This window comes from Culex quinquefasciatus, chromosome 3 (genome assembly GCF_015732765.1).
Source record: "Culex quinquefasciatus strain JHB chromosome 3, VPISU_Cqui_1.0_pri_paternal, whole genome shotgun sequence".
Lineage (NCBI taxonomy): Eukaryota > Metazoa > Arthropoda > Insecta > Diptera > Culicidae > Culex > Culex quinquefasciatus.
The window spans coordinates 75063144-75175166 of record NC_051863.1 but is presented as its reverse complement, the minus strand read 5'-3'; the positions used below and the strand labels follow the sequence as shown (position 1 = coordinate 75175166).

The 112023-nt window shown below is 37.7% G+C and overlaps 2 protein-coding genes across 4 annotated transcripts; one reads left to right on the top strand and one right to left on the bottom strand.

Annotated features, from left to right (window-relative positions):
- Positions 1-2266: 2266 nt before the first annotated feature.
- LOC6032731 (ecdysone 20-monooxygenase) lies at positions 2267-92528 on the bottom strand. 3 transcript variants are annotated; one of them, XM_038263891.1, is made up of 9 exons: positions 91467-92528; positions 65930-65959; positions 9492-10008; positions 9238-9428; positions 8977-9178; positions 8755-8917; positions 3166-3399; positions 2871-3095; positions 2267-2804 (listed from the first exon to the last, which is right to left on the bottom strand). In XM_038263891.1, the coding sequence occupies exons 3-9, from the start codon at positions 9980-9982 to the stop codon at positions 2697-2699; spliced, it is 1614 nt and encodes a 537-aa protein (XP_038119819.1). In that variant the 5' UTR covers positions 9983-10008; positions 65930-65959; positions 91467-92528; the 3' UTR covers positions 2267-2696. The 3 variants fall into 3 exon arrangements, with proteins under 3 accessions (XP_038119819.1, XP_038119818.1, XP_038119817.1); XM_038263890.1 differs by lacking the exons at positions 65930-65959; positions 91467-92528 and adding an exon at positions 21678-21967; XM_038263889.1 differs by lacking the exons at positions 65930-65959; positions 91467-92528 and adding an exon at positions 15606-16156.
- Positions 92529-103817: 11289 nt separating this feature from the next.
- LOC6032729 lies at positions 103818-105594 on the top strand. Its single transcript, XM_001843225.2, has 3 exons — positions 103818-103974; positions 105078-105270; positions 105354-105594. The coding sequence occupies exons 1-3, from the start codon at positions 103961-103963 to the stop codon at positions 105477-105479; spliced, it is 333 nt and encodes a 110-aa protein (XP_001843277.2). The 5' UTR covers positions 103818-103960; the 3' UTR covers positions 105480-105594.
- The last annotated feature ends 6429 nt before the right edge of the window (positions 105595-112023 follow it).

Genomic DNA, 112023 nt, shown 5'->3' with positions numbered 1-112023 from the left:
GCGAATTGCGAATTTGATCCTGAGGAGTTATTGCCAATGTACAGTGGGCCAGATCGGATTATTAAGTGAAAACTTCAAAAATCAAATTGTTCGCTCTACAGCATTGCCTTGGCGTTCTCGATTACGAGATTCTTACTCGAAACTAGGTGTTCGAAGGCTTGGTTGTTGAGGGAATTGCATACCTCTTTGAACACCCTAGGGCTTTTGTTAATTTGATTTGGTTAACCGCGGTGGATTTTCTTGAAATAATTCCTAGCCCTAGCCCTCCTAGCTTCCATCCGACCCAGGTGTTCGAACTGACGTCCTTTGGATTATGAGTCCAACTGCCTACTAGCGACTCCACCGGGAAAGGACCCAGGGAGACGACTCCTACACCTGGGTTGAGCTAACGACCTAAATTCTAGGTTTGACCGGGGCCAACACTTACTTCCCCGTCTGACGGAAGGCATGATCAGACAAATTTCCTCTCGAAAAATGCCACCGGGACCGTCTGGGATCGAACCCAGGCCGACTGGGTGAGAGGCAACTACGCTTACCCCTACACCACGGGTCCAGGCAAAACTTGATTTTTCGAAAAATTGTTAATCTAATCTAATCTAACACAAACGCAGCCAGTCCGATGAAAGCATGCTGGAAAGTCTTGTGATTAGATTACGCCCCAAGCACTTTTCTTGTCAATATTAATAGTTGCAATACATCCGAGATCACCCAAAAATGTAATACAAAAATTATAGCGGCCAGCCCTACTGCGTTGTGTTTACCGCAGAGAGGATTCTGTGAACGGCTCACATTCCACAGAATCTACAGGGGAGGAAGGATGCGTGGACATACCGTACCAAACGCTCCGGATCAGTTAGATGTGGTGTGTTAGTGTAAATTTGGCAGATAGTTATATTTTTAGGGGGAAGTGGAATTGGGCAAAATGGGATTTAGGAATGGGAAAGAAAGGAAGGGGTAGGAGGGCTATTGAATTTATAGTATAATAATATAAGGAAATATAATCATTTAGCAAATAATGATGGAAAGCTCTCACCAAGAATCATCAAATCTTAAAATCTTCGAAAGACACAGCCAGATTGTGTCCCAACCTGCAGCTCCTAAGTTCTTAGGAGCCGCCAATCCGGCTGCATCAAATCAGCCAAGATTTCCTCGTCATCTGCGCGATTGAGGCTCTATCCCAGGTCAGCGACGTCTTCCCGGACATGCAGCAACGCAACGCGAATCCCGGATAGATTTCGGATTTTTACAAACCATTTTTGTATACAACTGCCTACAACTACCAAATTTGTTATGGAAAACGATAGGATGTAACAAAAATTACTTTTTGCAATTCCATCGTAAAACTACTAACTTTTCCTGTAATTCTTAAACGAAATAGCCTACTTTTCTGTACCAAAAATAACAGAATCGAATAGCAACACTTTTCAAAATAAATTCTGAAGAGTTCTACTTTTCAGCACTGAAATTGATGCTGAAAAGTTGAACTTAACAGCACTTGTTTTGAAAAGTAATACTTTTCAACATTTTTTGATTTAAACGATTTGTTTACATACATTAACATTTGACTTAAAATTTCACTCAGTGTTTTTCAGAAATGCAAAAAATGTTGTATGGAGCTCGTTGCAAAACTTGATTTTTCAGCACTCGTCGTATTTATCCAACTCGGTGAACCACGTTGGTAAATCTCTGTGGGTAAATGTACGACTCGTGCTGAAAAAAAAAAGTTTTTTACAACTTGTTGCATAAACTACTATTTTGGTTGCCATTCAGGAGCTTATCATGTCCCACGATTTTTGCAGTTGGGTAACGAAAAATGTCAGAGGTTTTTAAAGAGTTTATATAATACTGAGATATGGGATTTTTTCGGGCGCTCAATTTTAAGGCTAGTATGCTGATCGGAAAGAAAGGGGTCAGGAAACAGCTTTACGAACAGCAGAACAAAGAAGAGGGAACGATTTCTTGGGGCTTTTCTTCACCCTCTCTGGCTTGCTTACTCTGCCGCTGTTGCCCATTTGAAATTTTTCTTGACCAATTCCTTCCGAAGTGCGTATACCGCTTTACATAAATGTCCCCTAGGGACCCACAGAAAATTTCAAATTATCAAAACACGTCTTTTTCGAATGTTCGTGATGAAAGAAGTCGTACCGCCCTCTCCGGACTTATAAAAGACAAGCGACCACTTGAATAAACAGTAAATTTTTAGAAAAAGTGATTTATTTGTACATTTAATGATTTTGAAAGATTTAACAATTTATATGGATTTTTCTCATAATGGAATACAATTTCGGTCAGTTCGTAGACATAGTTTGTATTACGTATTTATAAAGTATTATTTTTTTAATATAATCGTTCAAGTCTGTACAAAATGCAATAAATTATACCAGTTGATTTGTGTGTGATAGCCTATCGTAGTAAATATTTCGTTCAGTTGCAGGTTGCATCCCGCACAAGTAACGCGGTCACTAATCGTACACGGATCAAGACAGATCTGCTTCAACAATATAGGATTTAATCAATATGATTCTCTCTCTTTCTTTTTTCTCTCTCGTCGCTTACGTTTTCGTACCAAGGAGTAGTAATAGTTAGCTTTGTACACAAAATAGTCTTAATCTAAACTTAATCACAATAGATAACAGGTATTAGGAGGTTGGTTTTTTGTGTTTTTGCGTGAGACAGGGTGGCACACCACTGAGCACTTAGTTTCGATCGCGGAAAATAACCTCGATCGGGGTTCCCGGCGCCAGCAGGAACTGGAACTGCGTATCGAGGTCACTGTGGTACTCGACTTCAAACTGCTGGAAGATCTGCAAGCAGACAAAGTGTGATTATAGGTCAACTGAGTGACATGTTAGTGGACTAGTAATCTTCACCTTGGCCATCACGAGGGTCAGCTCGATGTCGATGATCCGATGGCCGGGGCACATTCGGCGGCCCGTTCCGAACGGCAGCACCAGCGGAGCTCCCGGCTCGTCCAGCTTGTAGACGTTCTGGTTTTCGTCGACCTGCTCGAGCCACCGCTCGGGCACGAACTTGTCCGCGTTGCGGAAGTTTTGCTCGTTTTGGCACGCAACGCGCGTATGGCAGATAACTACCGTCTACGTTAGGAGAGCAGAAAGAGATTGCTTATAGTTATAAAACAAGGAGTCAACCGCTTGAACGACTTACCCCAGTTTTTAGGTGGTAGCCGGACAGGACAAAGTCCTCCTCGAGGATCCGGGCCAGGCACGGAGTAGTTGGCGAAATCCGGTACGACTCCTTGATGCACGCCTTGGTGAATGTGGCGTTGGACATCTCGGTGCTGGTGACCGGATTGACCGAGTCGAATTCCTGCGATATCTTATGCTGCTTCTCTGGGAGGTTGCTCAAGTTGTGCAGCAGGAATGAGAGAGTGTTAGAGAACTGTGGAAGGAAATGATATACATAGTAACAATTAAATTTTATATTTTTGTGTACCAAGGCTGATTTTTAATTTCAATAAATTATGGAAAATGGGTATTTAAATTTCCAAAACTCAATTTCAATTCGATTTTAATGGTGAACAATCAAGATACAATAAGTTCTTTTGAGGTACATAACAGAATTTTGGAGTTCCTTCAGCTGTGTGTTACATCACAATCCATTTTGGAACAATTATTGCTTGTAAATAAAGGTATCACCAAGAGTAAGAAAAATTAAGAAAAAACTTACTAAAATTGCAAGGGAAAGAAGATAGAAATAGAGAAAGCTTAATACTAGTATACACAGTTTTTTTTATCGTTTATAGATGTGCTTGATCATCAGCTCCCCAAGGGCCAGGAATTGCTTCGCATTGTTACGGCAGGTCCGAGGTCCGCTTCATCATCTCCCCTGCGAGAGCAAAGAACTCCGGCAGGGTAAAGAGATCTTCCACGGTGACTTCTTGCTGGGCCGCAATGTCACTACCGGCATCAACCACGCTGGCGGACGAGCGCCCCCATCCAAAAAAGAACGCTGGAACCGTACGATGACCAGCTGCCGGCACGGTTACGCTCGTACTTCGCAGAGGAGGTTGGGACGCTGCTGCTTTCTTCTTCTTTTTTTCCTGCTCCTCGAGATAGTTTTTTCCGTGCGCTGCATCCACGGTAGTTGCTGGTATGGTTACCTCCACAGTTGGCGCACCTAATGCGCGCCTTGGTTTGCTCTGCCTTGTCCCCCAAGTCCGCCTCAGAAAGGTGTGATTCACCGTACTTCACACAGCGGGGCGGGGTGTTGCAGTTCCACGAGCCTTGACCGAATTTCTGGCAACGGTGGAATTGTGCTGCGTCCAACGGGTTCTTTGAGTAGAACCGCCAGTTTATCCAAAATCCGTCCAACGCCTTAGCTCGCCGCAGGTCTTGAATCTTGACGGTGCTGCGGTCGAAGTACAACAGGTACAGTGTCTGTGTGTACCTGTAACTGTTAGCACGCGGCATTATACCGGCACTCGAGAGGTCCTTCTTGAGGTCTGGGATCGGGCAGTCTTGGTACCCCTGCAAGACGACCTTAACAGTTGTCTTCGAATGTCCACAAGCAGGTCGAAGTTCTTTTTGTCGAATGTGTAAACTTGCACTGACGACTTACCGATTTTCAGACAATATCCGAGGTGAGGCCTTCCACCAACTCGTCAATGTCGTCCGCCATTGACCATTGACGGTCTACGTTCCTTGGAGAATTGTTCTTTTATGACGTCGACACTTTTTTCCGTGCACGTCCATCGTCGTCGTCGTCGTTGGTACGTAGTGCTGCTACCGTCGGTGTTGTTGTTGTTTTCTCCGTCGTCGCTCAGCATCTAGAACTCGTTACTGATGGGAATGTTGGCGGATATTGATGGTCGTGGCACCGGAAGTACCTGAACGGATTCGCAATTGTGATCTCGGAATGTAGATACTTTTTGTCGATGCCTTCTACGCTCACGCTCCCCTACGCGATAGCGGTTGACACGGCGTTGGTTTATTTAGCTGTTTGCACTTTGCGGGTTTTTCGAGGCCGCAATCGAACTGCCACGACCACGACCGGCCTTTGGCATGCTGGTGAAGCAACTAGCAATTACGGCGAAAAAATCCGAAAAACGATAGAGCACTTCACTGCTGCTAGCTCTCGTGGTCGATTTTTTTTTCCAAAACTCAATTACACAAAATGATTTCTTTTATTTGTTAATGTTAATTTTTAAAGAAGAAAAATAGGAAAATTGAAGTTTTCTATGACTCACTGAAACAACCCTCCATTTTCTGGTGTCGATATCTCAGCTACATCAGCTCCCTCCGTGTACGCACGAGAGCATGCAGCTAGTGCTCAGTGCTCCATCGTTTTTTCGATTTTTTTTCGCTGTAATTGATTGTGGTTACCCGCGAGTTTGCTTCTCCAGCATGCCAAAGGCCGGTCGTGGCCGTGGCAGTTCGAGTGCGGCCTCGAAAAACCCGCGAAGTTCGTCTACCGGCCGTGTGCAAAAAGGTAAACAAACCAACGCCGTGTCGGCCGCCATCGCGCAGGGGAGCGTCAGCGCTGAAGGCATCGACAAAAAGTTACTACATCCCGGATATGTCCCAAGATCACCAGTGCGAACCCGTTCCGGTACTTCCGGTGCCACGACCAGTGGCACATCAACATCCGCCAACATCCCCATCAGGAACGAGTTCCAGATGCTGAGCGACGACGAAGAAAATAACAACTCTGACGGTAGCAGCACTACCGACGACGACGACGACGATGATGGTCGTGTGTGTGTGTGTGTGTGTGTGTTCAACCAACCAAACGGGACCACGCGGTCGCTTCTTACAAATTGAGTTGTTTCCATGTATTTTATTTTTAGATCTACATTCTATACATGCAAATAACTCGCATAGGCATTTGGATGGTGTTAGCTCTGCCGAGCTTCGGTGACCCATTTCTACGCTGGCTAGCCGAGCGCGAGGTCCCTCAGCTTGAGTCGACAAGCCCCGCCCTGAAGAACGTTTGCATCAATCGGATTCAAACGTTATTTAGAACTTCCGAACCCTTGTCAAATGGACAAGAACCCAGCGCGTATATAGTAACAGTAACAGTATTCCTAATTCCAATCATAGCCTACCAAGACGCGATGGCCTAGTGGTTAGCATTTTTGCTTACCAATCCAAAGGACGGGGGATCGAACCCCGATTCGAGCGACTTTGGTTTTTCGTTCATGTTCAGAGTTTCAACATTTATATGTCCTATGATTTCTCGTTGGGCGCAGATGGGAATTGAACCCAGGACCATTCGCTTACAAAGCGAACACCGTAACCAGTCAGCCACGGCCGCTCCTAACGACGACGATGATGGTCGTGCACGGAAAAAGTGCCGACGTCAAAAAAGAACAACTCTCCAGTGGAACGTAGACCACCTCCAATTTTTGTTTTGGACACGTTAGCGGACGATGTTGACGAGTTGCTGGAAGGCCTCGGATATTGTCTGAAAATCGGTAAGTCGGCAGTGCAAGTGATCACACTGACCAAAAAGAATTTCGACCTGGTGTTTGAAGAATTGAAGCGTAGCAACTTCAACTTCTACACATTCAACCCCGAGAAGCCCCCGGTTAAGGTCGTCTTGCAGGGTTATCAAGACCGTCCGATCTCCGACTGAAGGGTCACCTTTCGGACGCCGGAATAAAACCGCGGGAGATAAAAGTGCTCTCGCGAAAGACAACAGTCATGGGTGTGCACACACTGTACCTGTTGTACTTCGACCGCGGCACCGTCAAGCTCCAAGACCTGCGGCGGACTAAGACCTTGGACGGTTTTTGGGTAAACTGGCGGTTTTACACCAAGAACCCGACGGACGTAGCGCAATGCCACCGTTGCCAGAAATTCGGCCACGGCTCGCGGAACTGCAACCTCCGGCCCCGCTGCGTGAAGTGCGGTGAGTCACACCTCTCGGAGGCGTGCGCACTGCCACGTAAGGCGGACTTGGGGGACAAGGCAGAACAAACTAAGCTGCGCGTAAAGTGTGCGAACTGTGACGGTAACCATACCGGCAATTACCGCGGATGCGTCGCGCGCAAGGTCTACCTCGAGGAGCAGGAAAAGAGGAAGAAGAAAGCGTCCCACCCTCCTCAGCGAAGTACGAGCGCAGCCGTCCCTGCAGCTGGACAGCGTACGGTTCCAGCGGAAAACTCAGCGTTCCCTCCTGGTTGGGGGCGTTCGTTCGCCAGCGTGGTCGCTGCCGGTAGCGGCAGTACGGCCCAACAAGAAGTCACCGGGGAAGATCTCTTCACCCTGCCGGAGTTCTTTGCTCTCGCGGGGGAGATGATGACGCGGTTTCGGAGCTGCCGGAACAAGGCAGAACAATTCCTGGCCCTTGGGGAACTGATGATCAAACACATCTACAAAGAATAAATTACCTGTGATCTAGATATAAGCTTTCTCTTCCTCTATCCCCTTTCCTTTGCAATTTCTGTAAGTTTTTTTTATAGTTTTTTCTTACTCTTGCTAGTGCCTTAGTTAAAGAAATAATTGTTCCTAAATGGATTATGATGCAACACACAGCTGTAAGGAACTCCAAAACTCTGTTATGCACTTCAAAATAACTCAATGTATCTCGATTATTCACCAATAAAACCGAATTGAATTGAAAATTGATATCTCAGCTACTTGTGATCCGATTTTTAATGTTAAAAAATGAAACAGTCGTGAAATTTTCCAATTTTTTTCAAAAACAATATTTAAAAAAAAATCGCTTGGACTTGCGGTTGTAATTTTTATTTTAATAAATATAGTTTTTTTTTTAACTTTAGATATTTTTTTAATTTTTGTCGTCAAATATAAGAGGACAAAAAAAAACATTTTTTTACGAGTTTGGTCAAAAAGCTTCAATTGGTTTATTAAAATCGACAAGTCCACAAACATAGAATTTTTTCACGATTTTTTCATTTTCTTATTTTGATTTGAATAAAACTTGGTTATGAAAAACTAAAATATGTTGCATCTTTAGTTTTTCTCTACAAGTCTTCGTACAATTTTGGGGGCTGGTAATACAAAATGGGTATGAAAATGTATGACATTCTGTATATTGAGAAGGGATTTCTGATCGTTTAAAATGTACGATTTCTTTTCGTTTTTTTTTGCATTTAAAAAATATTTCTTGAAAGAACCTTTTTAGAAGTAAAGTTTTTATTTTTGCCTAACTTACTAAAGAAAAGTATTTTGGCGACAAAGCGGATTTTGGCGTTTGTCGCGTTAGTCATAAGCTTCAAAAGTTCTGTTAAAACAAATTTTTGACGAAAACAAAAAAGTGTGAGACGAGTTTTCAAGCTTCTAATAGGTGGAAGAACGAAGCTTGTTAGCCTGAGCTTTTCAATACAAACAGGAAGCCTTTTCAATTGATTGTAGGAGGAAGGCACCAGTCACTGAGGTGCCGTCAACTGGGGCGAATCGGGACTATAGTCTGAATAGGTACAGCACGTTTAAAGCAATTAAAAACTTCAAATTTGGAAATGAATGCATACATTATGTTGCTCAGAATCGAAGAACTGCCGTCATCTGGGGCGAATCGGGACTACAGTTTGAATAGGGACAACAGTGTTTAGAGTATTTAATGGTTTTAAATTTGGAAATGGAAGTACACATTCTGTTGGTCTGAGGCTGTTCTAACCGAAACCAACCAGAAAAATATTGTGCTCCTACATGGTTAAAACTGCTGTCCCACTTCGCCCCATGTATTCCGATTCGTCCCAGATGACTCTGGTTTAAGTAACGTTTTCACGTAGAAGAGATAAAAGGGTAGCCTCATTTTTTCCATACTCACCGTCTCAATCGCCGCATGAATCAGATCGATGATACCGGCAATCTTATCCTTCGTATCAAGCCCCTCAGTCTGCAAAATGCTCAGGAAAATACTCCGCACATCATCCTCCGAGCACTGCTGCTGCTCTTCTTGCAGCGCTTCGTTTACAATCTCCGCAATGGTACTAAAAAGCAAAAAAATAAAAATAAGTTTTTGTTCTCCATACGATAATTGAGAAGTTACTCGTAAATGATCTCCTCGCAGCGCACGTAATCCTGGTACAGCTGCGTCGGCAGGTACTTCCACAGCTTGAACCCGTAGTAGCTGCGGCTGATGTACACGAACGTCGACTTGACGGCCTCGGCCAGCTTTCCAAACTTTTCGTTCCTCTGCCGGTCGCCGCTCAGGAAGCCCATCCGGCGGCCCAGCACGAGGCAGCAAATAACTATTTGTTTGAAGGGGATGGCTGTGTTTAAGAGTTTTCAGGATCTTAAAATGACTTACTTTCAAGACCAACGGTGTTGGCCAGATCCTGGAAGTCCTTGACGCAGCCATTTGCGTCACGTTTGCGTCGAATAAGCTCCACAAAATCGTCGCAGATTTCGTTCAGCGAGGGAATGAACGCTAGCAGAATCTTTCTGGACGTGATGCCGGAGGTCAGCTTGACCCGGAGTTCGTGCCACTGTTCGCCTTGTCTGCAGATCGAGATGAAATCGGTTAGATATGTTGAATCTCCAAGTGATTCTCTTCAAACTCACGTGTTCACGATTCCCGTGCTGGCAAACCGGTCCGGCCGGCTTCTTCGATAGTGCTCGACAATTTCCGTCGGCGGCCGGTACGGATACCGACTGGGGTACTTCAGCACCTTCTCAATGTCGGCCCGGTCAAACAGATGCACCACCGGAACGCGATCCACCTCGAGTGCGACGTTGCCGTACCGCTTGTGCAGATCCACGAACGCGTCGTGCATTTTGGCAATCTTGTAGCGGCCGGTGATGTAGATCCACTTGGTCCCGACCAGTGGCCACCGCTGCGGGCCCGGAATGTCCCACACGTTGTTGACCCGCTGTGGTGCCAGGCCGTCATCGGGCGGCACGTGTATCATCGTCGGTGCGTTGTTGTTGCTCAGGTGAAGCAGCTGCAACAGATAGCCCTTGGCGGTTTCCAGTATCTTGCGCGGTTTGTGGCTGTACGACATCAGCATGAACGCGGTGATGATCACGTAGAACAGGACGATCGTCACCGACATTTTTTCGTCCGGCGGGCGGAAAATGTCTGCGGGAAGAGAGAGAGGGAGAGAAGAGAGAAAATCGTGAGATGATGTTGCATAATGTTGGCTGTTGCGTGCAACAGAATACATGTTGCGTGGGGTGGTACAACATTAAGTCGGATCGATGTTGCATATGTAAAGGCGTATTGTTGTGTGTTGATGGAGACGCGTGGTAGATGTCGTTTTAAAATTTATGATTGTATTTCAATGTTTGCTTTCTTTTTTATCCATATTATTTTCAGATAGGTGGCACTAAGGTGCAATATGTGAATACAAACAAAATCTATTTAAGAAATGACCAATTTCAAAGGTCTTTCCAGCATTTTTAATTATTTTTTAAACAACTTGAATCTTCGAGTAATCCTCCTTTTTTCGAATTCGCTAAGATAATCAGGAAAACATAAAGTAGCAATACTCAGATAGTTGTTCTTAAGACATTTAATTGTAGCATAACGGGAACAATCGTTCTTTTATTACGTAACAAACAATTTTGGATTCACCTTTACACGCAGAAAAATGTTTTGTAGAATCAGCCTGTACGAGGTTTGCTGCAACAAAAATTTTGTTGAATATAATCAACGCCAATTTTGCGTTGAATTAAACCTTGATTTTCTCAATTCCACAAAAATCTTTTGTTGTTTGGAAAAAGCTGCTTTGACGTTTAGCGTTGATAAGACAAAAATCTTGATTTTCAAATCAACAAAATGTTTTGTTGATTCAAATATGCCTTATTTTTCTGCATGTACCAAAAATCATGATTTTCTGAGTTCAATATCCCACTTTTCATACAATTTTTTGAGTTCCATTAAACCATATAACCATAAAAATGGTTATATGGGTTGAACTAAAAAATTCGTATGAAAAGTGAGTTATTGAACTCAGTAAATCATGATTTTTCATACACGCAGAAAAATAAGGCATATTTGAATCAACAAAACATTTTGTTGATTTGAAATCTAGATTATTGTCTAATCAACGCTAAACGTCAAAGCAACTTTTTTCCAAAAAATCAAGTCTGTCTTATAGAAATTGCCATATACCGTCAAAAAACCTATTTTTTCAACATTTATATTTTTGAAACCGTTGTATCTTCATAAGGATTGGACATAGGACAATGGTCAATATGAAGACTTTTATTTAAATTTTCTAGGAAATCGATTCCCACTATTGGTTTTTAAAAAATTTGACGTTTAGACCACTTTTCAAAAAATAAACAGTTTCAGTGAATGATTTTTGTATTTTTTAGGAGAGACATACCATGCTGCATTTTTCGTGAGTCTTTTTGTTACATTTCAGGCTACACCCAAAGCTGGGCAGCGATAGTCCGAGAGAATAATGGCCTCGAGACGAGAGAATAGTGATACCATTTACGGACACAGATAACACAGCTCAAGATGAGCGAAAGAATAATTCTCTCGAGGTTCATTTGCAAAAAAAAATCATCCTTCAAAACAAAATACCAAAAGTTACGAGAATCGAACCAGAGAACTTTGACATACTAACCCAATGACTTAACTGCCTCGGCCACCACAGCTTAATGAACAAGGAGTGGCCAGATATCGATGTATGCCACTTGTTGGAGATTTATAGTTTCAATAAAGGAGAAAAGCTCGGAACTTAACCTCAAAGGTAAACAACCGAATGAACTTTTTTGGCAGGTGTCAGTTCCGGGACTTAGCATTTAAAATTATAATATTGCTCCAGTTGTTCCGTTTCACATGGACACAAACACGGCCAGGAACACGGCCACGGGAATGGCCAGAAACAGGCACCTACACGGCCAGGGACACGAAAACGGCTAGAAGCACGGGCACGAACACGGACAGAAGTCCAGACAAGGACACGGCTTTGAGCACGGCCACGGGAACGACCAGGAACAGGTACCTACGTGGTCAGGTACACGTATACGAACACGGACAAGCACAAGGGCACTGATACGATAAAAAAACTCGGGTTATGACGTTTCGCGCAATCGGAAGCAAATTCAAATTCAAAAAATGCTAAGTCCCGATTTGACACCTGTCAAACCACTCAAAAGGCACTCATAAAATGAATACTGAGTTCTTTGAGTTCATTTGCTACGTCACGGTTTTCTTGCCTATTGACGAATGAACTCATTTGTTATGGTGGTGTGAGTTGGTAGCATTATTCTCTCGATTTTGGCGCTGAGCCCTCAATAAATTTTGAGGGAACGATTCTCTCGACTCGCAATTTTGGGAGTATTTCCTCAAAAATTTGAACGAAAAAAATCGTGACATCACCTTAAAATTTAACTTTTATACATAGAAATCTAAAAATCTCATAGAAGTGGAGTGTGTTTTTATTTCAATATATTTTTTTCAGAAAGCTCGTTCAATTTACTACAAGTTTGTGTTTGACCACTTTTTGATAGGACGCAATGGCTTCGAGATACAGCCTAATTTAAATTACAAAATACACAAATATTTAAATGACTAACGCCCTTCTCAAAAGTTATTTTCGAGTACAATTGGCTCCGTATGCATAATAGTAATAGCTTATATAGGCCTAAGATAACATGGCTACAAAGTTTCATTGAAATCGGAGAGGGTCGGGTACAAAAGTACCACAAAAATTGCTGATTTGAGCTGAAATTGCTCATCAAAAAAACAAAAGAAACGTTTAAAAAATGTCAAGAACTAGAATAGGATGATCATCAAAAAATCCAACAGATGTTTTAACGAAGCATTTCCGTAGCTTGTTACACTTGCGCCACCTTCCCCTGCTACAGTTAATCTATGATTCACTAAACCAGTACACACGGAGAAAAAAGAGTTCCCAAAATCGTGAACAAGTGTTCATGAAAATGGGAACCACGAACAAAGTGTTCAAATGCCATGGTACGTTGTTGCAAATCGTACCATGGGATTTGAACACTTTGTTCGTGGTTCCCATTTTCACTTGTTCACGATTTTGGGAACTCTTTTTTCTCCGTGCAGAGAAACTTCTTTTTACGCGGTGGCGTTAAGCTTTCTGTTTCTTAAAAATCTCTCAAACCAAACAATACTTTTAAAAGCTTAAAAAAGCGTTTGGTTTATTTAAAGAAAAACTACAATTTGCTTTCAAAAGATTGCATTTTTTTATGATTGCGTATTTTAATTACGAAAATTTTGGTACCCTATCATGTATAGGTAATCGCTGAAATTATTAAGTTATCGCAGTTTGAGTGAAAAAAGTTAATTTTTTGCCGATTTCGTAATTTTTCTGGTTTCGCGCTTGGCGTGTTGAAAAAGTTTTTATTTTCAAGAAACCATAACTCGGAAACGTACGGTTCGACAACGCCAATTTTTTTGATATGTTATGTGAAATTTTCCGAGGAATCCGATAAAAATATTTTCAGACATAGGCTCTTTGATCCAGACATTGTCAAAACGCCATTTTATGTTTTTATGCGACTTTTTGAAATGTTATGCAAGATTTTTGAAAATTCTTACTATTTTTCTCAAATAGCCAAACTAATCATCTTCCTTTGCGTCTAAGACAGCTAAAATCGGATGAAATGACGCGGAGATATGATTTAAAAAAAGTGGTTTTTGCGAAAAATGACGAAAATTGCCATTTTTCGAACCACCCTAGCACGATGTAGGTCACCCTAATGGCCGAACAAAAAAAAAATACGGGTCTAATTATTTTTGTCAAAATTTTGAGTCCGATCGGAGAACCTTTTTTCGGTTTAGGCTCTTTTCAAATGGAATGGAAACACTCAGGGTTATCATGTCAAAATTGAAAAAAACATGCTAATACAGTCCAGACTCGATTATCTGAAGCCTCGACTATCCGAGGACTTCGGATAATTAAATCACAAACCAAAAAAAAAATATGTTTTTCGTTTTTTTGTTTTCTTACTTTTAACATAGAATTGTTCTGCGAGTTGTGTTACTTAATTAAATTTGAATGGTTGAATGCCAGTAAAATTAAAAATGCATTTTTCAACATTTCATTACCGCCGTTTTGACCGCCAGTGTAGTTTAGGGGTCATACTAAAGCTCAACAAAAAAAAAATGAGACAACAAAAAAAAAAAATTATCCGATGTGAAATTTTGACAAGGTCTTCGGATAATCGAGTCTGGACTGTATTTAAAAACAAACCTGTTAGATTTCTAACTTGAAAAAAATACTAGGAATTTTTTTCTTAATACTTTACATAATAATGACACTTTTTTTAAAAAAATATTTAAAATGAGCTCAATTATACTATGCAGACATTTATAAATCGACGTCAACATTTCAAAAGCATCATGTACAAACCGTGTGTTTTGAGAAAAACGCATTTGAATGTTGAGCATCATTTTCCAATTCCCATTTTAATATAAAAGCAAAAGAATGTGTTCTAATGATAACAAATGATGAAAAACGTAGCTTTTATTGAAACTTGATCATTCATACTCGATAAAACATTGATTCCGTCATTATATTTAAGAAAAACAAACATAACAAACATAACATTATATTTAAGAAAAACAAACATAACTTCTTTTGAAATCACTAATGTTTATATCACCCTGATGTCATTGAAGGGGAAGTTTTGTTACGATTCGTCGGCAAATGTACATGGCGTCTTTTTCATGATGCTTGTTTTTTTGTCACGAGGTTCATGTAGTCTTTTATTTGACAGATTGACAGGGCTATATAAACAGGCACTGATGATACCAGAGATTTTGTTTATGTTACTTTATTTAAAACCATTATTAAACTGACTTCACTGAAGTAAGTTTTGCTCATTTTTGGTGGAGAGGTAGCTTATTTGGAAAACTTTAAAATATGCAATAACCCAGAAAGTGTCAAAATGTAAATGATGCCTTTTGAAATGTTGCCGTCAACATGTGCTCAGTTGATTGCACTTCCATTTTCATCGAAAATCACCATATGTAATAGCGAAAGAAAAATATTCCATCTTTAAATTAAAGTAAAATAGTAGAAAAACTCCTAACGTTCCTTTTTTGAGTTTTTTTACCTGCATTTTTTAATCAAATTATTATTTAATCATTCAAAAAAATCTGATTATTCAATCAATTATCACAAATTAAATTACTAATAAGCTATTGTTTTTTTTTCAAATATTTTAAATTATTTCTGGAGTTTTTTTTGAAAAGGTCCAATAAACCAAATTTCCAGTTTTTGCTTTTTGGGTGTTTTTGAAACCGCCTTGAGTCAGGGGTATTAAAAAACACCCAAAATGCAAAAACTTAAATTTTGGTTTATTGGACCTTTTCAAAAAAAAAAATCCAGATTTGTTTGGTGATCATTTTTTTTTGCTTTACAATCTGGCAAGACTTGCTGTAGATCTATTCAGTTGAAATTGCAAAGGATGCAACCGGTTCAGCCACGTAAATCTTCATGAGTTTCCCAATTCGACCTTGAATTCTCCATCAAATAACCCACATAACAGTGGTCAAGTGACACCGATTAGTGTATTTTTAGCACATTACGCAAAGTTCAGTCCAGTTGATAAACTTCCTTCCACAAAATAACACACTCTATTTGCTGACCGTATTTGCAAGTCAGCCCGTTGTCATTAATTAACACCGCTCAACCAAAACACTTTGTAATCACACACTCACACCCCGTCCAAGTTCATTATCACCTGTTATCAGCTGTACCTCCGCCTCCAACTTCGTTATCATCCCACTTTATAATCGTTTTATTTCGGGTAGATTGTATTATTTTAAAAAAATCACATGATAGTATCACACTTGAGTCGCACCGCAGCGTGTCGTCCACTTGAGGCCACTTGTACTACTGACTCAATAGAACTGGCCGACCCGCAGCAAACAATGGTTCATTGGGCAAACCTGTCCGAACGTGTTACGGCGTCCCCCGGTCAGCGAGAGCAACGCTTGGTTGTGTGAGTGCGGCAATCAGCTGGTCACTTGTTGTTTTGTTTTGCACTTGCACTTTCGTTTCACTCTCTCTGCTCTGCGCTCCGCTCCGCTCAGTTCTCAACCCGACGAGAGGCGCGAGTACACGCAAGCAAGCGCGTGCTCCTTTGCGTATGAGTAACTATTTTCATGCGCGGATTATTCAAGAGCTTCGGAGCTTGCGCGACTGAGCAACAAAAGCGCCTGATAATGACGAACACCAGCGCGGATGAAAACGCGTTCCGCGTGTTGTGAGTGGAAGCGATTCACTGTCACGGTCAATGTTCCGCGGTCGTTGGTCCAGTTATGGCGCAGCCTCTCCGTTGAAGCATGAGTTTATTCACTGTCTCTTAAGGCAGGATTCTTTACGAAAGTGCTGCATTTTTTTAAATTATAATTTGGAAAAGGCCAATGCAAAATCTATTTTCAAGTTTTTGTCCATGCCCTAAAGAAATTTCTCAAAAATGTAGTAGTAAAACATAATTATAGCTACAAACTTAAATTTTCATTAAAAGAACCTGTAAAATTGATTGTGAACTATGTAAAACATAATGCATAACGGTTATATGCATTTTTAATCAAATAATGGTCGATTTAAGAACGCCAATTTAGTGCAGCTCTCAATTCGTCGTCGTCATGCTGACTTGTCGTACGTGGGCCAAATTGAGTTAAGAACGCCATTTTGTGCAGCTCACAATGCCTCATCTTTTGACCTTCACAAATCCCCAAAATTCGATTTCAATCCAGAGATATTCAACGAAATCCGAAAAAACTCCGTACATTTTTGTAACTTTATATATGAAAGTAGTCTCAATCTTGTCGTGCTATCTTGTCACTCCCTGAAAATTGATGTAAGTGCGACATTCAGAACGCGTTTGACGCACGTACAAGTAAGACTACCGTAAACATTTGTAATTATAACTCGGGACTCCAGCAACCAACTTCAACCAAACTTCGGGACAATGCACATAATCGTCAGCCAAACAAAACGTGTTTGTTATTGTTTACATTGCGTGCTTTTGTTTTTGTTTATTCAATGTCAATCATTAAAACGCGTTTTTTTGGAACGTTGAAATTGCTGGTGCGCCAAGATAGCATGACGACGTCGAATTTCTCACCTTTTTATCTTCACAGATCCTCGAAATTCGTCTTCAATACTGAAAATTAAACAAAAGCCAAAAACCACAAAAAAAAAATTTCAAGTCTGAGCGCGTTTGACACACGTAAATGCTCGACTACTGTAATCTTTTTTAACTATAACTCGGAACTCCAGCAACCAAATTCAACCAAACTTCAGGATAATTCACAGAATTTTCAACAAAAAAAAACGTGTTTGTTGTTGTTTACATTGCGTGATATTTTTTTTTTGTTTTTTCTAGGTCAAACATTAAAACTCATTTTTCTCGGAACGTCAAAAAGCGACGTGTGACAAGATAGCACGACAACGTCGAAATTTTGAATGTTTGGACTACAGATCGGAAAAAGGCGTGAAACTTTAGGAAAAAAAAAGTTCTCATAAATTCATAGATATCTTGTAAACTTGTGATAGTACACCCAAAGGAAAAATATATATCAAAATCTGCAACAGTGGATTTGCTGCAAAAAATGTTATATTTTATTACAGTTTTTGCAGCAAGCTCATAGCTCATTTTTGCCCGCGTCGTAAACATGTCAGCGATCTGCAGTTCTCACCAACACATATAAAGCTGGCGCGATTCCGAGCAACACTTAAGAGAGCAGAATGTGTTGGTGCTCTGTCCCTCTCAATTCATCAAGGGTACATGGCGCGGTGGTAGCGTGTCGGACCAACAACCACGAAATTGATGGTTAAATCCTCGTTCTGTTAAGATTTTTTTTCCTGCAATACAGTCAATCAGCCGTCGGTAATGTCGATAATTGTCGGTAACGGGCAAAAATGTCATACTCCTATATCGCAAAAAATGCATGAGGACAGTTTTCATGCAGATTCTGATATACTTTCATGCCGTCATGCATCACAATCATCCGACCGCCGAAGGCTGTAAAAAATATTGTAAACATTTTGTAATTTAACAGTCTGCAACTATTAAAGATTGACTAAAATGAGGTCGTTGAGCTCTTAAAAGCAAGACAATTTTAAAAATACGAAAAACATTTGTTTTGTTAAAGATTTGGGGTTAAATATGACCACAAAAGAGCTCTACAGAGTCTACAAAATTTTAAATCTAAGATGGTGGCAATGAAATACCAAGAAAATAAATTACCATTGGGTCATTTCAGGTTAACTGTGTACACTTTTGGAATCGACCTTCACCGATTTGGACCAAACTTAGAGGGAACGTTCATCTTTCGATAGTTTATAAATACTTTCTAGAGGTTAAATTTTATAGAAAATTGCCCAAGGAATTCCATTTAAAATAATATTTAAACCCTTGAATGCCTCCTAATATTATGTTTTAAGTATTCAAATTCAGTTTTGACCAATTCCTAATATTTTTATTTTTTTTTTATTTTATCACCATCGTGTTCCCCGGACAATTTTGAATAATAATCAATGTAAACCTCAAACTAAAATGAACTATTGGCGAGGTACAGCGATTTTACTGAAACAAGTTTGATTATGCGCAGCAATCGGAAGTACATGGTGTACTTTTCAACAAAAAGGGATTAATCCCGGTTTTCATATGTGAGAAACTTATTTTGGATATGAATTCATAGGACAGAGTGCTCGAGCATTGTAGTATAAAATCAGCTTGTTGTTGTAGTGTATTTTGTCCCAATGTTTTTGTGAAAATTGCCCTGCATGTTTTTTTAATGAATTTGAAATATTTTTAGACATTTGTTATTTTTGAACAATTTTGAAGTTTTAAAAGATTTTTTTCACATGGATGACGTAGAAAAATAGTTGATTGAGAACATGAAACAAAATTCTATCAAATGCTGTTATGGTTGAAAAGTTTTCCCTTAAAGAGTGCATATTACCCCCTCTTTTCCTATAATCCTATAATGCATTTCTCTACAAGTGTTTTAAAATGCATCATACAACTGTCCAGTAGCCTGTCCCATTTTGAGGTCATGTCGAGGAATTTCAGGTGCTCACTTCTTAAATGATAGATTATGATGTTAGGAACAATGTTTTCTTAGACAAGAAAAAATAATAAAATACTTTCTCGCACCCCCTAGTCGATTTACTAAAAAAAGTCTCTTTTTTGAACTAATTTTCTAAAATCGCTTGGAATCAATACAAAAACTGCTTCGATCAGGTGTGTATTATCTTCAAACGATAGGTTTTTGTCCATAGATTAAGATGCACTATCAATATTGGACCAAAATTTAAGTTTTGGACTCTCCCAGGCGGATTTGTGTCGAAAAAATCGCATTTTTTCAAAACTTTTTTCAGAAATGTTCATTTAATTTAGGGTAGCCTATTTTTCCCAGTGAAACCAATGCATGCAGCTTGTAGGAAATTTCATGGCGAACATTTTTCCCTCTGAGAAAATCCAATTTCGACACTCCAGAGCCGAGATATTTGTGTTTTAGTAAGGAAAAAAGAGGCAATTTTCAAAATTTCTCAAAATTCAGAAGCAAGGCCTACTAATTACACGATGTAGCAAGCATATGTCTCAAAGGTCAGGGTATGCTTTTTATAGTAATTTTGGCCGCTGAATCCGAATCTGAAATCAAATTTCGTGTAAACAGTGATGTTTTGGAGCTACACCCTTTCGGAATGTTATTTGCGTGTTTAAGAGGCAGTTTTTGTAAATATTGCTCGGTTTGTTCTAGAGGTCGTATCGAGGTGCTCCGATTTGGATGAAACTTTCAGCGTTTGTTTGTCTATACATGAGATGAACTCATGCCAAATATGAGCCTCTACGACAAAGGGAAGTGGGGTAAAACGGGCATTGAAGTTCGAGGTCCAAAAAACATAAAAAATCTTAAAATTGCTCGCATTTTAGTAAAACTTCATCAATTCCAACTCTCTTTGATGCATTCGAAAGGTCTTTTGAAGCACTTCAAAATGAATGAGCCATAGACATCCAGGATTGGTTTAACATTTTCTCATAGCTTTTGCTAATTACTGTTAGAAATGGTTTTTAAACCTCAATATCTTTTGCAACAGCCAGCAACACCCATACTCTTTTAGTTCAAAAGTTAGGAATTTCATGGACTATAAGCCTACGGTAATAACTTTTGGCCAATCGCAGTTTTCCTCATAGTTTTTCGATTTTTCTAGAACATACATTTTACAACGTTAGTTATTGTCCCATAGCGGCTGTTTTTAGTCTAACTTTTGTCATATTCGAAATCCTCGGAAAATTCAAACTTCAATGCCCGTTTTTACCCCACTTCCCTTTGTCGTAGAGGCTCATATTTGGCATGAGTTCATCTCATGTATAGACAAACAAACGCTGAAAGTTTCATCCAAATCGGAGCACCTCGATACGACCTCTAGAACAAACCGAGCAATATTTACAAAAACTGCCTCTTAAACACGCAAATAACATTCCAAAAGGGTGTAACTCCAAAACATCACTGTTTACACGAAATTTGATTTCAGATTCGGATTCAGCGGCCAAAATTACTATAAAAGCATACCCTGACCTTTGAGACATATGTTTGCTACATCGTGTAATTAGTAGGCCTTGCTTCTGAATTTTGAGAAATTTTGAAAATTGCCACTTTTTCCTCACTAAAACTCAAATATCTCGGCTCTGGAGTGTCGAAATTGGATTTTCTCAGAGGGAAAAATGTTCGCCATGAAATTTCCTACAAGCTGCATGTATTGGTTTTACTGGGAAAAATAGGCTACCCTAAATTAAATGAACATTTCTGAAAAAAGTTTCGAAAAAATGCGATTTTTTCGACACAAATCCGCCTGGGAGAGTCCAAAACTTAAATTTTGGTCCAATATTGATAGTGCATCTTAATCTATGGACAAAAACCTATCGTTTGAAGATAATACACACCTGATCGAAGCAGTTTTTGTATTGATTCCAAGCGATTTTGAAAATTTGTTCAAAAAAGTGACTTTTTTTAGTAAATTGACTAGGGGGTGCGAGAAAGTATTTTATTATTTTTTCTTGTCTAAGAAAACATTGTTCCTAACATCATAATCTATCATTTAAGAAGTGAGCACCTGAAATTCCTCGACATGACCTCAAAATGGGACAGGCTACTGTCCAGTTGTTTTGAAATCATTGATTTTCAAAATTTCTAAATACAGACGAAAATTTTATTTTTGCGAGAAAAAAAAAGTTTTTGCGGTGCTGTACATTGTAATTTCATAAAAGTTCAAAATATTTTGAAACGAGTCCAAACATGTTAAATATGATTATCGATGCAGAAAAAGGCATTTAAGATTGTTCTCAGTTGATTAGATGTCTATTTCCATTGAAATTTCGATATTTTTTTGCCCCCTGATTTTTTGGACCAGTTTTGAAGGGGTGGGGCGACATAAACTTTGAAAAATATTTGCAACGACCTAACTTCTTTAACTGTGATCATGTTTTTTTTAACATTATGGTTCAAGATGATTTTATAGTGGGTCGAAGTTAAATACAAATTATCTAAGAAGTTGCGTCCAGTTTTACTTCATTTTTTACCATAAATGTACAAAACAATTCAGCAAATTTACAAAGAAAGGATAGCTAATTATGATTTCACAAAGAACATCTCTCAGGAAGGCCCCACCGCGTGCGCTCGAACCCGCGGTAATCAATTGATTTGTTTTGGCTCAAGTGTGCGCTCGTGTGTGGAATTTGCCTGCCTCCCGACCCGACCCTCGCGATAGTGGCTTCAACTAGCCGACTGTGACTTACCCATCGTGTGAATCCTGTTGGTAAAAGCAGGAACAAAAATCTTCACTTCGAAACCAGAATCTGAAGGAACACACAACCTCCGAGGCAAACCCGCTTATCACTACTGAATCGGCTTCTTAGCCGCTCCGCTGGCCACCTTCAAGTTTGCGCTTATCACACCTTAGAAGAGACTCTTGTTCAATTATTCGGCAAGTCACCAAAAACGGTGACGTCACACACGGCGATAAGCCGACCCGGCGACTGCTGCTCTCTATTGTTTTGCCTTTTTGGTGGCTGCGCGCGTTCGCTCACGTTTGACTTCTGGGCCGTGGATGGCGCACGCAGGCTAAAGGTACCAAAGCAAGACGCCGATTAAGCCTGATTAAGACTGTGTGTGCGTGTGTGATGTGACGCGATGCTATGCTGCTCCTTATCAGGCAGCATGCGGTGACGAGATGATGGTTTGCCTTTCCCTGGCAGGAGAAGAGTGGCTTATCAATCGATTAGAAATCAAATGTGTAGTGGGGACACTCACAATACAGAGAATCGAGCAATTTGCGCGTGTGAATGTGAGCGGAAGGGAATATTCAGATGCGTTACTCTTACGCAAATAAAGCGTTCATTCCGGAGGATCCCCTGTTTGACAGGTTTTGGTTAGAATATACAAGAATGATATTCATAGTTCTTTTTCAATTCGACCTTCGTTTGATGAGTTTTTTGAAGACTGCCAAATATTTTATGAGTTCCCGAATATATTTGAATAGTAAAGCTAAAATCGTTTATAAGCTTTTCTTTTGTAAAAAAACGCAAGCAGATTACAGAGGAATATGACAATATATCATTTAAAAAAATGGGTTAAGTTTCTACAAACAGGGTTCAATTTTTTGGTTCTTTCTAGGGGTGCGTAACTACTAGGTTGGTAAAAACTTGTTAATTTTTTTTTCTTTTATCCCTAATCTTAGCTGTATACAGAACCATGAACCAAGTTCAATCCATAAATTGGAGCATTTTTCTTCTTGCCCTCTTCTGTACCCTCAAGTACCAAGTTCTACATCGCTTTTTTTTATTTTTTTGTTGAACAATAGATGCACAAGTGTTTTTATACATTAATTATTGCACAAGCGTCATAAAATGTGGTTAATTGTTCACATTTTGATCGAAAACCATAAAAAATCATGGTTGTGCAACATAAATGCTAAATCCAGCAACGGATTACGAATAGTTCATTTTGAAGTGTATTCTAATTTCAAAGAAAAATGAATGAAAAATCTTTTAAGCGAACACCTGGGACGTAGGGGGCAAAACAATATTATTTTCAAAAAACTTCCAAATTTTAAATGGAAATAGAAGTCTTATCAACTGAAAGCAAATTAAAATTCCGTTGCACAGAAATGCAAAAAGTTATTTTTCGGCTTAAAAACAAGTTCATCAATACTTTGATATCTTGAAAACCAATGATTGCAATACAACTGGGGATGTGTAAAATGCATTTAAAACACTTTTTTCGTTAAAATGTTCATACCATGGCTTGTTATTTTTTTGCGATTTTGGCCAGAGTTGAGGGACATAAACTTCAAAAAATATTTGGTACGGCCTTATTTATAAAAGTCCAATGTGAAAAAACATCACACGATTCTTGCAAAAAAACTCATTTCATCCAAATTTTGAAAAAGAGCCAAAGAGCCTTTCAAAAGAGCGGCTCTTTTTAAAGAGTGAACGAAAATGAGCGGCTCTTAATTAGAGCGGTTTTGCCCACCTCTAGTCCACATGCTGTTTTTCATCAACCGTAAAAAAGAAAAGCCCCTTTTAACCGATCGCAACTTGTGACTTTGTTAGGTTTAAGATGACAATAACTAGGGCAAGTGATTTTTCGCGATTTCACGAAAACCGTATAATCCGCGAAATTCGCCCCGGTCCGTGAAATTTGGGAAATACCGTGAAATGCCGCGAAATTTTAAATATTCAATTGATAAATCGCTACTCACTGCATTAAAGCCTTATTTTTTTGATTCAAACATTTTAAAAGACTTATAACAAGCATTTTAAAAGTAGTTTGCAAACAAAAAAGTATTTCATATCAGATCTACAACTATATTTTGAAGAGATTGTTTATTAGAATATTCAACAATATGCAGATAGTTTCTTTGTTCCACTAAATTCCAAAAAGATTTTAAAAGAACATTAATCAACACTTTTTTGAAAAAGGCAACAAATAGCTTTTTTGTAAAATTTATTTTTATTAATCAACGATATTTAACAACGATGAACAAATTGCATTTAAATATTTAAAATTTAAATTTTGTATTTTAATTCAATTGATTTGTAAAATAAAACATATTGGTATCTTGTTTGCTGATCATTATTTTTTGTATTATATTTTTTCTTGAATTATATCAATAAATGTATAAACTGCTTTGAATTAAGTATTGCCTGAACTTTATTAAAATACTAAAATTGTCCTATTTCTGAAATTAAGGAAAGCAAAAAAAATCTTTATCGCACTTATTTTAATGATTCTAGTTTTCATGAATTAGAGGTTCAGGACGTGCTTCGTTTTGGAGGTATTTAAGCAAATTAATTTTATAAAAACTGAATAAAATTGAATCATTAAATTCTTCACTTTTTTTACTGGGCCCTATGAACAAATGTTAACATTGAGTGTATCCCACCACCTTCATCTAAAAATAATGTCAATGTTCATTGAAGTAAGCGGGATACACTCTATGTTTACATTTTTTTGTAAGACCATTAAAAAAATCGAGAATTCAACTGACGGATATTCTTCAAAATTTTCCAAGATAAATCCAATACTCCTTTTTTCAAATAAATAATTTGTGTCAGGGAGTTTTATTTTGTATCTAGAACTTCTGCTTACTTTTTAGACACTTTTCTGTTAATAATTTTGCTAAAAGAATACATTTTTACATTTATTTTGAGCAGTTTTTAGAGTACCGTGAAATTGCCGTGAAATTTCAATATTTTGTAATTGGCATGCCATCAATGTTTTGTAATTGAACACCATAGAATTTTTTTTTCAAAAATAGTGCATGGATCATGTGTGGGCCAGTATATCTTTTATAAATAATAATCGTGATACAAACCTTACCAGTTAGAAAATATTTCAAAAAATAAAAAATTAAGGCAACTCATTTACCCGTTATAAAAAAGTCATGTTTGTGCTTGATCAGCCTCCTACTTTGTGGATGTAAACAAAGTGGGATCATTCTAAAACTACGTAACGCATTTCATTTGAAAACGAGCTGTAATTGAACATCAAAGTGCTGATATGGCAACATTAGAGGAACCCCTATATATTATATACATATTTGAACTTGCAATAATATTCATGTTTTAATTTTGGGAAAACTGGGATTGGAAAATTTCCGGATTATTTGATATCCTGGTTTTAAATTTACTCATAAGAGGACATCAAGTCAAACAAGTTTTATAAAAAAAAAGTTCCACGCAGTAGAAAAAAGCCACATCTTAACAAATATTTGACTACCAGTTCAGTGGAAGCTCTCTTCATCCAATCCCAGAATGTTGCTCCGTGATGCGAGTTGAACCCGATGAACTCTGTAATCAGTGCGGTCTGTTATGCTGGCACAGCCAATTAAGCGACGTAATCGACATATTTACGAGAACAGATTACGGCTGCGTCACGCGTTTGATTCATAATTAGCGTTATGTTTCACCCACAAGGTGCATTTGAGGCGTAGTAAATGCAGCGGAAATAAACACCGTATTTGTTTATAGTAGCTTGATAAGAGGAGTCAATGGAATGAAAAATTTGTTTTTTCGGGAAATCAAGCTTATCAGTGGTAGATTGCGCAATAAATTGTTATTTAATTTATATGTGTCATTAAATAATGTTTTCAACAGATTTTAGATTATTTGTGATGTTTTAATCCCAAATAGCGATTTATTCAATGAGGAGACACGGCGATCTTTCAAACTTTCCTTTGAATTTAATTTGATTCGATAATTTCACCTCTCCGGCTGTTGCTGGGCGCACCACCGATGGGCTCTCTCAATTGAAAGTGAAAAATGGCCATCCACCACAAGCAAAAAAGAAAAAAAAACAGACTTCAGTCGATAAGACGGAAAAACAGGCAGTCCCGCGTGGCGCGGCCTGACATTATAGACGAGTTTCATTTTCATTACGAAAATCGACCCCACGTGAAAGGGAAAACTGGCACTGCGCAATGGTCGTAAGTGGTGGACAAACGTGACGACGGCGGTGATGTTACAAGAAATGAAAATGAAATCTGGTTTTCTATCGGATCGATGAACGACGGTGGCAGCTGGTTGTGGATAGTGGGTGAAAAGGTGGAAAATGTTGATAAAAATTGAGATTTATATTTTAAATACAATTTTAAGGGACATAAGTTTGTAAATTCTATTTCCACGTGTTCAGGAACTGATTTTAAGTGATTTCTTTTTCAAATATTCGAATATCGGATTGTCCTTAATTCCTCCAATAATTAGCATGTAAAAGTAACGAAACTGAAAAATGTTTTTAAAGTTTAATATCTCCTTCAAAAGTCTCACAGTGCATCGACCGGAATGGATGAATGAATGTGATCATAGGTTCCCGTTCCCCGACAACTCCACAAGCCTACCTCATCCCCGCAAAAGCTTCAGCTGATCGGCCACCACCAGCCTCCAACAGCCCCGTCACGAGCGTGCTCTTCGTCGTTGCCATCCCATTAGTTTGGACGTCACTTTCCCCCACAGCATCAGCTGGAGTTGGTACTCTCCCCTAACCCTCCCCCCTCCCAACCCAGCCCCCCCCCACCGTTCAGCATAGATTAACGGTTTTAAGCTTTAAAAAGTTCGTCACTCTGCAAATCCAGCTGGTTTACGGCCCTGGCCGCAACGACGACGACGGTGATGCGTGACACACATTTGGCGCCCGTGGAGAGGTGAAAAAATCGGTCAAATTCATGCTTTCGATGGAAATCAACTCCAGACAGCCGTCCCAACACCGCCGCCGTCACCGTGGAGGCTGGTCATGGTTTTGGCTGCGGAATGGAGACAGGGAAGTTGAGTTTGGTAAAAAAAAGCACTGATCGATCCACGTAGTAAGCTTTTTGGGAAGTCCCCTGAGAATTCTACATCTTCTAGATTCAACTTTTTTGCATATCGATCATTTTTGAATCTATTGCGAGGGATACATTTGCAACAGGCAATGAATTTTGCTCCTTACTAATGATATAATTTAATTTGACAAAAGGTCAGTTCACCAAATAAGTCAATAACTAATGTTTAAATTTCTGTTAACTCCGAGTGTAACAGGGACTACCCCCCGGGCTCTTTCGGACCGGGACTAGGAAAGAGAAAGGAATTGGGACTTAAATTAGCTTAGTTGTAGGCGTAGGGTCGAGAATAGCTTTATGTATACAATGTACGACTGTTGTTAAATAAACTACCTGAAAAAAAAACAACATTACGAAAACTCGACTAGAATTTTAATAACACGTGCAACAGGCGTCGCAGCTAGAACAAAACAATTTAAAAAAAAAACTATTTATAAATATGGCAACCGATACACAAACACTATCTTGTAATCTCATGCCAATCGTCAGAATAAGCCTGAATGTCGATTGCAGTGTACCACAGTTTTTCTAGGGACTTGTTCCGATACCAATTTGTTTTGTCGATACTCTGTTCTCTGTGAATCGAAAATTGCTTTACAAAATTCTACTGAAAGTAAAATAAGACTACACAAACACGTTTTTTTATGTTTCATAATAAATTTCGATGGAATGCAACAAGAATGCAACATACGTTAGGGTGGCTCGATACGCAGAACAGTCATTTTTTTTGTTCACAATCAGGCCTCAAAACAACTCCCAAAATTTAGGAGCGATCGAAGCAGACCTTTCCCAAAAGTAATTCAATTCTTGTTGTTTGATTATTTTTAATTTTCTTTTATTCTGTCAATTGAAACATTGAAAATTTGAAAAGTTATAGAAACATTGAAAATTTGAAAGTATAGAGCAATTCTAGCTCATATCAGGATTTTTTGTGATATATTTGTACCTGACTCTCTCCGATAACATGAAAATTTATAGTCAACCTATGCTTTAAAGTGCAATTTTTGTGTAGATGAGGCCAGTTGCACACGAGAATGACATTTGAGAAGAACGTTTGTTATTGAAATGTTTTTGTATTTCGTAACATCAAAATAACTGTATCTCGAAGCCATTGCATACGTGAAATTACGTGATTTTCAATTTTGCAGTACGGAAAAAAAGATGCATCGCAATTTCTCTGTTTTGCCTTCCTCACCTAACTGAGGAAAGGCTATAAAATCACTCGAAAAATGAACTTCTTTATTCGACCTCGTAGACCCACCTTCACGTATACCTATCGACTCAGAATCAAATTCTAAACAAACGTATGTGCGTGTGTATGTCTGCGAGTCCGTTCGCCGAAAAATATGCACACGATTATCTCCGGACTTGCTGAACCGATTTGGTCCGTTTTGGTCTCATTTGATCCGTCTTGGGGTCCCACAAGACCGGGTGTACCCCATTTGGCATAATGGACATTTGGCATAACGGGTTTTCAAGATGGACGTTTGGCATAATGGACGTTTGGCATAATTGGTCCAAGACATCAGGGACGTTTGGCATAATGGACATTTGGCATAATGGACGTTTGGCATAATTCGTTCAAAAACCATCAAGGACGTTTGGCATAATGGACGTTTGGCATAATTTTTGCTAGCTTTTTTTTTGTTCAATTAGTATTTATTTTTTGTAAAGAATAATAATTTATAGGTTTTTTTTCCTTTTTTCTTAGCAGATAACTTTACTTTAAAAATGATTTTTGTTTTCAAGAAATCTAGTATCTTTGTCATTTTCTCCCAATAGATGTATTTTTTTCCTTTTTTTCTTAATAAAGCTTTAAAATGCAATTTTTCATAAATATAAAATGCATTTTTTCATAAATATATAATATTGAGATTTGTCTTCTTTTGAAATATTTTGCAGCTAATTTTTTCAATTATTTTTTTCAATTATTCCTTCTTTTATTTTAAATTCAACCTTACAAAGTTTTGCCAGTTTTTGAATATTTAGCAAGAAAGATTTTATACTGTTTACCCTTTCCCCTCCTTTTTCAAATTCAACCTAAGAATGTATGTACATTTTGCTCTTCTTTAACGAAATGCATTTAATTTTTTTAAAGCAATTTGCTCTTCTTTTATTTTAAAGCTAAAATAAAGTAAAATCTCTCAAAAAATGTGCAGTTTGTATTTTTTTTTAAATTTGGCAATTATTGTTTTTATGCAATTTTTTCTTCTTTAATATTCATTCTTAACAAGGGATGTACATTTTTTTCTTTCTTTAAATATTTGACAAATGAGTTATGGAATTTTCCCTTCTTTTATTTTTAAATTCAACTTTTAGAAGGGAAAATCTCTAAAAACAATACTTTTCAAATATTTGACAATTAACTTCGATTATGAAATTTTTTATAAAATTTATATTTATTTATATAAAATTCAACTTATGGAAGGAAACGTAAATTTAAAGATTCACATTTTGACACTCTTTAAATGTTTGACTATCGCAATATTTTTATGTTTTTCACCTACCTCTCTTAAAAATAACATTTAATCAGCATTTATTCTTTTTTTGGGCAGTTGTCCCTTCTTTAAGATTAGTATTGAATAAATAAAAGAAGGGAAAATTCTATAAACAACTTATTACAAAAATTAAACCAACAGAGAAAAAATGTGCAGAAATTATATAAATGTTTGAAGACAACATCTATAAGAGAATTTCCCTTCTTCAAGTTAAATATAAAAAATGATGGGAAAATTGAATAAAAAAAACCTTGCAAAATATTTAAAGAAAAGCAACATCGACATCCATTCACCCAAAATACAGGATCGAGAGTATAATTCCATTAAAATTTATAGAGAGCTCAATGCTAAACTCGATAGAATAATGGTACCAACTCACACCTGCAAAAAAAAATAATTTCATTTATTAATTGAAACAGTAAATCTGCAACAAGAGTCATACATCGAAATCTGACTACTCTTGTGTCACCAAGCTGCTGTGGCCAAGGCAGATTAGTCATTGAGTTAGTCTATTTAAGGTCTCTGGTTCAGTTCCCGTAGGGAACACTTTTTGTTTTGAAGGATGAACTTTTTCTTGAAAATGGACTCGAGGGCATAATTCTCTCGGTCATCTAGAACTGTGTTCTCTGTGTCTGTGAATCTTTCCGCTAGTCTCGTGTCGGATGAGTGCTGCCCAGTTCTGGGGTTTCTGTAGATTAAATTCGAAAAAAAGAAGGGAAAAATGTGAATTTATTTAAAGATTTCCTTCTTCAAGTAAAATTTTGATCAAAAGAAGGGAAAATTGCATTATAAAAGCTCAATTGTCGAAGATTTGAAGAGGTTTTTCTCATCATGAATTTCATATAAAAGAAGGGAAAATTTCATTTAAAAAATTATTGCTAATTATATTGAAAGGGGAAAAATCTTAAGCTAACAAGAGATATTTTCTTCTTTATACTAATTATTTAATAAAAATATCAAAATTTCATTGAAAAGATTTATTGTGAATTATTCAAAAAGGAAAGAATTTACTATTGGGGAAAAATATAGAGATACCAAATTTTTTATAGAAAAAAGAGATAATCTCTTAAAGTAATATAAAAAAGGTAAAAAATATACATTTTCATTCGTGAAAATGACAAATACTTAACAAAAAAACAAGCTAGTAATAGTTATGCCAAACGTCCATTATGCCAAACGTCCTTGATGGTTTTTGAACGAATTATGCCAAACGTCCATTATGCCAAATGTCCATTATGCCAAACGTCCCTGATGTCTTGGACCAATTATGCCAAACGTCCATTATGCCAAACGTCCATCTTGAAAACCCGTTATGCCAAATGTCCATTATGCCAAATGGGGTACACCCCACAAGACCCTAGTTAATATTATGAAGTTTTGTGGTGTACTTCAAAAGTTATGCTTAAAAAAACGATTTTGACTAAACTTCGGAAGATTGTATAAAGGGTGGTTTTTGTAAGAAAGCCCGACTTGTTATACATTTTAAGAAAGGTATTTGAAAGACCTTTCCAATAAGCCTAAAACATCAAAGATCTTACAATCCTAGCGAAATTTATTAGCACTTAATTGTTATTTTTACACTTTTTGAAAGCCGGATCTCAGATATTTCGACGAAAATGAAGTCCGGGTCCATCATGTGACCTGTTGTCAGATAGATTATTGAACTACCTTTCAAATGAGGAAATGACTAAAACATCGAGGATCTGATAACCCTATAAAAAGTTATTAGCACTTGAGTGTTATTTATACACGTGTTGGAGGCCAGATCTCAGGTATTTGATAGAATTTTTGTCCGAATCTTCCATGCGAACTATCGTTGGGTAGGTTTTTATCAGACCTTGCCAATGAACCAGACAGATTGAAGGTCTGGAAACCCTATCAAAAGAATTGAGTAATAAAATTGATTTGTTAAACATGTTAAGAGGGAATGTTGCTATTTTGACTGAATGTATTGACTTTATGAATGTGAGGAAGGCATAGTTTGGATCAGGTGCATTTCCAAATTCTTTATGCAATATTTCTCAAAGAATAGATAAAGCTATTTTGTTAGTTATACATTTTAAGCGTCTTAAGTTTTTCTGGTATCTTATAACTTTTTGTTAATTTAATTTCAATTTCAAATCGAGTTTTATAAAAGTTAATAAAATAAGTTAACCAAACATTTTAGTGTAATTTATTTCAAATGCAACAAATAGAAGAACTAATAATCCAATTGATAAAATTAATTCACTGTCACTGTGACCTCCAGTTTCCAACGCAAATATTTGTTAGAGCAAATTCGTAAAAAAAATCAGGAAATAAATGGACATTGTGTGACTTAACCCCATATATTTTGAATAGTTTTTTTTTTTTTGAAAAAAAGTGAAATTCTATCATCACCCCGGTTTACGATAATGAATGTATGGAGTTTGAATGCAGCTTTTTTCTAAATTCCGCCAATACACAGAAAAAAAATCAATTCTCGTAATCGTGAATTAAGTTCACGAATGTGAGAAGCACGAAGGAATTTATTCATAAGTATGGTGCATTTGCACTATAAACGTGAATATTTTCCTTCGTGGTTCTCGCATTCGTGAATTCAATTCACGATTTCGAGAATTGATTTTTTTCCGTGTAGAGTGACATTGCACAGCAAAAAATCCGATGGTAAAATCGCATGCACATCGCCTTTGTCAAAATAAACACTTAATATTACACACTGCATGTACAATTTTTGCAAACCCAAAAAAAAAGTTGCAACCGACGGGATTCAAACCCAGCACCAACAGTAAGGACTGGCGCCTCAGCCCACTCGGCCATCAGACCGATGAGTTTGACATTTCGGTCAAGTAGGTTTCCCATACTGATGGGCTACATATTTCAGGGTGTTAAATCACATAAAATTGCATAAAATTATGCAATATTTATTTTACGCCCAGGCCTTTTAAACGCAGCAACAGTGATAAATGACCATTTTTTTGTATGAGTGCACCGTTTTAGTTTGATTAGGCCCAATATCATCGTGTTTAAACCACGTCGCCTCTAAATTGTAAATTTTCAAGGCAATAACTTTTTAATGCAATACTGTATGTTTTGCATTGTTTAATGCTCAAATTTGTGTCAGGGGAATCTGTTGAAGCATTTTCATGAAATAGTAAGCAAAGAAGAGTATTTATTCCATCAACTTGTTACATTATGGTACTGGAACTGGTATTGGATAAATATGTAATTTGAAGACTAAAAGGCAACGATTCTCAACGGGGGTACCAGGCCTACTTGAATTACATGTAGGGGGTACCGGCCTAGAAGAAGGTTGAGAATCGCTGCTATAAGGCATATTCTTAAAAAAAATGAAGAATATTTCCATAATTCCATCGACTGTTGGCGATTTTTTTAACATTCTAGAAAAAAGAAAAAAATGCACTGAGGGGTCTATGCATTTCATGGCATCAAATGTCAAACTTGTCGAATTGTTAAGTTTGTTCTACGAAACACATCGTATTTACTGTTCTTTACACAAAATTCGATTACCAAATACATAAGAGAATTTCTCATCATATTGAGTTCTTAATCATCCATATTGGTTTATACAATATAAAAACCGTTGGAGACCTTTTCGGTTGTGTTCAAACCCAATTATAAACATTATAATAAACATTGCCACAAGAAAATCGCAATAATAACTTTACGAACAAATGAAATATTGTCCGTTTCTCTCAAAGGTACACGCCGCGCGGCATTTCAGAATGTGCCGCAGACACTGTTGCCAGCGATTTTCTGCGCTTTTGGTGCAAAGAAAAACATTCCCAGCAACAATGCCATGGAATTCGAAGAATAAGATCAACAAAAACAAAACGCACAGTATGGGATTTGACAGCGCGCATTTGCCGAAAGTGCGGCGCGTCGTTTCCAGGCTGGTATGTCGCGTGTCTTTTTCGGGAATACGCGCAATAAAGTGATTTGTAATGAAAATTTCAATTCCTATTTTCAAACATAACTGCCGAACAGTTTTTTTTTTAATTACAGTGGACTCTCTGGCTGTAAATCTTCTCGATTTTAATATTGCTCCAGCTGTCAATGAATTTTTCAGTCCCTTCAAATAGATTGCTTTGATTTTTCATTCTATAATTTGATAACTCCCGCTCTCAACGGTCCCTTCAATATCGACAACGAGAGAGTCCAGTGTAATAATAAAAATGTATACCTATTGCATTCAGTTGTTACTTAATTTTAAGATTGCTGTGCTTCAATCTTTATATTAAAACATAGGGGAACTATGCCCTTTCTCAGCCTATTTCTATTATCGGCCTATCAGCACATTGATAATGAATTACAGCTTTCATAAAGTGTTTTTGACTGTTCCAAAATAATAAATAGCTCAAATAAAAATGAGCAAGCAACTCTCCATTGTTGATACATCTGAAAATGTTGATTTAATAGCAGAAAACGGCAAAAGTGATGAGAATTGGTCAAACGGCTTAGAGTGATTAAAATGGGTATATTTCTCCTAATTCGTTTTAAATTGAAATTAAGTTAATATTGCGTAAAACAAAATAGTTTCGAAGGTACCATTCATAAACCACGTGGATTTTTAAAAATCTCAGACCCCCCTCTATTTTCCCCCGTGGACAATTTTCGAACAAAAAAAATATTTTTTGTATAGGAGCGTGGACAATCCCTTAAAACATAAACAACCCCCCCCCCCCCCCACCCTAAGGTAACCACGTAATTTATGGATGATCTCAAAGAAAATTGCGCTGAAAAAAAAATTTCATCTTTTCTTGTAATCGCAACATACACTTCAATCCCTTTTCAAATATTTTTCAACTGCACATCTTTCTCTTACAAGAAACGCCACTCCAAATCTTATGTTGAGTTGCGTCTCGAAAATGAAAGCGAAATGTGTCTAACCAGAGACTTCATCGGAGCCCAATTAGCGAGCCTCGTGCCTCCGTCGCCGCCGGCCAGTATCTAACTCCACAGAAGGTAGGCCACTTCCACCACCTTCAAATGTAGGAAGTGATTCCGTCAACATCTTTTGGTGGCCAGCCCACCAGCCCCAGACGCTCGCGTGGACCACGCTGGCGATCGTGTTACCACATTTTTAATTCCCGTAAACGTACCCTATTTACATAGATTTTTTTTTCTTCCTCCCTCCGTTTGACTGTCCCGATCGCTCTCTCTGGGCCAACCGACCTGGACCGGTCAGCCGGTCCAAGCCGGGTAGTGTACTGAAGGAGTGAGTTTAAGAGGGGATACGTAAATTTGTTGCCGGGTTGACCAGCCCTCCGGCAGTGGGGTTTGCGGAGGAAATTGAAACAAGTTTTTGAGATTTCGCTTTTATTTCCCGGTGATTTTTTTTATGATTCAACTGTGGGCTGCTACTGTTGCCCTACTGCGAAGGAAACGGGTTGGTATATATTAACACTGGAACACCCAACGCATGTCTAACATACACGGACGCTCAAGCCTCCCAAAAAAGTTCAACTCGCTGGTTCTCGGGCATAACTCAACCAATCGGGACGATTCTTGTTTCCAGTGATTTGTAAGAATGTCTTGACGATCCTTAAAATTTTGCAGAGCATTTTTGGACAAATCTCTAATTTTTGCGACCGAAAACATCGTTATAACTTTTTCAAAACTGCTGCCTCCGCGGAAATTTTTGCGATTTTTTTACACGCGAAGGTAAAGTTTTGATCGCAAAAATCACAAATTTGATCAAATTGAGTGATTCAAAGTTCAAGGACCATCTAGACATTCTAACAAATGACTAGAAAAAATTATTGTCCCGATTGCATAAGTTATGTCCGAGAACAAGCGAGTTGAATTTACTGTTCAAACTTTTTTGAGGGCTTGGCAGTTGGAATGTTAATCGATCTTGTGGGTAGTTTTGTTATTTCTAAAGATACGTTTTTTATTGTTATTTGAATCACCAAAAAAAAGACAAGCGAAAATCTCATATGTTTAACCGGTTAATAGTTCAGCCGTATTTTTATCCAATTAGTTGTTTTTCTATGCGTTTTAAACTGTTTTTAAATTTGACACTTTTTTGACGGCAAATAATAGCCGTGGTGGGAAAACAAACGTTTAAAAGTGCCGAAAAGAACAGTTTTCAGTACTTATATCGAACAGTTACACATTTTTAACAATTATTTATAGTCTAGTCTTACTAACCATGTAAGTTCCTCCTAACTCCTTTCCTCTCAGTTCTTCCCATGCATGGTTCACCCCCTGCGACATGGTCACCACCACAGCAATTCCCATACTATAATTACGTAAATTGACCGCGACGACCAAGGCAAGGTCCAAAACTAACCAAAGCGTCTAGCCGTCGGCCGATTCGATTGATCACAGACAGTCACGTTGTCTGGGGAGGATCCAATCTTCTAGATTGGCGCCGTCGCCGTGGTCAGAGAGTTCACCAGTTTTTTTAGTTGATCGAATTTCATAAACATCCAAACACAAACCCCATAGCACGCAAAGGCGCAAATACGCTGGCTGTCTGGTGGTCCACAAGTGGGCAACAAAAAAAAGGTCTCTGCGGAATTGTTGCCGACCGGGAAAGGTGATATTGGGTCGTCGCAAACGACCGACGGGCCGGAAATCACGTAGCTCACCGTTTGACATTAGAACACACTTTTGGAAAGGAACCGGACGGCGATTATTGGCGGAACTTTTCATGAACAAATGTTTACGGATTCCCAAAATAAATGGGGAAAAGTAACTTTCAACATTTCAACATTCAACAAAAAAATCTAGCTTTCAAAGTCTTCATGAGTGAAACCAGAGCGATGAGACGTATTAACAGAGTGGCCTTGATCAAATTTCAAGATCAACTCGTACCATACCGCACATAATTCGTGGAAAACAGGACCTGCAGGTTCAAGATTCGCCTCGTTCTTGCGCTGCAGTCGAGATTATCCAAATGTGTGGAACGTGATTTTGAAACATTCATTACGGAAACAATGCTGCACCGCGAAATGCATTCTTCCCTGTCCGCGCATATAGTCCTACATCGTGTATAATCAAGTTCAATCATCATTATGCTTCATTGTTTTATCCTTCGGGCTTTGGTAAAGTGCACTCCTCTTGCAACGGGCTGTTTCGCACATGTTCTAGATCACATGATGTTAAAAATATGTTTTGACTAAATTTACATTGCTGAAAATAAAGATACTTTTTTTCTAAAAAAAAAGAGAAAAGTGCAAAAAATAATTAAATACCATCAGCGATGGAAGAATCATCTCTTCCAAAAAAGGTCTTTGAACGTTCATCAAGAGAAAAAATCCGAAAGGGCTCTCCTCTCTCACCCACGAAAGATCGATAAAAGGAATCTAAAAGGAATCCTCATCTTGAACATTCGGCAGAACATCTTTTTCACTACTACACTTGCAAGTGTACCGTCACACGTCAAAAAATGACCTGTCACTATGGGGTCGTGCATAAACCACGTGGTCTCCTTAGGGGGGGGGAGGGGGTCCGAAATCCGACCGAAAAAACCATGAAAAGCCATGGGGAGGGGGTCGACGGCTGACCACGTGGCCTTTAAAAAATCTTTTCTTAAAAAAACAAAAAATACGCGCTTTGAATTTACTTATATGCATACATTTTTTGTTACACTTCAAAACCATACAATTATTGTGTTTAAAATTATTACTTATATTTCAATGTCATAATATTTTCCAATTCAATATTGAATTATATATATATCAATACTTTGAGCCTGTAATTGAATGTACACTTTTTAGTACTCATGTAACTACGTTTTGCAAAAGTTTAAAAGCTGTTAAAAAATAAAGTGACAGTATCCAAAGTTAATATACCCTAAAAATGCGTACCAAAATGCAAACACTAATTAATTTTTTGTTGATGGTATCAAGTAGCTAAAAATGTGCTTGCAAATTTGCATTGAAAGTAGATGTAGTCTTCGATAGTTCTATTTTGGGACAACTTAAAAAATAAATATTGCTGACAATTTTATAAGATTTTCGTAACAAGGCAAAAAACTGAATATGTATTATAAATTAAGTGTCTAAAAATGATTCTCTGCAAAAAAAAATAATCAAAATCTCAGATCTTAGCTAATTACCGTAGCTGGTCCTATAAGTGATCGAAGAATCTTAATCGGAAGATTTCCTTTTGACACTTAAAACAAACTCAAGATATCTTGTATCCCCTCTCTCATGCAATATTTTTTAAGTACAAAGAAACTAAAAACACCAAATTCAGGATTATCGCGCAAAATTTCAGTTTTACTACCTCATTTGCAAGTGAAACGTCTAACAATAAAAAATAACCAGTAACGAAAAAACGAACGATACATACATACTTTAAGATTCACCAAAAAATTTGAAGAATATTTTGGTCTAAAATATATGCCTTATTTCATGGGTTACACAATTCAGATTGTTATATTACATAACATTTCATAAAATACACGTTTACTATCCATCGTCAAAGTTGTAGGTATTTTTTTATGTTAATAGGGACCATCTCTTGAGCCAAAGAGAATCATGGGCAAACATTTTAGATTTTTAGAGAAAAAAAGAGCTTCAAGCAAACATTGTTTTTGTTTCTCAATTAATTTGAAGATTAAATAAATAGGGACCAAAGGTGCCCTTTCCTGAAAATATTGGTTTTTCTTTAAGCTGAGAAAATATACTATACCCTCAACTTCATATTTGAGATAAAACCACTCAAATATATAGACACATTAAAATAATTTAAGTTTGAAAGAGTCACTTAATTTTCAAATGCCGATATCAATTTGTGAAATAAATTTCAATACAATGCCGTCAAGATCAACATAAATAAAATTCATTAAAAAGATGGAACGGTACTTCAAACTCGCTGGTTCTCGGGCATAACTCAACCAGCCGGGACATTTTTTTTTGAGTGAATTATAAGGATGTCTAGATGATCCTTAAACTTTGCAGAACTCGATATGATCAAATCTGTAATTTATGCGATCAAAAACGTCGTTCCAACTTTTGTTTGCTCTAGTAAAAAAAATCGCTCGAAAATCCGCGGAGACAAGCCCGAAAACCTGTGAGTTGAAGTTACCGTTCCAACGTTTTAGAGAGGCTTTGGCATCCGTGGGACATGCGTTGGGCGTCCCAGTGTTAATAATTTCAAAGATTTTGAAAAGATTGAAAAATTAACTTATTTAATTTTTTTTGTTTTTATTTTGAGGTAATATCTCCAACCAAAAGTTGGATCAAAAATCTTAAATCGTAGATAATTGCCTATTTAAACAACTGAAAAAAATGTAAAATAAATTCAAAATTTTAGCTTAATCTTTTTTAAATTTATCAAAACACGTAGTCGATAGCAAAATCAATTTAAAGTAAGAGTAAGACGTAAACAATTTGGATGTCCATGACTAAAAGCGTTGTCTACAACTTTTCCAAAGATACGAAATCGATTTTCGAGCAATTCTATACAAAATCGGTCTTTATTCTTAAATTTATTTTTGATTTTTTAATCCGTCTGAAACCTTTTTGGTGCCCAAGCCATTTTGCATCATTAGTTTGTCCATATAGTTTTCCATACAAATTTGGCAGCAATGAAAATTAAAAAAATCTGTATCTTTTGAAGAAATTTTTGGTCGATTTGGTGTCTTCGGCAAAGTTGTAGGTATGGATAAGGACTACACTGAAAAAATGATAAATGGTAATTTACTTTGCTTATTTTTAATTTCACTTTTTGTCACTTAAAAATGATTTGCAAAAAAATACTATTTTTATTTTTTTTTAAATTTTGCCAATTTTTCAGAAATTTTCAGAATGGGCAAAAAATCGTTGTTTGAGTTATGAATGTTTGAATCAATACTGATTAAAAAAAATCTAAGTATTGACCGCAACTTAATTTCAATTTTATTTTTCGATGTAAAATCGAATTTGCAATCTAAAAGTACATTAGTGAAATTTTCATAAAGTGCACCGTTTTCAAGTTGAGCATGAGCATGGTTGGCTGCCATTGAGCTGCTACTCCTTTATTGACGGATCAGCTGAAGTTAAGCAATGAATCAAAAATGATCAGTGGGAGCCAACCATCCGTTCACTGTTTAACCTCTGAAGATCCTTACTTTATAAGTCAATACCGGCGCCCTCCCAAGAAGCCTGCAGTTCAACGAAAGGGAGGAATGTTAGTCCGATAGTTGAAGTTGCAGACTCATCAAGCACATAGTTTTTCGCTATATACTTGTTGATACCGCTTGAGACCGTTGAATCCACAGCATCTCCTTCAAGCATCACGTGATTATTTATTTTTTTTGGTTAGTAGGATAAGGTATTGGCTTTTCGATGCCTCCCGAGCTACGACGCTATGGGAAGGACTTTCATAACAGACCCGTCGGCGAGCCTTCCGAGCAACGATGCTATGGGAAAGTCTTTCTGGTTAACACACAAAATCACACAGTTATTTTGCTCCACTATTAACTCGACGATCCAAATTGTCAGTGCGTCTTTCGATCATTATATAGAAATAGCTTTTTCACCGCAAAAAATAAAACCTTATTCGAAAAATTTAAACACATTCCACCCGACGCCGTGCCTTCCGATCAACGATGATATAGGAAGGACTTTGAAAATCACAAAACAACACTTTTCACTCTGAATATTTTTTTACGACCACGCGCTCCCTTTGCCAATTATGCACTCACTCGAACAGCGACACAAAAGAGACGGAAAATAACACGAAAAAACAGGACTGCGCGTCCCGAAAAGCACCACACTAATCAAAGTGCACCGTTTTCAAGTTAAAGCTATTTTTAGGTAACTTTTTTTTTAAATTAGTTGCAGTTATTATTTTAAAAAATAAGTGCCCATGTTTGCCTAATTTTGAAAAAAAATATTTTTGAAATGCTGAGAAAATTTTTTGTTGTTTTGTTGCTAAGATATTGCCATGCAAAGATTTTAAAACAGAAAAATGGATTTTTACTACCCAAATAACCGATAATTTTCTTATGTCGATATCTCAGCAACTAATGGTGCGATTTTCAATGTTTATAAATAAAACTTTCGTGAAATTTTCCAAACTTTTCGAAATCAATATTTTCAAAAAAAAAAAATAAGACTCACATTTCAAAAGGTCGTAATATTGAATGTTTGTCCCTGTCTCTGATTCTGGTATGGAGAAAAAAATTAAACAGCTCGACTTTTTTGGACACACTGAATCATTGGAATCAATCATGCTTAATTAAAAAGAAAAGTTGCTTTAGTTTGGATTTTTATGAATGTTTGGAATAAAATAAATATTAACTAGGAGCTTTCATAACTAGATATTTTCCTTAAAATAAAATGAAAATATTTTTTCCTGAAACAAAAATTTTCTATTTAATTAATTTCGATTTTAAGAAAATATTTTAAAGCGCATTTAAATTAAATCAGGAATGCTGTTTATATATCAAAATAGCTTTAATTCTTAAAGCATATTTATTCTGGATGCAATTAATTGCACTGCAATTCCATAATTTTGAATACATATGTTTTACTAAGTTGCTTGTTTTGTTGAGAGTATTTTTTTACTTTCTGTACCATTTCAAAAAATTGTTATACTGTTATTATTTACCTTAAACTTTGTGACATGATACTTTTTTCACACTTTTAAGCGAATTTCTGTTTTTTTATATGTATTATTAAATTGGTTTTAATGGTGTTACAGCACCTACACAAATTAAAATGTTTTCTGTTTGACCCAATGTCACCCCCTCTAAAGGGTGAGTTTGAGTTAATTTTAAAACGATTGGCATTTATGAACGGTGTGATTATACTAGCCATATTCTGGGAAAATGTTGGTAAATTTAGGAGCATTCCCCAGCAATATTTATTTCGATATAATTTGAAATGTTTTTATTGTGTTAAAATAACAACAGTCATATCGTTTTTTGACCAAAAGTCACCACCACTGACGGTACATCATTTGTGGATAAACATTTTTGAAATCTATATTTATTTTGTTTTTTTTTTTAAGATTTTTCACCTGGGAGGAAAAAGCCACGTGGCCATATAGGGGAGGGTTGGCGTGAAACCACGAAAAACCATGAGGGGAGAGGGGGGGTCAAAAATTCACCAAAAAAAGGCCACGTGGTTTATGCACGACCCCTATTTGTAAATGGACAATGTGTGTAAACAAAGCAAAATACATAATTTTAAGGGATGCTAACAAGGAAATTCACAAAAAAATCATCAACAGATTGATATTCTTGGAGAAATTTGTAAGCGATTTTTTGCGTGATTTGCCTCCTCTCTCTTTTGCGGGTGGAGAGAACTCGCTAGCAAAAATGATTTTTCCTTCCTTGAATACCATGTTTTCGATTTGCATTGGACCTTAAAAGTTTCACGAAACTCGGTATCAAATATAAGGGAGGCCTAACTAAAATATTTCATGAAAAATATATTAAGCAATCTTATATGAATTGTTTCTTTTTCATGTTTACGTTATCATTCGTCGTGGTAGTTTTTAATCTTTAATTTAAAAATTTCTGTAAGAATGTGACTTTGGACATCAATTATTATTTTGCATTTTTTTATTCGAACGAAATTTTGCGTGTTCTTTTTTATGAAAAATATGTTTTTTTTGCTCCTTCGGTTCGGCCATACAAGTAATCATACAATTATGGCAACTGTCAATACAAAAATGCTATAATAATATTCATAATATTTATCTAGAGAACGAATTTTCTGACCAATTTGATATACTCGACAAATTTGTAGGTACATCTCAGATAACACCCTAAATAAATACCCATTTTTTTAAATTCTACATTTCTCATAAAAAAATTAATTGCGCAAGTAAAACTTGATTTGCAAAAAAACATTATTTTTATTTTTTTATTTTCTGATATGTTTTAAAGGACATCAATGCCAACTTTAAAGAAATTTCCAGAATGGGCAAAAAATCTTTGACCGAGTTATGATTTTTTGAAACAATACTGATTTTTTCAAAAAATCTAAATATTGATCGCAAAAAAAATTCAACTTAGTTTTACGATGTAAAATCGAATTTTCAATCAAAAAGTACTCCAGTGGAATTTTGATAAAGTGCACCGTTTTCAAGTTATAGCCATTTTTAGGTAACTTTGTTCAAAATAATCGTAGTTATTCATTTTTTAAAAATAGTGCCCATGTTTGCCCCCTTTTAAAACAATTTTTTTTGAAAAGCTGAGAAAATTCTATATATTTTGCTTTTTTGAACTTTGTTGATACGACCCTTAGTTGCTGAGATATTGCCATGCAATGGTTTTAAAAACAGGAAAATTGTTGTTTTCTCACCCAAAGTCTCACCCAAAAAACCCAACATTTTCTAAAGTCGATATCTTAGCAACTAAAATAAAAAATCAAATTATTCGCTCTACAGCATTGCCTTGGCGTTCCCGATTTCGGGATTCCTACTCGAAACTAGGTGTCCGAAGGCTTGATTGTTGAGGCAATTGCGAACCTCTTTTTACTCCTAAGCTTCCATCCACCCCGGGATTCGAACTGACGACCTTTGGATTGTGAGTCCAACTGCCTACCAGCGACTCCACCGGGACAGGACCCAGGGAGACGACTCCTACACCTGGACTGAGCTATCGACCTAACCTCTAGGTTAGACCGGGGCCAACATTTACTTCCCTGTCCGACGGAAGGCGTGATCAGACAAATCTCGTCTCAAAATTTGCCACCGGGACCTTCTGGGATCGAACCCAGGCCGACTGGGTGAGAGGCAATCACGCTTACCCCTACACCACGGTCCCGGCAACTATTGGTCCGATTTACAATGTTAAAATATGAAACATTCGTGAAATTTTGCGATCTTTTCGAAAACAATATTTTCAAAAGTTTTAATTCCGGACTAACATTTCAAAAGGGCCAAATATTCAGTATAACGCTCTTTTAAAATGTTAGTCTTGGTTTAAAAATTTTGAAGAGATTTTTTTCGAAAAGATCGGAAAATTTTACGAATATTCCAGATTTTAACATTGAAAATCGGACCATTAGTTGCTGAGATATCAACATTAGAAAGCGATGGGTTGTTTGTGCAAGACTTAGAAAACATCAATTTTCATCTTTTTAAGCCTTTGCATGGCAATATATCAGCCACTGAGGGTCGTATCAACAAAGTTCAAAAAAGCAAAATATAGAGAATTTTCTCAGCTTTTCAAAAAATATTTTTTCAAAAGTGGGCAAAATGTGCACGAATTTAAAAAAATTAAAAACTGCGACTATTTTCAAAAAAGTTACCTAAAAATGGCCTTTACTTGAAAACGGTACACTTTATCAAAATTTCATTAATGTACTTTTGTGCAAAAAATCTTTGACCGAATTATGAATTTTTCATTTTTCGATGTAAAATCAGAACATCGAAAAATGAAAAATTCTTAACTCGGTCAAAGATTTTTTGCACAACCTTGAAATTTCTGAAAAGTTGGCATTTGATGTCATCTAAAACATATCAAAAATGAATAAAATTAAAAATAGTGTTTTTTTGCAAATCAAGTTTTAGTGGTAAAAAGTTTAATAAAAAATCATCAAAGAAATTTTTACCGTGTATCATTTTTTTTTTCAGTGTAGTCCATATCCATACCTACAACTTTGCAGAAGACACCAAATCGATCGAAAAATTCCTTCAAAAGATACAGATTTTTGAATTTTCATACATCATTTTTTGTTTCTTGCTGCCAAATTTGTATGGAAAATTATATAGACAAACTAATGATGCAAAATGGCTTCTTTGGGCATACCAAAGGCACCAAAAAAGTTTCAGTCGGATTAAAAAATACAAAAAAACGAATGACCGAGATCTGAGAGAACTGCTCCATATCGCTGTATTTGAGCATCATTTTTGTTTCAATTGACCCAATGTCACCCCCTCTAAGGGGAGAGATTGGGTCAATTTTCATACTATTGGCATTTAAGGTACACCCAACTGGCAGTCGCATGATTGTGATGCATGGCGGCATGAAAGTATATCAGAATCTGCATGAAATCTGTCCTCATGCATTTTTTGCGATTTAGGAGTATGACATTTTTGCCCGTTACCGACAATTATCGACATTACCGACGACTTTTTGGTTGTAATTCACAAAAAATACTTAGCAGAACGAGGATTGAACCACCAACTTCTTGGTTATTGATCCGACACGCTACCACCGCGCCATGGACGCTTGATGAAAAGTGAGTGAAAGAGCACCAACATATGCTTCTCTTTGGAGTGTTGCTCGGGACGGGCCAGCTTTATATGTGTTGGTGAGAACTGCAGATCGCTGAAATTTTTACGGGCTTGCTGCAAAAAATGTTATAAAATATGACATTTTCTGCAGCAAATCCAATGTTGCAGATTTTGAGATATATTTTTCCTTTGGGTGTAAAAAAACGAAACGAAACTATTGGCACTACGCCCCCCGGGGCATGGCCTTCCTCTAACGTGGGATTTCTGCTCCAGCGCCTCTGACGAGACAGGAGAAACCGGGACCGACGTTTTACTTCACCATCCGATAGAAGCTCAGTGGATAAGGCGGGAATCGAACCCGCGTCTCATAGCATCATCGGGATCGGCAACCGAAGCCGCTACCCCTGCGCCACGAGACCTTTGGGTGTAGTGTTCATCAAAATCTTCCATATTTTGGGAAAATGTTAGCAAACTATCTTAGAACAAACTTACGTTAAAATATTTTCGATGTTATTTAAATTGTTTTTTTTTATTGAGAAATTAAGAGTTTTTTGACCCATAGTCACCCCCATTGACGGTAATAAATAATATGTGTTTCAAAAACACAATCAAAAAAATCTCCAAACTTATAGGCAATTTCAGTAGAAAAAATTTCATGTAAAATGTGAAAACTTGTTATTCGTGCTTTGCTTATTTTTTTGCATTTTTTGGTTTGAATGAAAATTTGTTTGTACTTTTTCTATGAAAAAATATGTTTTTGGTTGCATCTTTGGTTCTTCCATACAATTTTTCATACAATTATGGCAATACCCCATATTTACACAAAGAATTTTAGAGAGCCCGCCGCGGGATTCGAAACAGCAACCTCTGGATTGTGAGTCACTGAGCATTTTTGATTCATTGTTTAACTTCAGGTGTCAACCATGCTCCACGCTCATGCTCATGCAATATCTCGGGATTGAAATCCAATTTAAGGGATCAGTGAATGGCATTGTTAGTTTCACCAAATGGAGTACTTTACTCAAATTAGCTCAAAATGCACGCGCAAATGGTGAATAAATCAATTTTATGTTTATGTATTTAGCATCTTCAAAAAAAAAGCTATCCCACGGCAATCAAACAGACCATTACTAGGTTGTTATCCCTCTTCATGAAAAGGGAAAATTTCCCGGGACGTCCAATTGAGCCATCCCACCACCACCACCAGTCCCGGTCCAAACCGGGTCGGACCCACATCCATGCTGGCTCCCCACAAAGTGAAAGTGATAAGATCATAAACCCGGCCCCGCTCGCTCGTGGTGGCGCGAGTCACTCTTACCACTTGACCCCGCGCTTAATTGAGTTCAAACGTGACAAACTTCCGCGATGCGTCGTCGTCGTCCACAGCACGCAACATTCACAGCTCGGCTTAGAGTGCATTCACTACACTGACTTCTTCAATGACCGCTGCTGCTTCATACGGTTTATTGTTACGCTCATTGAAAGGGAAAAGGCTCTTGACACCAATTTATCTAGATTGATGTCAGATCGCGGTGGTGGCGCGTGAATTGATAAACTACCATCGCATGGAACGTGTGAACTCGGGGTGACGTTGTGCTTCTTGTAGAACTTTCTTCAGGGGAGAGGAAATGCATTCTTTGTCGGTACCAGCAGCACAATCAATAAAATGTTGAGCTTTGTGAATTACGTAAAAGAGTAGACAATTTTGATAAATCTTCCAAGAAGTACCTATTTGAATGTTTGATATAGTGCTTTGAATTGTAACCAATTGAGAGTGCTGGCGCAAATGCCGGAGGTCCCAAACAAGTTTTTAATGCATGTTTGTTTTGCATTTTATTATTTCTAAAGCTTTGTAAAATATCGATTGTAAAATTTCCATATAGTGTAGCTCAAATACATTTAAAAAATTGGCCTCCCTGATCAAACCACGCCACGAGTGAACCCCGCCTTAAGTGACCATATCAGAATCGCACGGTTGACCGTCGTGGCTTCGACGTGGCCAGCCGTGGCCCGGTCAGTCTCGTCGTTGAACCTCGTTTATGCGCGATGATCTTTCTCTCTTTCTCCATTTGAAGGGAGGGGGGATGCGTCGCACTTTAAACGAACTTAAATCTGGGTTTATGTCGGTGCTCATTGATGTCAATCGTCTGTGGAATAGTTTATTCTTTGCCGGCTGGCCCAAAACTGGGTCAACGACGAGTGGGGAAAAAATGCTCAAATTTGATCGTAAGTGTTGGTCGTCGTCGTTTGCTGGACGACCCAAAACGTAATCGTAATCAACTTTCGCTGCTGATTTGACCAGTTTTTGAATGCGTCTGCTGAGCTGGGCCCAGAGTCCAGAGGAAGTACGCAATGTGACGTCACGAAGCGCTGACCTGGGGCTTACGTTTTCGGTGCGTTTCCTCGAAAAGCTGGCGTCGACGTTTCCAGAGAAGCAAAGTTCGAATTTGGCAATAAAGAACAACAAAAAAAAAACTGCGTTGAACCAATTTTCGGGGAACGCAGGCAGAATCGAAAAGGTACGCGCTATTGCAGCGGCATGTAAGGACTCAAGTTACGGATTTGTTTTGGCTCCAATTCGACGGAACTTCCCAAAAAGTGATCGGGCACAGCCATCGTTGCGTTTATCGCATGAATTTGCTGAAAGTGCATGCCACTGGACGCGTGCTAAATTTTGATTTTTTGGTGACAGAGAAGGTTCAATTCATGAATGGGTGGATCTTGATTACAGTTTTACGAGGAAAGTTCTACGTGAATGAAAAACAGCTGCATCGAGGAATTGAACAGGGTTGCTATCGATATGTTATATTATATTTTCAATTCGTACACATCCTTTATATCCAATTTTTAGAGCATGATCTTGAGGAAATCAATTGTGAGAACAATGATTGATTTTGATTATTTTATTGATTTGGATGAAATATTGTGAGTACTATTTCTATAACCAAAGAAATTATATTGCATCATTAAATCGCCTCCGCTAACTCACACAGCAGCTACCCCGACCCCTCTACTTTGCGTGGTAACTTTTATCCCTGATCACGAATCCGAGCTCCATTTTTCGATAACTTCTGATTTTATTAGAACATGTTTGCGCAGTTTTAGTGAAAAAAGTTAATTTTTTCTCGTTTTCGTCATTTTTCTGTTTTTGCGCGTGGCGCGTCGAAAAATTTAGGTTTTATTTTCAAAAAAATATATCATGGAAACGTACGGTTTGACATGGCCAATTTTTAGACACAGTATGTGAAATTTTCCGAGGAATCCGATAAAAATATTTTCAGACATAGGCTCTTTGGTCCAGACACGGTCAAAACTATTCACCTTTCTTTTGCGTCTAAACTCGAATGAAATGGCGCGGAGGTATGATTTTTTGCGAGTCTTTGCGAAAATTGACGAAAATGGCCATTTTTCGAACCACCCACCCGGCATGATGTAGGTCACCCTAACGGCAAAACAAACAAATATGAGTCTAATTATTTGAGCCAAGGAACCTCCAGCAAAATGTTGAGCCCAATCGGAGAACTTTTTTTTCGGTTAAGGCTCTTTTCAAAGGGAATTGCTGTATATTGAAAATTTAATGTACTTTTCGAATCTGAGATAACCCAGAAAGGTAATTTTCTTATTTAGAACACAAAATTTCATTTAAAAATTTCATGTTTTTTTATATCCCTACAGGATTTTCTTAGAGTGTAACAATGTTTAGACTATTAAAAAATAATGTAAGGGCTTGTAACCATCACAAGTTATCGCGATTCTACAAAAGAGAATCAAAAAAAGTACATTGAAAAAAAATAAAGGTACCAAATTCCTAAATTCCAGGAATTTTGGCTCCTTTCCTAATTAAGTAATCCAAAAAACTCGATTACTAAATAAGGAAGAGGCAAAATTTCTAGAATAAAGGAATTTGGTACTATTTTTTATTGCAGTGTAACCATTTCAAAACATCTTATTTTTCCTAATTCTAAGCCAGACAATTTTAGGCTGCAAATTATTGACAAACACGTCTTTTTACAAATGTTAAAAATTGAAGGGGTCGTACCGAACCTATCGACCGTCAACAGATCTCGAAAAATTGAGCGGACTCGTGATCAGGGACTCAAGTTACCACTAAGAACAAAGTTTCATGCAAATCGAAGAGGATTAATTTTTTTCGGATTTCGTGTGAGTTGGCAGAGAATAACACAAGAATTTCTAAATACTTTTTAGCAGGGCTACGGAGTCGGGTCATATTTCAAACGACTCCGACTCCAACTCCGACTCCGGCTTTCTGAGATTCGCCGACTCCGACTCCGACTCCGGCTCCGGCTTTCAGCTCCAACCAACTCCAACTCCGGCCTACCAACTCTAGCCGACTCTGACTCCGACTCCAGCTTTCTACAAATGGTTGGTTCCGACTCCGACTCCGACTCCACATATTTTTAAATATTTCAAAAGTTAGTTGACTATTATTTTCAAAACATTGATAAATAGGATTATTTAAATACTCCCTAAGTTTTGAAGGCTTTTTAAGAAGAACAGTATTATCAGTAAATTTGTATATGTTTACATAACCAAAAATTTACATTTAATTTAATCAAAGATAGTAAATTTAAAAATAAAAACTAACTTAATCCCCCTATGTGGTTGATGCCTTCCTCACTTTTTACCAAAAATGGGTATATGAGTGGTTTCATCATTTTTTTTAGATCCAGAAAAAAGAACACAATGCTTGACACAATGTATACCTTATGTATACATTGTGTTAAGTGATATTTATGTACTTTTTTGTACCGGCTTCAAAAAAGTACATAAATATCACTTAAGTGGTCATAACTCGAGACAGGGTTGCCAGATCTTCAATGTCTTGGACTCATTGGAAAGGCCTTTCAATTACCTAACCAACGATGGGTCGGATGATGGATCCGGACATAGTTTACATGCATATAATTGAGATCCGGCTTCAAAAAAGTACATAAATATCACTTAAGTGGTCATAACTCGAGACAGGGTTACCAGATCTTCAATGTTTTGGACTCGTTGGAAAGGCCTTTCAATTACCTAACCAACGATGGGTCGGATGATGGATCCGGACATAGTTTACATACATTTAAGTGAGATCCGGCTTCAAAAAAGTACATAAATATCACTTAAGTGGTCATAACTCGAGACAGGGTTACCAGATCTTCAATGTTTTGGACTCGTTGGAAAGGCCTTTCAATTACCTAACCAACGATGGGTCGGATGATGGATCCGGACATAGTTTACATACTAGGGTGTTTCATCCAAAACCAAAAGTTCTCAGAATCAGGCAAACCGAGGTTCCCCTAGTAGAGGATACTCATAGGGACTCTCATGCCGAATATCAGCCCATTTGGTTGAGAATTGGCCTGTCCCCAGCAGTTTAAAGTTTACATGGAAATTAATATGGGATTTTTATGCTTTTCGTTCAATCGTTCCTAAAGGTCTGGGGACAACATGGATTCACTCGGAATAAAGACAGGCGGGTAGGAGATGGTCGAATGAACACATTCCAGAAGGAATTAGGCTTGTCCATTCTGTCCCCAAGGTGCGCATTGGATCGACGTCCGGTGTCTCCAAAACCAACGATTCATCCTTCAAAAGCATCGCTTTTCCTTAGTATGCTATGACGGCTAGGTGAAAACCACGACGCCCCATATGAGACGGTGAACACGTGGAGAGGCATCGATTGCATTATTAACACAAAATCATCATTTTACGTTATTTAGAATAGTTGAAATTCTTCAGGAACAACAATAATTATAATTTTAGTACTTTAAAGAATGTTTCTAAGCCTAAACTCGAGTAGATGCTCTGCCACGTGTTCACCGTCTGACATGGGACGTCGTAATTTTCAGCTAGCCATCATAGCATACTAAGGACAATGCGTACATTTGAAGGGTGAATCGATGATTCTGGAGACACCGGACGTCGATCCAATGCGCACCTTGGGGACAGAATGGACAAGCCTAATCCCTTCTGAAATGTGTTCATTCGACCATCCCTTACACACCTGTCTTTATTCCGAGTGAATCCATGTTGTCCCCAGACCTGTAGGAACGATTGAACGAAAAACACAAAAATCCCATAGTAATTTCCATGCAAACTTTAAACCACAGGGGACAGGCCAATTCTCAACCAAATGGGCTGATATTCAGCATGAGAGTCCCTATGGGTATCCTCTACTAGGGGAACCTCGGTTTGCCTGATTCTGAGAACTTTTTTGTTTGGCTGAAACACCCTATTACATACATTTAAGTGAGATCCGGCTTCAAAAAAGTACATAAATATCACTTAAGTGGTCATAACTCGAGACAGGGTTACCAGATCTTCAATGTTTTGGACTCGTTGGAAAGGCCTTTCAATTACCTAACCAACGATGGGTCGGATGATGGATCCGGACATAGTTTACATACATTTAAGTGAGATCCGGCTTCAAAAAAGTACATAAATATCACTTAAGTGGTCATAACTCGTGACAGGGTTACCAGATCTTCAATGTCTTGGACTCATTGGAAAGGTCTTTCAATTACCTAACCAACGATGAGTCGGATGATGGATCCAGACATAGTTTACATACATTTAAGTGAGATCCGGATTCAAAAAAGTACATAAATATCACTTAAGTGGTCATAACTCGAGACAGGGTTGCCAGATCTTCAATGTCTTGGACTCATTGGAAAGGTCTTTCAATTACCTAACCAACGATGGGTCGGATGATGGATCCGGACATAGTTTACATACATTTAAGTGAGATCCGGCTTCAAAAAAGTACATAAATATCACATAAGTGGTCATAACTCGAGACAGGGTTGCCAGATCTTCAATGTCTTGGACTCATTGGAAAGGTCTTTCAATTACCTAACCAAAGATGGGTCGGATGATGGATCCAGACATAGTTTACATACATTTAAGTGAGATCCGGCTTCAAAAAAGTACATAAATATCACTTAAGTGGTCATAACTCTAGACAGGGTTACCAGATCTTCAATGTTTTGGACTCGTTGGAAAGGTCTTTCAATTACCTAACCAACGATGGGTCGGATGATGGATCCGGACATAGTTTACATACATTTAAGTGAGATCCGGCTTCAAAAAAGTACATAAATATCACATAAGTGGTCATAACTCGAGACAGGGTTGCCAGATCTTCAATGTCTTGGACTCATTGGAAAGGTCTTTCAATTACCTAACCAACGATGGGTCGGATGATGGATCCGGACATAGTTTACATACATTTAAGTGAGATCCGGCTTCAAAAAAGTACATAAATATCACTTAAGTGGTCATAACTCGAGACAGGGTTGCCAGATCTTCAATGTCTTGGACTCATTGGAAAAGCCTTTCAATTACCTAACCAACGATGGGTCGGATGATGGATCCGGACATAGTTTACATACATTTAAGTGAGATCCGGCTTCAAAAAAGTACATAAATATCACTTAAGTGGTCATAACTCGAGACAGGGTTACCAGATCTTCAATGTCTTGGACTCATTGGAAAGGCCTTTCAATTACCTAATCAACGATGGGTCGGATGATGGATCCGGACATCGTTTACATGCATATAATTGAGATCCGGGTATTTGTGAAAACACATTTTTATGCATAACTTTTGAACTACTTATCGAAACTTCAAACAATTCAATAGCGATGTATGGGACCCTAAACCAAGTCGAATGCAACTGGTTCGATCAAAATCTGTTCAGCCAGTGCTGAAAAAACTCAGTGAGAATTTTGGTCACATACATACATACACACACACATACACACACACATACACACACACATACACACACACATACACACACACAGACATTTGTTCAGTTTTCGATTCTGAGTAGATATGTATACATGAAGGTGGGTCTAGGAGCTTTTAATAGAAAGTTCATTTTTAGAGCAGGATTATAGCCTTACCTCAGTGAGGAAGGCAAAATTGTTATTTTTTTGTAATGAATCATTAAAAGACCAACCCTAAATGATCGATTTAAGGGTGCACTTAACATATAAATTCCCTTGCTCTCTTTTAGGCTGACATTTATAAGAAGCACAGTTTCTATCAAAGTCACCGTGTTTTTCAAATAACAATTTTGAAAAAAAAAGTTCAAGATGGTATGTCAGAGACATAACCGAAAGACATAGGACCAAACAATTTGAATGTGTTTTTGGATTGCTAGTGAAATCTGAAATAAGAATATTTTATTTTGTTTCATAGATTTGTCGGCAAAATTGTCATAAATGTTCTCCCAAGGTGAACCTTCCATGAGGGCACCGGCAACTCCAGGTTGTGGCCACTACGGTCGAAATGTCAATTTTCATGTTCAGTATCAAAAACCACGAATTTTGATACCCATATTGCCACAACTCGTATGGTTCTGTTAAAGACCCTCCGGGCCCCGGGGAAACCTGCTTTGAGATCACCGGTCACTCAAGGTTGTGGCCACTACTGTCGGAATGTCAATTTTCATGTACAGTATCAAAAACCATGAATTTTGATACCAATATTGCCACAACTCGTATGGTTCTGTAAAAAAACCTCCGGGCCCCGAGGGAACCTTCTTTGAGGGCACCGGCCACTCCAGGTTGTGGCCACTACTGTCGAAATGGCCATTATTATGTTCAGTATCAAAAACCATGAATTTTGATACCCATATTGCCACAACTCGTATGTTTCTGTAAATGTCCCCCCAGGCCCCGGGGGAACCTTCTTTGAGGGCACCGGCAATTCCAGGTTGTGGCCACTATTGTCGAAATGGCCATTATTATGTTCAGTTTCAAAAACCATGAATTTTGATACCCATATTGCCACAACTCGTATGTTTCTGTAAATGTCCCCCCAGGCCCCGGGGGAATCTTTTTTGAGGGCACCGGCCACTCCAGGTTGTGGCCACTACTGTCGAAATTGCCATCATTATGTTCAGTATCAAAAACCATGAATTTTGATACCCATATTGCCACAACTCGTATGTTTCTATAAATGTCCCCCCACGCCCCGAAGGAACCTTCTTTGAGGGCACCGGCCACTCCAGGTTGTGGCCACTACTGTCGAAATGGCCATTATTATGTTCAGTATCAAAAACCATGAATTTTGATACCCATATTGCCACAACTCGTATGTTTCTGTAAATGTCCCCCCAGGCCCCGGGGGAGGCACCGGCCACTCCAGGTTGTGGCCACTACTGTCGAAATGGCCATTATTATGTTCAGTATCAAAAACCATGAATTTTGATACCCATATTGCCACAACTCGTATGTTTCTGTAAATGTCCCCCCAGGCCCCGGGGGAACCTTCTTTGAGAGCACCGGTTACTCCAGGTTGTGGCCACTACTGTCGAATTGGCCATTATTATGTTCAGTATCAAAAACCATGAATTTTGATACCCATATTGCCACAACTCGTATGTTTCTATAAATGTCCCCCCACGCCCCGAAGGAACCTTCTTTGAGGGCACCGGCCACTCCAGGTTGTGGCCACTACTGTCGAAATGGCCATTATTATGTTCAGTATCAAAAACCATGAATTTTGATACCCATATTGCCACAACTCGTATGTTTCTGTAAATGTCCCCCCAGGCCCCGGGGGAACCTTCTTTGAGGGCACCGGCCACTTCAGGTTGTGGCCACTTCTGTCGAAATTGCCATCATTATGTTCAGTATCAAAAACCATGAATTTTGATACCCATATTGCCACAACTCGTATGTTTCTGTAAATGTCCCCCCAGGCCCCGGGGGAACCTTCTTTGAGGGCACCGGCCACTTCAGGTTGTGGCCACTTCTGTCGAAATTGCCATCATTATGTTCAGTATCAAAAACCATGAATTTTGATACCCATATTGCCACAACTCGTATGTTTCTATAAATGTCCCCCCACGCCCCGAAGGAACCTTCTTTGAGGGCACCGGCCACTCCAGGTTGTGGCCACTACTGTCGAAATGGCCATTATTATGTTCAGTATCAAAAACCATGAATTTTGATACCCATATTGCCACAACTCGTATGTTTCTGTAAATGTCCCCCAGGCCCCGGGGGAACCTTCTTTGAGGGCACCGGCCACTCCAGGTTGTGGCCACTACTGTCGAAATGGCCATTATTATGTTCAGTATCAAAAACCATGAATTTTGATACCCATATTGCCACAACTCGTATGTTTCTGTAAATGTCCCCCAGGCCCCGGGGGAATCTTTTTTGAGGGCACCGGCCACTCCAGGTTGTGGCCACTACTGTCGAAATGGCCATTATTATGTTCAGTATCAAAAACCATGAATTTTGATATGGGTGCCACAACTCGTATGTTTCTGTAAATGTCCCCCCAGGCCCCGGGGGAACCTTCTTTGAGAGCACCGGTTACTCCAGGTTGTGGCCACTACTGTCGAATTGGCCATTATTATGTTCAGTATCAAAAACCATGAATTTTGATACCCATATTGCCAAAACTCGTATGTTTCTATAAATGTCCCCCCACGCCCCGAGGGAACCTTCTTTGAGGGCACCGTCCACTCCAGGTCGTGGCCACTACTGTCGAAATAGCCATTATTATGTTCAGTTTCAAAAACCATGAATTTTGATACCCATATTGCCACAACTCGTATGTTTCTGTAAATGTCCCCCCAGGCCCCGGGGGAACCTTCTTTGAGGGCACCGGCCACTCCAGGTCGTGGCCACTACTGTCGAAATAGCCATTATTATGTTCAGTTTCAAAAACCATGAATTTTGATACCCATATTGCCACAACTCGTATGTTTCTGTAAATGTCCCCCCAGGCCCCGGGGGAACCTTCTTTGAGGGCACCGGCCACTCCAGGTTGTGGCCACTACTGTCGAAATGGCCATTATTATGTTCAGTATCAAAACCATGAATTTTGATACCCATATTGCCACAACTCGTATGTTTCTGTAAATGTCCCCCAGGCCCCGGGAACCTTCTTTGAGGGCACCGGCCACTCCAGGTTGTGGCCACTACTGTCGAAATGGCCATTATTATGTTCAGTATCAAAAACCATGAATTTTGATACCCATATTGCCACAACTCGTATGTTTCTGTAAATGTCCCCCCAGGCCCCGGGGGAACCTTCTTTGAGGGCACCGGCCACTCCAGGTCGTGGCCACTACTGTCGAAATGGCCATTATTATGTTCAGTTTCAAAAACCATGAATTTTGATACCCATATTGCCACAACTCGTATGTTTCTGTAAATGTCCCCCAGGCCCCGGGAACCTTCTTTGAGGGCACCGGCCACTCCAGGTTGTGGCCACTACTGTCGAAATGGCCATTATTATGTTCAGTATCAAAAGCATGAATTTTGATACCCATATTGCCACAACTCGTATGTTTCTGTAAATGTCCCCCAGGCCCCGGGGAACCTTCTTTGAGGGCACCGGCCACTCCAGGTTGTGGCCACTACTGTCGAAATGGCCATTATTATGTTCAGTTTCAAAACCATGAATTTTGATACCCATATTGCCACAACTCGTATGTTTCTGTAAATGTCCCCCAGGCCCCGGGAACCTTCTTTGAGGGCACCGGCCACTCCAGGTTGTGGCCACTACTGTCGAAATGGCCATTATTATGTTCAGTATCAAAAACCATGAATTTTGATACCCATATTGCCACAACTCGTATGTTTCTGTAAATGTCCCCCCAGGCCCCGGGAACCTTCTTTGAGGGCACCGGCCACTCCAGGTTGTGGCCACTACTGTCGAAATGGCCATTATTATGTTCAGTATCAAAAACCATGAATTTTGATACCCATATTGCCACAACTCGTATGTTTCTGTAAATGTCCCCCCAGGCCCCGGGGAACCTTCTTTGAGGGCACCGGCCACTCCAGGTTGTGGCCACTACTGTCGAAATGGCCATTATTATGTTCAGTATCAAAAACCATGAATTTTGATACCCATATTGCCACAACTCGTATGTTTCTGTAAATGTAACCCCCCCCCCCCCTCCGTCCCGAGGGAACCTGCTTCGAGGGCACCGGCCACTCCAGGTTTTTTCCACCACTGTCGAATTGGCCATTTTTCATGAGAACCGCCGCATCATAGCGACTTCCATCGGTCCGCTTCGCTCAAATTTCCTCCTTCTGCTGCTGGTGGTTCTTCCTTCTGGTTGCTGGTCCTCTTCTTCTATTGGCCGCTGCTGCTGCTGCTCCGCGCCGGCCCGACGTGCACAGTTCGAGTGCTCGTTCCAAAGTGTCTTGCTCTGTGAAATTTTCTGCTTAAATAGCGGCACAGCCGGAGAACGGCACAAAAGGGGCGCGGTCTCGAATGCATACGCTCGCTCTGATTGGTCATCTGTCCGATTTGTACTGAAAAATTACTCATTTTGATTGCATGTTTTAAGTGCTTTAACTATGTTTAGTCAAACTATCTATGTAGTTAAACAATAGCTGAAGTCTTCCTCTTTCGATTGGTGGTCCAACCGTCTGGATTGATTCACAGGGAAAAAAGATATAAGCGTTCAAAATGTCCCCTTTTTTAACGCTTAAAAGTGACGCTTTGGATCGAATTTCTGAACTGGCCCCCCAATATAGTAAGTAGAGACATAGTCCTATGTCAAAAAACTATTTTTAAAGTTCCATTGCTTTTTTTAAGACGTACATGGACATCATGCCAGAGATTATTTTTACCGGTTGAATAATATGTTGATTTTTGATTGTTTTTAAATAGTATTTGAAAACTAAATTAAACTCCTATCATTTTTTTATACATTTTATTTCCTTTTTGGTACTGAAATCTTGAGATATGTGAGATAATTTGCAACGATATCAAAATAGATTACCTGAGGATCAACATTCGCAGATTTTAATAGAGAAATAGTAAACATTAAGATAGGGGAGAGTGGGGAGACTTGATCCCCTTTTTTTGTATCGCACATAACTCTATCAATTTCTCACAAAACTATAAACTTTTTGCATGAATTGAAAGCTTAAACATTCATCTATGTTTGGCTACACAGCAAAAAAATCCGATGGTAAAATCGCATGCAAAAGCATGCACATCACCTTCGTCAAAATAAACACTTAATATTACACGCTGCATGTACAATTTTTGCAAACACAAAAAAAAAGTTGCAACCAATGGGATTCAAACCCAGCACGAACAGTTAGGACTGGCGCCTTAGCCCATTCGGCCATCAGATCGATGAAAAGCTGATAGGATAAACACATATATGAGCTTGACATTTCGGTCAAGTAGGTTTCCCATAGTGACGGGCTACATTTTTCAGGGTGTAAAATTACATAAAATTGAATAAAATAATGCAATATTTATTTAACACCCAGGTCTTTTACACGAAGCTGGATTACTACTTTTTTAGCTGTGTAATAAGGGTATTTCATCAGATGAACTCTTCGAATCATGCAAAGCGTTTTAAAAAAATATTTTAAACCGGCATTTTAAAAATTTTAGGGGTAACTTGATCCTCCTTTCAACATTTTGAAGAAATCTTAAGCAAAATGTTTCTTAATCATCCAAACTTTAAATTTTCTTTAAGTTACAGCAATTTCACATAAAACCTGTACGTTTGTGTTCAAAATATAAAAAGTTTAGTATGTAAAATATTTAAAAATCTAAAATATTATTTTTTAGACCAAAATTAAGCATGTTTACAAAAGCTGGAAATTTTTGTTTACAAAACTTTTGAAAAAAGGTTCAAACTGCAGTAAGTTATGTACAACTATACTAAAGGAAACTATGTATGAAAACCCAGCCCAATTAATTAATCTTGAGGCTGATTCCAGTGACTGTAAAAATGCAGGGATCAAGTCTCCCTAAACGCACTTTTTTAAACAATTGATTGTAAAAATAGTATGACGATAAATTTAACGTCAAATGCTTAAGGGGTTTGGAGTTTATAAGTTTATCAAACAATGCATGTACAAAACATATTTTTTTGAATAATTTTTTAGTGTTTTCTTTGCATATCAAAAAAAGAAAAAAAAGATCTCTTGGAAGTTTTTTGCAGCTCGTTTTAGAAAAATGTGTGTAACTCAATCTAAACATTTTTTTAATTTTTTTCTTTGTTTTCTACAATGAGTTTTAGTTAATTTCGCACAACTTTCTAGAACAAAGCTAATTGTTTTACCCACATGCTGACGAGATACAGGCTTGGGATCAAGTGTCCCCGGGAATCAAATCTCCCCACTCTCCCCTATATTAATCATATTCATTTATTATTTCAAAATTAGTTGCTACTTTTTTTATATGTTTTGCCAGTGTCAAATATTTTAAGCGCAACACTCTGATTTTTGTGTACATAGTTGTAAACAACATGCGCATGTTGAGTTCCAAGTAATAGATTATTATAATTATTGATTATTTGTTGGAAGAGTTATACTTTCAGTGACTGTTTCCAATTTCCAAAAACAGTGATTATTATTTTTAATCTTTTTATGTACCTTGTAGCTTTTTCCATAAAAAATATTTACTAAAAAACTTCAAGACATTCGGTTTTGGGGTAAAAGGTGATGTGAGTGTTTACTTTTTTCAGAAAGAACTGGATTAAATTTGGTCAAACTTGAATTGAAAGAGTACATAAATATAGGCAAAACGAAGCAATAAAGAATCAATTAAATATTTCTGACTACAAGACCAATATTGTTTATTATTTTTTGAGTTATTATACAACATACTTGGGTAAGAGGGGAATAACAGGTTATCATTTATTGAAATTACACAATAAGAGCTTTCCAAATGGCATCTGATAAAAAAAATGAGAAAATAGCAACGCAGTACATGTGACTTAAAAACAATAAAAAAAAATTAAGAAATTTTGTAAATTAAGCTGTTTTATATAAACACTGAACAATAAAAAAACATATGGTTTTGATGAATTTAAGATAACTCTGACTCCGACACCGACTCCGACTCCGACTCCGGGTTATCAGAAATGCTCGGCTCCGAGTCCGACTCCGACCCCAGCTCTTAAAATTTAGCCGACTCCAGCTCCGACTCCGGCTCCGACTCCACCGACTCCAACTCCGACTCCGACTCAACAGCTCTGCTTTTTAGGAAAAAAATACACTCTAAAATGATAATTTTTTTAAATTGGGGTTTTCACATAAAAATAAATGTGTAAATTACCATTTTTGAAAATTTTCACTTTTGGATTTGTTCTAGATGACAAAAATACATTTGAGTTATAGCACAAGCTGGTCAAAGTTCATATAACAGTGTTGGCATTTTTTCAAAAAAGTAATAATGTTTAAAAGCATTGAACGTTTAGACTGTTATGGACGAACTAATGATGCAAAATTACTTCTTTGGTCATAGCATAAGATATTTGGTCTGGAAATCCATTTTGAGGTAACGTTTCCTACTTAAAAATATTTTTGATTGGGCATTTGAATCGAGCGAGAAAGAGGTTTACCCGTCGAATGTAAAATTGAGCTAATTCCTTGAAAGATAAGATAAGATCCTTTATGCTGGCAGATTGTTCTACTTTGAGTGCCCTCAGAAGCTTCCTATGCTTCAATGTTAACATTTAATATGCGCGACTGGGTCCGTCTGAATAGAAGCAAGCACCAAAAGGATCTTCGATCTCTATTTAGTAGATTGTAACAAAAATGTTTTTTTCACGGGCAATCAGGTGCTTGTTCCTGTGCGTAAACCAAAATCCTAAATATGAGCACGTCACACCCTCCGTTTGTTCCATATGTATCGTTGAATATTGAGTCCGTAGGGCTATAACCGTCACCTTCGTTGTTATTGAAAATTAACTTGACTGTGACTTTTCGAATTATGTATTGTTTGTTTTCTTCTAGAAACAGCTATGCTTAGTACTTTAGCTCAGCTTTTGATGATAAAACATAAAATAAAATTAAAATCAACTAATCAATTTCACAATATTGGGTGATTTTATAAAGTAAATTTCGCATTAAATAGCTGATAATGTATGCCACCACATGGTGCGTCCGACGGCAATGAAATAAGCCTGTCCGAATCCTTACCCCCACAATGTGCCAGTGTCATCGACATTTCAGCACGCTTAGCGACCTGGTTCTGCGAAATGAGCCGGTTGATATTGAATTTGAAATTCTAATGTCGCCTCTGCACTGCCATATCGGGCGATCAATACTAACGACTCCTCCAAAAGGCAAATTCTCGCCCGCCGCTCGATCAGAAGAACACGATCTTCTCGAGGCGAGTACTTGCAATATCTCGTGTCCTGCCTATTTGTAGCAAGGAAACCTTGTAACGGTTTGTATCCTTCCGGTTTGGGGCTTGTACTTACGACGACGACGTCGACTGGCTTGCAGTTGCTGCCTTCGTAACTTCAAACGGGTGAACAGCGCAAACGCCATTCAAACAGCGCGTAAGGAACCGGTTCTGACACTTGGCTGGCTAGCTGGCTTAAGCTGACCGATCTGATCACGCGAGTTTTGCACCTAGACGTCTGCGTTGGAGAATCTTTCGGGTTGAGGTTAGGGATGTTAATTCTAGCCTCACCATTCTCCGTTCTATCCACTGTTATGAAACTGACCATTTCTAGTTTGCAATCACACTCACAGGAACGGATTATTTTTCTTTGAGGGCATCGGCCAGGAGCCCTGGTCGGGGCCGATGATGTAACGGCGAGACGGGTGACAGTTACAGGTACGTCGACGATGCCGTGTTAATGAACAAACCAGATCTCGTGCCGTCGCATTGCGTATGCGTTTCGAGACAGGAAAAACGACGCACAGGTGGTGGCAGTGCATTCCGGCTCCGGAGTCGGACCTCGCCGCCACTGGCTGCCCAGCTGGATGGGCTTTAATTAAGCAGAATTTAATTATAGCAAATCAGTGCACTCGAAGGGAACCCCGGACCTGCCAGGCACGTAATCTTTCGCCTCTAATGGGCGGTGACTTTGGCGAGTTTGCTTGGAACGCCGAGGATTCTCGTGCTTGTTAGAGGTTATTGCAATAGAATGCATCCTCTCCTTGGGGCGCAGTGGTTCAATGCCAAGAACGGCATTCCGATCTCACGCTTGTTCTATCGGGCTGGATGGAATGGACGCTTCTTGTGAAGTGAACAAGTTTCATAAAATTAGAAAAAGTTGAATGACTTTAAGTAACCAATCAGTGGTATAAAAAAATGTAGTTACGATAACCATCTTTAAGAGTTATGTTAATTGTTTTTAGTTTAGATTTTTGCTAGAGAAATTTGCAAAAAAAAAAAATATTTTGAAGGTTTGAATCGAAATTTTATCTCAAAACAATCTTTTGAACATTGGTTTCAACCCATGTTTTTTAACAGAATTTAAAGATCTTTTGAAAAGAAACACACATGATAAACAAAATGAATTTGAATACTATTCACGGTGTGTTTTGTAGAATAAACTTAATCCTTTACAACCCAACTCTGCCTCAGGGCGGGCTACGATCTAAAAAATCGTCAAAAGTCCATTTTTCAACCAATTTTGGATTTTTTAAAACATTGAAAAGAAGAACACTTAAAATTTTAGGGTTTGAAGTAGAGCTTAGAGCTGGGACTTCGGAAAGGATATTTTCGGACTCCGGATATCCGGATATCCAAATCCGGATAATTATCCGGATACTATCCGGAGCTCCGAAAAAACGGATACTATCCGAAATTTACGGATATCCGGATATTTTTCCATGTAATGTAGCAAGAAGGAAGCATTATTTTCCCCATTTTTTGGTTCAAGTGATGATGGTTGGAGCATTATCAATAGGGACAAAATAGTTCAGAAAGGGGAGGGGGCAGGGGAGATTTGAATCAAATGGATTATTTTACTTTTGATAGCTTCATAAATCACGTATAATGCTACATTAGTGAACTGTTTGATTATTCTGATAATTATTTGTAAAATAGACGAGGGCCTCGTGGCGCGGTAGTTAGCGGCTTCGGCTGCCGATCCCTAAGTTGCTATGGGGCGCGGATTCAATTCCCGCCTTATACTCCTGGCCTTCTATCGGATGGGGAAGTAAAACGTCGGTCCATTTGCGTAAAAAAGGTTTTGGGTGACTCACCATACATAACTTCGGACGCCTAGAAATGAGCAAAAACTTGCAACAGAGACCACAAAAGACCCGGGGGTCGTTAAAGTAGATTGCTTTTTTTGTAAAAAAGTGTCTTATTTCAACATAAAGAAATTCCATTTGAAAAAAAGCATTAACCAATAAAGAAGTTCCCCAAACGGGCTCAAAATTTTCTGGGGGTTCCTTGGCCAGAATAATAAGACCTTCATTATTTATTTTTTTGCCATTAGGGTGACCTGCACCGTGCTAGGGCGGTCTGAAAAATTGCAAATTTCGTAAATTCCGCAAAAACCCATAATTGTCAAAAAAAAAATCGTTACTCCACGCCATTTTAACCGATCCTATACGCAAAAGAAAGTGATGAGTTGACCTTTCAAGGAAAAATAATTTGAGAACTGAAAAAAACAGGCAAACATTTGACAAAGTCGTTGAAAACTGTTTTATCCGAGAGTGGCGGAGGCAAGACGGCATGGATGTGAAACTAGGCGCAGTAATTAACTATAATAAAAGTACTTGTATTTAACTAATAAGTACACTGCAATAACGAGCACGATCTTTCTCTGTTTACTGTTGTGAGTAGAATGATGTTTGTCAGTAATTGACTAATGAGTTGGTGTCAAATGGACTTTTGTGTAACATTTGACGCCCGAATTGATGATGTACTCCAAATTCCAAAAAACGTATTTTTCAACAAAGAAGTAAAACAAAAAAAAAATGCGCTCCCGTTTGTCGTAACTGAACTGTCAAAAATCAAACGACATGTCGTTTATGGGGAATTTAATGTAGGTACTTCTCGAATCTTCAATAACCCATGAAGAAAAAAAATCATTTTCAAATTATGTGTTTTATAAATTTGTTGTTACTCCTAAAGGTTATTTTTAGAGTGTACCAATTTTCTACATAGTCACTAGCTTGCACCGCCCCACCGTCACGAAATATCAAAAAATGAACCTCGGATTCGTGAGAAGGATCCAAAGTTTACCCATAGAGTAAAATTTCGTGAAGTTAGGAAATCAAAAAGGGGTCGGATCCACTTTTCAAATGATTTTAATAGGGGTTTTGAGAAAAAATATCCGGATACCAACGGATATCGGATAATTATCCGTCTATCCGGAGCTCCGGATTTTGGATATCCGGATACATTCAAAGTCCCAGCTTTAGTTTGAAGTTTAACTTACCAAAGTTTAAAAAAAATGCTATTTTTTAGGGGTACACTTTGGCTGTGTTATTAATAACATTTCCTATATTTTAAGTAAAAAGACTATGCAATAATTTCTGTAGTGTGACTATGTCTCTATGCATTTTTTTTACATCTTTTTTGCCTTTCTTACTAAAGAAGAGTATAGGAATTGCTTTTGATAATGGTGCCATTCTATAGCAGAAAATGTGAAAAAAGCAATAAAAAGTAAAGTGACTGTAAAAACATAAAAAAAAACCAAGAAAGGCAAAATTTAATGATGGGAGGTTGTAGAATAGGCCAAATAATATCAAAAACAAATATAAACTAAGATAAATGCAAATTTAAATGCTTAAAATAATACAAGAAAAACATAAAACAAGAGAAGTTAAGTTTTCGTGCATCGGCACTCAACAGCACTTCATCACATTTTCAGATGATTGCCTTCGTAAAACGGCAGGGCGAATCTTTGCTCACTGTGCATTAAAACAAGCTTTAGTTCGATGCTTTTAATAATCGTTGTTCACTATGTAATTTGGATTTGCAAAAAAAATTAATGGTGATTTGAATATCACAAAAATTTCAAGTGCTAAATGTGCTATTTAGCACTCAAATAGCACTTCATCACTAAAACTAGCGAATAAGTGAAGATAAAGGTTTCGGTCGTTCTGAATCTCATAGTGCATTGGAAAAAACATACTTTAGGGAAAAAAACAAATTGATATGGTGCCTTTTCCAAGCCATGGCCTTAGAAAAACTGTCAAGTGCTACTGAGTGCCGATGCACGTCTGAAACGAAGTAAAGTTTTCCGTAGAACGAAAGTTGCTCAAAATGACCTACTTATCATGGGAAAAATAACAAATTTTGAAAACAAAATTGAGCAGTAGACACTTAAATGGGCAATTTGTTTTAAAAGAAAAATTATGTATCAGATGCATAAATTTATAATATATAAGGCATTGATTTCAACTGATGATTTTGTGGTGCAAATTTTCCATAAATATTTTATTCAAACCAATTTTTTTCTAAAGTTATCTCAAATTATCTTAATTTACACATCAGGAAAAAAAAACTTATACTAAGGACTGTAGTCTACAAATCGTAAACAAACTCAAATAAAATCGGAAAAAGTGAAGCGGTTCCCGCTTAGATTTTCCTGAAAGTTTGAACTAAAGGGTGATGTTGGTCCCTTATAATGAATCCGGGAAAATACTTTCAAAGACATATGATTTAATTTAATAGATGACAACTTTTCAAAATTGTACCCTTAAACATATCAGAAAAAAACAAAAATGTTTTTTTTGAATATCAAGTTTTAGTGACAAAGAAAAAGAAACTATTGGCACTACGCCCCCCGGGGCATGGCCTTCCTCTAACGTGGGATTTCTGCTCCAGCGCCTCTGACGAGACAGGAGAAACCGGGACCGACGTTTTACTTCACCATCCGATAGAAGCTCAGTGGATAAGGCGGGAATCGAACCCGCGTCTCATAGCATCATCGGGATCGGCAGCCGAAGCCGCTACCCCTGCGCCACGAGACCCACAAGACAAGAAGTGAAATTAAAAATCATCATTTTTTACCGTGTATCATTTTTTCACTGTAGTGCTTATTCATACCTACAAATTAGCCCAAGGCACCAAATCGATTTAAAAATTACTTCAAATGATTCAGATTTTTGAATTTTAATGTATTATTTTGTATGGACAGCTGAAAAATTGGTATGGAAAATGAGATGAACAAACTTATGATGCAAAATGGCTTCTTTGGGCAAACCGAAGGCACCAAAAAAGTATTATTTTTTTTTCAAACTATAAGTCAAGCTTTTATTTTTATTTGTTTCATGATAAGTAAACCTTCAAGACTTCCCTTTTGCTTAAACTTTCTTTCCAAGAGTTGGGGAGTGAATGCAAAATCCTAATGCAAAAAAGGTCATTCACGATCACCATTGTGACCAAATGGTCTCCGCAGCACGTCATTTTCATTCGCCCTCCAGGAGAAACTAAACAATCACCGCAAAAGCGCCACCCCAAAAGCCTTCCCCTCAAACCCCTCTCTTCGCAAAGGGAAGCAACAACTTTAGTTTTCAGATCGTGGAGCAGTCGAAAAATTCGCGAAAGCTCCGCGGGTCTCCTAGCGAGGTTCATCGAACTTTTCGCACACGGCCATTATTTGTCTGTTTGTGTTGCCATCCGCCGCCAACAGGCAGTCGCAAATCTTTGAGGTAGGTCAGAATCAGCCGATGGTGCCGCAAAACAAAAATACGGTTGATGGTGCACAAAAATTGGACGATGCTGAGTGCTGAGGTCTGTTGTTTGGTCGAGCAGGGATCACATTTCCGGAAGTTTGGTGAAGAATTCAAAAATGAACTTTCAACAAAATTGTACTTCTTACCGTCAAACCGTCAAAATGTTGTTGAAGTCTCTGAAAAGAAACAAAACAAAATTAATGTTAAATCAACAAATTTCAAAATATTTAAATATAACCGCCTACATTCCTATCCCAACATCCGAAACAGAACGCAATCGCAGGGGTGACCATTTTCGGGTTCGTCGCTTGTGGTTCCCCGAATTAAAAAAACAACAAAACAAATCATTCTCCCAAACCCATTCTCCCCGTGAATGAGTGTTTGTGTTTGTGCCAAAACCGGCCATTGACCGCGGGCGGGCGCGGGTTCAACGATTGTAGTACGAAAACGTGCTGCGGAGTTCATTGGCCGTGGCCACCACCAGGCCCATTCCGTGGGATGACTGACGTTTGTGGACTATGTTTTTGCTGTTGTTTTCGTCGTTCTTATTGCGTACTTTTACTCCGCATGGGAGAGGCTATCGCTCAGCTAAATGATGATTAAACCCCTTCATTCACCGTTTTGCCTTCCTCACTGAGGTAAGGCTATAATCCTGCTCGAAAAATGAACATTTGAAAAACAGCTCGTAGACCTATATTCATGTATACCTATCGACTCAGAATCGAAAACTGAACAAATGTCTGTGTGTGTGTGTGTATGTGTGTGCGTATTCCCCTTGGTGCTAAAAATTCTTGCCAAGTTTTCTCGGCACTGGCTGATCCGATTTGAGTCAAATAAGTTGCATTCAATCCGGTTTGGTGCCCCATACTGCACTATTGAATTGTTTGAAGATCCGATAAGTAGTTCAAAAGTTACGTATAAAAAAGTGTCAGAGTTGCGAATCGGATCTCACTTAAATGCATGTAAACTTTGTCCAGACCCATCACCCGACCCATCGTTGGATAGGTTATCAAAAGACCTTTCCAATGAGTCCAAAACATTGAAGATCTGGCAACCCTGTCTCAAGTTATGACCACTTAAGTGATATTTATGTGTGTGTGTGTGTGCAACCAACCAAACGGGACCACGCGGTCGCTTCTTACAAATTGAGTTGTTTCCATGTATTTTTTAGATCTGCATTCTATACATGCAAATAACTCGCATAGGCATTTGGATGGTGTTAGCTCTGCCGAGCTTTGGTGACCCATTTCTACGCTGGCTAGCCGAGCGCGAGGTACTTCAGCTTTATCGACAAGCCCCGCCCTGAAGAACGTTTGCATCAATCGGATTCAAACGTTATTTAGAACTTCCGAACCCTTGTCAAATGGACAAGGACCCAGCGCGTATATAGTAACAGTAACACTATTCCTAATTCCAGTCATAGCCTACCAACCAAGTCGCGATGGCCTAGTGGTTAGCATTTTTGCTTACCAATTCAAAGGACGGGGGATCGAACCCCGACTCGAGCGACTTTGATTTTTCGTTCATGTTCAGAGTTTCAAGATTTATATTTCCTATAATTTCTCGTTGGGAGCAGATGGGAGTCGAACCCAGGACCATTCGCTTACAAAGCGAACACCGTAACCAGTCAGCCACGGCCGCTCCTATGACCACTTAAGTGATATTTATGTACTTTTTTGATGCCGGATCTCACTTAAATGTATGTAAACTATGTCCGGATCCATTATCAAACCCATCATTAGATAGGTAATCGAAAGACCTTTCCAATGAGTCTAATACATTGAAGATGTGGCAACCCTGTCTCAAGTTATGACCACTTAAGTGATATTTATATACTTTTTTGATGTCGGATCTCAATTAAATGTATGTAAACTATGTCCGGATCCATTATTCAACCCATCGTTGGTTAGGTAATCGAAAGACCTTTCCAATGAGTCTAATACATTGAAGATCTGGCAACCCTGTCTCAAGTTATGACCACTTAAGTGATATTTATGTACTTTTTTTAGGCCGGATCTCACTTAAATGTATGTAAACTATGTCCGGATCCATTATCCAGCCCATCGTTGGTTAGGTAATCGAAAGACCTTTCCAATGAGTCTAATACATTGAAGATCTGGCAACCCTGTCTCAAGTTATGACCACTTAAGTGATATTTATGTACTTTTTTGATGCCGGATCTCACTTAAATGTATGTAAACTATGTCCGGATCCATTATCAAACCCATCATTAGATAGGTAATCGAAAGACCTTTCCAATGAGTCTAATACATTGAAGATGTGGCAACCCTGTCTCAAGTTATGACCACTCAAGTGATATTTATGTACTATTTTGATGCCGGATCTCACTTAAATGTATGTAAACTATGTCCGGATCCATCATTCAACCCATTGTTAGATAGGTAATCAAAAGACCTTTCCAACGAGTCCAAAACATTGAAGATCTGGCAACCCTGTCTCAAGTTATGACCACTTAAGTGATAATTATGTACTTTTTTGATGCCGGATCTCACTTAAATGTATGTAAACTATGTCTGGATCCATTACCCAACCCATCGTTGGTTAGGTTATGAAAAGACCTTTCCAACGAGTTCAAAACATTGGAGATCTGGCAACCTTGTCTTGAGATATGTACACTTATGTGATATTGATGTACTTTTTTACTCCGGATCTAAAAAAGAGATGAAATTTTTGTATCTGAAAGAGATGAAATTTCATATCAGCCATTGTTGTAATAAGTGAGGAAGGCTCCAACCACATAGGTGGATTAAGTTAGTTTTTCCAGTGATTGTTAGTTATTAGTTAAACGTCACACATTTCTCTGGAAATGTGTTGGACATGTTTTCGCATCGATTTCACAAACATGCGCTCTTTAATGTTGTTTATTTACGAAAATTCTGACAAATATTCAAAAATATTGATTTTGTAGAAACCAGCATTAGAAGATTTGTGAAGCTTAAATTGCTTCAATTTCGCCAAGGCATGATAGCCTTAGATTCCCTGAACACGCTTGAATTGACAAATACGATACGTGATATGATGGGTTTGGACACAAATTTCGTCTAATTTCGTTAAGTTCCGGAATACAAAAAAACACATATCACCCAAGGGCTCATAAGTGGCATTATAAGTGGTCATAGCTTGAGACAGGGTTGCCAGATCTTCAATGTATTAGACTCGTTGGAAAGGTCTTTCGATTACCTAACCAACGATGGGTCGGATGATTTATCCGGACATAGTTTACATACATTTAAGTGAGATCCGGCTACAACAAAGTACATAAATATCACTTAAGTGGTCATAACTCGAGCCAGATCTTCAATTTTTCAGATTCGTTGGAAAGGTCTATCGATTGCCTTACCAACGATGTGTCGGATGATGGATCCGGACATTGTTTACATACATTGAAGTGAGATCCGGCTACAAAAAAGTACATAAATATCACTTAAGTGGTTATAACTCGAGACAGGGTTGCCAGATTTCCAATGTTATGAATGTCTAATGTCTTTCAATTACCAAACCAACGATGTATAACATGATGATGTTTGGTTCGATTTACTGCCATTTATTCAACTTCCCATAATATGCGAAAACACGTTTTTATACATAACTTTTGAACTACTTATCGAAACTTCAAACAATTCAAAAGCACCGTATGGACATCAAATCGGGCGTCCAATTTTACATAAAAGACCCTTTAACACCAAATTTCCAAACCATCACCATTTCAGGCTGCAAGTCACAAAATATCGAAAAATGGACCTCGGATTCATGATCAGGAGCAAAAGTTTCATACAAATCAAAGAGAGGTCAAGGCAAGTGCTGTGTGAGTTGGCGGAGAATGACCCATTTGCAAAAAATGTTATTTGGAGTTTTTCAAGGCATATTGATGGGGAGGATGTCGACGCTAATTCATATAAAAATTTGCAACCAAAAAAAATCTCTTTTTACGTAGCTTCTGAGCAACAGTTCAAACAGTCACCGCGCTTTCTTCGAAATTGAAAGGTCAATCAACCTTTCCACCCTTTCGCAGAACCTTTCTTCGTTTGATTGTGTGCTGTCAGGAGCGTCGTGGTTGTCGTGGCATGCAATCTTGGCACTTTCCTCCTCCTTTCACCCGGGGAAAGATGACCAATTCTTTTTCTGCTTCATCAGTTGTTGGGAGGGGGGGGGGAGAGTGGTGTAGAAAAGGGCAGAACAGAATAAACATTGCGCCAGCAGCAGCAGCAGCAGAAGACAAATAACAACCAGCAAACAACTGACCGATGAAATGCCCGATCGACACCGACCAGAATGGAGAAGAATTACATAACACCTCACTACCTGCAGCACCACCCACCCCGCGAAGCAACGTCGCGACCAAGAACGTGTGAGAGATTTTTACTGTTAGCGAACAACAACAGCAAGAAGAAGAATGAGCAGAAGAAAAAGGAGATGAGGTGAGAGAGGTTTATCGTTTGGCCCCTGCCAGCGGGCGCAGTAGGCTGGGCAGAAGAGGCTTTGCATACCTTTTTGCTTCGTGCTGACTGAGTGATGTTTACTCTCGTGGTTTGCCTGCCACAGTGTGGTTGTTGCTGGTTGTTGTTGTTGATGTTGATGCAATTGGTTTCGCGCAGATATGTGTGTGCGCGCTGCAGGACGTTGACCTTGGCCGTGGGGAACATCTGCGCGGATTGGTGCGGACTTTGGCTTTGATTTTGTTGAGGTTCTTGAACCTTGGTGTTTATTTTTGTTTACGTTCTATTTTGAGCGAGATGATGGGATTTTTTTTGTGGAGATCGACTTTTCATTGCATCTTTAATTTGAATTCAACTTTGTCCATCGTTTCATAAAAAGTGTAATAAAAGAACGAAAATCTGTAACTGCAGAAGAGGTTTTTTAATCACTTTAGTATTTTCGTCAAATTTGTTGGTTATCCTTTTGTTCGTTGGTTGTAACAGAGTTATAAATTGCTAATTTTTTTAACAAACGTAATCCTCCGCCAACTCACACGATGTCGGAAAGAGTTGCCCCGACCCCTCTTTGATTTGTGTGAAACTTTGTCTTAAGAGGTAACTTTTGTCCCTGGTCACTCAGATTCGTCCTTTTTCGATATCTCTAGATGGAGAGCCTGTACGACCCCTTCCATTTTTTAAAATTTCAAAAAAGACGTTTTTTCAATAATTTGCAGCCAAGGCCCAAGGGCCCAAGGCAAATGTCAAAAGAAATTTTATGTGAAATTAGACGCCCAATTTGAATCAAAAAAACTCTGAACTCAGAATTAAAATAAAACCTATTTTCATTGAAAAAAAAATAATACAAAAATAGTTTTAAAGATTCTGTCACTTATCGTTACTTAACTGTAATTTTTTTCTGGGATTTGTCATACTTTGGGAATTGCATAACCCCGAAAGGTAATTTTTCCACTTAAACAAAATTTATCATTTAAAAATTTCGTGTTTTTGTAACTTTGCGTGTTAGATATGACAATGTTCAAAAAAAATATATGCAGAAACTACAAAATTTTTGATATATAACCATTAGAGGTTTGCTTGTAACCACCTTGGAAAAAACTTATATGTTTTATTTTGTTGTGTCGTTCGTTTCTATCGTGAATGACCTTGCACGGCCATGATCAATGACGACTAACTTTTTCAAAACTTTGTTTCGTGCAATCGCGATAACTCTTAACGGTTACGAGCAAACCCTTTATGTTTATGCATTATATTTTTGTAATTCTCTGCTCTACAATTTGTAGAACATTGAATAGAGAAAAACACGAAATTTTAAAATGAAAAATTTTGATCTAAATAAAAAATGACCATTAGCTTCATCCATAAAGTACGACACGCTAAAATCAGCCAAAATTTTTCGAAAAATATAGCTTGGATCCTATGTTACCCCTTAGGAAAAAGTTTCACGCAAATCGAAGAGGTGTAGTAGGAAACTTTTTCCGATTTCGTATGAGTTGGCGGAGAATCACCCATTTATGGTCTTGCAAAAATAAAAACATTTTTGTTGGTTTAGTCCCAATATCTTTGTAACATTTACTCTCAACTTTTGGTTATTCAACTTTGTTCAACCTTAAAAAATATCACAGTTAGATAAAAACGTTACTTAATCCACCCTTAGGTGGTTGGTGCCTTCCTCACATTTCTGGAGCAACATTTGAAAGGGGCGGTACGACATTGCTCTTACGGCCTTTCATTACACGCGTTTAAATGGGACGAAAGGCCGTAAGAGCAATGTCGTACCGCCCCTTTCAAATGTTGCTCCAGATTTAAAGGGTGCTATCCAAAATAGACACAAAATGGCGGTGTTTTTCAGAGTTTTATCAATTTTGACTCATTATTTATACCACTAGATTGGGTAGTCAGATCTTCATATTGCAGGGCACTTATGTGGTTACAACTTATGATATGGTAGTCAGATCTTCAATCCAATTCGTGCTCGTTGAAAAGGTCTTTTAATTACCTATCCAAAGATATGTCGCATGAATATCATGAGATAAGATGAGATGATCATGAAATCCGGTCTCCAAAAGGTGCGTAAATAACACTTAAGTGCTTATAACTTTTGATAGGATTGTCAGATCTTCAATGTCTTGGATGCGTTGGAAAGGTTTTTTGATAACCTATCCAACGATAGGTCGCATGAGAGATCCGGACAACGTTTTCATCAAAATATCTGAGATCCGGCCTCCAAAAAGTGAGTAAATAACACTTAAGTGCTTATAAGTTTTGATAGGGTTTTCAGATACTTTTGTTAAAATAGTTTTTTTAGCATAACTTTTAAAGTACTTAACTAAACTCCATAATTTTTAATAGCGACTTATGGGACCCCAGAACGGATCGAATGAGGCCAAAACGGACAAAATCGGTTTAGCCAGTCTTGAGATAATCGAGTGACAATTTTTTGATCAACATCCCACCACACACACAGACATTTGCTCAGAATTTGATTCTAAGTCGATAGGTATACATGAAGGTGGGTCTAGGAGGTCTAATTGAGAAGTTCATTTTTCGAGTGATTTTATAGCATTTCCTCAGTAAGGTGAGGAAGGCAAAAACTAGTATTAATGTCAAATGTTTTTGCTACCAGAGATCCTTATTTTATTTTTTTTAAATCGAAATACATTCACAAAATATTGTTGAAATGACATTTCAGAGGGAGTAAATTGTTTTCAGGTACATTTTCAGAGGGGTTTTTTTTGTACATATAAAACGAACATCTGGGCCAAATATCAAATCCAAATAAGCACTCTAGGTCAACGGGAAGTGGGGCAAATCGGGACACAAAGTTTGAAGGTTCAAAAACGTGGAAAATCTTTATAAAGGCTGTACCTTAGGGTGCCCAGGAAAAATGACCCCCTGCTCCACAGGCGGATAACGGTTTTTTGGGTAATTTAAAGCATCTGTGCAAATTTTGAGCGAAATTGGTTGAGATTAACCCATTGATACCCGAGCATAAAGTTGGTGAAAAAAAGTTGTTCTTACAAAAATGACTTTTTTAAATCGCTAATAACATTTCAGGATCAAGTTTTGCAGATTTGGTCTGTTCAACAAAGTTGTAGAGCATTAAATTTTCAATAAAAATCTCACTTTTGGGAATATTGAATAAAATTCATTTAAATTTAAAAAATTCAAATTGCATCTGAAAGGGATAAGTAAATGCAACAAAATGGGGGAGGGGCACAATTTTCAAACTCAACTAAAAAAGTGTTCCATACAGATGTCAACTCGATTCGACCTGGAGCTTATACACTCAACCCCCGGTGGTTGGTCACTTTTTCGTTTGACACTTTTTTAGTTTGCACCCCGTTGGTTGGTCAAAGTCAAACTAAAAAGTGACGAACTGTCACTTTTTACACGGCGCTCACGCACACTATCAAAACAAACGTTCAGTAGTGTGTGTGAACTCCGTGTAAAAGGGGTGTCAAACTAAAAAGTGACTCCGTTCGTTTGACAACAGTTAGTGTCAAACCATCGGGGTTTGAGTGTAGAGGACATCTGGGAATACCATTTGAGATTGATAACGCTTTGGGTAAGGCAGTTTGGCACATAAAATAGACACTTTTCACAATAAAAAACATGCATAAAGATGTTTATTTTCGTCATATCAACCATTAAAAAAAATAAGATAAAAAATAAGAAACCTTTTTTTTCTGCTGACATCGAACTTGATTTTCAATAAATGAGATTCGAAGATTTTTTTAACTTAAATTTTTTGAAATGGATGAAAAGGACGACAATAAACATCTTTGTGCAGGTTTCTATTAGGAAATTGACCCATAAACACGAGTTTGATAAATCCTATTGTCCTAGAGTACTCAGTTTTATATGTACAAACAACCCCTGTAAATTTAAGGCAGATCAGTGAGGTCATGCGACATGGGTATGCTTTGCTCGAGTACTCGCTCTTAATACCATCGAGTACCTAATGTTGGCATATGAGCAATTCTCGCTGAAACCGTCCCACTAGATGCACATGTTCTCAAATCGTTACGGCAATGTTCTCATTCGATTCAGCGCACCAAAAAACCATTAAAACAACCTTCGAACCAATGAAAATGTCAGCCGTTAGCCACCTGTAAATAAAAACATGTATTGAACTATGGATTTTTTCGAAAAAATGCCCTAATTTGGAGAAATGATATCTCCCAAAATACATTACCAAACATCAAAAAGTTATATATCGTTGGAAAGGTAATCGCGAGGGCTTTCTATCGCACTTTGAAAAACATTTCAAAAATTATTTTTCAAGGGTAATTTTAAGGGTTTTGAGAAACTTACTCTTAATTTTGAATTTTGACCGTGTTCGCAACCACTTATCATTACGCAACCATTTTCATTCGAAAGATTGGAAAATTTTGCATAAAATCAACTTGAGAAAAGTAGTGTAATGAAATAGTTTTCGTATAGTTATTAACGGATGAAAGAAATTGGTAAAATTTCAGTTTAAAATAACCAAAGCTCAGACTTCACAAATGAGCCTTATTTACAGTCAAAACAAAGCAGGATTGTATTTGAGCCGAATGTACAGTCATATGAGGCAAATCTGGACATATAGGATGAATAGGGACAGCTATTTCAACTATACTTTCACTCATCAGATCATATTTTTAAATTGTTTATGTAAAAACATACATAAACAAACAAGTTTCTAAATTTTATGCAATTAAGTACTGTAGTCTCGATTCGCCACATTTAACTGAAGTAATATTTTATGTACAGAATTTGTTTTGGGAAGATCTGCTTTATTTGTTTGTGCACAAAAAAGTGCAAAGTTGAAATCAATATTTTTTGATCAAGTTAAAATTGTATGGGGCTGTTAATACCATATAAACAAGCAAAAAACTCGATTTTCGTCCAAATCGGACTAGGTCCTTTTATTTGATACTACCCCAAAGTTTCACTTTTCTGCAAACAATGTTAAAAACCTTCATTGACAAACTGCAATATCTCTGAAACCGCAAGCCGTACAATGTCGAGTCAGAACTCACTAGAAAGATTATTAGACGTGGAATTAATAAGTGTAGTCTGTTTTTCAATTAAAAACTTTTTTCAATGTATTTATGTTGCACAAAAGAAAGTTTTAAATTTGGTTTTTATATTGAGAGTAATTAAAAATTAAAGTTAAATGAATCCCATTTTTTTAACATAGAATAGAGAAGAGCGGGGCAAAGGTACGCACCTAGTGACAATCATTCTGTCACCGATGACCATAAAATATTTTTGATTCGTTGTATATACCAAATTGTACCCTTATCACTTGCTTTCAAAACGTAGTACTAGAATTCACCTCAAATTGCTTTATGTCGAGAACCAGGCAATTACTCTAAAAAATAAGTGCGTAGCTTTGCCCCGTGTGTGGGGTAAAGGGATTTTTAACTCTTTTTTTTTTTTGTTTTAATTTTAGTTATTGTTTCATTCAGTTTTCAATTGGGGGTAGTTTTTAATCTCAAATTAAGGTAAATTTATCGTAAATTGACTTGTGTCTAATGAAAGGGCGTAGTCCAATTTGGACGAAAATCGATTTTTTTGCTTGTTTATATGGTATTAACAGCCCCATACAATTTTAACTTGATCAAAAAATATTGATTTCAACTTTGCACTTTTTTGTGCACAAACAAATAAAGCAGATCTTCCCAAAACACATTCTGTACATACAATATTACTTCAGTGAAATGTGGCGAATCGAGACTACAGTCTAAGTAAGGACATTAGTTTTCAGAGTACTTAAAAGCTTAAAATTTAGAAACTTGTTTGTTTATGTATGTTTTTACATAAACAATTTATAAATATGATCTGATGAGTGAAAGTATAGTTGAAAAAGCTGTCCCTATTCATCCTATATGTCCAGATTTGCCTCAAATGACTGTACATTCGGCTCAAATACAATCCTGCTTTGTTTTGACTGTAAATTAGGCTAATTTCTGAAGTCTGAGCTTTGGTTATTTCTAACTGAAATTTTACCAATTTCTTTCATCCGTTAATAACTATACGAAAACTATTTCATTACACTACTTTTCTCAAGTTGATTTTATGCAAAATTTTCCAATCTTTCGAATGAAAATGGTTGCGTAATGATAAGTGGTTGCGAACACGGTCAAAATTCAAAATTAAGAGTAAGTTTCTCAAAAACCCTTAAAATTACCCTTGAAAAAATAATTTTTGAAATGTTTTTCAAAGTGCGATAGAAAGCCCTCGCGATTACCTTTCCAACGATATATAACTTTTTGATGTTTGGTAATGTATTTTGGGAGATATCATTTCTCCAAATTAGGCATTTTTCGAAAAATCCATAGTTCAATACAAGTTTTTATTTACAGGTGGCTAACGGCTGACATTTTCATTGGTTCGAAGGTTGTTTTAATGGTTTTTTGGTGCGCTGAATCGAATGAGAACATTGCCGTAACGATTTGAGAACATGTGCATCTAGTGGGACGGTTTCAGCGAGAATTGCTCATATCGGTATTTATAACTTTAAATTTGCGCTTTTCAAAGACGTTTACACGGATAGAAATCCTGTAAACAAATCCGGTAACACTGTGTTGTTGAATTCGACAATATGGAAATGTTTTCAAAATTGTCAACATATTTTTCTCGATTTCGTTGCAAATGTTTTCAAAATCGTTCAATATCGATTTTTAAAACACAATTTACAATGTCCATGTTGTTGAATTCAACAACACAGTGTTACTTTATTTACTTACAGGATTTCTATCCGTGTACAATTAAATCGAGTAATCAATAGTCCTTTATGAAGCAAGTGGGCAACCATCAAAAGTTTTTCAAAATAAGTATTATAAGTTGTAACCATAAATAATGCTCTGTTATTTAACAAGCGCAAAACAAATTGAAATGACGATCGAGTTCCGCAAAGTTTTAGAATCATCTAGATATCCAAATCACTGGAAAAAAACTTCCCGATTGTTTGAGTTATGCCCAAGAAGTTGCTTTCGCTGGTTTGGATGCCAGTCAAATTTGACCAAACCATTTAACTTACTGGTTTAGTTAAACTTTTCCTTGTTTAGGAGATCAACAGTTCCGCTAGAATCACCATTTTTTAGCAGGATCGCCAAATTAATTAGGGTTCCAAAATCAATCGTCCCGACCGTGTGGATCAATCGGACCGCGCACTGAACTTACAATCCAGAGGTCGCCGGTTCGAATCCCGCGGCGGGCGCTCTTAAATTCTTTGTGTAAATAAGGGTATTCGGCGCCGTCGCTCCGTGCCATACTTTCATACACTTAGGAGCCCAGGGCGGCGAAGTTATTAGAAGACATTAGTGGCTGGTACTAGCAATGGTCAATGGTGGCCGACAGCTATAAAGTCAACTTTGTTTTTTTTCCAAAATCAATCAGGAAGTTTTTTTTTGCTGTTTTTGGCAGATGATCCGCGAAATTTGAGGGAAATATGAGCAAAATTAAGCCGGGAACATATCTCTGCTGGTTTGGCGAAGAATATTCTTCCCATGTATTGAACTGTAATCTTTGACAAGAAAGAAGTGTCGAAAAATAATGTGGCACAGATCAAGAATTACAATTTGAGTAACCATGCCTGGTCAGTCTCAAAGACTTGACAGACTTTACTATTTGGAATAAATTATTAGTTTTATTCAATTTTTAGTCAATAAATATAATCGAACTGATAAGAACTCAATTCAAAATGACATTTCTAGTACAAGGTTAGTCACCGCGAAGTGGTGCTTACCCCTACTTTACACTACCTGCCTGCATATTCTACTCGCTGTTTTAAGCTTAAGTTTGCCCATGTGCGTGTGTTTCTCCCTCTGTGTTATGCAAACAAGTTCTAGCCCGGCTAGCGCGTAAGTATTACGCATTCGTCGAACGGCAGTTTGCGTGGCGGCCAATTAGGGACACGGATCAGCACAGCATGCAGTACAGCGTACAGGCAAGGATTCGCTTCGTTCTCGACAGGAAGTCTCTCTTGTGTGCGCGAAAAGCGTTCTGATAATCTCTCTCGTTCTCTCGTGTTGCACCGGGAGATGCAGTCACCGCGGTAAACAGTCGCGTGAAGGCTAGGAGAACTATCAGCAAATTGCAGCGGCTTCTGCGGGAATGTCTCGCGCACGAATCATCGGGTGTAAAGATGAGACATTATATGAACACAAAAAGCGTTACAAGGTTCGCCCTCCTCGCGAGTTCATTCGCGTCCAGCTGAGCAGAAGAGAGAGACTTTATTCTTTGTTGCACTCACCGACAATGCCCGCGTGGAATGCAGCAGCAGCGTCTTCTCGCGATTGAATTCGCCAATTATTGGAGAAAACAGAACAACAGAGAGCCAGCACAGAACTCTAATTAATGGTGGGAACGAAAAGCTCAGGGGAAGAAGAAGAAAAAGAGCTGGTTTTCCACGAAGAACTTGCCGTGTGTGCCGAAGAGTTGTTCGGGAATTTCGCATCTGCCAGCCGCAAGTTCATTGCCATCGTTTCGTGCAGACACACACAACATCCACATCGCACACTAGCACAGCTCCACCATGGATTCGGGGAGGTGCGTTGCTGATAATTCGCAGAAATTGTGCACGGTGTTGAGTGACGGGTTCGGACATTCCAGCATTACAGCTTTCTTCGCTTGCGAGCAAGGTTTACGAAAACAGCGACAACAACAACACTATCATAGCAGAGAGGATTACTCATCTGACTATGTGATCTCTATAACAGAAGCAAACAAATTCAAACCAAACATGCTTAAAATGATTGTAAATGCAGGGGAATACTTTTTAAATTAATTTCAGCGGATTGCACCTAAATTTCCATTGAAATTTTGAAGTTTTTGAAAAAAAAAATTGCCCCCTGATTTTTCGGGCCAACTTTGAAGCGGAGGGTGGCAAAAACATTAAATACCGTAATCTGGAGTGAACCGGGACTACAGTCTTAATAGGGACAGCAGTTTTTAGAGCACTCAAAGCTTTTAAATTTGGAAATGGGTATACACATTTTATTGGTCTGAGTCTGTTCTAACCGAAACCAACCAGAAAAACCAAAATATTTTGCTCCAACATGGATAAAATTACTGTTCCAATTCGCCCCATGTGTTCCGATTGACCCCAGTTTACGATAAGTTTTTTACCAGCCTAAAATGCTCTATACTTACATTTTACGATTTTTTACACCAAAATGAATTAGCATATGAGCAATTCTCTATGAAATCGGCCGATTTTGACCATTTTTAATTTTAGAATTTTTGGTTCACCCATACAAATCTCCAAACAATTTTGGCAGCTGTTCATACATACTGTTTTTGATTGATTTGGATTGATCTTGACCAAAATTGTAGGTGTTGATGGAGACTATTCAGAAAAAATTAGGTACAAGGAAAAAAAATGTGATTTTTTATTATCTTTTTTCATAAGTTATCATTTTAATTTCTAATATATTTTTTTATATGTTTCAGGGGACAAAACCCCGCATATTTTCAGCCATTCAGAAGCATGGACCAAAATTTTGCCGACGAATCATGTTTTTTTTGTTAAATAAGCAATTCTTTACCAAAACCGGAAATGGATTTCATTAGTATATTTTTATTTGGCTCAAACTTTGTGGGGACCTTCCCTATGACCAAAGAAGCTATTTTGTGTCATTGGTTCAACCATACAAGTCTTCATACAATTTTGGCTGCTGTCCATACAAAAATGGTACGTAAATATTAAAACAGCTGTAACTTTTGAGTGAATTTTCTGATCAATTTGTTTTCTTCGGCAAAGTTGTAGGTATTGTTTAGGACCACTGAGAAAAAAATAGGAACACGGAAAAAAATTGCAGATTTTTTATCAACTTTTTTCACAAAAACTCAATTTCCCAAAATATGTATTTTTTTTTTATTTCCGAGATTTTTTGATATGTTTTAGGGGACAAAAACCCGCAACTTTTGAGCCATAGAGAAACATGGTCAAAAAATCTGCCGCCGAGTTATGATTTTTTTGAAAAAAATAATGATTTTTGGAAAAAATAGGAATTTTATGCAAAAACAAATTTGACGTAATTTTTTAATGTAAAATTTCCAATCGATCGAAAAGTACTTTACAGATTACCGAAAGTTTGATTTTAGCGAAATATTTGCAATTTTTTTGATTTTTTAAAATGACCATGAGTGACCATTCCTTAACATATTTTTTTGAAAGGTTCAGATAATTTTCTATGAAATTGTGTAAGAGACACTGAAGATTGGACCTCTGGTTGCTGAGATACAGCGGCTTAAAGAAAAAGAAACATGAAAATTAAAGTTTTCTAAGTCTCACCCAAACAACCCACCATTTTCTAATGACGATATCTCAGCAACTGATGGTCCGATTTTCAATGTTAAAGCATGAAACATTCGTAAAATTTTCCGATCTTTTCGAGAAAAATATTTTGAAAAAAATTAAATCAAGACTAGCATTTTAAATGGGCGTAAGATTCAATGGAGCAATTCCCAAGTAACATTTTTTCCCAGGAGTTCTACAAGAGCTCTTCAAGATAGCTACAGCATAGCAGTTTGGACCGCGGTAGGACAAAATTCTCTTCAAGTACTCTTCCAAACTCCTGAAGAAGTTTCTAAACTCCTGAAGAAGTTTTGAAGAGAATTTTATCCTACTGCGGTCCAAACTGCTATGCTGTAGCTATCTTGAAGAGCTCTTGTAGAACTCCTGAAAAAAAATGTTGCTTGGGTTCTCTACCAAAACCGGAAATGGATTTTATTTGTATTTTTTTATTTGGCTCAAACTTTGTGGGGGCCTTACCTATGACCAAATAAGCTATTTTGCGTCATTGGTTCACCCATACAAGTCTCCATACAATTTTGGCTGCTGTCCATACAAAAATGGTATGTAAACATTCAAACTGCTGTAACTTTTGACTGAATTTTCTGATCAATTTGGTGTCTTCGGCAAAGTTGTAGGTATTGTTGAGGACTTTTGAGAAAAAAGGAGGTACATAGAAAAAAAATTGCAGATTTTTTAATCAATTTTTTTACTAAAACTCAATTTCCCAAAAAACGTATTTTTTGATTTTCGAGACCTATATTTGGATATTTTCAAGCTATTTCACAAGTAAAAGTGAACAAAAAACATCATTTCAAGGCTATTTTATCTTGAGCAGCAAAACACTGGCTCCAAATTGTCTGTTCCATGATTTTGGGGCGTTATTGTGCCTCCCACAATTGTGGAACACCTGAATTTAACTGATATTTTCACAAAAAAGTTATCAGACCATGGATAAAACATCACTAAGCTTGAGTTTCACTGGTTGCAGTGTGTGAAGTCATCATTTTGTTACAAATATGTACTCCTGGAGAGATCCAAAGTTTGTTTACATCCATAAGAAAAAAGTGTTCCGAATTTGTGGATTTCATGGATCAAAGTTTTTCTTCATACACTTGATATAAAAGTTAAAATTTCAGTTTTTCGATACAGCATTCGAAAGAAAAGCAAGAAAAGCTTTCAAATGAAGGTTAAAGCGAATCATTAAGTTCAATTATCGATTTTCTATGATTTTTTGAACATTGGCCGATCTGTGAACTGTTCCGAATATGAGGGGTGACTGTACTAGATTTCTGTCATACTTTAAATTGTTTACATGTTTCATCACAAAATGTGCCTAATGCCCAAGGGGTGTAAATACTTTTTTTACATACTGTATTTGCAATTGTTGAACTACTCGACAGCAAAACTATGTTGGTTATTTGTTATTTCGTCACAAAACTCTCGGAGTCGGATTTTTGTTGATTGATTTTTCAACAACTTTGTATGGAAGTTGTATATGGAGTCAGTTTAAAAGTTGGATTCTTTCAATATCTAAAGCCTTAAGACGGAGTCAGAGTCGTGAATAAAGTTACCAACTCCGTAGCCCTGCTTAAAAACATACTCTAAAAAATCGCCCAGAATTATAACGATATTGATTCGTAGCACTTGCCAAAGTTCCGTTTGTTGGCAGCATAGGTTTGAATCATTTAAATATTTATAAAAATAATACAAATAATATGTTCTAATCTTTAAGATCCAAACCTCAGAAAACAAAAAATAACCTAACTGCGTGATCAGTCTCCCCCACTCGCGAGCTCAAGCAGCCCGTCTTTGGTCCGCTCAATTTTCCCACCACAAATTACCAATTTGTAGCGAGCATGGAAAAAAATAATAATATAAAGCTCTGTTTTGCAAACACACATTCGTGACTAAGCAGCAGCAGCTACCGGCCGGCATCAGTTCTGCGCGCGCGGTATCACGAAGTTCTTCTCCGCGCCGTTGATGGACGTTCTTGAGATCGACTTTGCGTGTGGATAATGGAGGAGCTTCTACGTATTAACTTCAACGGGAGCGGAGTATCATGGCTGATCGTGAACGCGCGTGTATGTGTGTGTTTTGGGTACTTATTGGTGTAAGAAATGAGGATTTTATACGGGAAATTACATGCTTGTCAGACCACTTTTCGCGGTAGAAGTTCGTATTATATTAGGGTTGATCTACTTTATTTTAAACTTTATTTACTCAAAACTGTCGTAAACATTTCAGTTTCGTTCCGTTTCTACAGCGATGCGTAGTAAATAAAGCAATTTAATTCTACTGGCTACTAGCATGTAAAAATCTTTCATCAACCCTGTAAAATGGTAGATCAGTTCTGGAAGATGCTGCTGGCGGAGGAAAACTGTTGCGCAATGCTGAGTTGCAGAATGGTTTCGTTTTGGTTCTGCGGGCGGCGTTCAAAGCTCACATACACGAACGCTCGATCGATACTACCACCAGGCAGGCAGAGGTCGACTGGTGCGCAGTTCTTGTATGGAAATAATCATCCGCCGACACTCGGAAGGACGTGTCAGAACATCGGAGCTAATAATGCCTCATATAATTTAGGGTAATTTTATCTGTTGTAATTGGCAATTGGTTGCATTTTGAACGGGACAACGCTGATTTATTACGACGTTTTCCGGGCCAAGTCCACACTCCTTATCTTATGTCACGCGTTGTGTCTCAGTTTATCTTAAATTTTTTGGTGCAAATTTCATTTGATTTAACGTCAGATAAAAATATCACACATTGTTTGAGGAAACATAAATCAGCTTGTTTGTTTGGCGCAATTTTAAGGTAATCATCCAGTTTGCAATGTGCGCAATACGGTCAATGAACGATACCGGTGTGAAGGTTCAAGGAACCTTGAGCAAATTATTCGCACTGTTTTGCGGAGATAAAATCTGTGGCAGAACGATGTTGGTTAGGTTTAAGGGAGGAGATAATTCAGCGAAATAAGGAGACAGATGAATAGATAGGAGCGGCCGTGGCTTACTGGTTACGGTGTTCGCTTTGTAAGCGAATGGTCTTGGGTTAGATTCCCATCTGCTCCCAACGAGAAAGTAAAGGAAATATAAATCTTGAAACTCTGAACATGAACGAAAAATTAAAGTCGCTCGAGTCGGGGTTCGATCCCCCGTCCTTTGGATTGGTAAGCAAAAATGCTAACCACTAGGCAATCGCAACTTGGTGACCTATAACTGGAATTAGGAATACTGTTGCTACCAACTATATACGCGCTGGGTCCTTGTCCATTTGACAAGGGTTAGGAAGTTCTAAATAACGTTTGAACCCGATTGGTGCAAACGTTCTACAGGGCGGGGCTTGTCGATAAAGCTGAAGTAGGGGAAATATACCATTTCTCAGCCTATTTCTATTATCGGCCTATCAGCACTTTGATCATGAATTACAGCTTTCATAAAGTGTTTTTGACTGTTCCATGGTAATAAATAGCTCAAACAAAAGTGATCAAGCAACTCTCCATTGTTGATACATCTGAAAATGTCGATTTAATAGCGCAAAACGGCAAAAGTGATGAAAATTGGTCGAATGGATTAGACTGATTAAAATGGATATATTTCCCCTACCTCGCGCTCGGCTAGCCAGCGTAGAAATAGGGACGTGGCGTTACATCGTGCTGCCATCTGGGTTTTTTAAGTGCAAGAGTGGAAAAGTGCTGAGTCATCGTCTAAAAATAGACTGCGTCCTATCTCGCCCAGCAAAATGAAGTCGATAAAGTAGTCTGTTTCGATGAGAAAAAGTGGAAAACGTGGTCTAAAAATAGCGACGCCATCCCCCTATGCCTATGCGAGTTATTTGCATGTATAGAATGTAAATAAAAAAAAATACATGGAAACAACTCAATTTGTAAGAAGCGGCCGTGTGGTCCCGTTTGGTTGGTTGCACACACACACACACATGTGGAGACAGATGAATAGATTTTGTTTTTTCAAGTAATATTTTTGATGTTGTAGATTCTACAGCAACAGCATGGGATTCCATCGGCACTTTACTTTCTTTTTAATGCGTTTGTTATAAATTGTTCTTCACCCAGTCGGCCTGGGTTCGATCCCAGAAGGTCGATACGAGATTTGTTCGCCTTCCGTCGGACAGGGAAGTAAATGTTGGCCCCAGTCTAACCTAGAGTTCAGGTCTTTAGCTCAATCCAGGTGTAGGATTCGTCGTCCTGGGTTTACAATTGCCTCAACAATCAAACCTTCGGACACCTAGTTTCTAGTAAGAATCTCGCAATCGAGAACGCCAAGGCAATGTTGTAGAGCGAATAATTTGATTTTGATTTTTGAAAAAAAAAAACGTCTAAAAATAGTTTAATTAAATCTAAGAACTCATTGTGGATTTAAGTTATTATTGCTATTATATTTTATAATTGGCACTTTACCATAATTTGGCATTCGTGTCAAATTTTGTTTTAAGTTGAAAAACACTCCAACTAAGAAAAATTCCAAATTTCAAAGCTGTAGGTGCTATAGTTTCCGAGATACACGATATATAAGTCAAAATGAGTGTGAAAAGGTTTAAATTTCCAAAAAAATAACTGTAGTTTAAATATATTCATATTAAATTGATTTTGCCATTAATTTTGAATATTTTTAAAGTTTTGGAACGGTAATAACACCGACACCGACGTAGCACCCAAGTGTAAAAGATGACCCATCTTTGAATCACCCCTCCGGTAAGTCCGATGAGCTTGTCAAACAGTTTTTCGAAAAACAAAATGTATCAGCAGGGCAACACTGATTCTATTTTGTTTGTAAACCTAAACACAAATCAGCTGATTCATTCATAAACGACGATTTGTTTGCAAACAATGGGTCAAGCAGTGTTGCGAAAAAAAAATTTAACGTCAAGGTGTGCTTCAAAGGAAGTGATTAGGGTGAATCGTGAGCATATTTTTTACATGAATGATTACGGTGTCGGTGGTAATAAGATGAACTTTTCAAATTGACATAATGTTCACAACTGTTTATTTTTTAAATTCTATTTTTTAAAAGAAAACAAGAATTAATTGTCAAAAACTTCTTTAATCCAGCTCTTAAGGGTATCGCAGTATCCTGCACTTTAAATTGGTTTATTTTAAAGTTTTGAAACTATCGGTCATTTTTACAAAAGTTGGGTAAAGTTGCGAAAACGATTTCTACAGCAATATTAAGATAAAAGAATTATGCGCGATATCTCAAAATAACTAGAGTTTCATTAACCTGGAACCTGTACGAGCAGTGGAATAACGTGGCATATATTTTCACCTGTACACCCAGAACTGGGCATCGGTATACACGAGGATAAAGAGCATGGCCCGATAGTAAAATCGCACTGTGAACGGACGGAGAGGATAAATCCCGAAATTACCGAGAGTACTTTACTGGTGGGTTCATTTTCCAGAAAATTCACCCTTCAAAAAAAGTGTCGATACCGAGACTCAAATTCGAGACCTTCGGCATATTGAATTGCGCCTTTGCCGTATCGGCCACCACGGTTTGGAAACATATAGGTGGTCATTTGTCCATACAAGCCACTCAATGGGATGAATTGTTTCAATGAACGAATGAACACGATTTGTTGTTGTTTTTGCGCGAGAGGTAGGGGAAATTCTCGTATCTTTGGCAGGTTAAGCTCTCGCTCCTAACTCCATCCAATTTGCTGATTATCACTATTTAAACAACTAATTTTGCAAAACTTTTGGTAGAAACTTGCTTGCTCACTTCTTATTGAGCTATTTATCACTCGATTTCAGTTGAAAACGCTTTTAATTAGCTTTAATTGCATGTCAAAGTTCTGACTTGCCAACATTAGAGGCACGCTGGAATTAGATGCTGTTCCCCTATTTACTCGCTCCAAATAGTACTTTCCTTTCGTTTCTTTTCGAAAGGAATATCCGCATTAATTTTAACTTTAAGTGTAGCAACACTCCTCCGTGTACGCACGAGTGCAAGCAGCAGTCAAGTGCTCAGTGCTCCATCGTTTTTTCGAAAATTTTCGCCGTAATTTAGCCGCGAGTTTGCTCCAACAGCATGCCAAGGGCCGGCCGTGGCCGTGGCAGTTCGAGTGCGGCCTCGAAAAACCCGCGAAGTTCGTCTACCGGCCGTGTGCAAAAAGGTAAACAAACCAACGCCGCGTCGACCGCCATCGCGCCGGGGAGTGTGAGCGCCAAAGGATTCGACCCCAAGTTACTACACGCTAATTACCGCGTCCAGGATCGCAGCCCTATTAGGCTCCGTTCAGCTACTTCCGGCAATCCGTCGACCGATGGCGCTTCAACATCCGCCAACATTCCCACCAGTAACAAGTTCGCGAGGCTGAGTGACGAGGAAAGCAGCTACAACAACACCGACGGTAGCACTACCGACGACGACGACGACGATGGTCGTGCACGGAAAAAGTGCCGACGCCAAAAAGTAATTACTCCAAAGGAACGACGACCACCACCAATTTTTGTTTTGGACACGTTGGCGGACGATGTTGACGAGCAGCTGGAAGGCCTCGTGTACTGCCTCAAAATAGGTAAAGCGTCAGTGCAAGTGTTCACATTTGACCAAAAGAACTTCGACCTGGTTGTGGAGAAATTTAAGCGTAAAAACTTCAAATTCTACACATTTGACCCCGCGCAGAAGACCGCTGTAAAGATTGTCTTGCAGGGTACCAAGACCGCCCGACCTCCGTCCTCAAGGAGCACCTCTCGGGTGCCGGAATAACGCCGCGAGACATAAAAGTCCTCTCGCGGAAGACACCAGTCACAGGTACACACACACTGTACCTGTTGTACTTCGACCGCGGCACCGTCAAGATTCAAGACCTGCGGCGGACTAAGGCGTTGGACGGTTTTGGGTAAACTGGCGGTTTTACTCCAAAATCCGACGGACGCAGCGCAATGTCACCGTTGCCAGAAATTCGGCCACGGCTCGCGGAACTGCAACCTCCAGCCCCGCTGCGTGAAGTGCGGTGAGTCACACCTCTCGGAGGTGTGCGCACTGCCACGAAAGGCGGACTTGGGGGAAAACGCAGAACAAACCAAGCCGCGCGTAAAGTGCGCGAACTGTGGCGGTAACCATACCGGTAATTACCGCGGATGCGTCGCGCGAAAGTCCTACCTCGAGGAGCAGGAAAAGAGGAAGAAGAAAGCAGCTGCATCCCACCCTCCTCAACGAAGTACGAGTGCAGCCGTTCCTGCAGCTGGCCAGCGCACGGTTCCAGCGGACAACCCAGCGATCCCTCCTGGCTGGGGGCGATCGTTTGCCAGCGTGGTCGCGGCCGGTAGCGGCAATGCGGCCCAGCAAGAAGTCACCGGGGAAGATCTCTTTACCCTGCCGGAGTTCTTTGCTCTCGCGGGGGAGATGATGACGCGGTTTCGGAGCTGCCGTAACAAGGCGGAGCAATTTCTAGCCCTCGGGCAATTAATGATTAAGCACATCTATAAAGGATAAAAAACTGTGATCTAGTTTTAAGCTTTCTATTTCTATCCCCTTTTCCTAGCAAGTTTAGTAAGTTTTTTTAATTTTTCTTACTCTTGGTAACACCTTTATTTACAAGCAATAACTGTTCCAAAATGGATTATGATGTAACACACAGCTGAAAGGAACTCCAAAACTCTGTTTTGTACTTCAAAAGAACTTATTGTATCTTGATTATTCACCAATAAAACCGAATTTGAATTTGAAAGTGTAGCAACATAATGTGAAAATAAAAATTGAAAAGTTCTTTGGAGTTTTTAATGACTGCAAGAAATAGAAAACATTTGTCTATATACATCAGTCATTGATGTTATACTTGAGTCATTCTCCGCCACTCTCACAGTAGCTGCCTCGATCCTACTTCGATTTTCGTGAAACTTTGCTCTAAGTGGTAAATTTGGTCCTTGGTCACCTGATCACGAATCCGAGGTCCATTTTTCGATATCTCGTGACGGTGGGGCGGTATGACTCCTTTCATTTTTCTGGATTTTTACTAAGACGCGTTTTTCAGTGATTTGTAGCTCAAAGAGATAGAAATTTGGTGTCAAAGGGACTTTTGTGTAAGATTAGATGCCCAATTTGATGAAGTACTCAAAATTCAAAAAAAAATGTATCGAAAATTTTTAAAAATAAAATAAAAATTATAAAATCGCATCCATTTCCCGATACTCAACTGACAAAAATCGTAAGACACGTCATTTAATGGAAAAATTTGATGTACTTTTTGAATTTGCAATAACCCAGACGAGTCATTTTTTCATTTAGAACATTTTTTTTTTCATTTTATAATTACGTGTTTTTAGTAACCACAGGATTATTTTTTAGAGTTACCAATGTTCTACAAAGTTGCAGAGCAGATAAAAACAAAAGAGTCAAATCTTTACGAGTTTTCAGTATTTAGCAAAAATTTTTTTTGAAAAAGGTATGATTTTGAATATTTATGGGCATTTTTATTTTTTTCTACCTCGAAAATTCAACTGTGTGCTTTTGAAAGTATTTTTGCGGCAAGCTCAACAAATTTTGCATAAGAATGATCCTTTGGACGATTGTTATGACTCGTGCATTGCTAGAATCAGACGTTTTTCTTTTTTTATGATGAGCGGTTTGCTTTTTTTAGATAAATCCCCACATACAAGCAGTACACGAGCCACAACAATCGTTCAAAGGATCATTCTTATGCAGAATTAGCTGAACTTTTTGAAAAAATACTTTTAAAAGCACACGATTGACTTTTAGCGGCTAAACATTCGAAAAAAATTCAAAAATGGTCAAAATTAGAGGGTGACGATTCTCGAGATTTTCAATTTCCCGGGAATCGAGAGTTGAGTTTTGCCATTTCCCGGGAATTCCGGGGACCCGGAAATTTTTTTAATTAGCCAATAGTGTTCCCTCAATCTACAAATACAAAATCGTTTCTCGAGCCTGTTTGGGACTCGAATTGCAGATTAAAATGTTTACGAATCTTCATTCGCACTGATTGATTTTTCCAAAATTGCACAAAATTTTTGTTGAACTTGTTATTAGATTTTTTGAAAGTAAAAAAATAACTAATTTATAATTAAAATTATCCATTTATGCAATATGGCATTCTGCAATATGATAAATAACGACTCAAAACAAAAACTTTAAGATGATTTTTTCCTTCTCAAGGTCAACTGTAAATGTTCACAATTCGCGGACTTAGTGTCCGCTTACAAAAAAATGTCTGATTTTTATTCTTTAAATATAATTTAATATGCAAAACACAAAATGACTCGATAAAGTGAAATTGACTTACTTGGAATAAAAAAAAACAATGAGTTATGCTATGCTCGAGAGCGAATATGGAAATTAAACTTATCTTGAAAAGGCTTTTCCCTCTTAGAAATAAAAAATATTTCATTTATGGTGTGTAACTGCTGATTATGCTTCAATGTTAATTTTGGGTTCCACAGTTTTTGGTTACGCTCAATTAAAGTTATTGGAATTTTTGAAAAGTTTAAATTCACACTTTTAGAATAAGAAGATTAGAGAAGCATTGATCAATTGATTAGTTTATTAATTTTGGTTCGATATTTATAAGTATAAAATTTCCCGGGAGTCTCGACCAAATTTCCCGGGAATCGAGAGGTCAAAAAATTGCCGATTTCCCGGGAAATTTTTCCCGGGAATTCCCGCTCGTCACCCTCTAGTCAAAATCATTAGGTACTTATTCATAAACTTTCTTGTAAAATACATATAACTCGTGAAGATTTGACTCTTTGGTTTCTGTTCTACAACTTTGTAGAAACAAAAATTTCAAAATTCTACCTAAAGACGGTTTTAGATGTGTAAAACCATTATCAAGTGCACAGAAAAAAAATCATGATAATATTACATCTGGGAAGGGGTACATCTTTTATGTCAGAAAAAGGTGTAATTTTACCTCTGAAAATGTGTAATTTTACCTCTTTTCTGGTGTAATGTCACTTTTTCAGTCTCGGCTCGGACCAACACAATTGGTGATCTTTTCCCTTCTGGATTCGATGGCTTAGTAATGGTAAGGTAGTGTATCGTCACAAACTGGACCTTATCAAGACACCTTACAAAGACAACGTATGGAATGTTAACATTAACCTTAACATGTTAACATTAAGTTGATTAATAAACTGTCACTGAATCCGCTTTGTAAATGCCGGCCCTGATTCTCTTCACGGGTGTTCCCCTCAAAGATTTACTTTTTTCTAGATTTAACAATTTTTCTGAACTTATTTTTGCCTAATGAATCGACTCAGGGGTATCCCTGATGTCGATTTATTTCATTGTCACCCTAGTGTACAGTTGTATAAGATGTCCTACATTTTCGCGAGCTTGAAAGTTCAGGTGTTGAAGAATATTTCAGGTTAACATTTTCTTATACTAGATTTCCATTTTGCCACTAAGTTGATGCACATTTCTGAAAAATGGTCTCATTCATTAATCCATAAACGGAATCTGTAAGAATGAATTATTTAACACGATAGAAGAACTGTCGTTATTGAATTTCTAATAAAAGTTCATGCGGTTGCGAAATTTCAACTAAAGACAATTTGCTGAGTTAACAATTTCAAGTTTTATCATTCCCATTTCATTTGTCTTAAACATGCGCTGGTTCAAAAATAAGTTCCAGACGTTAAAACACATATCGTATAAGAAATTGTCTTTAAAGCACTAAACAGCTATTACTTCTAGACTCTACACGTGTTACGCATCCATCTTCCGTCTCCGCTATTTCGGCTCTTGAAGATTCTGAAGCCCTTCTTCACACACCGCAACCTCGACCACATACGACGCTGCCTTAGAACAATTGCACCGATTTATAAATACAACCGGTGTACTCCACTAATAGACAAACACACACACACATACCTTTCCCATGCCATGCCTCTTTTTCCCGATGGTCTCACCACCCAGCAATGTTACATTTTCCGCGTTGCACACTATCATTACATACCTCGACTCTTATGCTGCTGCCGCCCGTCACGCAACCGGCTGCGTTTGTCTTCTTGAAGTGTCGGCCTGCGTTTGTTTGTAAACACACCACGTGGGACGTGGTCTGCGATGGCGGGGGGTGTTTAATTTTGATCAATAGCGGTGCTGACCTGGCGTTAATTAACAATATTCTTTTTTTTCGCACACTCTTGCGGCGTTCTTCTTTCCCAGCACAAGAATAACACACGGAGTACGCGTAATTACCTTTGATTTTTGTTTCACTTCTTGAACGCGCGATGTTCTTCTCTGCACTTTAGGTTCTCTCTCTCTCTCTCTCTTCTCGCTTATGCTTCGCGTCGTGCCCAACTTCACGACCAACATATATCACTTATCTTTCGTGGCTTATCTTCTGGGCGTCTCTTCTTTTGTTTTTCGCCTTCGCCTGATCTCGCACTTGATCTTTTCTCTTGTGCCTCTTGCGAGCAACCCAAAGTCACTTCCTTCCTAGCTTGCTTCCTTGCTGTCGCTGGGCCTAAGGTTGGTCGGGCTACCCTAGAGCATCATCACTCGTCGTCGTCGTCCACTTGGTTCCTGGGCCCGTGAAGGTTAAAAATAACCCCGGCATTCGCCGAGCAGCACCCGCGTTCTCTGATCCAATGACACGGATTTCAAGGGCATCACGACTTGCGCCCGGCTTATCACTGCTGCGCCGCGGCGTAGAATTCCGACTTGAGCCGCCGCCGACGCTGCTTAACACACAAAAGCTTAATTAGCCGAGGAGTACAAAACACACACCGCAGCTCGGCGCGTCGCGTTCGTGTCCAAAAAAGCTCGAAAACTCACACAGTAGCACGAAACAAACGAACAAACAAAGTAAGAACCACACAAAAATAATAAAACTCCACTCCGATCAGTTCTCATCCCATAACCTCCGGCTTGCGGAAGGCGCTTTGAGAAAATAAGCCAAAACGAACCCCGTCGCGGCGTTAAAAACCAAAACAAACCAAACCGCGAAAAGAAGGAGTAAAAAACTAAAACTCTTGAGAGCCAAACGTACGAGCGAGCGAGCGCCGTCGTTCGGAGTTGCGCGCGGAGTGCGAGGAGTTCGGGCGGACGGCTTTGCTTTTCATCTGTTTGGCTGCGCGCGCGGAAAGCGTGGTGCGTTGCGCGCCGCCGGTATCAACAACGACGCCGATTCCAATAAGAGTTGAGAGCTTGCGAGAGCGTGAGCGATAAGGGAGAGAGAGAGAGAGAGAGGAAATCACTTTCGCTCTCTGTGTTGCGAGTGCGCGCTCTCGCGAGTTTTTCTTATCTGCAGGTCGAGTGAGAAGGGGTTTTCCTTCTCTGATGCTGGGACCGCAGCATCCTGCTGTTGGATTTGGTTTGGAACGGCAAAACGATGAGGACGTGCAGCGGAAAAGGCTCGGCGGTCACGCAAATGTTGATAAGATGATTTTGGGGTGTAATGCTTGCGCTGAAAAATAGTCTTCTTCTTGTAAGATGACTTTTTAAAGCCAATGTGCACTATCGTTTCAGTTTGGTAGCGTTATTCTCTCTCGGTCTTCTATTGTGGGTGTGGATCTATTGTTGTTTATGTTTGATCTAAAGTGATCATCCCAACGTCCTTCCTCGATCTGATACAAAGTGTTATACTAACAGGCTATCGTTTTCAATAAGGTCGTTGCAAATATTTTTCAAAGTTTATGTCGACAAAGCTAACACCGTAACCAGTCTGCTAGGGGAGTTTGGGGTAATATGGACAGTGGGGGTAATTTGGACACCCCTTTAAAAATCACGTTTTCTTCGGATATAAAGTGAAAACGGCAATTTAAGTGATAAGGCTAGTACTAGTAATGGCCTAGGAGTATGGACAAACCAAAAAAGTTGGAATAGGTTAAGTAGTTTTGGTGTAATATGTAAAAGTTTCCAAAGGCCGGTTGGCACTGCCTTAAATTCTAATATTTGAAGGTTAGGAAATAAGGTTTTGCAGGAGTTATATGGCAAAAAAGTGGACATTTTTTGTTTAAGGGGGATGCTTTGACGATGCCTGAGATATGTACGTATAAAAATTGTGCATTTTATCCATTTTTATCATCAAAAATTGCAATTTATGATAGAATATGCTATGGGGGTAATTTGGACATGGCTTGTGGGGTAATTTGGACATACCTGAAAGTCTACCTGTCAGGCAACAAAAAAGTAACTTTCATGGTTGGATGAGTTTTTAACGGGATTTAGATAAATTTAGAGGGATTTAATAAGTCAAAAACAATCAAAAATGAATGTGAGCAATGAGAACTTTCACAAAACCCCTATTTTTTAATTTAGATAAATTTATTCCAATATTCGAATTGATGAAAATCTGATTACTGGACATTTGGCGTTCAACAAGACTCTTATGTTGATTGCTTTTAATTAATTTCTTTGACATTTCTAATTTCTTTGCTGGTTTACAATAATATTTAAATTTGAAGGGCTACAGAATGTAAAATTAAAAAAATATATGATATTTTTAGGCTGATAAATTCTATATAAAGATTGATTTATATAAACATAAACGATACCTTAATCACTAAAAACAAGTATAGTGTGCCTGATCCAGAATCAATGTTTAAATCATTTCAGTATTAATGATTAAATTATGTATACTACACTGAACTATTTGTTATCTTCCTATTGAATTATAGTTCTATCACAAAATCATTATTTAAACCTTTGATGAAATATTGTGAGCAGGTCATTTTCATGGAGTTTTCCGTTTTTGTATGTTTGAGTGAAAATTAAAATTAATTTCTGACGAATTAGTTCGTATGGTTTGTGTTTGGTCATAATCTCGCTGCGCGTCAGGTGACTATGAAGGAAAATGGTTTATCTGTGCTGGAAAGGGAAGTGTTCAAACCTCCGGTCATTGTGTCGCGTGGGTTCAAGAAGAAGACCATCAACTGCGTGAATGCCTTCATTCACGTTACGGGCAGTTTTACGCCGGATGTGTACCGGGTGCCGATAGCTATCAAATCTAAATCATCTGTGAAGGCCCAGCGAAATATCTCGGATGGATCGCGAAAAAGTATCAGGAATCACGGACGGAGAAGTAAAGCAACTCAAGAATGAAGATTTGAATTTACCATGACTTCAAGTTGATCATTTTGAAGCCCGTCTCAGATCTGAAATCTATGTGAAGACACTGTTTTTTGGTGAGACCTTTCCATTTTTATACAAAAACACGTTCATTTACACACACATATAGACAATTCATTGAAGACAACCACGCCAACCTTATTATATACGCGGTAGGGTGTTCCCTTGGTCGTTCGCTGTGAGTTGTGGATTGCCTGCTTCTCTAATGAAGGTTCGACTGAGGGGGCATGCTTATTAATTTCTCGTCGCTCCATACCCTCAGTGACGTGATGGGAGCAAGGGCGTCTATGCAAAGTGTCCCTACACCCGCTACAAATTTCCGGCGCTTGGGGAGGGAAGAGGGAAACCATTTTATTTTATGCGCCGGTATTTGTAGCATTAAAATTCGTGCAAAAAAACTTATGCACGTGGGTGTACAGATTACGGAGTAAAAGATGATCGAATTGTTCACCTAGCGCTCACATGTGTTCCAGGACCAAGTTGCCTGCGGGTATGGGGATCATACATACATACATACATACATACTTTGATGAAATATTGTGAGCAACACTTCAAAATATAAAGCAATTATAATTGCCCAGAACTGGCCATCGACATACGAGAGGATAAAGAGCACGATTCGGTAGTAAAATGGTACTGTGTGCGGACGGAGAGGATAAATCCCGAAATAACCGAGAGTACTTTACTCATGGTTCATTTTCCAAAAAAGTTCATCGATCAAAAAAAAAAAAATACCTGCACCGAGACTCGAACCCAAGACCTTCGGCATATTGAACCGTGCCTTTGCCGTATGGGCCACCATGGTTCGGTGACTAAGTGGCGGCCGTTTGTCCATATCAGCCACTCATAGGATGAACTGTTCCAATGAACGAATGAACACGCGAGAGGACTATACTCTCGCAATATAGCACTTTCCTCACGTTTCTTTTCGTGAGGACTATCCCCTCGTTCTTTAACTTTGGGTGTACAAAACCAGGTTGAAGGATAAAAAACATGCTCAAAAAATCAAATGTTAAACTTATTCTTCAACATGTGTCCAAATTACCCCTCAAAAGATGTTCATATTACCCCACAAGGTATGTCCATATTACCCCACAAAGCATGTCCAAATTACCCCACAAGGCATGTCCAAATTACCCCATAGGGGTGTTCATATTACCCCCACACAAAAATGTGGGGGTAATTTGGACACCTTTTAACTTTTGCGATAAAAATGGGTTTTTCATCAAAATTTATCGAAATGAATGACATTTTTCCATCAAATATGGTCTCTATAATCCTCTGGTGTCATCCACATTCCATTAAAATATCCATACAGCCCGTAACAGAGCAATTTCCTTAGGGTGTCCAAATTACCCCACACTCCCCTACGACTCAAATTTCAAGTAAAACACATTACAGAAAAATTAAGACTGAAGCATTCCAACTGATTAGATTAAAAGGAAGTTATTTATCTGAATTTAACCCTCTACTGCCCTACTTTTTGATAATTTTTATTTTTCCCGTGTTCAGGAGGTCATTTTGAGCAACTTTTGTTCTACGAAAAACTTCATATATCTAGTTTTTGGTTTCTGTTGATGTATGTGTTATGCTCTCTGTTTTGCACTGCTGTACTAGAGCATAATCTGCATTGGCGCACAAAATCGTAGAGACCTGATTTGGGCGCGATCAAGGCATACCATCCCAGGTAACATTTTTAAACCAACTAGCCACCACCTAGCTTTATTGAGGTTTTATGGTAGCATCTTGATTGCTTGTAAGTTTTATGTTGGCTTTCACAGCAACCAATAAGCATGTGCTGATTTAAAGGTTCTAAGAAGGTTTTATGCTTCGGACATACAACCTGTCGGCAATCAAAACCAAATGGCTTTCAATAAGGTTTTATTAAAGTTTTAGGAGAGTCTTGAAACCCCGATGACAATGTCATGCCTAATGGTTTTATCTCATACACAGAAAAAAAATGATGGTAATATTCATCAGGAAATGGTGACAGATTTTGTGGCAAAAATATGATTAATTTTACCCCAGAAAATGATGAATTTTCATCAGTTTTTGATGAATATTCATCAGGTTCACATTTTTACCCATTCTTTATGTAATATTACTCAAAAAAGAGGTAATATTCAACCTACCAAATTTCCAACATTCCAAAATTCAACTTTTTTTTCTGTGTACTTCTTTAAAACCCAGGGTGTTGTAGCTGAGCAGTTCTCTACGGAATTGGTCTTTTTTCTTTAATTTTATTTTTTTTGTATTTTTTAATCCGGCTGAAACTTTTATAGTGCTTTCGGTATGCCCAAAGAATCCAGTTTGCATCATTAATTTGTCCATATAATTTTCCATTCGCGATTAAAAGCTCCATAATTCCGACAGATGGCGCAAAGCATCGACACCCAAAGTTAAAGAACGAGAGGATAGTCCTCACGAAAAGCAACGTGAGGAAAGTGCTATTTTGCGAGAGTATAGTCCTCTCGCGTGTTCATTCGTTCATTGAAACAGTTCATCCTATTGAGTGGCTTATATGGATAAATGACCGCCGCTTAGTCACCGAATCATGGTGGCCCATACGGCAAAGGCACGGTTCAATATGCCGAAGGTCTTTGGTTCGATTCTCGGTACCGGTTCTTTTTTTTAATAGATGAACTTTTTTGAAGATGAACCCATGAGTAAAGTACTCTCGGTAATTTCGGGATTTATCCTCTCAGTCCGCACACAGTACCATTTTACTACCGAATCGTGCTCTTTATCCTCTCGTATGCCGATGTCTAGTTCTGGGTGGAAGAATGACGATTAAAATTTTCGCTGTTCGGTTATATATGAATGCAAACTTAAAATTGAATTTACAGCTCTTAGAACAATTTTTAAGAAAAATTCAAGTAGTACGAGTGTAAACTTTTTGCCCTCTATAAATTAACGCAATAAATAATTTTGAAAAAAAATATTGTTTAAAATGATAGAGCATCAAAAGTTAACAAAGTATCAGCTCAAATTTTTGCTCAAAAGTTGTTTTGAACGCTGGAATTTAACAAAACAGAATTCGCATACATGACCTCAAAGGGCAAACATTTCAATCGACATCCTTCGCTCTGTTCTGCTACTCAACACTAAATGTCGCATGTTGTTTAGCTTATGAATGCCAATTGCCGTTCAAGAGCCAAACGACATGCGACATCTAGTGTTGAGTAGCAGAACAGAGCGAAGAATGTCGATTGAAATTTTCGCCCTTTGAGGTTATGTATGCGAATTCTGTTTCGTTAAATTCCAGCGTTCAAAACAACTTTTGAGCCAAAATTCGAGCTGATACTTTGTTAACTTTTGATGCTCTATCATTTTAAACAATATTATTTTTTCAAAATTATGTTTTTTCCAATTTTTTGTATTGCGTTTATTAATAGAGGGCAAAAAGTTTACACTCGTACTACTTGAATTTTTTTCTCAAAAGTTGTTCTAAGAGCTGTAAATTCAATTTTAAATTTGCATTCCTATGTAACCGAACAGCGAAAATTTGAATCGTCATTGTTCGATGCTTTGCGCCATCTGTCGGAATTTTTGAGCTTTTAATCGCGAATACAAATTTGGCAGTTGTCCATACAAAAATGATGTATGAAAATTCAAAAAATTGTATCATTTGAAGGAATTTTGTGAGGACTCTACTGAAAAAAAGAAACACGGTAGAAAAAAATGAAGATTTTTAATTTGACTTTTTGTCACTAAAACTTAATTTGCAAAAAAACACAATTTTTATTTTTGTTTTCATTTTTTGATATGTTTTAGGGGACATCAAATGCTCACTTTTCAGAAATTTACAGGTTGTGCAAAAAATCTTTGACCGAGTTTTGAATTTTTCAATTAATACAATTTTTTTTCAATAAATCGAAATATTTGTCGCAAAAAAATTTCAACTTCATTTTTCGATGTAAAGTCAAATTTGCAATCAAAAAGTATTTAAATGAAATTTTAATAAAGTGCACCGTTTTCAAGTTATAGCCATTTATAGTTAACTTTTTTGAAAATAGTCGCAGTTTTTCTTTTTGCCTTCCTCACCTTACTGAGGAAAGGCTATAAAATCACTCGAAAAACGAAATTCCTATTTTGACCTCCTAGACCCACCTTCATGTATACATATCGACTCAGAATCAAATTTTGAGCAAATGTCTGTGTGTGTGGTGGGATGTTGATCAAAAAAAATGTACTGAGTTATCTCGGCATTGGCTTACCCGATTTGGATCGTTTTGGCCTCATTTCTCTCTTGGGGTCCCATAAGTCGCTATTGAAAATAATAAAGTTTAGTTGAGTAATTCAAAAGTTATGCTGAACAAACAAATTTAACAAAAGTCTGGAAGATTGTAAAAAGGGTGGTTTTTGTAAGAAACCTCGTCATGTTATACATTTTTAGAAAAGGTATTCAAAAGCCCTTTTCAACGAGTTCTAAAGATTGAAGATCTGACACCCTATCAAAAGTTATAAGCACTAAATAATATGAACTTTTTAGAGGCTGGATCTCATATATTTCGATGAAAACGTTGTCCGGATCTATCATGCGACCTATCGTTAGATATTTAATTAAAAGACCTTTCCAACGAGTTCAATAGATTGCGGATCTGACAACCCTATCAAAAGTTATAAGCACCTAAGTGTTATTTATGAACTTTTTAGAGGCCGGATCTCAGATATTTTGACAAAAACGTTGTCCGGATCTATCATGCGACCTGTCGTTGGATAGGTTATCAAAAGACCTTTGCAACGAGTACAATAGATTGCAGATCTGACTACCCTATCAAAAGTTAGGGTGTACCCCATTTGGCATAATGGACATTTGGCATAACGGGTTTTCAAGAAGGACGTTTGGCATAATGGACGTTTGGCATAACTTGTTCAAAAACCATCAAGGACGTTTGGCATAATGGACATTTGGCATAATGGACGTTTGGCATAACTCGTTCAAAAACCATCAAGGACGTTTGGCAAAATGGAAGTTAGGTATAATTATTGCTATTTTTTTTGTTTTAGAAAATTAGTATTTATATTCTGTAGAGTATAATAATTTATAGTTTTTTTTTCCTATTTTCTAAACATATAATAAATATAGCTTTAAAATGCATTTTCCAAAAATTTATTTAAATTTTTTTTAGAAAGAGTCCAAATAACTTTGCAGCTTATTTTTGGTATGAAATTTTTCCTTCTTTTATTTAAAATTCAACTAACAAAGAGATGTAAGTTTTGCCATCAATATTTTATACTATTTTTCCTTTTCCCTCCTTTTTTGAATTCAACCTGAAGAATGTATGTATATTTTGCTCTTCCATAAAGAAATGCAATTAAGATTTTTTTTCTCTTCTTTAATTTCAAAACTAAAAGAAGGAAAAATCTCTCAAAAGATGTGCAGTTTGTTTTTTTTTCAATATTTTGCAATTATTTGTTTAATGCAATTTTCCTTTCTTTAATATTCAACCGAAATAAGGGATGTACATTTTTTCTTACTTTAAATATCTGAAATTTTCCATTCTTTTATTTTAAATTCAACTTTTAGAAGGGTAAATCTCTAAAAATATACTTTTGAATATTCGACAATTGAGTTTGTTTATGAAATGTTCCCTTTTCCATATAAAATTCAACTTATAGAAGAAAAAGTCTCTTTGAAGATTCCCATTTTGCCACTCTTTGAATGTTTGATAATCGCATTATTTTTATGTTTTTCACCTACCTCTATTCAAAATATCAATTTAATTAGCAATAATTTCTTTTTTTAAACAATAGTCTCTTCTTTAAGATTAGTTTTTAATAAATACAAGAAGGGAAAATTGCATAAACAACTTTATTGCAAAATATAAAGCAACAGAGAAAAAATGTGCAAAAATTATAGAAATGTTTTAAGAGAACATCTATAAGAGAATTTCCCTTCTTCAAGTTGAATATAAAAAAGATGGGCAAATTGCTTGAAAAAAACTTAATTGAAAAATATTTAAAGAATAGCAAAATCGACATCCCTTCACCCAAAATACAGGGTCGAGACTATTGTTCCATCAACATTTATAGAGAGCTCAACCTACAAAACAATTAATTTCATTAATTAATTAAAACAGTAAATCTTCAACAAAAGTCATACATCGACATCTGACTACTCTTGTGTCCCCATGCTGTTGTGGCCAAGGCAGTTTAGGTTTATTGGACCTTAAAAAAAAAACTCCAGGCTTTTTGTTTTGAAGGATGAACTTTTCCTTGGAATGGACTCGAGGGCAAAATTCTCTCGGTCATCTAGAACTGTGTTATCTGTAAATTTTACCGCTACTCTCGTGTTGGACGAGTGCGGCCCAGTTCTAGGTGTTCTAAAGATTGAATTCGAAAAAAAGAAGGGACAAATGTGAATTTATCTAGAGATTTTTCCTTCTTCAAGTTAAATTATGATCAAAAGAAGGGAAAATTGCATTATAACAGCTCAATTGTCGAAGATTTAAAGAGGTTTTTTTTAAGTTTAGTTGAATTTCATATAAAAGAAAAGAAAATTTTATTTAAAATAGTAGTTTATGCAACAAGTTGCAAAAATACGATTTTTTCAGCACGTGTCGTACATTTATTCAACGAGGTTTTTTGCAATTCCGAAAAACACCCATTGAGTGAAATTTTAAGTAAAATTTTCATGTATTTTGTCAATAAATCGTTTAAATCTAAAAAATGTTGAAAAGTGTTGCTTTTCAAAACAAGTGCTGAAAAGTTCAGAACTTTTCAGCATTTATTTTGAAAAGTGTTGCTATTCGATTCTGTTATTTTTGGTACAGAAAGTAGGCTTTTTCGTCCTTCAAGAATGACAGGTAAAGTAAGTAGTTTCACGACGGAATTGCAAAAAATATTATTGCTAATTATATTGAAAGGGGAAAATTGTAAAGCTCACAAGAGGTATTTCCTTCTTTAAACTAAATTTTCAATAAAAAATATCGAAATTTCATTAAAAAATTTATTGTAAATTAATCAAAAAGGAAAAAAAATACTATTGGGGAAAAAATATAAAGATACCTAATTTTTCGAAAGATTAATAATCTCTTAAAGTTTAGGTAAATAAACAATACATTTTCATTCGTGAAAATGAGGAATATATATTAAAAAAAAAAACAAGAAAAAAACTGGAAATCTCGGATTAGTTTTCAAAAAGCCATTGGTAAACAAAGCCCTTTTTGCATCGGTATTCGACCTACTTACGAAAAACCAATATCAAAAATGCTCTAAATTGTTCATCTACACGTCCTTCAAGTGCCCCATACTTAAACTAAATTAAATTTTGTTTTATTTTTGAGAAAAACGAAAATTAGTGTCGGAGGTCACGGTGGCTCTTGCGGCTTTTTGAAAACTCACCAGAAAAATAACTATACACAACGTCCATTATGCCAAACGTCCTAGATAGTTTATAAACAAGTTATGCCAAACGTCCATTATGCCAAATGTCTTTTATGCCAAATGTCCTTGATGGTTTTTGAACGATTTATGCCAAACGTCCATTATGCCAAATGTCCATTATGCCAAACGTCCCTGATGTCTTGGATCAATTATGCCAAACGTCCTTCTTGAAAACCCGTTATGCCAAATGTCCATTATGCCAAATGGGGTACACCCCAAAAGTTATAAGCACTTAAGTGTTGAACTTTGTGGAGGCCGGATCTCAGATATTATCTAGCATTACACTCAACATGTGAGGAAGGCACCAACCACCTAATGGTGGATAAAGTAACGTTTTTTTGAAATTAGTGCACATGTTTGCCACAAAATTTTTATGAAAAGCTGAGAAATTTCACTATATTTTGCTTTTTTGAAATTTGTTGATACGATCCTTAGTTGCTGAGATATTGCCATGTAAAGGTTTAAGAACAGGAAAATTGTTGTTTTCTAAGTCTCACCCAAACAACCCACCATTTTATAACGTTGATATCTCAGCAACTAATGATCCGATTTTTTATGTTAAAATATGAAACATTTGTGAAATTTTCCGATCATTTCAATCTTTGCTCAGAAGAGAAAAAAAATTCCGAAAAATATTCTTGAAAATTTAGTTTTTAAGAAACACCCTAATCGTGAACTAACCTTATTATCAACAATGACAAAGATTGCAATTGGAAACAACCGTTCCCAAGACACCTGAGCTCTAAACCCATTTCTCAGAAAATCAAATTTTGGAATACGGACAAATATTTGACTCACTGTAGCTTTTAAAAATACACAGAACAGATCATGGTATGTCCTTTCTTCAGTTTTATCAGGTGATCAACAAATTAAATGCTTATAATTGATCAATAAAGCAGAATAAAAACCTGTCCCCGACAAGCATTACATGCACCTATTTTCACCAGGTGCTGTTATCTTCTGTCGCCAGCACTGTCGACTCTCCGCACTACTTCTGCAATCAAGAACCATTTTCGCTGATCATAATTGCCGCGAGAGAAACCGTTCTACGACGACCGGCGGGCTCGACAGGACCAAGTAGCATAAGTCCGGTGTTCCCGGCATAATAATGCTCGCTTCAGGTTCCAACATAACTTATCAAAAGGCAAGGAGGATAGGGGGGCAATCGTGAACAATTACTTTGTAATGACACTGGCTGCACCGACCAACTGACCGCACTGCTCTTTGTTACGGGATCTAGCAGAACCTCGCCACGTCCGAGGAGCATATTAACTTTGATCATCTCGATCATTACAACGTGTGTAAGTAACGTGAGATTTCTCGCCCTCAGACACACGTCGTTATCGGTCTCGTTGGCTGAAAAACACCTTGCTGAGGCTTCTAGACCTAGATGATAATTGGAATCTATGCTGCTTCAGGAAGTGAGCTTGCTCTTGCTAATAATAATTATTCAAATCATGATATTTAAATATATTCTGCTGACTTGTTCCCTTATCACAGCATTCAAGTTCATTTGCATTTAATTTATGATTTGCTAAAATTAGCTGCACAGTCTGCCAATGTTATTTTTTATTATTTGTGACGTTATACAGATGTCGAAGGTGTCCTGCGAAGACGACGCTGAGGGATGAGAGACCAAATAACAACAAATCCTATTATTCTTTTGAAGTTCAAAGCTGTCCACATCGATTACGGTTTGCACCTTCTCATGGCCAAGTTTTTCCCACGGCGGATTTTCCTGACCCTCTCCCACTGGACAAAAGAGTGTCTCCCGGCGTATTTACATATCCTATTATCACGGGTGAAATATGGTTGTCAACACGGTGTTGGAAATCTGTACCTTGAATCTTCGCTATAAAAAGGACCGGAAGAATAACGGAAATCATCAGTTCAATCGCAAACATTACAGTGCAAAGTTCAAATCTTGCTCTACGATCGACGAACAGTTTTGTGAAGTATTCAGTGAAATCAAACAAACCACAAGTGAAAATGTTCATTCAAAGGTGAATGCAACAAGTGTAACTAGAAAGTGTTCAACAGAGTGGAATAAAAAATTAAATTAGATAAACCTTGTACAACTCTTAAAATCATTTCAACTTATAATAAGTGGAAATTGCTTTGAAGTGTTGAATGATATTATCATAAATTATGACATATTATACATATTAGTACATATTCCGAAGTTTCATGAAAATATTTCAATGTTGGACTTTTCCTAACTGATCCTTTTGAATTTCAATTAAAGAGCAGTTTTGTACGTTTCAGTTGCAATCCAATCCAATTTTATTAACTTTTTTGAAAATAAATTCAAATAAATATCATAAATATTTTCCTTAAAAATTTCCAATACCATAAATATACCCAACGCTGAAAGCACCACGCAGTCACAACAATTTTCATCACAAGAACTTGCGAAAATAGTAAAAATAGTAAACTAAATTGATTTGATTTGATGAGATAACCAACAGGGCCTCAAGGATGACCTATGTAGCGGTTGCCTAGAATTACAGTGGCTCAGACTTAAAGAGAGCATCTTCAAATTACTGACGTATGAAGGGCCAAAAGGGGGGGTTGGACGCGAACAAGCAAAATCACTCAATACTCAAGATATTTTAATACATTTTCATGCTTGATTACATAAAAAGGTAGTCCAAAACGTGGAATATTTTGCTAATTTTGCTGATGATCTTGGTATATTACTAAAATACCAAAATTTTGTTGCCTGGTTGAAAACGCCTGATTTAGCAGAACATTTATGAGAAAATTTGTTTTAAAAATGCTTAGTTTAATATTTTCAAATCTGCTTCGATTTTCATAATGGAAATTGCTGGTCTTTTTTCTACGATAAAGTCTTCACTGTTCTGTCAGAACTAATATTTCACGATCGATTTGAGCTTGGATTAAACTTAACAAATGGTTTAAATAATAATTATAGACGAGTTTCGTTTCTATTTACCTGTTAATTGTTTTATGATTATTTGAACGTTGTTCATCAAAATTTTTAATAAAAATAGATTTATAATCAACATCAACGTGAACCAATCAAACACATATAAAACATACGCATAGAAAGCATAATAAAAGCATAAACTTTATCCCACTCCAGACAACCAACCATGGCAAAGCTCATCTGCGCCGCGATGCTTTTGGTGGTGCTTGCGTCGTCGCTTTCCGAAGCGCAGGTCACGTTTTCTCGTGACTGGAACGCCGGCAAGCGGTCACTAGTGGAAACAGCCCAACCGTCCGGTGATTGTGGCGCCATCTGGCGGTCGGTTACCGGACTATGTGCTGCCATTACGGTGAGTGGCGAAACCAGCGGCGGTGTTTGTGAAGGTGAAGAAATTTAAAATAATTTTAATTTTATTTTTCTCTCTCTTATTAGAAAAACATTCAACACTTGACCATGTGCGAGACCAGATCGCTGCTGAAAAGCATGCAAAATGATGAGATGAGCATGGAGAACAACAGCGGTAGCGGTGGACCCATTTTTTCCAACAATCACTTGTAACTAAACCGACACAACGTGGCCACTAGTATCAGTTTATCATGGAGTACGAGAACAAACCCAAAGAAAAATCTTAAATAATTGAATGAATAATAAAATGTCAACTTGATTCAAATAATGTACTAAGCAAATTTTAATCCGAAATTTCTATTATAAACAACGAGGTCACTTTAGGGTAAAACAAGTTTTTGAATTTTTTGCATTCAGCAATACGGCCGAGTGCAGAATAGTCCCGATTGGGATTGAGAGAGTGATGTTCTGTCTACAATAACCTAACTTAGAATCTTAGAGACTTCTATAATCTCCCCGGTAGTTCAATTGGCAGTGCGTCTCAAACTAGTTAGGACAGCCGACTCGGTTCTTACCAGGTGCCAAGCCCAAAAAGGATCTAATAAAAATAGTATTATAAATATAAAAATAAAACAAAACTTATAAGGAGGTTGCTGTCGTCCTGTCTTGTTTGCGGTGATTTTTTTTTGCTTCGTGCACGGAGATAAATGGGTTCCCAAAATCGTGAACAAATGTTCATGAAAATGTGAAACAAGAACAAAGTGTTTAAATTCCATGGTACTTTTTGAAAAAAATACCATGAGAATTGAACACATTATTCATGGTCCCCAATTTCATGAACGATTTCAAATTTATTTTCTAAGTAAAAATCGGAGACGTTTTGTTTGTGTCATTGACATTTCCATAATTGTGTTTTATGAATGTCATTTTTTTGCGTTCTTTTTCATTGTAGAGGAAAAGTTTCCTTTCCAAAGATTAAAAATCCTATTATACAATTTTCTAAAATGAGTGAGCGTGGTGAATGTAGATAGACCGTGAGAGATGCACAAAACAAATCCTTTCATGATTTCATGAACAGCGATCATGAAATTGAGAATACACGTAGAAATAGATAAATTTCATGGCCCGATTTTGGCCGGACATTTAAAATTTGTTCGTGATTTCAATTTCATGTTTTTGCGTATGGTGAAATCGAGATTACTTATACAGGACATTTTAACATGTAAGTATTGATTCCACAATTCTTTAAAAAAGGCTTATTAAAAAGAACAGGAAATGAAAAAATAGCTTTAAAATCAAACTACCCACAGTTGCACAATTATGGTTTATTAGATTACGTTGGAAAAAAAAACTCAGAAGTTCGATCAAGTAAGTCCTAAACTGAGAGCGTGTCATTATTATTTCAGTGTATTTTATATTTTTCTTCCGACGCGAATATTTGTTTGAGATGTAATCTTAGACAGCCGGCTGTGGAATGATATGATCCATGCGCCTAAATTTCAATCATCATTTAATCCAAAACGATTCATTTTGCCTTCCTCACCTTACTGAGGAAAGGCTATAAAATCACTCGAAAAATGAACTTATTAATTTGACTTTGTAGACCCACTTTCACGTGTATATATTGACTCAGAATCATGTTCTGAGCAAATGTCTGTGTAGATGTGAGTAGGTGGGTGGACAAAAAAATTGTCACTTGATTATCTCCGGACTAGATGAACGGATTTTGACCGTATTAGTCTCATTCGATCCGTCTTGGGGTCCCATAGGTCTCTATTTAAAATCAGCAAGTTTAGTTATGTACTTCAAAAGTTATGCTAAAAAACGATTTTGGCGTATGTCCGGAAGATTGTACAAAGGGTGGTTTTGCAAGAAACCCTATCATGTTATACGTTTTCAGAAAGGTAAAAAAAGATGAGCCCAAAACATTGAAGATCTGACAACCCTATCAAAAGTTATTAGCAATTAAGTGTTATTTATACACTTTTTGGAGGCCGGATCTCTTGTCCCTCCTTTAGCATAGTTCCATAGATTTTGTTCTACTTAGCTTTTTAACAGCAAATCTCGATCTATCATAAATTGCACTAACAATTTGTGAAAATTGTTTAGAGAAATTTAATGTATCAACATATAAACATTTTATTAAATTGTCTACAAAGAAGTATAATTATTTAGCATCTTAATAAAATTTCAAATCAGGAATGAAGAATGCAGATTTTTTTTTTAATTTAATCTTAAAATAAATTCATTTCAATCTATTTGATTACTCACTTACATCCTTAAAAAACATAAATCTTCAATGACAACAATATTGTATTCATTTAATATTCGTGATATTCAATTGAAATTGATTACAATCAACTAATATTGATTTTCAGCTTCATACCTTTCATTTTGATGAAGTTTGAACAAAATCTTTATTCTCACGTTTTCAATGTACTCAATCATTTCCGTCCTGAGAGCAAGCTCGTCTCATGAGTGGATTTTAATTTTTCCCCGCTCCATACCTACACTTCATTGTACGGTAATTGAATAGTTTTCAAAGGGAAATATTTATTTTCCAAGACATTTATTATTTGAGAAAACAAAGACGGGGAGTGATAATGATGAATGAGTGTGATGAGCATTAATGATGGTGGAACAAATTTCCAACTCCGACTTGGCTTCTGCTCCTCTCAGAAGCATAACCGAACGAGATGCTGCATAATGTGCAACATATAAACAGACACATACAGAAACACACACACACTTACGTTTGAGGTGTCTGGTTGGTTCGGGGAGGAATCATCTACTTAATGCCAAGATGGTGTTGATGGCTCGAAGCGGATCTTCTTCGCCGACCGCTCAAGTGTGAGCAGTGGCCATGAGTCGGCACAAACAAAAGCTAAACACAGTTTTTAAAATCTCGTCAAAACCGCGCTCCAAGAAGCAATGAATTCAAAATGGCGGTGGTTGGTTGGCCGACATTGAAAGGAGCCGCCAAAAAGAGGGGCCTCTTCATTATATTAACCAGTAGTCAATCATCCGTCCGGCCTGTTTTCACGCAAAAGATCAATCATCACGCGGGATCGGCTCGGCTCGACTCGGTGGAATAATAACTTCAGTGTGAACCCTCATCGTGGAGATGCTCAAGCAAGTGTTCAATTCGTTTGCTTTCGGCATTTTTTTCTTCGATTTATTCATTTCATTTGCTGCCCTCAAGTGGGGTAACGTTGCCTCAAGAGGAATTTTGCTGATTTTAGTGAGCAATAGATGGCGTCGTTTGATCGGCAGTAAGTGCCGACAAATGAAATGGTTGAGTTTTTTTTTTTTTTTTTTTTTTTGAGTGTAATAAACTAGATATTCAATGCCTTTGGAACATTTTAGGCCAACATTGAAAATTTTTTAGGCACCTGGGAAACAAAAAAATGATTGCACAGATTTTACTTTAAATTGGATCAAAAATGAGTTCTGGATCGACTTCTTGAGACTTTGGGTTCCTGCGATACCAACATTTAAAAAATTGAGGTTCTTCACAATGTTCACAAAATAGCGTGGTACAGTTTTCCCTCATATTCGGAACAGTTTACAGATCGGCAAATGTTCAACAAATCATAGCAAATCGAAAGTTGAACATAATGATTTGCTTTTACCTTCATGTGAAAGCTTTTCTTGCGATCTTTCGGTTGATGGTTTGACCGGCTGTATATTTTTACGTTTTATATCAAGTTTTTAAAGAAAAACATTGACCCTTGATATTCACAAATTCGGAACACTCTTTTCTTACGATGTAAACAAACTTTTTTTTTCTCTCCAGGAGTAGGGTAGAGGACCCAGTTTTCACCCTGCTCCAGTTTTCGCCCACCTACTGGATTTAATTTGTATTTAGCTAACTTATACCATTTTTTGGTTGAATTAATTATGCACGTTTACATATTCATTCATTTCTAGCACTAATTGAAACTTTCTTAATGAATTTCTATTATTTATTAAGTTTTTATGAGCATTTCAAAAAAACCTTATTGCAGCCGCCTTATTTTTGTCAATTTCGACTAATTAATGAGGGAAAACAACTCATTGTGTTCGAAAATTATGTATATGAATAATTTATTGCTTCAGTGCATGTCTGAATTTCATGAAAATCTAGTGATTTACCTGTTTTAAAAGTTAATCACAGGTTATTTTAATAAAATAAAGTGGGCGATTTCTGTGGTCATGAAAAAACATGAGATCCAATTTTCGCCCAAGACGAAATCTAGTATTAAGTTTTGAGATTTTATTCAGAACCAGTTTTCGTTTACCATAAAAACTTATCTAATCGCAGCGATATGTGCTTGAAAATATATTTGGATCATTCCAGATTATTTTTAAAGGTTAATTAATCATTTTTTTTTTGTTTTGGTAAAACATCAGTTCAAAAATTAACCTAAACTCAGATATGGAATACCTAGTTCAAACGTGGTAATAGTTTACTGGTACATAGGAGAACAAATTGAGCAAAGGAGGGAAAAGTAGTTACACAATATCCTTCAAAATAGCACAAGTCGACGTCGTCTTGCTAACTTGTCGCAACCGCCATTTTGACGTTCCGAGAAAAACGCGTTTTAATGTTTGACCTTGAATGAACAAAAACGAGAGCACGCAATGTAAACAATAACAAACACGTTTTGTTTGGCTGACCATTTTGTGCATTGTCCCGAAGTTTGGTTGAAGGTGGTTGCTGGAGTCACGAGTTATAATTACAAATGTTTACGGTAGTCTCACTTGTACGTGCGTCAAACGCATCCTGACCTGAAATCCCTTTGGCCTTTTGTCGCACTTACATCAATTTTCAGAGAGTGACAAGATAGCAAGATTGAAACTACTTTTATATGAAAAGTGACAAAACTTTCGGAGCTTTTTTAGTTTTCAATGAATATCTTAAGATTGAAATCGAATTTCGGGGATTTGTGAAGGTCAAAAGATGTGGCATTGGGAGATGGACAAAATGGCGTTCTTAACTCAATTTTGCCCAAAATGCACGTACGACAAGTTAGCACGACGACTATGTGCTTTAATATTTTTATTTAAGAGGTTCTCGAAGTTTTCTATTTAGTCAAATCGGGAGCAAATGACCCATAGGGTTAAAGTTCCCCTAATAAATTCAACAACAACATGGAGCTAATTGTAACTGTGTGCCCTTATCTTGGGTGAATAGGGACACATGAGTTCTATCAGGAATTTTGAATTAGTCATATTTTTTTACGAGTGAGAACATGTTTTGGTTTTAGTTAGAATAGACATATAGGATTTTTTAAACCTGAATTTATAACAAAATATGTGCACATTAATGAAATTGAGCTTCGGGATTATGTTGTGTATTAATAGGAGACCATATTTTCTTAGCTTTGTGTCATAATTTCATTTGATTTCTCTACATATAGAACCGAAAACCATAAATTGTCATTGAATTCTAGTCAAATTTTTTAAATTCCCGCTATAAATTGGGCGATTTCTGGGTCCTCTATCCTACTTATTTGCTGCAGAAAATGTTACATTTTATTACATTTTTTGCAGCAAGCCCGTAGATCATTTTTGCCCGGGTTTAAACATGTCATCGATCTGCAGTTCTCACCAACACATATAATGCTGGCCCGTCCCCGAGCAACACTCCAAAGAGAAGAATATGTTGGTGCTCTTTCACTCACATTTCATCAAGCGTCCATGGCTCGGTGGTAGTTTGTCGGATCAATAACCAAGAAGTTGGTGCTTCAATCTTCGTTCTGATAAGGTTTTTATATGTGAAATACAACCAGAAAGCCGTCGGTAATGTCGACAATTGTCGATAACGGGCAAAAATGTCATACCCCTATATTGCAAAAAATGCATGAGGACAATTTTCATGCAGATTCTGATATAATTTCATGCCGTCATGCATCACAATCATGCGACCGCCGTTTGGGTGTACGTACAAGTACGCGACTGCTGAAGGGTTAAGATAAATTGCAATTTTGAAAAAGGGGTATCTTGTCGCACGTGAATGGTGGGCAAATTAAGTTAAGAACACGATTTTGTGCAGCTCACTGCCTCACTTTTTGACCTTCACAGATCCCTATAATTCGATTTCAATCCTGAGTTGTTCAATAAAAACCTAACAAAACTTCGTGGATTGTTGTCACTTTTCATATGAAAGAAGTCGTGCTATCTTGACACACCCTAAAAATTTGCTGTGAGCGCGCCATGTTGTCAAAGGGATTTCCGGGCAGAACGCGTTTGACACACTTATAACTACCGTAAACATTTTTAATTATAACTCTGGACTTCGGCAACCAATTTCACCCAAACATCGGGAAAATGCACAGAATTATCAACCAAACAAAACGTGTATGTCATTGTTTACATTACGTGTTCTATATTTTGGTTATTCATGGTCAAACATTAAAACGCGTTTTCCTCGGAACGTCAAAAAGCGACAATTAATTTTCCTTGATTAATTTCATTGCATCCTTTTTGATATTTGCAGTATGCAATCAGATATTTGAAACTAAATTCAGCAGGGGTCTGATTTTCGGATCAAAGATTAGAAATCACTCACTTGGTGCTGTTTCAATAGCTTGAATCGCAAGCGCGCAACCAATCGTGAGCTACCATGATTCACAAGCAGCCAGAGATTTGGTCTATCGTTTTGCACAGGCCTACTCTGCTCCTTAGCGTCACTCACACAAGAACATGCTCAGAGAGGAGTAGTTTGGTCTTCCCTATCGCAGTCAATCATAAATCTGAATTTTACAAGGTTTAC

Excerpts from the sequence above, each read along its gene's own strand:
- LOC6032731 (XM_038263889.1), bottom strand. The coding sequence starts at position 15,645 with ATGATAACGAAGTTGGAGGCGGAGGTACAGCTGATAACAG. Across the intron at positions 9,429-9,491 it reads AGCACGGGAATCGTGAACAC|ACAAGGCGAACAGTGGCACG; the intron begins GTGAGTTTGAAG and ends CTCGATCTGCAG. Across the intron at positions 9,179-9,237 it reads CAACACCGTTGGTCTTGAAA|TTATTTGCTGCCTCGTGCTG; the intron begins GTAAGTCATTTT and ends TCAAACAAATAG.
- LOC6032729 (XM_001843225.2), top strand. Across the intron at positions 105,271-105,353 it reads GACTATGTGCTGCCATTACG|AAAAACATTCAACACTTGAC; the intron begins GTGAGTGGCGAA and ends CTCTCTTATTAG.